The following is a 116,477-nucleotide window of genomic DNA, read 5'->3' on the forward strand; positions in this document are numbered from 1 at the left end:
TTGATTGATGATTAAGCAGTTTATCAGTTGAATCTCTGTCGGAATAAATGAAGCCCATCTGAATTAACAAGATTCAGTCAGAGCACAGGTTTAAGTTAGGGACAGAGGGAGAATTTTCCCACGTGATTGTCACTTTTCCCCAGTTTGAGAATATATGAGCATTTGATTTAACCAGGGTGATTGCCACCAGGCATCTCACAGTGTGTCAAATGTTTTCTGAAAGCTATTGCTTTGTCTTAGAATTGTGTTTGAATAAGGCACTTCTTCAGAAATGTCATATATATATATATATACATTCAGCCACAAGAGCATTAGTGAGGTTGGGCACTGATGTTGGGCGATCAGGCCTGGCTTGCAGTCGGCGTTCCAATTCATCCCAAAGGCGTTTGATGGGGTTGAGGTCAGGGCTATGTGCAGGCCAGTCAAGTTCTTCCACACCAATCTCAACAAATAATTTCTGTATGGATTTCGCTTTGAGCATGGGGGCATTGTCATGCTGAAACAAGAGAGGGCCTTCCCCAAACTGTTGCCACAAAGTTGGAAGCACAGAATCGTCTAGAATGTCATTGTATGCTGTAGCGTTAAGATTTTTCTTCACTGGAACTAAGGGGCCTACACTGAACCATGAAAAACAGCCCCAGACTATTATTCCTCCTCCATCAAACTTTACAGTTGGCACTATGCATTGGCGCAGGAAGCGTTCTGCTGGCATCCGCCAAACCCAGATTCCTCTGTCGGACTGCCAGATGGTGAAGCGTGACAAACAGTTCTTGTGATGAAGTTGCTTCCAGAGGCAGTTTGGAAATCAGTAGTGAGTGTTGCAACCGAGGACAGACGATTTTTACATGCTACGCGCTTCAGCACTCAGCGGTCCCGTTCTGTGAGCTTGTGTGGCATACCACTTCGCGGCTGAGCCATTGTTGCTCCTAGACATTTCCAATTCACAATAACAGCACTTACAGCTGACCGGGGCAGCTATAGCAGGGCAGAAATTTGACGAACTGACTTGCTGGAAAGGTGGCATCCTATGTTGGTGCCACGTTGAAAGTCACTGAGCTCTTCAGTACGGGCCAATTTACTGCCAATGTTTGTCTATGGAGATTACATGGCTGTGTGCTCGATTTTATACACCTGTCAGCAACAGGTGTGGCTGAAATAATTGAATCCACGAATTTGAAGGGGTGTCCACATACTTTTTGCCATGTAGTGTATATATATATATATATATATATATATATATATATATATATATATATATATATATATATATTCATACAGTACCAGTCAAAAGTTTGGACACACCTACTCATTCCAGGGTTTGTCTTTATTTGTACTATTTTCTACATTGAAAAATAATAGTGAAGACATCAAAACTATGAAATAACACATATGGAATCATGTAGTAACCAAAAAAGTGTTAAACAAATCAAAATGTATTTTCTATTTGAGATTCTTCAAAGTAGCCACCCTTTGCCTTGATGACAGCTTTGCACACTCTTGGCATCCTCTCAACCAGCTTCATGAGGTCCACCTGGAATGCATTTCAATTAACAGGTGTGCCTTCTTAAAAGTTAATTTGTGGAATTTCTTTCCTTCTTAATGCATTTGAGCCAATCAGTTGTGTTGTGACAACGTAGGGGTGGTATACAGAAGATAGCCCTATTTGGTAAATGACCAAGTCCATATTATGGCAAGAACAGCTCAAATAAGCAAAGAGAAATGACAGTCCATCATTACTTTAAGACATGAAGGTCAGTCAATACAGAACATTTCCAGAACTTTGAACGTTTCTTCAAGTGCGGTCGCAAAAACCATCAAGCCCTATGATGAAACTGGCTCTCATGAGGACCACCACAGGAAAGGAAGACCCAGAGTTACCTCTGCTGCCGAGGATAAGTTCATTAGAGTTACCAGCCTCAGAAATTACAGCCAAAATAAATGCTTCATAGAGTTCAAGTAACAGACACATCTCAACATCAACTGTTCAGAGGAGACTGCGTGAATCAGGCCTTCATGGTCGAATTGCTGCAAAGAAACCACTACTAAAGACACCGATAAGAAGAAGAGACTTGCTTGGGCCAAGAAACACGAGCAATGGACATTCGACTGGTGGAAATCTGTCCTTTGGTCTGATGAGTCCAAATTTGAGATTTCTGGTTCCAACCGCTGTGTCTTTGTGAGACGCAGAGTAGGTGAACGGATGATCTCCACATGTGTGGTTCCCACCGTGAAGCATGGAGGAGGATGTGTGATGGTGTGGGGGTGCTTTGCTAGTGACACTGTCTGTGATTTATTTAGAATTCAAGGCACGCTTAACCAGCATGGCTACCACAACATTCTGCAGCGATACGCCATCCAATCTGGTTTGCGCTCAGTGGGACTATCATTTGTTTTTCAACAGGACAATGACCCAACACACCTCCAGGCTGTGTAAGGGCTATTTTACCAAGAATGAGAGTGATGGAGTGCTGCATCAGATGACCTGGCCTCCACAATCACCCGACATCAACTCAATTGAGATGGTTTGGGATGAGTTGGACCGCAGAGTGAAGGAAAAGCAGCCAACAAGTGCTCAGCATATGTGGGAACTCCTTCAAGACTGTTGGAAAAGCATTCCAAGTGAAGCTGGTTGAGAGAATGCCAAGTGTGTGAAAAAATGTCATCAAGGCAAAGGTTGGCTACTTTGAAGAGTCTCAAATATAAAATATATTTTGATTTGTTTAACACTTTTTTGGTTACTATATGATTCCATATGTGTTATTTCAAAGTTTTGATGTCTTAACTATTATTCTACAATGTAGAAAATAGTAAAAAATTAAGAAAAAAAACTTGAATGAGTAGGTGTGTCCAAACTTTTGACTGGTATTGTATATACAGTTGAAGTCGGAAGTTTACATACACCTTAGCCAAATACATTTAAACTCAGTTTTTCACAATTCCTGACATTTAATCCTATTACAAATTCCCTGTTTTAGGTCAGTTAGGATCACCACTTTATTTTAAGAATGTGAAATGTTAGAATAATAGTAGAGAAAATGATTTATTTAAGCTTTTATTTCTTTCATCACATTCCCAGTGGGTCAGAAGTTTACATACACTCAATTAGTATTTGGTAGCATTGCCTTTAAATTGTTTAACTTGGGTCAAACATTTCAGGTAGCCTTCCACTAGCTTCCCACAATAAGTTGGGTGAATTTTGGCCCATTCCTCCTGACAGAGCTCGTGTAACTGAGTCAGGTTTGTAGGCCTCCTTGCTCGCACATGCTTTTTCAGTTCTGCCCACAAGTTTTCTATAGGATTGAGGTCAGGGCTTTGTGATGGCCACTCCAATACCTTGACTTTGTTGTCCTTAAGCCATTTTGCCACAACTTTGGAAGTATGCTTGGGTCATTGTCTATTTGGAAGACCCATTTGCGACCAAGCTTTAACTTCCTGACTGATGTCTTGAGATGTTGCTTCAATATATCCACATAATTTTCCTTCCTCATGATGCCATCTATTTTGTGAAGTGCACCAGTCCCTACTGCAGCAAAGCACCCCCACAGCATGATGCTGCCACCCCTGTGCTTCACGGTTGGGATGGTGTTCTTCGGCTTGCAAGCAACCCCCTTTTTCCTCCAAACATTACGATGGTCTTTATGGCCAAACAGTTCTATTTTTGTTTCATCAGACCAGAGGACATTTCTCCAAAAAGTACAATCTTTGTCTCCACGTACAGTTGCAAACCGTAGTCTGGCTTTTTTATGGCGGTTTTGGAGCAGTGGCTTCTTCCTTGCTGAGCGGCCTTTCAGGTTATGCCGATATAGGACTCGTTTTACTGTGGATATAGATACTTTTGTACCTGTTTCCTCCAGCATCTTCACAAGGTCCTTTACTGTTGTTCTGGGATTGATTTGCACTTTTCCCACCAAAGTACGTTCATCTCTAGGAGACAGAACGCGTCTCCTTCCTGAGCGGTATGACGGCTGCGTGGTCCCATGGTGTTTATACTTGCATACTATTGTTTGTACAGATGAGCGTGGTACCTTCATGAGTTTGGAAATTGCTCCCAAGGATGAACCAGACTTGTGGAGGTCTTCAATTTTTTTTCTGATGTCTTGGCTGATTTCTTTTGATTTTCCGATGATGTCAAGCAAAGAGGTACTGCATTTGAAGGTAGGCCTTGAAATACATCCACAGGTATACCTCCAATTGACTCAAATGAAGTCAATTAGCCTATCAGAAGCTTCTAAAGCCATGACATCATTTTCTGGAATTTTTCAAGCTGTTTAAAGGCTCCGTCAACTTAGTGTATGTAAACTTCTGACCCACTGGAATTGTGATACAGTGAATAAGTGAAATAATCTGTCTGTAAACAATTGTTGGAAAAATTACTTGTGTCATGCACAAAGTAGATGTCCTAACCGACTTGCCAAAACTATAGTTTGTTAACAAGAAATGTGTGGAGTGGTTGAAAAAAGAGTTTTAATGATTCTAACCTAAGTGTATGTAAACTTCCAACTTCAACTGTATATAGTGTATTATGTAGAATAGACAGGCTTCTCTTTAAAAGGTAATCATATATTGTATCAGCTCTAGAAGACAGTTCTTTAATTTGCAACGCTCAGATCAAGCACACCTTCCACATCCGCTCAGAGTCAGGAGAGTCAAATCAACAGTAATTATTACTGAATTATCAAGTTGAACTCATTATGCACTTTGACACAAGCTTCCAGACTTGAGATAAAACCTTCTCTATAGTCTCAACTCATGACTAGAGTCTGAAGCTCAAATCTCTCCTCAATTGTCCATCTTTTCACTCCCTCTATTTGCTCCAGTCTGCCTTTTGAAGTCTGTGATATTTCACTTCATAATGAGGGTGGTTGTGGTGGGGGAAAGATAACGCTGAAGTAGGTGTACATTTTGGAAACCCAACAGAAATGATGTAGCCTATGTGTTACCTGCAATGCATAAATTTGGGTGGCAGATAGCTTAGCGGTTAAGAGTGTTGGGCCAGTAATCGGAAGGTCACTGGATTGAATCCCTGAGCTGACTAGGTGAAAATCTGTCGATGTGCCCTTGAGCAAGGCTCTTAACCCTTATTGCTCCTGTAAGTTGCCATTTAAACAGCCTGTATCCACCCTATTGACAAGGGGAGATGCACTGTGAAAAGGGCTATTTCTGTTCATTCTAAGCATGTGCCATTGTGTCTGCCTCCAATATAAAATGCATTTTTGACTTCCACACCAAATTACTTCTTTACTTATTTTAGGATTAAGGAAGTGTGTTCTTTAGACATTTTCTGCTCGGTTTTATACCCCTAGCTCCCGGCTCAAATCTAAGCTGCTTGGGTTCAGTTACACTGAGAGTGGAGAGACAGAGGGCTCTTGCTGCTTAACCTCTTTCTTTAGCCAAGTCAATCTGTGTAAACAGGGATTAATTACCCAAGCTTATTATCAAGATATCCCTCCATAACCACAGAGAGTAGATAAGCATGCGTTACACGTATAATAGTCTGGGGAGCAATGAGGCCGTGGTGGGTTCACTTAGATATGTACAGTGCTTTCAGAAAATATTCACACCCCTTGACTTTTTCCACATTTTGTTGTGTTACAGCCTGAATTTAAAATTGATTAAATAGAGATTTTGTGTCACGGGTCTACACACAATACCCCACAATGTCAAAGTGGAATTATGTTTTAGACATTTTAGAAAATTATTTAAAAATGAAAAGCTGAAATGTCTTGAGTCAATAAGTATTCAACCCCTTTATTATGGCAGGTCTAAATAAGTTCAAGAGTAAAAAAGTGCTTAACTAGTCACATAATAAGTTGCATGGACTCAGTCTGTGTCCAATAATAGTGTTTAACATGATTTTTGAATGACTATCTCATCTCTGTACCCCAGACATACAATTATCTGTAAGGTTCCTCAGTCGAGCAATGTATTTCAAACACAGATTCAACCACAAAGACTAGGGAAATTTTCCAAAGCCTCGGAAAGAAGGGCACCTATTGGTAGATGGGTAAAATATAAAATAACAGACATTGAATTTCCCTTTGAGCATGGTGAAGTTATTAATTACACTTTGGATGGTGTATCAATACACCCAGTTACTACAAAGATACAGGTGTCCTTCCTAACTTATTTGCCGGAGAGGAAGGAAATCACTCAGTGATTTCATCATGAGGCTAATGGTGACTTTAAAACAGTTTAATGGCTGTGAGTTTTTTAGGATAAAAAGAAACAGAACAGAGCTAAGCACAGGCATAATCCTAGAGGAAAACCTGGTTCAGTCTGCTTTCCACTGGGAGACAAATTCACCTTTCAGCAGGACAGTAACCTAAAGCACAAGGCCAAATATACACTGACATTGAATGTTCCTGAGTGGCCTAGTTACGGGTTTGACTTAAATTGGCATGACAATCTATGGCAAGACTTGAGAATGGCTGTCTAGCAATGATCAACTAACTGCCTTAATGTTGCTGGACCCAAGGAAGAGTAGCTGCTGCCTTGGCTAATTGGGATCCTTAATAAATACAATTGAACAACCAACTTGACAGAGCTTGAAGAATTTAAAAAAGAATAATGTGCAAATGTTGTACAATCCAGGTGTGCAAAGCTCTTAGAGACTCACAGCTGTAATCGCATGTATCGACTCAGGGGTGTGAATACTTAAGTAAATGAGATATTTCTGTATTTCATTTTCAATAAATCTGCAAACATTTCTAAAAACATATGTTCACTTTGTCATTATGGGGTATTGTGTGTAGATGGCTGAGAAAAAAATCTATTTGATCCATTTTGAATTCAGGCTGTAACACAACAACATGTAGAGTAAGTCAAGGGGTATGAATACTTTCTGAAGACACTGTATGATCACACACACAGGGTGCAAATCTCAAAGAGATTGAATTGTGGTTTCGGTTTAAGTTTAAATATGGGTAAAAGCACATATTTCATGGCTGACATTTTGAAATGTGCATCACGGGTTGAGTAGTTCAAAAGTCATTTAATGTCACTACTAATTAAGTTTGGTGCCTTTTGATGCAGCAAGGTGATATCTTTAATATCTAAATAGCTTTTCAAACAGTATAAACATGTCAGTGAGACTCTTTGCTGATTTAATAAAATATATTTAAAGTTTCCACTTAAAGGGATTCACTTCACACTATTAATGGTACCTAAAATGTAGTCTATGGACCAAAAGAGTCAGTAAAGATTTGTATTTGTTTACGTAGCAGCAGCTAAGCTTTGATTGATTGATTTAATTTATTAGACAATTTCAAAAAACATAACAGAGCTCCAGCCGGAGACGCCGCCACATACAAAAAGAAAATCAGCAAGGATAACACAATAAAGCTCAAAAGCTTATTTCCATTGTGGTTCTTTAGCATTGCTGATTGCAAAACTCTAGGGGGCTGTTTCCCCAACATACTGTAGATTAAGCAATGTCTTGGACTAAAAAACATGCTCAATGGATCGCCCAACCACGCTTAATTCATAAATCCAAATGTTGGGGTTATTGAATCTCCAGGTCCATGGAGTATTTTTTAGGTAGCCTGAATTACTTTACGATGAGAGACATTTGTTATTTGGATGAACTCTCCCTTTAAAGTTCACCATGTCTTGGAATTTGCCTTACACGAATCCCTATTTTTTTTGAAGTCCCTGAAATTACTTTTCTCTCCAACCACCTAGCCTATGTGGGTTAGTACATCTCTATCTTTGCCTGCCAATCTTATGGCAAGCTATCATCCCGCCGAAAAGTAAGTCCTATGGAATGGCTGTTCATGCCAAAATTCCAGGGATATGCACATCCGATAATCCAGTTGTCAGTTACTTCTGACAATTCAAAATGTTGTGGAGATGAGGCTTACAAAAAACAAGTTCTCTCAGGCATTCATTTCATCAAGGGGGGGATCTCCTACACCAAACTTTATGATTCCTTTCAAAGTATTGTCAGAAACACATGGCTAGGAACAACCAACCTCAATAATATAGGTGTCGACTGTAACTCCAGTTGCATAATAAATAATAACGTTGAAGATGTGAACGGCTGTGCTGCATTAATAATGGAGGATCCTTGTAGTTCCAGTTTTTCCTCAGAAGGGCTTGCACGTCTGTGGATGAAAGGCTACTTTTGATAATGTGTTGTGTAATAACCAGGGGGATTTGCTGCCATCTCTGCCCCAGCAGCTGCCACTCAACCCAGGGGATGAGGAGATGCCAAGTCAGAATCTGCCTGCCTGCCTGCCTGCGCCAGTCAGCCAGCCAGCCAGCCAGTCAGCCAGTCAGCCAGCCAGCCAGCCCAGCACACTGCTGCCCTGAAACACATCAAACACTGGGCTGCGGCCAATGTTCCCATCACATCACAGTCGACCACACCTCAACTTGCCAATTAAAAACTGCTTCACATGCCTCCAAATATGCTGTCATCTGTTGTTTTATCTTTTTTTTTGTCCAGGCACCAAGAGCTTTATTGTAGCTTAATACGGATTTTAATCTCTTCTCCCCGGTGATTATCATGATGGACTTCAAGTATTATATAGTCTATAACCCCAAAAGTCAACTCTGGACCTCTAAACCAGTTCCACTGTATTTTTGTCATTGTTCCCCTCTAATCAGAGACTCATTTAGACCTGGGACACCAGGTGTGTGAAATTAATTATGATGTAGAACAGAAAACCAGCAGGCTCCGGACCTCACAGGGTAAGTTGAATACCTCTGGTCTATACAGCGTGAGAAATCAGCATCAAATGTTCCAGTGTGTCATGTTTTGATGCATGGTCGCATTTGTTTGTGTTATACCATGCCATTCCCAGAATAACAGGGATGTATATTAAATATATGTATTGTAATGCTATGTACACAAGGTGTTGATTTGATAAACAAGACACATTGATAAATGCAATCATTTTATTATAAAATTCCACAGCTGTGTGCAATTCCCTTATGAAAAGGATTTTTTCAATACATTTAGTATATTATGCAGACCCTAAGAATAATTAATCAGTGTCCCTTCTGTACAATACTCAAGAAATATACAGAGATGGCAAACAACTAACATATCAATGGAATTTATAATACATTTATTTTGTTTTTGGAACCAAGGTACTGAATACTGCAATGATGGTGTGGTATATACACTACCGTTCAAAAGTTTGGGGTCACTTAGAAATGTCCTTGTTTTGGAAAGAAAAGCAATTTTTTTGTCCATTAAAATAACATCAAATTGATCAGAAATACAGTGCAGACATTGTTAATGTTGTAAATGGCTATTGTAGCTGGAAACAGCAGATTTTTTATGGAATATCTACATAGGCGTACAGAGGCCCATTATCAGCAACCATCAGTCCTGTGTTCCAATGGCACGTTCTGTTTGCTAATCCAAGTTTATCATTTTAAAAGGCTAATTGGTCATTAGAAAACCCTTTTGCAATTATGTTAGCACAGCTGAAAACTGTTGTGCTGATTAAAGAAGCAATAAAACTGGCCTTCTTGAGACTAGTTGAGTTTCTGCAGCATCAGCAATTGTGGGTTCGATTAATGGCTCAAAATGGCCAGAAACAAATAACTTTCTTCTGAAACTCATCAGTCTATTCTTGTTCTGAGAAATGAAGGCTATTCCATGTGAGAAATTGCCAAGAAACTGAAGATCTCGTACAACGCTGTGTACTACTCCCTTCACAGAACAGCGCAAACAGGCTCTAACCAGAATAGAAAGAGCAGTGGGAGGCCCCGGTGCACAACTGAGCAAGAGGACAAAGACATTAGAATGTCTAGGTCCTCAACTGGCAGCGTCATTAAATAGTACCCGCAAAACACCAGGCTCAACGTCAACAGTGAAGAGGCGACTCCTGGATGCTGACCTTCTAGGCAGAGTTGCAAAGAAAAAGCCATATCTCAGACTGGCCACTAAAAAAAAAAAAAAGATTAAGATGGGCAAAAGAACACAGACACTGGACAGAGGAAGATTTGAAAAAAGTGTTATGGACAGACAAATCGAAGTTTGAGGTGTTCGGATCACAAAGATGAACATTTGTGAGACGCAGACCAAATGAAAAGATGCTGGAGGAGTGCTTGATGCCATCTGTCAAGCATGGTGGAGGCAATGTGATGGTCTGGGGGTGCTTTGGTGGTGGTAAAGTGGGAGATTTGTACAGGGTAAAAGGGATCTTGAAGAAGGAAGGCTTTCACTCCATTTTACAACGCCATGCCATACCCTGTGGATAGCGCTTGATTGGAGCCAATTTCCTCCTACAACAGGACAATGACCCAAAGCACAGCTCCAAACTATGCAATAACTATTTAGGGAAGAAGCAGTCAGCTGGTATTCTGTCTGTAATGGAGTGGCCAGCACAGTCACCGGATCTCAACCCTATTGAACTGTTGTGGGAGCAGCTTGACCGTATGGTACGTAAGAAGTGCCCATCAAGCCAATCCAACTTGTGTGAGGTGCTTCAGGAAGCATGGGGTGATTACCTCAACAAATTGACAACTAGAATGCCAAAGGTCTGCAAGGCTGTAATTGCTGCAAATGGAGGATTCTTTGACGAAAGCAAAGTTTGAAGGACACAATTATTATTTCAATTAAAACTCATTATTTCTAACCTTGTCAATGACTACATTTCCTATTCATTTTGCTATATTTCCTATTCAAACTCATTTCATGTATGTTTTCATGGAAAACAAGGACATTTCTAAGTGACCCCAAACTTTTGAACGGTAGTGTATATCATTTGTTTTTCCCAGTCTGACAAAATATATAACAATATAAATTATTTACATGTGATCTTCACATGGGTCTTATTTGTAGTTTGCCCAAAATAAAACAACTATTTTCTTCCGTGATCTTTGAATGCTCAGTCTTCATCTAACATAAATGTGATGGTCGAATAGATGGAGCCAAGGCTAATTACTTAAATGTCAAATATATTCATCTTTGTGATTGACCTATATATCTTATGCACATAATGTATATTTTATTATATATCTTTCTGAGTACCAGCAGACTTCCAAAACCTTCAACAGTTTATACAACTGTATGTAGCATACTGTAAACTAGCACAAGAAAATAAAGAAATCACAAAAATACAATATCATGTTTTTGTGGTTATAGTAAAGTAACATTTAAATAGTTGATATAAATAATCCGATTTTGTATGCCAGGACCGTTCAATAACATGACCTCTCAAGCTCGAATGACTGGTCGGTCTTGGGTATTTATAAACCCTATTCAGTTCTTCCACTCTGGCTTGATACCTCAGGAACTACTTCCTCAGTTTAAAACATCTCTACTTTCTGACTGCACTCAGTCTTTCTTATAAACAAACAAAACATGATGCCGTATGCTATCTCATTCTTTTTTTTCTTAGGTGATACTTGAATTAATTAAAGTGTGTCTCAAAGACGGAGACATTTAGATAAAGTTAACTTACGGTTTAGTCCTTGTGCCTTGATATATGTTCATATGCAATAGACCATGAGATAATGTTAAAGATATGCAAATAAATGTCAATTTGTTTTCATATTTTCATGCTGTATGTGTTAATAGTAAATTATTATTTTAAATAAATAATTATATTTAAATATATTTTCTCTAAGAACACAAAACGCGTTTCTCTCGTTCACACATTATTTCCATAAACTCCAGTGCAGCAAAACAGTTCATTTCGATTTAGAGATCATTGAATACTATGGGTTTCTGAAAGGATATATCACATTTGTGTCAAAGTTTGGCACTTGAAGTTGTTCTTCCATAACCTTCCATTCCTCTACATTTTAAATGAAGTAAACACTACATGTTAAAGGCCCAGTGCAGCCTAAAACGTGCTTTTCCTGTGTTTTATATATTTAAAAAATATATATATTTCCAGACTATGAGGTTGGAATACTACTGTGAAATTGAGACAATTATGATAATGCCCTTTTAGTGTAAGAGCTGTTTGAAAAGACCACCTGAAATTTCAGTTTTGGCCTGCCTGGTGACATCAGGTAGCCTAGCAGTTAAGAGCATTGTGCCAGCAACCAAAAGCTTGCTGGTTTGAATCCCTGAGCTGACTAAGTGAAAAATCTGTTGATGTGCCCTTGAGCAAGGCAATTAACTCTAATTGCTCCTGTAAGTTGCTCTGGATAAGAGCATTGACTAAAATGTAAATAAGAGAGTTCCAAACTTCTTTGCCAATCACAGCTAGTTTTCAGACAACTCCCATAAAGTTCTAGCAAAATTCTTGCTTGAGAAATTGCTCTTCGCCAAGAAGCTATTTTTGTTAATTTTTTAAAAAACTATCACAGTAAGGTACTTAATTGTTCCCCAGAAATGATTTGAAATTGAGAATGAAAATAAAAGGCTGCATTGGACCTTTAAGTAAACTATCAAGTGGCCAAAAAATCCATTATTTTCTGTTCAAGAAGTGAATTTTTTAAAAATACACGCTTAAGACACAACCTGGTACTGAGTGATAGCTTCGCAACAGGTACAATATATAGGACCACTAGTGAATGAAAGTGTTTCAGTTTCCAATTAATTCAACTAACTATTGGTAGTATTGCCGTGTAGCTCAATTGGTAGAGCATGGCGCTTACAACGCCAAGGTTGTGGGTTCGTTTCCCACGGGGGGCCAGTATGAAAATGTATGCACTCACTAACTGTAAGTTGCTCTGGATAAGAGCGTCTGCTAAATGACTTAAATGTATAGTCGTTACGAAACCTCACAATTTAATACAGAAACTCTAGAGTAGCACATCTGTTCAGTCCCTCAGAAAGTAGCTAACATCACAGTAAAATGTCTGAAAATATATTTTCAATTGAGGCTGGTTAATAAGTAACTTTGCCACCTACCTTTTTAGCCATACTATTCAATGAACATACTATAACTGGTCTTTAAAGCATATGTAGACCACAACATAGAAAATAATACAACTACAACACAATAAATTCATTTCTACATAGAACGAAAGTGTGTCTCATTGTTGACAAATGACATTCTCCATCTCTGTTTCGTTAAGGGCCATCTAAATATGGAAATACAATTTCCTTGAAAAATACCCCACAAATCCCACAGGGTCAAGCATAATATAATGATAATAATGATATAAATGAAAGGGGTTAAATGAAGGAAAGACAACAAACCAATAAGTGCCCCATTCAAAAATGTAAGGGTTTGATATGTGTTGGTTTCCTTTTGTGATCTACTATGTACATAATATCATGTGATTTACAATATGCATAATGACTTATTCATTTTGATTCAAGCACTGCTCTTTAACATCCTCTGGCTGCCTTTAGCTAAGGTACTTGTTTGGAACAGGTTGGATATGATTTGGGTATATAAATATCCCTCAAGTCGCATTGTAAGACTTCTGTTACCGTATGATGTGAAGCACATAAGCACTCAAAGCAGTTTGAGTACTTATGTTGACTTTCACAATGTGCTACACTATAAATGAGTAATGTTGTATTGACACAATGATTTAATGATGCATTATAAACACCAAAAAATAATAAAAATAATAATAATAATAATATCCTGAACTTCTCCCAGATCTTTCAATACGTTTTCAGCGTCAGATCATTGTAATTTCCACAGTGTGTCTCTTCAAAGAGAGTAAGGCTTATGCATCTGGTCTGGTCACAAGCAGATGCTTTCTTCTTCACGGAGCTGTCAAGTTCAGCAATATTCCTCCAGTTAAATTGTTTGTTTTTGCCTTAAGTCCCCCTAAACCACCCATTGAGACAGATGGATCTGTTTTAATGCAGTGACTAAGCAATGCAGTCTTATGACAAATGGGAGTGTGTTTTCTGTCACTGAGAGTTTGGGCATTTTGATGGGTGTAGGCATTCAGAACTACAGCCGCTTCCAGTGTAGACACTCAACGTGCCAGACGAATGAAGTAAAACACTGCTTGCTGTGTTTGTGTGATACTCACATCCACTAAGTGGTTGTCGGGGAAAGAAAGGAGCAGAACATTTTTTTAATGTAAGAAAACCATGAGTCTGTTTTTGATGCCTATTTCTTATCTACACACTTCCCATAGGAGCCAGCACAGCCACACCTGTGTCCATTGAAGAAGATTGCCAGCAATAGCAAAGTGTTTGAAAAGGAAGATTAGGTCCTCAGAACACTACAAGTTCATACAAGTTGATATAACAATGTTTTGCCTGTACGGTCTGGATTGATTCTGTTGTAATACATATTGGTGGAGATGAACGTCAACTTAGAAGACAACATCTGAAAGTATTTTTGTCTTATTTTCTACTTTTTCTATAAAAAAAGTAAGACGAAATCCAGATTAATAATAAGCCGTGTTCTTTTTTTGCATCCATAGCCAACAATAGAAGACCTTAAAACGTGTTGAATTTTGGCCTGAAAGGTGCATGCAATAAATGTAAACCACTACATAATAATATATATATACACAGTGTCTGTACAGTCGACCATAAACAGTCTTTTCTAGCGCTCTGACCACACATGAAGAAAAGTAATGTTTAACAGTGCTAAAGTAATGTTTAACACTGCTAAAACAATGTTTAACACTGCTAAAGCAATGTTTAACACTGCTAAAGTAATGTTTAACAGTTAGCTGAACGAAACATCAAAGTAAAATGTAAAATCATACTTACTGTTCAACCTATATAACTATTAAAGTGCTTTAGATTTAGCTTATTTTGTATTTTGGACTGATGACTACAGCAATAAAAAAAACATGGGAAAATAAGCTGATGTCAAATCTGACATTTGTCTTCTGTAGCACATGCGTGACTTGTTAATACAAAAAAACAGGAAACTGCCTTTTTCAGTTTGAATGAAGTATGTTTACCATGAAAAGTTTTACTGTGATCTATGTATGCTGACTAAGGGCAGATACACATAAAACATTGAAGCGGCCCTGACAGTGTATAACTTCTACATAAACCAATACCTGACCAAGGGGAATCTGGGAAACGTAGTCATGCAGAATCACTACAGTGAGCTTAGGTTCTTGCTTACCCAAAGCACAGTCGTAGTTCCACTATCGGACTCCAGATCCCTGCATGCCTATTGGGTCTGCTACAACTTTTGCTTAAAAAAAAATACTAATAAACAAACAATGAAATCAAACAGAAACAAAAATAAAAGGAAAACATTTCAGTGGGTCCCTTCTTAAAAATGGTCTCGTTGGAGCAGAACGTATATTATAAGTCTGGCTACACGCTGGATCTAGAGATAGAGATAGGAGATCCAGTAAACAAGGTTAAAGAGACCGAAAGCGGTGGGGAAACCGATGCGAGCGTACGAGTCTATCTTGGCGACACGGATGTGCAACCGCCCATGCCGCCAGGCCCCGGAGCGGCAGTCCTCGAAACAGCAGAAGAAGCTGGTGCAGTCCTTGCCGTCCAGGCACTCGTAGCCATACTCCTCATCTCGCTCCTGCATGTGGGTGGCGTTGTTCATCTGGATGGCGGTGGCTGAGCGAGGCCGTATGTCCACCGTAGGGGTCTGCTTTTAACAGAGAGAGCACAGTTAGCGACTAGAGTCTAAGAGGCGAAACATGGGGGACCTAATTTAGTCTCTATCTTAGTACACAAAATGTAATTTGCACCTTCACTTGGAAATTTAATATTTTCAAGCATTTCAGTAAAACACAAATAAGCCCATCAGTGGTACCTGTATTTAATTAGAGTGGCTTAAAGCTGACAATGGACTATTCCCTTTGGAACACACGATGCAAATTACAACTGTGGGTAAAGCCAAAAGTACAAAGTATCTGTCTTCTGTAGGATACATTGTGTAGTTGGGCTTTATTTAGTAGAAAGATGATGCTAGTGCTGGGCAACCTATTTTAAGCTCTGCTGCTGCACATCATGGGAAAACACGAGGAGTATCGTGGTTATCATTAGTCCCAAAGATAAACACAGTCCCTTTTTGCATAATGATTCACTCAAATTACATAATTCTTGTTCTGTATGTGGATGCCATTGTGTGGATTTCACAGGGGGAACATTTGAATTTATTCTAAATGGATTATGATGTAAGCCGTATGATAAGAAAGACTCTTGAGCAGGGACTCACTGTTCCTCCATTTCCTGTCCCTAAATGGGTTAAATCAACCTCTTTTAAAGCCTGCTCACGACTTGAGGGCACAGCCTTTCATTTCTGATGATTCCTAAAATAGGCCAGTGACATCAGCGAGTCCTTTGCTCCATCAGTCAAAGGAGGCACAATTAGCATTTTCATGGGCTTTTATCTCATAATGGCAAGCCACCTTTGCACAAATGTCTTCTCTCGTGATTAACTTTAAGACTGAGTTTTTGCTGACCCAGCATAATATTTTGTGTATGATTCATTTAGAAATATAATGGCGCAGTTACATACAGTATTGTATTGTCCCACTTCAAATAAACTGAATGGAATCGCTACTAACTGAACAGAACCCAAAGCCTCTAGCCTCTAACTCCTAGCCTGTAACCCCTAGTCTCTAACCCCTAACCCCTAGCCTCTAACCCCTAGCCCCTAATCTCTAGCCCCTATCCCCTAGCCTTTAGCCTCTTTGGGAAGTTTTTTTCCTCTTCATTAGGCTTTATTGTAGCTATATTTACAATGGATGTCATGTCAGTGCTATGTTTAGGTAATCATACTGCTTTCCTTATGTCCTGTCCTTATAAAATGAATCATATGTGTGTCAAGTACCATCAAATGCCATAAGCATTGGGGTTAAATTGTTTAAAGGCATGTATCATCATAAAATATCAAAACACTGATTTGACTGTAGCTCCTTCCCTGCAGCTCAAATTTGCCCAGCACTAGAATACAAGGATGCGTGTAGTCCCTTTGAAAATTATGCATAACCACATGTAAAGCATGATTGGTTGGTTCCACATTATTTTCTGATTGATTGACAACCAGGGGATTTGCAGCTAGGTCGAAAATATACAAGTTAATACAACCTAATAATTCCATGTGGCACGTTCGAAAATAAACACATTAATTGGACCAGCGCTGTGGCTGATTCTACAGGATTAGCAGTGAAAATGTGACCAATGGTCGAGAAATCAAGTAATAAAGTGGCTGTAGATATATATTTCCTTTACGAATAGAATGACATTAAAACAGTTATGCTATGTGTTTGGTGAGTAGTTAGCTAAAATTCACTACGATTGTGATAATTTCTCACTTTGATGGGAAACTTTTTGTACTGCTAACATTTGCTTCCAGTCACTGTCGCTCATTAATCCTGTAGAATCAGCAACGGCGCTGGTCCAATTAATTTGTTTACTTTTCAACGCTTCCACATGGAATTATTTACATTGTCTTAACCTTTTATCTTCAACCTAGATTTGCAGCAGGAAGCAGCATCAGGTCATGTGACTCGGTTTTCAAAGGGGGGTTGCACGGGAGAAGGAAGCATGTGGTGGAAGCTAGCTCAAGCAGAATAACAAACCCAGATCCTGCAGTGTGGCTGGAGTTTGCAAAACAAAAGAGTGGCATTCCAGCTTTAACCAGATGAAGTAGACAACCTCTCAAAATTAATAACTGACTGAAACACTTAGGGCTCTATTCAATCCGCATCGCGGAAGTTCCGTTTTACAGATTGAATAGAGCCCTTAGGCTCCTACTCTGGATCCCTACCACTATAATCAAAGCTTAGTGTCAGCTGTAGTTAATTTTTAGTTGATTATTTGTTAATTTAAAATAGCTATAGAAAATGGCCTCCCTATAAATGGCTGGTTCAAATGTTTACCATACTTACAGTATCCTCTGACTAATGGTATTTACATTCAGAAATGTTCTACTTCCATACAATAGATTCAGGGTGATTCAGTTTTTTAAATCACACTGTATTCTTTATTCTGTAGCTCAGCTGGTAGAGCACGGCGCTTGTAACGCCAGGGTAGTGGGTTCGATCCCTGGGACCACCCATACACAAAAAATGTATGCACGCATGACTGTAAGTTGCTTTGGAAAAATGTGTCTGCTAAATGGCATATTATTATTATTATACTTGAGTGTTAAATATACAGGTAACTGCCAAAAATAAAGGAAAAACCTACATGAAGTGTCTTCCTAGGGTGTTGGGCCACCACAAGCCAGAACAGCTTCAATGTACCTTGGCATAGACTTTACAAGTGTCTTGAACTCTATTGGAGGGATTCACACCATTCTTCCATGAGAAATTCCATTATTTGGTTGATGGTGGTGGAAAACGCTGTCTCAGGCGCCGCTCCTGAATCTCCCATAAGTGTTCAATTGGGCTGAGATCTGGTGACTGAGACAGCCATGGCATATGGTTTACATCGTTTTCATGCTCATCAAAACATTCAGTGACCTCTCGTGCCCTATGGATGGGGGCATTGTCATCCTATGGGGGCATAGTCATGGTAGCAGCATGGCCTAGCATTTTATACATGACCCTAAGCATGATAGGATGTTAATTGCTTAATTTACTCAGGAACCACACCTGTGTGGAAGCACCTGCTTTCAATATACTTTGTATACCTCATTTACTCAAGTGTTTCCTTTATTTTGGCAGTTACCTGTAGCTCTTCAGTAGCACCCTGTGCACTGTGACTGTTTAAAGATTACTGGGGCTAAATCTACTCTGCTGCGTGTTGAGCCATTAAGATGATCACTACTAATTAGGCTTAACACAGTGTAGGGGTTGTCTATTTCAGTCTATTAAGGCTCTGCTGATTCTATAGGAAGCGTCAGGTTAAAAGCCCCACAAACACACGGGTAGCTTAGCTTGACAGGGGAAATAGAGTTGCCACTGCTTTACTGTTAAAATGGCACAGTATAAAAAATAAAATAAAATAAATGACAGAATGAAACCATTTTGCGCCATCTTTTTACTAGCTGTGGACATGTGTGGGCTGGTTATATGAGAGAGCAGAATGTTGTCACTACACAAGTACGTCTGGCTGCCTCTGCACAGTGAGCACATTGTTTGGTGGTATTGCGGAAGACATTCTGAGGTGAAGATAAAGAAAAGGTCTCTAAAACAGACATGTAGCAGTGAGGTACACTAGCTGGGTCCAGAGACAGGCAAAATGCAGCAGACACATGCAGTCAATTGATGAAACTCAGACACAGGCAATATACCTTTGAGGAAAAGAGCCGGAGGAGCTTTTGTCCCAACAGGAAACAAAGAATACGTGGAATTAAAAGAGAACAACACAAAAAAGAACAAATGTAAAAAGACAAACAGAGAGAATGTCTAAAGAAAATAACACTGTAGTAGTACGAAGGGAACAACATACTGTAGAGACACACATACAGGAAGAGGAAGATGCATGACTGGATACATCACACTGGAGACCAAGTTGATCCCCAGTCAATTCTACCTTTAGAGATGTGCTATATCCATGATACAAACTTGACATCAACGATTTAGGGGTGATATTGATCCTAGTAGGGCTCAAAGCTGACCCGTTACACCAAGACAAGAAAATTGCATTTTTATCTGAAAAACACATTGAATGTGGATTTGTAGTACTTTATACTCTGAATCTACTGTATCATCAAAAATGCTTTTTTACTGATTTTATTTCCTGTTTATCAAACAATTAGTCCTAATGGAATACCTCATCAGTTCCAGTATGCATTAAATTTAACAGATTTATTATAAATAAACTGTTGTTGTCTTCATGCATAATACAATTATTGGAACAATTACCATCATAACATTGAAATAGGACATAATTATTTACTTATTAATTTGTTAATTTTCAGAAAATGGTTAGACCCTTACACCCAAAACCTATGAGAAATGAAAGGATGTTATTTCCTCAATTTCCTTTTTTATTCATGAAGACCAAAAGGATCTCAGTCAAAGGCTTCCACATCACATCTTGGCAGACCATGTGCAGAACCTCATTGAGAACATCCCCTTAGAGAAAGCAAACTGGCATTACACCTCCAGATCATCATTACTCATTCACCCTGCACACATTTATATCCAAAAGCAAATCTTTCTTACAGAGAAGCTGAAACTGGAGCATTCCACAGCCTGTTAAGTACCTAGCTAGCTAACTCTGGTGCTTTCACTTTAGCCACCATGACATTGTGGGGATTTGAAGCCCCGACATCTTCTGGTCATGTGACAAGGTTTTAAAATACTACTGCACAGCTGTGGTATGGATTAAGGACAGGTTCTATCTCTCTCGTAGACTGCATGGCACGAGGTGGCCTCTCAATGACTGCTCCCTTAAGGGAACCTAGTAGTAGTAGGCTATGCATTACAGCAACACAGTAATACAGTGATTGGTGAGGCTTTCAGAGACTGGAAATAACTCAGTGTTTGGAGAATGTTGTAATCCCCACCCCCTGACCTGGCCTCTTCCTAATATATACACATTCTCATAGGTAAGGTCAAAACTCATTGCAAACACACTAAGCTCAAAATGTGTCTGAAATTTGTCTCAGTTATTTGGACTATGTTGTCTTCACTACTTGAGTAGAGTCATTGTGTGCCCACTTTGTTTAGGATAAACGACTCACCGGGTTTTTCTTCTTCTTGTCCTTTTTTGTGCTTGGCTTCCTGTTGCTTACAAAGTAGTGCAGTGTTCCGTATTCTATCAGCGCGGCAAAGACGAAGATGAAGCATACGGACACAAAGAGGTCCATGGCCGTCACGTAGGACACCTTAGGCAGCGACTTCCTGGCTATGGTACTCAGCGTAGTCATGGTCAGCACAGTGGTGATGCCTGTCAATGGACCAGATGGCCAAGAAGGTCAGACGAGGGTATAGAATGGGTATAGCAACAAAAGATAACAGTATGCCATTCTTAGGGGGGTTTGATTTTAGGACTTGGGGAGTTGGTGCAGTGGAGGCAATCAAAAATGTTAGATATGTAGGAGACTAACAAAATAGAGTTGTGAAAGTGGTTCAGAATATATATATATATATATATATATATATATATATATATATATATATATATATATATATATATATATATATATATATCTTTAATTGACTTCCCTGGTCTCAGAGATGTGAGAAAAAACTGACCAAAACTCAAAAGAAACTTTCTGTACAAAAATGTATTCTCAGAGATTATTAGAATGGAGCAATCACAGACTGGTTGAACAAAATTAAATATGTATGATACACAGTGGGGATGGTTGAACTATTTTAGCATGCTGCGCACATCTATTTTGAAGAGAGCTTGCTATTTGATTCTTATGGGTTTTAAATGAATTACATACTTTATGCAGGCAAAAACGTGTGTGAGCTGGGTTATACCAAATTGTTTTCTCTGGTCATGTAACATAACTAACATTTACAGTATATTATCTATAATACTTCTCCAATAAATGAAAGGAACCCGAGGAAACGGTATCATTAAGTATAGTGATTAGAAATCAAGGCGGAGCATTTGAGTACTGGATTACATGAAACTAAAGGATTATGAAATGCTGAGTATTTTATTGCAAACATTGACACATTATGACGTACAGTTTCCCCATAATGGACGGCATAGCAACCAACTGTTGTGGTCCCTTGATCCGCACTTGAAGGACACCCCTTCAAATTAGTGGATTCAGCTGTTTCAGCCACACCCATTGCTGACAGGTGTATAAAATCGAGCACACAGCTATGCAATCTCCATAGACAAACATTGGCAGTAGAATGGCCTTACTGAAGAGCTCAGTTACTTTCAACGTGGCACCGTCATAGGAAGCCACTTTTCCAATAAGTCAGTTCGTTAAATTTCCGCCCTGCTATAGCTGCCCCGGTCAACTGTAAGTGCTGTTATTGTGAAGTGGAAACGTCTAGGAGCAACAACGGCTCAGCTGCGAAGTGGTAGGCCACACAAGCTCACAGAACGGGACCGCCGAGTGCTGAAGCGGGTAGCGCGTAAAAATCGTCTGTCCTCGGTTGCAATACTCACTACCGAGTTCCAAACTGCCTCTGGAAGCAGCGTCAGCACAAGAACTGTTCGTCGGGAGCTTCATGAAATGGGTTTCCATGGCCGAGCAGCCGCACACAAGCTTAAGATCACCATGCGCAATGCCAAGCGTCGGCTGGAGTGGTGTAAAGCTCTCCACCATTGGACTATGGAACACTGGAAACGCGTTCTCTGGAGTGATGAATAACACTTCACCATCTGGCAGTCCAACGGACAAGTCTGGGTTTGGCGGATGCCAGGAGAACACTACCTTCCCCAATGCATAGTGCCAACTGTAAAGTTTGGTGGAGGAGGAATAATGGTCTGGGGCTGTTTTTCATGGTTTGGGCTTGGCCCCTTAGTTCCAGTGAAGGGAAATCTTAACGCTACAGCATACAATGACATTGTAGACGATTCTGTGCTTCCAACTTTGTGGCAACAGTTTGGGGAAGGCCCTTTACTGTTTTAGCATGACAATGCCCCCATGCACAAAGCAAGGTCCATACAGAAATGGTTTGTTCGAGATCGGTGTGGAAAAACTTGACTGGCCTGCACAGAGCCCTGACTTCAACCCCATCGAACACCTTTGGAATTAATTGGAACGCCGACTGCGAGCCAGGCCTAATCGCCCAACATCAGTGCCCGACCTCACTAATGCTCTTGTGGCTGAATGGAAGCAAGTCCCCGCAGCAATGTTCCAACATCTAGTGGAAAGCGTTCCTAGAAGAGTGGAGGCTGTTATAGCAGCAAAGGGGGGACCAACTCCATATTAATGCCCATGATTTTAGAATGAGATGTTCGACAAGCAGGTGTCCACATACTTTTGGTCATGTAGTGTATCTCTTCTTTTAAGTTCAGCCATACCATGCCTTACCAAAAGAATTATTCATGTTCTCCTAATATTCAGCAAATTAATATTTCAAATCCGAAAAAATCAACTGCACTCACATTTGCTGACCGCAGGAGTGGCAACACAGATGAACAGTGCACATGGGAAAATAGAGCAAAAATAACCTACATGAAAGTAAGAAAGAGTAAACATGATTGTTTCTAGTTGAGTGTCCTGGCAGATCAGCTCAATCAGACCGGCAACTGAAAGACATTAATTCTGCCAATGAGAGGATCGCATTCCGTATTCTGCAAAGCCATGCATGCTTATGATTGGACAATACAGATGAAAAGCAGCTTCATGTCAAATTTAATGTCCATGAGTCTTTTCCTCAACTAAAAATGAAAACTAATTTGTGACAATTATAGTTTTTTTTATGGCAACTCGTCTCATTTCCAGCATTAGATTTCATCAGGAAAAATTGGAAGTTGAGTAATATTTTTCGTCATAGTTATTGTTGACGAAATTAACACTGCATGGGATCTTTGTCATCGTGTTAGAGACATGATGATGTGGAGGGACACACCAGGGGAAACCCTTTAACGTAGCACACAAATACGGGGCGGCAGGTAGCTTAGTGGTTAAGAGCGTTGTGCCAGTAACCGAAAGGTCGCTGGTTCTAATCCCCGAGCCCACTAGGTGAAAAATATGTTCATGTGCCCTTGAGCAAGGCGCTTAACTCTAATTGCTCCTGTAAGTCGCTCTGGATAAGAATGACTCAAATGTAATACTACAGCTGCCAACAACATTGTCATTTAGCAGACGCTCTTATCTAGAGCGACTTACAGTTAGTGAGTGCATACAAACCCCAGCTCTTCAACAAATCACTCTAATAGATCACGAGGGCTTTGCGGCTAATATTGTTTTTATTTGTATCTATTTTTCATGCAAAACGAGAGACATCATCATGTCTCAAGATTAATGCTGCAATATACATGGAGGTGCCTGGAGTGATTGTCATATTTGATTGGATGGCACTGAAGGATTAAGAATAATGTCACAGCCATTAATCCTTCGAGCTAGCTAACCAACATTAAACTCCCTGTTATCCACTTAATGGCGCCAGAGGAGATGGCTGCCGTTTTACGGGCTCCTAACCAATTGTGCTATTTTGTGGGGGGTTTTGCGTTATTTGTAACTTATTTTGTACATAATGTTTCTGCCACCGTCTCTTACGACCGAAAAGAGCTTCTGGATATCAGGACAGCGATTACTCACCTCGTACTGGACGAAGATCTTTTCTTCAACGAGTCGGACGCAAAGGATTTACTTCAGACACCCGACAAGGCCCAAATCCCTGTCATTCGCAGGAGAAAGAGACTGAGATATCGGGGACGTAGGTCGGGGTGCCTTGTAAGGATCTGACGGTGAGTGGGTAATCTGCCTCTTCCATCAGTCCTATTAGCCAACGTACAATCATTGGATAACAAAATTGACACGCTACGATCACGAATATCCTACAACGGGACATTAAAAACTGTAATATCTTATGTTTCACCGAGTCGTGGCTGAATGACGACATGGATAACATACAGCTGGCGGGGTTTACGCTGCATCGGCAAGATAGAACAACGGCCTCCGGTAAGACAAGGGGTGGCGGTCTGTGTATATTTGTAAACAACAGCTGGTGCACGAAATCTAATATTAAGGAAGTCTCAAGGTTTTGCTCACCTGAGGTAGAGTATCTCATGATAAGCTGTAGACCACACTATTTACCAAGAGAGTTTTCATCTATATTTTTCGTAGCTGTCTATTTACCACCACAAACCGATGCTGGCACTAAGACCACACTCAATGAGCTGTATAAGGCCATAAGCAAACAGGAAAACACTCATCCAGAGGCGGCACTCCTAGTGGCCGGGGACTTTAATGCAGAGAAACTTAAATCCGTTTTACCTAATTTCTAACAGCATGTTAAATGTGCAACCAAAGGAAAAAAGAGACCATCTTTACTCCACACACAGAGATGCGTACAAAGCTCTCTCACGCCCTCCATTTGGTAAATCTGACCATAATTATATCCTCTTGATTCCTGCTTACAAGCAAAAACTAAAGCAGGAAGCACTAGTGACTCGGTCAATAAAGAAGTGGTCAGATGACGCAGATGCTAAGCTACATTACTGTTTTGCTAGCACAGACTGCAATATGTTCCGGGATTCTTCCGATGGCATTGACGAGTACACCACCACATCAGTCACTGGCTTCATCAATAAGTGCATCGATGATGTCGTCCCCACAGTGACCGTATGTACCCCAACCAGAAGCCATGGATTACAGGCAACATCTGCACTGAGCTAAAGGGTAGAGCTGCCGCTTTTAAGGAACGGGACTCTAACCCGGATGCTTATAAGAAATCCCGCTATGCCCTCCGACGAACCATCAAACAGGCAAAGCGTCAATACAGGACTAAGATTGAATTATACTTCACCGTCTCTGACGCTCGTCGGATGTGGCAGGGTGTTGCAAACTATTATAGACTACAAAGGGAAGCACAGCCGCGAGCTGCCCAGTGACACGAGCCTACCAGACAAGCCAAATCACTTCTATGCTTGCTTCGAGGCAAGCAACACTGAAGCATGCATGAGAGCATCAGCTGTTCCGGACGACTGTGTGATCACGCTCTCCGTAGCCAATGTGAGTAAGACCTTTAAACAGGTCAACATTCACAAGGCCGCAGGGCCAGATGGATTACCAGGACGTGTACTCCGAGCATGCGCTGACCAACTGGCAAGTGTCTTCAACGACATTTTCAACCTGTCCCTGACTGAGTCTGTAATACCAACATGTTTCAAACAGACCACCATAGTCCCTGTGCCCAAGAACACTAAGGTAACCTGCCTAAATGACTACAGACCCGTAGCACTCATGTCTGTAGCCATGAAGTGCTTTGAAAGGCTGGTCATGGCTCACATCAACACAATTATCCCAGAAACCTTAGACCCACTCCAATTTGTATATCGCCCCAACAGAACACCTATGTGAGAATGCTATTCATTGACTACAGCTCAGTGTTCAACACCATACTGCCCTCAAAGCTCATCACTAAGCTAAGGACCCTGGGACTAAACACCTCCCTCTGCAACTGGATCCTCGACTTCCTGAAGGGCCGCCCCCAGGTGGTAAGGGTAGGTAACAACAGACCTGCCACATTGATCCTCAACACAGGGGCCCTTCAGGGGTGCACGCTCAGTCCCCTCCTGTACTCCTTGTTCACCCATGACTGCATGGCCAGGCACGACTCCAACACCATCATTAAGTTTGCCGACGACACAACAGTGGTAGGCCTGATCACCGACAACGATGAGAGGGAGGAGGAGGTCAGAGACCTGGCCGTGTGGTGCCAGGATAACAACCTCTCCCTCAACGTGATCAAGACAAAGGAGATGATTGTGGACTACAGGAAAAAAAAGAGGATTGAGCACGCCCCCATTCTCATCGACGGGGCTGTAGTGGAGCAGGTTGAGAGCTTCAAGTTCATTGGTGTCCACATCACCAACAAACTATCATGGTCCAAACACACCAAGACAGTCGTGAAGAGGGCACGACAAAGCCTATACCCCCTCAGGAGACTGAAAATATTTGGCATGGGTCCTCAGATCCTCAAAAAGTTATACAGCTGCACCATCGAGAGCATCCTGACTGGTTGCATCACTGCCTGGTATGGCAACTGCTTGGCCTCCGTTCACAAGGCACTAAAGGGGATAGTACGTACGGCCCAGCACTCCACTGGCGCCAAGCTTCCTGCCATCCAGGATTTCTATACCAGGCGGTGTCAGAGGAAGGCCCTAAAAATTGTCAAAGACTCCAGCCACCCTAGTCATAGACTGTTCTCTCTGCTACCACACGGCAAGCAGTACCGTAGCACCAAGTCTAGGTCCAAAAGGCTTCTTAACAGCTTCTACCGCCAAGTCAAAAGACTCCTGAACAGCTAATCAAATGGCTACCCAGACTATTTGCATTGTCCACCCCCTCTTCTTTTATGCTGCTGCTACTCTGTTTATTACCTATGCATAGTCACTTTAACTATACCTACATGTACATATTACCTCAATTACCTTGACTAACCGGTGCCCCCGCACATTGACTCTGTACCGGTACCCCCTGTATATAGCCTTGCTACTGTTATTTTTACTGTTATTTTACTGATTTTATTTTTTACTTATCTATTGTTTACTTAACACTTATTTTTCTTAAAACTGCATTGTTGGTTAAGGGCTTGTAAGTAAGCATTTCACTGTAAGGTGTACACCTGTTGTATTCGGCGCATGTGACAAATACAATTTGACTCCATTTACATGAAATTAAGCCATTTGACTCCATTTACATGTTGCCAGGCAATTCATTTTGTCCTAATATTTAACATTTTATGAGGATTATAAGATAATAATAATAAGATATAGACACCTGCAATAAATAAAATAATAAGTTAACCTCTAACAGTAATAGGGTATAACATTGTTTCTAAAGGTCAAACAGCTCTTCTCTGATTGGAAGTGGATGTCCGTATCCTGGATTGATTCAGCAATGCGTCTAATGGTCCTGGTGAGGGCTTGGGTTCAGGGTCGAGAGGCTTGGAGAGGCAAGGAGTTGACTAAAGAATATGTAGCTACAAGAGAACATACTCTGAAGGTGTCCGCCCTTCGGAGACAAGGGCAGGTTCAAAAGTTCACATATTCTGCATAAAAATCCCCCTTTTACCCTAAGCAAAGTTGGGCACCTGTATTTTCACGCTGAGGCTGCATCTCCCCTGCTGTGTTGCATAATGAATGTCTAATTAAGATATGTATAAAAAAATATGTGGCTTATATAATCAAGATGGACTAGTTACTGAAGCCTCTCTGGGTCGCTGAGGGTTGGTCCTGACCACAACAAGTCCTGTGTTATGAGAAGCAGAGACTAATTAGGGATGACACTGCTAATGAACTTCACTGATTATGCTGCAATGTCTGTTTGTGTTGAGGCTAGGTTGGCTGATTATGAAAATGAATGCTTTGGGGTGAACCTGAAGAGGTTAAATACAGGGCAGAATTCTCACTATCTTTTATTCTCTGTTTATTTATATTGAATTCAATTGAAATCTATGAATTATGAATACGATTTTCCTTGCTTTGTTGTTACCTAAGGATGTTCTAGCAGGCACAGCATCCTTGTTGATCCAGAAGGAGACCCAGGAGAGGACAACGATGAGAGTGCAGGGGATGTAGGTCTGAATGGTGAAGTAACCCATCCTTCTGCTCAAGTCGAAGAAGACTGTCAGCACAACGTAATCTCCTACGAGAGAGGGAAGATGAGAAAAAGAAAAACATTGAATCACCATAATATGGAAATTACTGTATATAATATGCAGGAAGGCAATGCAGTCAACACAATTGAATCCCCATAGAGAAATATAACAAGCATACTTGCCATACAGACAACGAATAAACAGTTGTCAGAGGTAGGTAAAGATGTGGGATTTAGTATTGCCTATACTGGAAATCTTTTACTGGAAATCTGATTTGCACATAACATCACAACCCCCCCCCCCCCCCCCCCCCCCTCATCACAGGATTAAATAGAGCTTCTACAAACTAGGTGTAGTATCCTCTCTCAACCCCTGACTTATCCAGATGTTAGACTGGTATACAGGGTGGTCATCCCTGCTTCCTACAATGTCTGCCATGGAGTTACTAAGATGGGAACAGTGCCAGCAGCTCACCCTACCTGTGTAGGTTTATAGAGAGCTCACCGCTGACCAGCAGTTCTTCTGTATGTTGTACACTAATTGATTAACACCACAATGTAAGTTGTGTCAGAAAACCTCCTGCCCCCTACTATAGTTCTCGTGCTTGTAAGCCTGGGGGGCATCTCCTAGCCCTTTTCTGGGGCCGCGCTGCTTCTCAGCGGGGACGAGAACAGCTGGCTTTGTTAATAAAGCACCAAGCAATTTGGCAACCTGGTAATTTACCTCTCGTGCAAAAAAATAAACACATGTTGTCTGCCATTTCTGCAAAACACCAACATCTGTGTGTGCACAGCAGGTTTACGTGATCAATCCCAGGTTACACCTCTCCTCACCTCCACACTGATTACATTATTAAATAGCTGAGTACAACAGCAGAGAGAGAGAGAGAGAGAGAGAGAGAGAGAGAGAGAGAGAGAGAGAGAGAGAGCATGATACCGCTGATATCTCCATGTGCGTTTTCTGCTGATGAGGCATTTGGTAGGAGGAGAGAGAGACATGAATAATATTCTCAGGGGTCTGTGATCCACTATTTGTTTTTATTAACATTACATTAATATAGCTATTGAGCTTGGTCAGCAGTGGCACAGCCACATTGCATTACCCTCCACAATAATAATGCTGGGCTTATTACAACAGCACAGCTCTAGCAGAGTGCTTCCTACTGTCATGACTGAGACTTGGGGTGAGGATATCGACAACCTCCTCCATTAGGGATCAAGACTAATGTATCAGTATCAATGCAATAATGCCTTCCTGTTATCCTGAAACACTTGGCTTTCTTGTTCATTTGTTTAGCTCAGAACCCCATTATCTCTCACCAAGACAAACTGTATTATTCCTTCATTGGACAACACAAGAGTTGGAGCGAGCAAATGAGTATGAGGTGAAATGGATGGCGATAGGATAGCTGCATATAGCTGGTTAATCCCACTTCCACATTACAGTGTGAGTGCAGTATAATGAAGAAAGAGCATAGGCTGTACCTTTGATAGACATTACATTTACATTTTAGTCATTTAGCAGACGCTCTTATCCAGAGCGACTTACAGGAGCAATTAGGGTTAAGTGCCTTGCTCAAGGGCACATTAACGTCATTTAGCAGACGCTCTTAGCCAGAGCGACTCACAAATTGGTGCGTTCACCCTATAGCCAGTGGGATAACCACTTTACAATTGGGGGGGGGGGGGGGGGGTAGAAGGATTCCTTTATCCTATCCCAGGTATTCCTTAAAGAGGTGACACAACCCAATCATTTCCCGCTGGGCTACGCACGGCACGGCACGGCAGCAGTGACACATCACATATTAACATAGTCCACGAGTCACCATTTCTGGCTCTGCTATTTTCTTTTTTTGTGTGTTTCAGAAAAATACCAAAAAAATATCCCTCGCAAATGATTTAGTGAAATGTAATATCGGGTCCTTGGCATGTGCTACATACGTCTCCCTATCTCTCTCTCCTTCCCCAGAATCTACAGCGCTTCAGTGAGTGAAGTAGCCGGCTTGTCCCAACGGATTTCTCTGTGCGCTCCAGGACATCAAAGGGCCCTGCCTGCTTCTCCCTAATGAGAGCCCAGCGCATGTGCACACACGCGCGCAAACACACACACACACACACACACACACACACACACACACACACACATGTACACCTCAAAGCTCCTCTCTCTGCCAGGAGATCTCATCTGTCAACCCACAAGATAATGGAACAAATGATGTAGGTGTAGAAAGTCCTGCTTTAATCTTCACACCGTGGAAATGCATGAAGCAACGCTTCCTTCTCACAACCAGGAAACTCCTCTAGTGGGGCCTATACCTAATATATGTATACATTTATTTTACTTCTCTTTGACATGAGAGAATACAAAGCTCTTATCAGGAACATTAAAGATGGTTGGAAATGGGCTCAATGGGTTTGGTTGGGTCATACCAATGAAGATGGACCATCTTCCATATTCAGGTTGAGCTAGATCTTGGATTCAATTAGCCTATATGGGTTAAACAATTTCTCCCTCATCTAATGGTTAGCCTAACTGGTAGGCTATTGGTTTGAGATTTTCTGCTGTGTTCTGTTGTTTTTTGAAAAGCTGAAAAAATTCTAATGCTGTGACAAATCCACCCCGTAGCCTAGACAACGACTCAAAATCCAACTCATTGTTCATATTGAGATATTGTTTTCTGTATTTTCATTTTATTAAGCAGTTTAGTAAGAAACCTCACAGATGTAATATTCTCCTGTAAAGAGTTATGGAATGCAATAATAACTTGGCAGGGAAGATCATTCATCAGAGCACACTGTTAAAACCTCTGGGACTGCCAAATAGAATTATACGCACAACACAGGTCTCGCACTGCCTATGCTCCTACCATCCCAGATCCCAGTGCAACAAGACTACAGTAAATAAGCAGTTACATTTTCCATTTTAGATGATTTTTGTTTTCTTTGGATGGGCGGAGGAAATGCTGAAACATCACTCCCAGTAATGTTGCTGGCTGCATTTTGCCGGGGGCGACTACTTTCATGAGAGGGTATTTGGTAATCCCAGGTTGGGTTGCAGATCAGGAGAAGAGCTGCTGCCACAGGAGAATATATCTCTCATCCCCTGGGATTGAGACAGACATCTGTAAATTGGCATGATGGAGACAGGCAGGCTTGGACCTGCGGCACATGTTGGCCATCCTATGGTCAGAGGCATTTGCAGACAGGATGGCAGAGAAGACGTTATGCACAACCACAGAGCAGTCTATAAGAGGGGGTGGTAAGCACTACCACTGTGGGCCAGCTGTAAGAGGGGGTGGTGAGCACTACCACTGTGGGCCAGCTGTAAGAGGGGGTGGTGAGCAATATCACTGTGGGCCAGCTATAAGAGGGGGTGGTGAGCACTATCACTGTGGGCCAGCTATAAGAGGGGGTGGTGAGCACTATCACTGTGGGGCCAGCTATAAGAGGGGGTGGTGAGCACTATCACCGTGGACCAGCTATAAGAGGGGGTGGTGAGCACTATCACTGTGGGCCAGCTGTAAGAGGGGGTGGTGAGCACAATCACTGTGGGACAGCTGTAAGAGGGGGTGGTGAGCACTATCACTGTGGGCCAGCTGTAAGAGGGGATGGTGAGCACTATCACTGTGGGCCAGCTATAAGAGTAGGTGGTGAGCACTCACTGTGGGGCCAGCTATAAATTGGTGAGCACTATCACTGTGGGGCCAGCTATAAGAAGGGGTGGTGAGCAATATCACTGTGGGCCAGCTATAAGAGGGGGTGGTGAGCACTTTCACTGTGGGCCAGCTGTAAGAGGGGGTGGTGAGCACAATCACTGTGGGCCAGCTGTAAGAGGGGGTGGTGAGCACTATCACTGTGGGCCAGCTGTAAGAGGGGATGGTGAGCACTATCACTGTGGGCCAGCTATAAGAGTAGGTGGTGAGCACTCACTGTGGGGCCAGCTATAAATTGGTGAGCACTATCACTGTGGGGCCAGCTATAAGAAGGGGTGGTGAGCAATATCACTGTGGGCCAGCTATAAGAGGGGGTGGTGAGCACTTTCACTGTGGGCCAGCTGTAAGAGGGGGTGGTGAGCACTATCACTGTGGGCCAGCTATAAGAGGGGGTGGTGAGCACTATCACTGTGGGCCAGCTATAAGAGGGGGTGGTGAGCACTATCACTGTGGGGCCAGCTATAAGAGGGGGTGGTGAGCACTATCACTGTGGACCAGCTATAAGAGGAGGTGGTGAGCACAATCACTGTGGGCCAGCTGTAAGAGGGGATGGTGAGCACTATCACTGTGGGCCAGCTATAAGAGTAGGTGGTGAGCACTCACTGTGGGGCCAGCTATAAATTGGTGAGCACTATCACTGTGGGGCCAGCTATAAGAAGGGGTGGTGAGCAATATCACTGTGGGCCAGCTATAAGAGGTGGTGGTGAGCACTATCACTGTGGGCCAGCTGTAAGAGGGGGTGGTGAGCACAATCACTGTGGGCCAGCTGTAAGAGGGGGTGGTGAGCACAATCGCTGTGGGCCAGCTGTAAGAGGGGGTGGTGAGCACTATCACTGTGGGCCAGCTATAAGAGGGGGTGGTGAGCACTATCACCGTGGGGCCAGCTATAAATTGGTGAGCACTATCACTGTGGGGCCAGCTATAAGAAGGGGTGGTGAGCAATATCACTGTGGGGCCAGCTATAAGAAGGGGTGGTGAGCAATATCACTGTGGGGCCAGCTATGAGAGGGGGTGGTGAGCACTTTCACTGTGGGGCCAGCTATAAGTGTGGCTGGTGAGCACTATCACTGTGGGCCAGCTGTAAGAGGGGGTTGTGAGCACTATCATTGTGGGCCAGCTGTAAGAGGGGGTGGTGAGCACTATCACTGTGGGCCAGCTATAAGAGGGGGTGGTGAGCACTCACTGTGGGGCCAGCTATAAGAGGGGGTGGTGAGCACTATCACTGTGGGCCAGCTATAAGAGGGGGTGGTGAACACTCACTGTGGGGCCAGCTATAAGAGGGGGTGGTGAGCACTATCACTGTGGGGCCAGCTATAAATTGGTGAGAACTATCACTGTGGGGCCAGCTATAAGAAGGGGTGGTGAGCAATATCACTGTGGGGCCAGCTATAAGAAGGGGTGGTGAGCACTATTACTGTGGGGCCAGCTATAAGTGTGGCTGGTGAGCACTATCGCTGTGGGGCCAGCTATAGGAGGGGGTGGGTTCCCCAATCTGGTCTCAGGTATAAACATACTGTAACACAGGGATCATCAACTAGATTCAGCCGCAGGCCAATTTTTTCTTGAGGCCGGAACATAATTACAAATAATTTCTAGATGGCAAATTGACCGCAAGAAGCCTAAACAGATATAATGTTTGACTAAAACAGAATAATTTCAAACCTTGCTTACATTTATATACTATCACGTCTCTCTATTATGTGTGGGAAACTTGGCAAAAGATTTCTTAAATTAAAATCACTTGGAGCTGATTTCCTGGTGTTTTTACGGTCTTTTATGTCCAACAATGAAAATTAAAGAAATATATACACTACCGGTCAAAAGTTTTAGAACACATACTCATTCAAGGGGTTTTATTTATTTGTACTATTTTCTACATTGCATAATAATAGTGAATACATCAAAACTATGAAATAACACATAAGGAATCATGTAGTAACCAGAAAAGTGTTAAACAAATATATCTTATATTTGAGATTCTTCAAATAGCCACCCTTTGCCTTGATGACAGCTTTGCACACTCTTGACATTCTCTCAACCAGCTTCACCAGGAATGCTTTTCCAACAGTCTTGAAGGAGTTCCCACATATGCTGAGCACTTGTTGGTTGCTTTTCCTTCATCCCAAACCATCTAAATTAGGTTGAGGTCCGGGGATTATGGAGGCCAGGTCATCTGATGCAGCACTCCATCACACTCCTTCTTGGTAAAATAGCCCTTACACAGCCTGGAGGTGTGTTGGGTCATTGTCCTGTTGAAAAACAAATTATAGTCCCATTAAGCCCAAATCAAATGGGATGGCGTATCGCTGCAGAATGCTGTGGTAGCCATGCTGGTTAAGTGTGCCTTGAATTCTAAATAAATCACAGTGACAGTGTCACCAGCAAAGCACCCCCACACCATAACACCTCCTCCTCCATACTTCATGGTGGGAAATACAAATGGGGAGATCATCCGTTCACCCACACCGCGTCTCACAAAGACACGGCGGTTGGAACCAAAAATCTCACATTTGGACTCATCAGACCAAAGGACAGATTTCCACCGGTCTAAAGTCCATTGCTCGTGTTTCTTGGCCCAAGCATGTCTCTTCTTATTATTGGTGTCCTTTAGTAGTGGTTTCTTTGCAGCAGTTCGACCATGAAGGCCTGACTCACACTGTCTCCTCTGAAGAGTTGATGTTGAGATATGTCTGTTACTTGAACTCCGTGAAGCATTTATTTGGGCTGCAATTTCTGAGGCTGGTAACTCTAATGAACTTATCCTCTGCAGCAGAGGTAACTCTGGGTCTTCCATTCCTGTGGCGGTCCTCATGAGAGCCAGTTTCATCATAGCTCTTGATGTTTTTTGCGACTGCACTTGAAGAAACTTTCAAAGTTCTTGAAATGTTCCATATTGACTGACCTTCATGTCTTAAAGTAATGATGGACTGTCATTTCTCTTTGCTTATTTGAGCTGTTCTTGCCATAATATGGACTTGGTCTTTTACCAAAAATGGGCTATCTTCTGTATATCCCCCGTACCTTGTCACAACACAACTGATTGGCTCAAACGCATTAAGAAGGAAATAAATTCCTCAAATTAACTTTTAAGAAAGCACACCTGTTAATTGAAATGCATTCCAGGTGACTACCTCATGAAGCTGGTTGAGATAATGCCAAGAGTGTGGAAAGCTGTCATCAACGCAAAGGGTGGCTATTTGAAGAATCTCAAATATAAAATATATTTGTTTTTACACTTTTTTGCTTACTACATGATTCCATATATGTTATTTCATAGTTTTGATGTCTTCACTATTATTTTACAATGTAGAAAATAGTTTAAAAAAAGAAAAACCCTGGAATGAGTAGGTGTTCTAAAACTTTTGACCGGTAGTGTATATATTTTTCTTACTCAGAAAACTTGTGGGGCCAAATAGAACTACTCGCGGGCCAAATTCGACCCCCGGGTCGCCAGTTGTGGAACACTGCCGTAACAGAAAATAGTCTCAGAACAATTTTCAAAAATTGTATTAAACTATTTGTGGAAGACAGCCAGTGGGTGATATTTCGACAGTGCAATTTTTCAAAAAGCAAATTGGCACAGTAGATGATTTTAGAATACGGCAGGTTGGGATTACATCATGTTTACACACAGTTTACTGTAGAGCTGCATAAAGGATCTCCCCTTTCTCATGAATGAAACAGAAAACTACATTTTCTAATAATTGTGAGAACAAGTTATATTGTAGTTTTGATGTTCACATCAACACAGCAAATGTAACTTGCATTCAGAGACATTCAGTCTCCCTCTACAGTTACATGTTCCAGGTTACTCAAATAATTTGGCCACACTCTTAGAATAAAAAGGTGCTATCTAGAACCTAAAAGGGTAATACCCTCCTAGAAAGAAGGGTTCCAAAAGGGTTCTTCAGCTGTTCCCATAAGAGAACCCTTTTTGGTTCCAGCTAGAACACTTTTGGTTCCAGGTAGAACCCTTTTGGTTCCAGGTAGAACCCTTTTGGGTTATGCACATCCTGAGATGAAATTCACACCTCTTACGTACTCACCCAGATCAGAATTGTTTTACTCCTAGTCCAGTCAGTCCCCACATCTAATATATTTATTTTCTTATCTCGCTACCCATTTGAACTGGTTTAGGGGGAGACTAATCCTTCTCACAGAACAAAAATAGTGCTGATGAGCAAACTCTAATCCCGGATGTGCTGGGAAAAATATGATAATCTGCAATTCAAAAAGACAAGATCTAATTAATGAAGGCAAGCCAATGCTGTGGTTGGCGGCAGTAAGGAGATGCACCATTACCGTAGCTCAGAGGTATGCAACGCACAGTGCAATTAGGGTAGGCTTTCAATTAAAACAGAAGGCAGGGGGTCAGTTCAATCATACTCATACTGTACTGGACATGCATAGGCAGAGAGAGAGAGAGAGAGAGAGAGAGAGAGAGAGAGAGAGAGAGAGAGAGAGAGAGAGAGAGAGAGAGAGAGAGAGAGAGAGAGAGAGAGAGAGAGAGAGAGAGAGAGAGAGAGAGAGAGAGAGAGAGAGAGAGAGAGAGACCATTTCCCATTTGTACTTTAACTATTTGCACATTGTTACAACACTGTATATATACATAATATGACATTTTAAATGTCTTTATTCTTTTGGAACTTCTGAGTGTAATGATTACTGTTAATATTTATTGTTTATTTCACTTTTGTTTACTATCTACTTCACTTGCTATGGCAATGTTAACATATGTTTCTCATGCCAATAAAGCCCTTCAATTGAAATTGAATTGAATTGAGAGAGAGAGAGAGAGAGAGAGAGAGAGAGAGAGAGAGAGAGAGAGAGAGAGAGAGAGAGAGAGAGAGAGAGAGAGAGAGAGAGAGAGAGAGAGGAAAAATGATAACAAATGTGATTCTCTAGGAGGAGAAAGGCCTCAGTCAATGGTCGGGTTGTCATAGCAATCTTTTCTCTAGGCAGGGATCCATTTTACTTGCAAAGTAATAAGCTCAAGAGTGGTTTTGTGAGGGGTTACTACAAGCTGAGAATATTTCACATTTAATTTGGACATGAGAAAGGTGCAAAATTGCTTACACGACAGCTCAGATGTAGCAGCGGCATTATATCACAGAGATTCATGGATAGTGTACCATTTACCATTTGTGTGGAAGCAAGGTGATCGTCTTATTGCCTGCAGTGATCTGACATCTAATGTAAAGTCACAGAAATATGATGACTAGCTCAGGTTTCCATGAAGAGATTACACACTATAACACTTCCTGTTGTAGTAAACAATAAAAAATGATGTCATAAACTACTGTAAGTCTCCTTCCTCCTCGTTTCCTTGGTTATTAGCTTGGAGACTGTCCAGTACAGTCCAATGGTGGCTGAGAGCAGTTATGGCTGGAGAAGTGAGCCATGGACTCGGGAACACGATACCCATTTACTATTTACTGAGCTCTCAGGGAAGACTTTACATGGCTGGATAATTTGATCATGATCTCTACCACTCTCCTCTCCTCCCACCTACTGCTCCTCAGAGTGGCATTGACTCTGCACTGCTTCCTGCAGCTGAAAAGTCAATGTACCGATATTGGGCTGGCTGCTGTGCTGTCTCAACAGTGTGGTGTTGAGAGTAGAGGGAAGGCTAACTGATATTTAAGTGTGTGCCGGCTGGGCTGGTCTAGCCCCCTGACGGTCCCCTGCGCAGCTCTCCCAGCTCAGATAATGATATACCAGAATGTGTCAGCGTGGCGGCCTTCCCTTGCCGGGTGCACCAGCAGACACCGGGGAGCGGGCCAACCGGCGGCTCCCTGACAGCCCAGCCTGTTTATACACTATACCTCGCCTCGCTGCCTCCATCCTGTGCCAAGAAATAACAACTGTCACGCAGCCTTACAACATCCCACACTCACAAATGGGTTGATTTCATTTCTGCTCAATGTATTCCTGTGTCCTAGTTAAATTTATCTGACGAGCACCGAGGCAGGATGCTGCGGTTACACTCCATCAAATGAGGGAGAGAATTCTGAGCAAATTTGAATCCCTGTTTAGAATTTTACCCGTTACTGTGATTGTACAGTCGGCTTCATGTTCTCTGCCTCTGGTTTAGGAGCTGTTGTGATACTTTGGGATGCTGTTGTCTATTTTCATCTCTCTTTTTCTGTTTGTCGATCTTGCCATCTATTTGCCTGTTTCTCTCTATCCCACCTCTCCCTGTTTCATTCTCTGTTTTTCTATCCCCCCTCTCTGTTATATACCCCCCTCCCTGTTTCTCTCTACCCCTCTCTCCCTCTGTTTCTCTCTACCCCTCTCTCCCTCTGTTTCTCTCTACCCCCCTCTCCCTCCGTTTCTCTCTACCACTCTCCCTGTTTCTCTCTACCCCCCTCTCCCTCTGTTTCTCTCTACCCCTCTCTCCCTCTGTTTCTCTCTACCCCTTTCTCCCTCTGTTTCTCTCTACCCCTCTCTCCCTCTGTTTCTCTCTACCCCCCTCTCCCTCTGTTTCTCTCTACCACTCTCCCTGTTTCTCTCTACCCCCCTATCCCTCTGTTTCTCTCTACCCCTCTCTCCCTCTGTTTCTCTCTACCCCTCTCTCTCTGTTTCTCTCTACCCCTCTCTCCCTCTGTTTCTCTCTACCCCTCTCTCCCTCTGTTTCTCTCTACCCCTCTCTCCCTGTTTCTCTCTACCCCTTTCTCCCTCTGTTTCTCTCTACCACTCTCCCTGTTTCTCTCTACCCCCCTATCCCTCTGTTTCTCTCTACCCCTCTCTCCCTCTGTTTCTCTCTACCCCTCTCTCTCTGTTTCTCTCTACCCCTCTCTCCCTCTGTTTCTCTCTACCCCTCTCTCCCTCTGTTTCTCTCTACCACTCTCCCTGTTTCTCTCTACCCCTCTCTCCCTGTTTCTCTCTACCCCTCTCTCCCCCTGTTTCTCTCTACCCCTCTCTCCCTCTGTTTCTCTCTACCCCTCTCTCTCTGTTTCTCACTACCCCTCTCTCCCTCTGTTTCTCTCTACCCCTCTCTCCCTCTGTTTCTCTCTACCCCTCTCTCCCCCTGTTTCTCTCTACCCCTCTATCTGGCGTCCACAGGAGCTCTTAATATGCAGGTGGTAGTCAATGGGGAGGAAAACAAGCGGTTATTTTCCCAAAGCAATATATTTTCTTTGGCTCATCAGGAGCGTCCGTGTCCAGGTGATAATTATGGGCTTTATTAGACTGTCTCAGGCTGGATGGAGAGGGAGAAAACACAGGGTCTTGATCTTTTAAACTCAGCACAGGGGATTGTGCCTGACTCCCACCCTTCTGCTCTGCTCATCACTGGCATCACCCAGGAGGAAGTCACTGGCATCACTGGCATCACCCAGGAGGAAGTCAGGGGTTCAGAGACCAGCTCCTATTATGGGAACGCAGCCGCTCCACCGTGGTAAAGTGATTATATATTGTGTAGCCTTTCTAACCCTCTTCACACAAACTGCGAGGTACGTGGAGATTAGATGAAAAGCACTTGATAAACGTGATAAACACATTATTACTGAATCACTGTTTCTATCTGGACAGACGAACACCTAATAGTGTAGAATCTACACAAGTCTATTCACTTGTGTTACACATTGAATATCTGTAAGCAGTAATACAAGACTGTATGAACATTGTTCAGTTTTTCTTTCTACTTTTTTTTTTTTTTCAATCCACTGCCCTGTGAATGTGTCTTCTTGGTCATCTTCTAAAACAGTCCGACACCGTCTCTCCTTAATCTGCTTTTGATTACTTCTATCGAACCTGTTGCAAGGCCATTACCAAGGTGCCCCTTGGATGTTTCCCAAACCTATCTCCACCACAGTCACTATATTGCCTCAGGGTTTGTCTCTTCACCCTGAGTGGATTGCCTCAGAAAATATCCTGTGTTGGTATTACAGTACAGTACTACTAAATTACGTTGATGGAACCAAAGCCTTCCGTCCATCCATCTATTAGGAGATTGTGTAGAGGATGTCCAGCAATAATATAACAACAAAAAACATCCAAGAACTCTGAGATTAAGAGAAGAAACCCCATAACACCCCCCTATAATGCCTCCCATTCATTAGAGTTGAATGAAGGTAGACCATATAAAATTGAATTTTCTGTCAGTGCTCAGTGTAGCGGCATCTCGGAGAAGCTGTGGATGGTTTTGTTTGTTTCAACACTGAAGGGCTACAGAGAGTACAATGAGTACAATGACACAAGCACCGCTGTGTGAGGATGGTGGGCTGGCGGGCGGGTCAGCGGTTCAGCGGGTGTGCAGGCAGGCAGGCGGGCTGGCGCGTGTCCTGCGTGCTGTGCTAGTCTCTCACCCCGGCCACTTCCTGTCATCCACAATGCCTCCAGATTTCCCCTGTCAATGGCTCATCTGTGGGGCTCCGTAATCGGAGGAGGACACTGATGTGTCCCGAGGCTTTCTTGACTCCAGCTAAATAACACAGACAAGAGAGCTGCACGCCACAGCAGCTAGAAGGTCACTCTAAGAATAGCACTAGCCCCAAAAACACAACAACACAAATAAATAACAAATTAACCATCAGCTACTCTGCTTAAAATCAATACTATGATTCATCTTAAAGAGATAGTGGGGCAATGTGGAAAATGGAAATTGAAACATGGAGAATGTGATTGGCTCTTTTTACGCTTGAGAGGATAGTGTTAAACCGTGCTCTGTTTTCAGTTCCTTTATTCTGTTAATGCGCTCAGAAGGAGACTAATGAATGTGGGGAGATCCTTTTGCAATAATGTTGATGATTAACTCAAATGCCCACAAACTAGTGTATGTGTTTGGTGGTGAACAAATCACATGGAAGAAAACAACAATGTCTGACTCACAACTAACTCTCAAACCCTCAAGTAATTTGCTTTCGCCGTCTTAGTATCCATCTTTCTCGCTCTGCTCTCTCTCTCATGCTCTCTCTCTCTCTCTCTCATGCTCTCTCTCTCATGCTCTCTCTCTCTCTCTGCTCTCTCTCTCTCTCTCATGCTCTCTCTCTCTCTCATGCGCTCTCTCTCTCTCTCCCTCTCTCTCTCTCTCATGCTCTCTCTCTGCTCTCTCTCATGCTCTCTCTCTCTCTCTCTCTCTCTGCTCTCTCTCTCTCATGCTCTCTCTCTCTCTCTCTCTCTCTCTCTCTCTCTCTCTCTCTCTCATGCTCTCTCTCTCTCGTGTTCCCCCCCCCCCCCCTCTCTGGTGGGTCGTTTGTTTCTCACTCTCAGACTGCTTGCCCTTGAAAAGCTGAGAAGCTAGTATCTTGGTTTGTCATCAGCAGCTGCAGGGAGCTGGATCAGGACACATAGGGCTCAGCAGGTAGACTTGTGGCCCTCGAGGGGCATTGATGATGTAGTGCGACACAGTGAAGGACTAAGCTTGTTGACGTTGCCAGAGAAGGAACACCAAATCAAAGCAGACACAGCCTCCTTATAAAGCAAACAACCACAGCGGTGGTATTTTATTCTCTTTTTTCCACTAAGAGCATCACATTTCATCACAATTCACTCCAATTTCAACATGTCACTGAGAGCACATCATGTAAAATACATTAGAAAAAGTATATGTCCGAAAATGGCTGTTCAGATATGGTGAGACAATCTGTTCACCTGGCCACTGAGCGTACTCTGTTCTCCCTCAATGTGAATAAACCTCAGCCACAAACAGACATCTTGTTTCTCTGTGTCCTTGTGCTGCCCTAACGGACCTATTTTACAACAGGAACGGAACTCAATGAATCACTCAATCAAGTGACTCTAAAGTCTTTATGTGCTTTTGGCCAAACTTGAAATATAACTCAAGCTATGTGCTCTGAGAGCAAGTAGTCAAAATGTTCCATATCAGCACGGATGGAACGGTAGTTAAAATACAGAGGGCAATGGCATGATCCCTCCTCCTCCCCCTTGGAATACATTTTCACCAGATGGTGTGTATCAGAATCTTAAACCGAGGCAAGCACCACAATGGACTGCACCATTACCATAGCGGCTCCACTTTCCCTTGTCATGTAACAGAACAGCTGTTTGTTTATCTAACCAATAAGTCAAAAGAACAGAAAGAAACCCATTTAGTCCTGCATCTATTGCAAGCTAAAGGAGTCTAACTGTAGTCTACCTTCTCCAATCAATGTAATTCCCTCTCAGTCGTATAGACAGTGAGTGTTATTCCAAGACCTTGTGTTTTATCTTAGCTGTTTCACTGACTGACTTCAGAGCTGGTATTATCCCTGGGATCTGAAGCTACTGTGTGAATATAAAAGACAACAGCTGTCGGAGCAGCCGCGCACGGCAGACAGATAAAGTGCTGCTTTGTGAACTGCCTCCAAAAATAAACAGACCATTCTGTCCCTGGTTGGGTACCAGGACGAGAACTCACGTCTGATGAAATAGCTATGAAGATGAAGTGTGCCAGGTTTCATCAGGTCAGAAAGACACAGACTGTGTGGCTCCATTCAGTTTATCTTCTCCATACACAGCTTTACACTTTCAACAGGTCAGGTTACATTTCACTATCTACAAATGCAATAGTTTACATGATAAATAGGCTACTTAAAATAGTATCTCAAACATAACCCCTGGATAAGGGCTAAATGCCGAAAGGAGTTGGTTCCGTTGTCATCCAAGACTTTATGTACATCTTCCACATTGCTCCTTTCGGCATCCAGGCTCTGTCGTAGCCGGCCGCGACCGGGAGACCCATGGGCGGCGCACAATTGGCCCAGCGTCGTCCAGGGTAGGGGAGGGAATGGCCGGCAGGGATGTAGCTCAGTTGATAGAGCATGGCGTTTGCAATGCCAGGGTTGTGGGGTTGATTCCCACGGGGGGCCAGTATAAAAAAAAAAATGTGTATTCACTAAACTGTAAGTCGCTCTGGATAAGAGCGTCTGCTAAATGACTAAAATGTAAATGTAAAAATGATAAGAGCGTCTGCTAATTGACTAAAATGTAAATGTAAAATGTAGTTTGGATCACTATACTGTTTTTGAAAAAAATTATATGCTATCTGTAACCATCATGTCTGCCATCTGTAACCTAACCATCATATGTGTAATGACACCATTATTAAAAGCAATGATCAAAAGGAGTTGTAATAATAAATGCATCATACATTATGTTCCCTTCTCAGTTAAATGGATTACTAACAGGATGTACAACATTGCCTTAAAAATATTGCCTTAAAAATATTGAGTCGTAATCTAAAGAAAATACCAGACATAATTGCTCTACTAAAGCATATCTGATACAATCATTTTTCGTTTCTTTAGGCCAGGGTGATTGTCCTAAACAGATGGAATGTAGCCAAGAAAGATCCATTCTGCGCGATCAATATCCATTTAAAACGAATAACCTAAATAAATGTAGTATCTTTTTAAGATCTTTCTTAATTTGCACTCTCTCCCTCCAGAAGCCAAAAAGACTCTTGCCACATTTCTGACAATGGTAACTGATAATGTTTCCTCTGGTTAGCACTTCTTCTTCTGTAGCTGCCATTTAGGGGAAATAACTGCTTAAATGCCAGTATATCTTCTTGACTGATTAAACATTGTGATTTATGGATTGGCCTTTAGTTTTACATACATTATTTTCCCCTAGAGGAGACTTGTCAGCCATTTCCCTTGCAAACACAGACGTTTGAATGACCATACATTTTGTGCAGGCCAAAGGTAAAGCTCCCTGTCAGGCTGTAGGCCAGAGAATATCACAGTAACTTCCCAACGAATTCATGCATTTCCATACAAGCCTCCTGACACACCACCACACGTTATAAACATTCAACTCCAAACTGCTTCTAACAAGCCTCTGGTACTAGCTTCACTGTAGAGGAGCCATTTTCCTCAGGAGCCAAATTCATTTCCTGCTTTGGAATCCAACCAACAAACAATGTGTGCATGCATAATGCATATGTTTCCCTCTGTTATGGATTAGGCACATAGTATTTTAATTCACCAGGGTGTGTGCACGCTGCATGTGTCAGAAATCAGAAGAGGGGGGGATATGGAAAAGGGGGATGGGCCTCCTTGAGTAAACCACATTCAGAACAGGGAAGCTCAGAGAGAGAGAGAGAGAGAGAGAGAGAGAGAGAGAGAGAGAGAGAGAGAGAGAGAGAGAGAGAGAGAGAGAGAGAGAGAAAGAAAGAGAAAGACTGTTACCCGACACGGTCCTGACGATCTCGCTGGTGTTCCTCAGGCCAACGAAGGAGAACTGGTAGAGCCTCCAGGAGCGGATGTCTCCCACCTCCACGGAGCTCCTCTTCCACTTGTACACTATCTCCTCTCTGGGGTAGCCATCTGGACAGAGGGAGGGGGGAGAGACAGTTAGCTCTGGACATTACTACCTGTGGTGGTCTATGTCTGAATCCATCCAATATTAAAACGTGTTAAACAAGTCATGTGTAACGCTATGTACTTCTATACCACTCCAACGGTAATTAGGTATAAGGTGACTTTAATGTGGACATAGCGAATATTCAGGAACATCGTAAGGTGCAATCCTAAATAGTGACTGGACACTAATAACATCTGATAACAACTGACCTTGAGTCAAGTCTCTGCTGATTTCTGTCCAGAGAAGAACACTACAATGTATAGGCCTACATCATGCTAAATGGGGTGGTTTAATGCACATTAGCTTTCCCAAGTGCAAGCTGTAATGGGCCTTTTAGTTGAATAGCCCACAGATATCCTGTAACAGATATCCTGTAACAGTAAACCTCTGAGATACTTAGGATGGACGGTTGTAGTCTTTATTTGATGCCCACATTAAAACTAGAACCGCTAAGGCAGTCATTTTGACTGCTTATGATTTATTTTATGTTATTACTCTGCCATTTTGAAAGTCATGCCTAAATAAGTCTATATAACACACTGCCGTTGTCAGAATCGTAATATCGCAAACAGAACTGGAGTTATAACCAGTTTTAAGAGGGCATGTCATTATTTGAATGGTTTCTCCCCCGTTGCCCCTCCTTCTCCCAACAGTAGGGCCTGCTCCGCTCCTTCTCCCAACAGTATGGCCTGCATCGCTTCTTCTCCCAACAGTAGGGCCTGCTCCGCTCCTTCTCCCAACAGTAGGGCCTGCTCCGCTCCTTCTCCCAACAGTAGGGCCTGCTCCCCTGCTTCTCCCAACAGTAGGGCCTGCTCCGCTCCTTCTCCCAACAGTAGGGCCTGCTCCGCTCATTCTCCCAACAGTAGGGCCTGCTCCCCTGCTTCTCCCAACAGTAGGGCCTGCCCCGCTCCTTCTTCAGACAGTTGAAAGTGCAGTGCGCAGCTGATAATCACCCCGAGATTTGCCTCGAAACTGAACCTAACCTATACCGAAACTAATTTCACACATTTAACTACAGATGAAATAATGTGAATGAAGAACAGGGCGGGACATTCTATAGTATTGATCCAGTCTAATTATAGGCCTAATATCAACATGGTATGTACCCTATATCAGTTCACTGAATCAAAGCAGTCTTATCAGTCTACTCTGGCCTACTTGGAGTAGGCTACACAGCGAGAGTAATGCTGAAAGGCTTTTAATATCTGGGAAAAGGTCCACATCGTGCAGCAGGTGAGCGAGTGTCGGAGAATGTGGTGATAAGGCTTGTGGAACCTTACGTTGGCAAGGGGAGAAATATCACTATGGACAATTTATTTACTTCACTGTCATTAGAGAACAAGTTGCTTGCAAAGAAAACAAGTCTGGCCGGCACCATGAACAAAGTGAGTCGGGAGCTCCCTCCCTCTGCGCAAAATAAGGCACCAACCCAGCCGTTGTATTCCACCATGGTGCTGAAGAATGACAAGACAACAGGACACAATAAAGAGAAAACCGGAGACTATTATGCACTACAACCAGACAAATGTGTGTCAAGGTGTGTCAAGGTGTGTCAAGGTATGTCAAGGTGTGTCAAGGTGTGTCAAGGTATGTCAAGGTGTGTCAAGGTGTGTCAAGGTGTGTCAAGGTGTGTCAAGGTATGTCAAGGTAAATAAATAATAAATAATATGCCATTTAGCAGACGCTTTTATCCAAAGCGACTTACAGTCATGCGTGCATACATTTTTTGTGTATGGGTGGTCCCGGGGATCGAACCCACTACTTTGGCGTTACAAGCGCCGTGCTGAGCTGAGCTACAGAGGACCACGGTGTGTACAATACAAGGTGTATCAAGGTGTGTCAAGGTGTGTCAAGGTGTGTCAAGCAAGTGAAAGTTACAAAGATTTGTGCCGACTGTTAGGCCAAGGGATAACAGCTAAATGAAATCCAACTGATGCCATTGCGTGAAGATGCACAAAAGCACGATATAATTGAAAATGTTTGACTGCTGTCATATCTACACATACAGTGCCTTCAGAAAGTATTCAGACCCCTTGACTTTTTCCAAAAAAAAATACGTTACAGCCTTATTCTAAAATGGATTAAATAAAAATCAGCAATCTACACACAATACCCCATAATGACAAAGCGAAAACAGGTTTTTAGGAATTTCTGCTAATTTATAAAAAAAATAAAAACAGAAATACCTTATTTACATACCCTTTGCTATGAGACTTGAAATTGAGCTCAGGTGCATCCTGTTTCCATTGATCATCCTTGAGATGTTTCTACAACTTGATTGGAGTCCACCTGTGGTATATACAATTGATTGGACATGATTTGGAAAGGCACACACCTGTCTATATAAGGTCCCACAGTTGACAGTGCATGTTAGAGCAAAAACCAAGCCATGAGGTCGAAGGAATTGTCCGTAGAGCTCAGAGACAGGATTGTGTCGAGGTACAGATCTGGGGAAGGGTACCAATACATTTCTGCAGCATTGAAGGTCCCCAATAACACAGTGGCCTCCCATCATTCTTAAATGGAAGAAGTTTGGATCCACCAAGACTCTTCCTAGAGCTGGCCGCCTGGTCAAACTGAGCAATCGGGGGAGAAGGGCCTTGGTCAGGGAGGTGACCAAGAACCCAATGGTCACTCTGACAGAGCTCTAGAGTTCCTCTGTGGAGATGGGAGAACCTTCCAAAAGGAAAACCATCTCTGCAGCATTCCACCAATCAGGCCTTTATGGTAGAGTGGCCAGACGGAAGCCACTCCTCAGTAAAAGGCACATGACAGCCCGCTTGGAGTTTGCCAAAAGGCACCTAAAGATTCTCAGACCATGAAAAACAAGATTCTCTGGTCTGATTAAACCAAGATTGAACTCTTTGGCCTGAAAGCCAAGCGTCACGTCTGGAGGAAACCTGGCACCATCCCTGCGGTGAAGCATGGTGGTGGCAGCATCATGCTGTGGCGATGTTTTCAACGGCAGCGACTGGGAGACTAGTCAGGATCGAGGAAAAGATGAACGGAGAAAAGTACAGAGAGATCCTTGATGCAAACCTGCTCCAGAGCGCTCAGGACCTCAGACTGGGGTGAAGGTTCACCTTCCAACAGGACAACGACCCTAAGCACACAGCCTACTACGCAGGAGTGGCTTCGGGACAAGTCTCTGAATGTCCTTGAGTGGCCCAGCCAGAGCCCAGACTTGAACCCAATCTAACATCTCTGGAGAGACCTGACAATAGCTGTGCAGCGAAGCTCCCCATCCAACCTGACAGTACTAAGTAAAGGGTCTGAATACTTATGTAAATGTGATATTTCAGTTCTTTATTTTTAATACATTTGCTAAAATTTCTAAAAACCTGTTTTGGCTTTGTCATTATGGGTATTGTGTGTAGATTGACGAGGAACATAAAAAAAAAAATCCATTTTAGAATAAGGCTGTAACGTAACAAAATGTGGAAAAAGTCAAGGGGTCTGAATACTTTCCGAAGGCACATTCATTCTAAATGCCTTTATTGATTTTGTGCCGAGTTTCACTATTCATCAAGGCCACTTGGGGCTTATAATGATGTTTAGGCTACTGATGTTTTCATCATTTGACCACGTGTCTTTTGACTGTGTGTCTTGGAGGTTGGGGTATTTTATATTTTATTTTGTAGTTATAAAAAGAAGCTGTTACCATGTTCATACGCATATATTTTCTGTTTGATAGTTGTAACAAAGGCATTCCACGAATAATATTTATTGAACACCGGAAGTTTAGTTTTTTAGTTTTTACATATACAGTTGAAGTCGGAAGTTTACATACACCTTAGCCAAATACATTAAACTCAGTTTTTCACAATTCCTGACATTTAATCCCAGTAAAAAATGCCCTGTTTTAGGTCAGTTAGGATCACCACTATATTTTAAGAATGTGAAATGTCAGAATAATAGCAGAGAGAATGATTTAGTTCAGCTTTTATTTCTTTCATCACATTCTCAGTGGGTCAGAAGTTTACATACACTCAATTAGTATTTGGTAGCATTGCCTTTAAATTGTTTAACTTGGGTCAAGCGTTTCGAGTAGCCTTCCACAAGCTTCCCACAATAAGTTGGGTGAATTTTGGCCCATTCCTCCTGACAGAGCTGGTATAACTGAGTCAGGTTTGTAGGCCTCCTTGCTCGCACACGCCTTTTCAGTTCTGCCCACACATTTTCTATAGGATTGAGGTCAGGGATTTGTGATGGCCACTCCAATACCTTGATTTTGTTGTCCTTTAGCCATTTTTCCACAACTTTGGAAGTATGCTTGGGGTCATTGTCCATTTGGAAGACCCATTTGCGACCAAGCTTTAACTTCCTGACTGATGTCTTGAGATGTTGCTTCAATATATCCACATAATTTTCCTTCCTCATGATGCCATCTATTTTGTGAAGTGCACCAGTCCCTCCTGCAGCAAAGCACCCCCACAGCATGATGCTGCCACCCCTGTGCTTCATGGTTGGGATGGTATTCGTCGGCTTGCAAGCCTTCCCCTTTTCCTCCAAACATAACCATGGTCATTATGGCCAAACATTTCTATTTTTGTTTCATCAGACCAGAGGACATTTCTCCAAAAAGTACGATCTTTGTCCCCATGTGCAGTTGCAAACCGTAGTCTGGCTTTTTTATGGCGGTTTTGGAGCAGTGGCTTCTTCCTTGCTGAGCGGCCTTTCAGGTTATGTCGACCTAGGACTCGTTTTTACTGTGGATATAGATACTTTTGTACCTGTTTTCCTCCAGCATCTTCACAAGGTCCTTTGCTGTTGTTCTGGGATTGATTTGCACTTTTCGCACCAAAGTACGTTCATCTCTAGGAGACAGAACTCGTCTCCTTCCTGAGCGGTATGATGGCTGCGTGGTCCCATGGTGTTTATACTTGCGTACTATTGTTTGTACAGATGAACGTGGTACCTTCAGGCGTTTGGAAATTGCTCCCAAGGATGAACCAGAGTTGTGGAGGTCTACATTTTCTTTTCTGAGGTCTTGGCTGATTTATTTTGATTTTCCCATGATGTTAAGCAAATAAGCACTGAGTTTGAAGGTAGGCCTTGAATTACATCCACAGGTACACCTCCAATTGACTCAAATGATGTCAATTAGCCTATCAGAAGCTTCTAAAGCCTTGACATCATTTTCTGGAATTTTCCAAGCTGTTTAAAGGCAAAGTCAACTTAGTATGTAAACTTCTGACCCAGTGGAATTGTGATACAGTGAATTATAAGTGAAATAATCTGTCTGTAACAATTGTTGGAAAAATTACTTGTGTCATGCACAAAGTAGATGTCCTAACCGACATGCCAAAACTATGGTTTGTTAACAAGAAATTTGTGGAGTGGTTGAAAAACGAGTTTTAATGACTCCAACCTAAGTGTATGTAAACTTCTGACTTCAAGTGCCTTGAAAAAGTATTCATCCCCCTTGGCGTTTTTCATTTTTTTGTTTTATTACAACCTGTAATTTAAATGGATTTTTATTTGGATTTCATGTAATGGACATACAGAAAACAGTCCAAATTGGTGAAGTGAAATTAAAAGAATAACTTTTAATAATGGAAAAAAAATTACGGAAAAGTGGTGCGTGCATATGTATTCACCCCCTTTGCTATGAAGCCCCTAAATAAGACCTGGTCAACCAATTACCTTCAGAAGTCACATAATTAGTTAAATAAAGTCCACTTCTGTGCAATCTAAGTGTCACATGATCTCAGTATATATACACATGTTCTGAAAGGCCCCAGAGTCTGCAACTCAACTAAGCAAGAGGCACCACCAAGCAAGCGGCACCGTGAAGACCAAGGAGCTCTCCAAACAGGTCAGGGACAAAATTGTAGAGAAGTACAGATCAGGGTTGGGTTATAAAAAAAATATCACAAACTTTGAACATCCCACGGAGCACCATTAAATCCATTACAAAAAAATTGAAAGAATATGGCACCACAACAAACCTGCCAAGAGAGGGCCGCCCATCAAAACTCACGGACCAGGCAAGGAGGGCATTAATCAGAGAGGCAACAAAGAGACCAAAGATCACCCTGAAGGAGCTGCAAAGTTCCACATCGGAGATTGGAGTATCTGTCCATAGGACCACTTTAAGCCGTACACGCCACAGAGCTGGGCTTTACAGAAGAGTGGCCAGAAAAAAGCCATTGCTTAAAGAAAAAAATTAGCAAACATGTTTGGTGTTCGCCAAAAGGCATGTGGGAGACTCCCCAAACATATTGTAGAAGGTACTCTGGTCAGATGAGACTACAATTGAGCTTTTTGGCCATCAAGGAAAACGCTATGTCTGGCGCAAACCCAACACCTCTCATCACCCCGAGAACACCATCCCCACAGTGAAGCATGGTGGTGGCAGCATCATGCTGTGGGGATGTTTTTCATCAGCAGTGACTGGGAAACTGGTCAGAATTGAAGGAATGATGGATGGCGCTAAATACAGTGAAATTCTTAAGGGAAACCTGTTTCAGTCTTCCAGAGATTTGAGACTGGGACAGAGGTTCACCTTCCAGCAGGACAATGACCCTAAGCATACTGCTAAAGCAACACTCAAGTGGTTTAAGGGGAAATATTTAAATGTCTTGGAATGGCCTAGTCAAAGCCCAGACCTCAATCCAATTGAGAATCTGTGGTATGACTTAAAGATTGCTGTACACCAGTGGAACCCATCCAACTTGAAGGAGCTGGAGCAGTTTTGCCTTGAAGAATGGGCAAAAATCCCAGTGGCTAGATGTGCCAAGCTTCTAGAGACATACCCCAAGAGACTTGAAGCTGTAATTGCTGCAAAAGGTTGCGGTACATAGTATTGACTTTGGGGGGGGGGGGGGGGGGATAGTTATGAACGCTCAAGTTTTCTGTTTATTGTCTTAGTTCATGTTTGTTTCACAATAAAAAATATTTAGCATCTTCAAAGTGGTAGGCATGTTGTATAAATCAAATGATACAAACACCAAAAAAATCTATTTTAATTCCAGGTTGTAAAGCAACAAAATAGGAAAAATGCCAAGGGGGGTGAATACTTTCACAAGCCACTGTAGCCTACAGTAACATAAACTAATGAAAATGCTATATATATTTTTTTTCTAAAATACAAATTGTATTCTTATGTTACCCAAGGCCTTCATAAACACAACCAAATTATTATTTTTGCGATTAGCATATATGAAATAAATTAATTACACTGTTAGAATGTTGCAGTCAGAATGACTTCTCTTTAGCTTTCTTATGTTACAAGACCATGGTGCTTGCCTACGGAGCTGTGAGGGGAACGGCACCTCCGTACCTTCAGGCTCTGATCAGTCCCTACACCCAAACGAGGGCATTGCATTCATCCACCTCTGGCCTGCTGGCTCCCCTACCTCTGCTGAAGCACAGTTCCCGCTCAGCCCAGTCAAAACTGTTCGCTGCTCTGGCACCCCAATGGTGGAACAAGCTCCCTCACAACGCCAGGACAGCGGAGTCACTCACCACCTTCCGGAAACATTTGAAACCCCACCTCTTTAAGGAACACCTGGGATAGGATAAAGTAATCCCCCCCTTACCCCACCCCACCCCCCCAAAAAAAGAAAAAGAAAAAAAAAGAATGCACCAATTTGTAAGTCGCTCTGGATAAGAGTGTCTGCTAAATGACATAAATGTAAATGTAGCTTGAAGGGGGGTCAATGGAGGCCCAGGGTTTCTAGTGTTAAGGCCATTCCTTCCAGAGATCCTTCCATGGCTGTGCTTTCAGGAAACATTACTGGCTCAAATCTCTTTTGTCAGGGAGGGTGTGAAGCAATTAGAACCATACAAAATGGTTGCACTGAAACTGTCGTGTGGTACTCTTTCTCAGCGTGTGGTGAAAAAATATGCTGCAACGTGTGCTGCAACTGAGGGAAGCTCATGCACTTCAAACTAATTTCAGCCGCTGGCTTTCATACATTTAAAATGTTTTTTTCTGTTCTGATTTTAGGGCTACAACTCCCATTTTTATTTTGTTGTTGCTCTAGACCTATTTAGGAACCTCTCTCTCTCTCTCCGTCACATGGTCATCGTAGCTCCCTAACAGGATCATTACCATAAACCCCTCCCCATCAGCTCCCCATGCGGAACACTGATTTCTCTGGCTGTGGGCTGTGGTCTCTCTGTACTAGTCTCTCTCACCAACCCTGCCTGGTTACTGTACTGGTCTCTCTCACCAACCCTGTCTGGTTACTGTACTGGTCTCTCTCACCAACCCTGTCTGGTTACTGTACTAGTCTCTCTCACCAACCCTGCCTGGTTACTGTCCTGGTCTCTCTCACCAACCCTGCCTGTCTGGTTACTGTCCTGGTCTCTCTCACCAACCCTGTCTGTCTGGTTACTGTCCTGGTCTCTCTCACCAACCCTGCCTGGTTACTGTCCTGGTCTCTCTCACCAACCCTGTCTGCCTGGTTACTGTATTGGTCTCTCTCACCAACCCTGTCTGCCTGGTTACTGTCCTGGTCTCTCTCACCAACCCTGTCTGGTTACTGTACTTGTCTCTCTCACCAACCCTGTCTGCCTGGTTACTGTATTGGTCTCTCTCACCAACCCTGTCTGTCTGGTTACTGTCCTGGTCTCTCTCACCAACCCCGTCTGGTTATTGTACTGGTCTCTCTCACCAACCCTGTCTGGTTACTGTACTGGTCTCTCTCACCAACCCTGTCTGCCTGGTTACTGTATTGGTCTCTCTCACCAACCCTGACTGGTTATTGTACTGGTCTCTCTCACCAACCCTGTCTGTCTGGTTACTGTCCTGGTCTCTCTCACCAACCCTGTCTGCCTGGTTACTGTCCTGGTCTCTCTCACCAACCCTGTCTGCCTGGTTACTGTCCTGGTCTCTCTCACCAACCCTGTCTGTCTGGTTACTGTCCTGGTCTCTCTCACCAACCCTGTCTGCCTGGTTACTGTCCTGGTCTCTCTCACCAACCCTGTCTGGTTATTGTACTGCTCTCTCTCACCAACCCTGTCTGGTTATTGTACTGCTCTCTCTCACCAACCCTGTCTGGTTATTGTACTGCTCTCTCTCACCAACCCTGTCTGGTTACTGTACTGGTCTCTCTCACCAACCCCGTCTGTCTGGTTACTGTATTGGTCTCTCTCACCAACCCTGTCTGGTTACTGTACTGCTCTCTCTCACCAACCCTGTCTGTCTGGTTACTGTCCTGGTCTCTCTCACCAACCCTGTCTGGTTACTGTACTGGTCTCTCTCACCAACCCCGTCTGTCTGGTTACTGTATTGGTCTCTCTCACCAACCCTGCCTGGTTACTGTCCTGGTCTCTCTCACCAACCCTGTCTGTCTGGTTACTGTATTGGTCTCTCTCACCAACCCCGTCTGTCTGGTTACTGTATTGGTCTCTCTCACCAACCCCGTCTGCCTGGTTACTGTATTGGTCTCTCTCACCAACCCCGTCTGCCTGGTTACAGTACCTGATCTCAACTGCTACGGTTTGGAGGTTAATGTTATTCTCCCCCTTTCATTGTATTGCTTCTCCCGTCTCTTACTGCTTTCTCTCTCCCTTTTCCCTCTCTCACAATAGAAAAGGGCTAAAAACACAGCAGCATGTTGTGCACTGTGCTGATGTCTTCATAGTATAGTGCTTGTTCTTGGCTGCCGCTGCTGTTGGAAGCAGGCATGTGGAGGCCATGGAGAGAGAGAGAGAGAGAGAGAGTGTGTGTGTGAGCGAGAGAGACAAGAGTGAGAGCGACGGTGGTGTAGCAGAGAGCAGACTTACAGCTCGAAAACTCCAGCGGACAGGAGTGCTCATCCATTGGGAAGTTGTTCAGTTTAAGCTGGCACTCGGCATCAATAGTCAACCTACAAACATAAAAACACAGTTTACATCTGCTGTGCTGGTCAGGTTGTCAACAAAACATCTAACATATTATGTTATGTAACTCTCCTGTCTGATTTCTACTGTTCAGTGGACTTAAAAGTGAAACTCATTAAACCTTCCTATTGACAAAATGGGCAATACTGGCATTACCCATCCATGCGCTTCCTTTTCTTATGTGTCATTCTATTCAGCATTAGGACATTATAATTAGCCATTGGTGAGGTTGGAGTTCCCTAATGAATTAATGAACTGTGGTTGCATTCTGGGAGAACATCAATCACTGCTGGGTTGAGGAGTCCAGTCCACCAAAGTTAATCTTCTCAATAGACAGTGTGAGGGAGAGTTAGCTAGCTAGCCAGGCTGAAGCTACTCTTCTTTCTTAACCAGAGGCACCAAATTAGGATGATTCATGTGGTCCGAAGCGCAATCCGTCAAGCTCAATCAACTACTGCCTGTCAAATACAGTCAACTGGAAACCGTCTCTGTTTCCTCATTTGTGTCAGAGTCACCCAGCGGTGCTTCTTCATTGGACAACATCTCACCGCAGTGTGTAAAGTATCCGTCCGTCGTTCCAGATCCGGAGCATACGATTGGGTGTGGTGATCCAGTGGGCGTCGGCCTTTTTGGAGTTGCGGAAGAAGGTGTCAGGGATCCAGATCTTGCCCACCATGTTGCTGTTGAGACGCAATACCTTCATGGTACTGTTGAACTTTAACCTCCGGTCGTACCATGTCTGGGCAAAAAATATGTCGATGGTGTACTCCTGCGGAGGGAAAAAAAACACAGGCTCGATTCAATTAAACCCGCAGTGCGGTATTATACAAGGTCAAATGAGATCAGAGAATGTTTTTTACTACTGTAGGAACCTAATATTACTAGGTAGACCCCACTCACAGGTATATGCATCCCGTTTTCAGAATAAGAAGTATGTACACAAGCAGTAGTATATAGACACTTCCTAATTACCCATCCCTATGACAGTTGAGTGGATTCCATCCATAGTCATCATTTGAAGAGTTTCATTTCAAAATGCTATGTATACAGTACCAGTCAAAAGTTTGGACACACCTACTCATTCCAGGGTTTTTCTTTATTTTTACTATTTTCTACATTGTAGAATAATAGTAAAGACATCCAAACTATGAAATAACACATATGGAATCATGTAGTAACCAAAAAAGTGTTAAACAAATCAAAATATATTTTATATTTCAGATTCTTCAAAGTAGCCACCCTTTGCCTTGATGACAGCTTTGCACACTATTGGCATTCTCTCAACAAGCTTCATGAAGTAGTCACCTGGAATGCATTTCAATTAACTTGTTAAAAGTTAATTTGTGGAATTTCTTTCCTTCTTAACGTGTTTGAGCCAATCAGTTGTGTTGTGACAAGGTAGGGGTGGTATACAGAAGATATCCCTATTTGGTAAAATACCAAATGTAGAAAATAGTAAAAATGTAGAAAATAGTAAAAAAATAAAGAAAAACCCTTGAATGAGTAGGTGTGTCCAAACCTTTGACAGGTACTGTATGTTTTCAGAAATGTTGGTAAATTAGGTTTTATTGTTTAAAGAAATTATGAAAGAGATTGGTGTGTTTTTCCCCTATCTAATCATGGCATGGGGTTGTTCAATGACAGCCATGTATTTGTTTAAAATCACTTGATGGTTTCATTTCAAAGAGACAAATAATCATGTTTTTGTGTGTAAAATGCTATATCCGCCTCACTCACAGAGGAATAAGTAGTACTACTAGGTTTTACACAGTCAAATGTAACACATAACTACATTTTAATAAAGAAATGTACAAATGCTACATATGAGATCTGTACGTAAAACATTTACATTTGACATTTTAGTCATTCTCCTCTGAATCATTCAGATGTTCATTGGCAAACTTCAGACGGGCATGTATATGTGCTTTCTTGAGCAGGGGGACCTTGCGGGCGCTGCAGGATTTCAGTCCTTCACGGCGTAGTGTGTTACCAATTGTTTTCTTGGTGACTATGGTCCCAGCTGCCTTGAGATCATTGACAAGATCCTCCCGTGTAGTTCTGGGCTGATTCCTTACCGATCTCATGATCATTGCAACTCCACGAGGTGAGATCTTGCATGGAGCCCCAGGCCGAGGGAGATTGACAGTTATTTTGTGTTTCTTCCATTTGCGAATAATCGCACCAACTGTTGTCACCTTCTCACCAAACTGCTTGGCGATGGTCTTGTAGCCCATTCAAGCCTTGTGTAGGTCTACAATCTTGTCCCTGACATCCTTGGAGAGGTCTTGGCCATGGTGGAGAGTTTGGAATCTGATTGATTGATTGCTTCTGTGGACAGGTGTCTTTTATACAGGTAACACGCTGAGATTAGGAGCACTCCCTTTAAGAGTGTGCTCATAATCTCAGCTCGTTACCTGTATAAAAGACACCTGGAAGCCAGACATCTTTCTGATTGAGAGGGGGTCAAATACTTATTTCCCTCATTAAAATGCAAATCAATTTAGTAACATTTTTGACATGCGTTTTTCTGGATTTTTTTGTTGTTATTCTGTCTCTCACTGTTCAAATAAACCTACCATTAAAATGATAGACTGATCATTTATTTGTCAGTGGGCAAACGTAGAAAATCAGCAGGGGATCAAATATTTTTTTCCCCTCACTGTAAACTTCCGACTTCAACTGTATGTATTCACCCCCTTTGCTATGAAGCCCCTAAATTAGATCTGGTGCAACCAATTACCTTCAGAAGTTACATAATTAGTTAAATAAAGTCCACCTGTGTGCAATCTAAGTGTCATATGGTGGTCCCGTGTAGCTTAGTTGGTAGAGCATGGCGTTTGCAACGCCAGGGTTGTGGGTTCGATTCCCACGGGGGGCCAGTATGAAAATGTATGCACTCACTAACTGTAAGTCGCTCTGGATAAGAGCGTCTACTAAAATGTCAATGTAATTTAGCAAATGCTCTTATCCAGAGCGCCTTGCAGTAAGTGCATTCATCTTAAGATAGCTAGGTGAGACGACCACATATTACAGTCAAATATACAGGATACGAACATTGCATTCCAGCTAAACAATGGATATATAGAGTTTTGCGCAAAAAAAAAAATTCATACATATCTAAAATCTATTAATAAAAAATCTGAGATCAGTAATATTTTATACACACATGTGTAAATTTGAACATTTGTGGATATAGCGTTTTGGAACAAAACTCTTCATTTATATACACGTTAAAATTCTGTGTTGAAATTTAACAATGAATAAAAACACTACTGTAGAACACTCTAAGATCCTTAACTGGATCGGAATGCCCTGAGACCCTTAACAGGAACGAGTGTCCTCCAGAACATTGAATAAACTCTCCAGGTTCCACCGAAACCGTTTATACTGAGGGCAGTTTTACATTCTACATGGTAAAACTGCTGTCTGGGATACATTGGCAGAGCACTTTCTCAAAGCAAAATGGCTTCCTTTCAGGCCATGAATCCTTTGTCCCTATCAAAGAATGCAGCTGAACTGGGCCATCTTGGGCCCCTCAACCTGAAAATTAAACGTTTAACGGGGCAATTAATGGCTTCCCTTGTTTAGCAGAAGCATTGTTTAACCTCATAACCTCCCTGAGAAGCACTTTGCTCTCACTCCGACAAAATCCTTCCTGCAGTGCGGGTAGAGAAAAACTGAAGTGCAGGCAGAGGAAAATGTGTGTGTGAGAGGACATTGCACAAAGCCTAACAATAAAGCCCAAATCCACAACAAAGAGTCATAAACAAGATAAAAAGCAACTCTGTTACCCGGCACACATTTATGCAAATTCAATGGGCTATTATTGTAATTTTTTACCGGACAGCCCAAAGCCAATGACATGGCTCTCTTGGCCTTTTTATTTTGGCCTGGCCAAGAGGGAGCTGAAATGTACTGCCAATCCCACCTCTGTTTCTCAACACAGTAGAGGGGTCCATTCCATTCCACCCAGTCTGAGCTGTCTCTGAGCTAATCAGCTTTCACAGTAAAAACAACAAGTATAATAATTTACATTTAACATTTAAGTCATTTAGCAGACGCGCTTAGCCAGAGCGACTTACAGGAGCAATTACGGTTAAGTGCCTTGCTCAAGGGCACAATGGCAGATTTTTTACCTAGTCGGCTCAGGATTCGAACCAGCAACCTTTAATAAAGACGTATTATGCATAGCATATATACAGTGAGGGAAAAAACTATTTGATCCCCTGCTGATTTTGTACGTTTGCCCACTGACAAAGAAATAATCAGTCTATAATTTTAATGGTAGGTTTATTTGAACAGTGAGAGACAGAATAACAACAAAAGAATCCAGAAAAACACATGTCAAAAATGTTAGAAATTGATTTGCATTTTAATGAAGGAAATAAGTATTTGACCCCTCTGCAAAACATTACTTAGTACTTGGTGGCAAAACCCTTGTTGGCAATCACAGAGGTCAGACGTTTCTTGTAGTTGGCCACCAGGTTTGCACACATCTCAGTAGGGATTTTGTCCCACTTGTCTTTGCAGATCTTCTCCAAGTCATTAAGGTTTCGAGGCTGACGTTTGGCAACTCGAACCTTCAGCTCCCTCCACAGATTTTCTATGGGATTAAGGTCTGGAGACTGGCTAGGCCACTCCAGGACCTTAATGTGCTTCTTCTTGAGCCACTCCTTTGTTTCCTTGGCCGTGTGTTTTGGGTCATTGTCATGCTGGATTACCCATCCACAACCCATTTTCAATGCCCTGGCTGATGGAAGGAGGTTCTCACCCAAGATTTGACGGTACATGGCCCCCGTCCATCGGCCCTTTGATGCGGTGAAGTTGTCCTGTCCCCTTAGCAGAAAAACACCCCCAAAGCATAATGTATCCACCTCCATGTTTGACGGTGGGGATGGTGTTCTTGGGGTCATAGGCAGCATTCCTCCTACTCCAAACACGGCGAGTTGAGTTGATGCCAAAGTGCTCGATTTTGGTCTCATCTGACCACAACACTTTCACCCAGTTCTCCTCTGAATCATTCAGATGTTCATTGGCAAACTTCAGACGGGCATGTATATGTGCTTTCTTGAGCAGGGGGACCTTGCGGGCACTGCAGGATTTCAGTCCTTCACGGCGTAGTGTGTTACCAATTGTTTTCTTGGTGACTATGGTCCCAGCTGCCTTGAGATCATTGACAAGATCCTCCCGTGTAGTTCTGGGCTGATTCCTCACCGTTCTCATGATCATTGCAACTCCACGAGGTGAGATCTTGCATGGAGCCCCAGGCCGAGGACGATTGACAGTTATTTTGTGTTTCTTCCATTTGCGAATAATCGCACCAACTGTTGTCACCTTCTCACCAAGCTGCTTGGCGATGGTCTTGTAGCCCATTCCAGCCTTGTGTAGGTCTACAATCTTGTCCCTGACATCCTTGGAGAGCTCTTTGGTCTTGGCCATGGTGGAGAATTTGGAATCTGATTGATTGATTGCTTCTGTGGACAGGTGTCTTTTATACAGGTAACAAACTGAGATTAGGAGCACTCCCTTTAAGAGTGTGCTCCTAATCTCAGCACGTTACCTGTATAAAAGACACCTGGGAGCCAGAAATCTTTCTGATTGAGAGGGGGTCAAATACTTATTTCCCTCATTAAAATGCAAATCAATTTATAACATTTTGACATGCCTTTTTCTGGATTTGTTTTATTTATTCTGTCTCTCACTGTTCAAATAAACCTACCATTAAAATTATAGACTGATCATTTCTTTGTCAGTGGGCAAATGTACAAAATCAGCAGGGGATCAAATACTTTTTTCCCTCACTGTAGCTACGTTACCTATTCTGACATGTTTGGTTCTTCAAAAGATTTGTGTTTACTACTAACTAGTGGGTCAACTACTGTAGACTGTCTGTCTTGTAGGAATGAGAGAATGCACATTGCACAGTTTCAGGTGCTTATTGCTGGCTGTCAATCAAATGGCCAGGGGCTTGCCCATGTCACAGGAACACAAGCCAACAGTATGTCACCAGATTCCCGTATGTTGGAAAAAAAGGCTGCCTAAAGCTTCATAACTCTGGTGGTCTAAAACCTATGTCCAACTAGGGATTCCGTGGTTAAATAAGGTAAAACAATCATTAAATTAATCGATTTTTTGTGTACATGAACTATACTGTAAATTGACACATCAAGCCCAAAACTGGAGGTTTAAAACATGCAGTTTTGGCCAAATTTGCAAACATCCCGTAGACTACTACTTATCTAGTACCTATCTCTTTTACCTCCATAGCCATATTCTACTGAAACCAGTTTGGAGGATCCTATACTGTAAGCCTACTGCTACCAGGTATATTCCCATTATAATGGTGGCTAGATTCCTTCCTGTTCGGAATAGGAAGTGTGCATGCACAGGTAAACATTTGTAGCAACGGCTTCCGGTTAAATTCCAACGCCATGACTACAGACCAGAAAGCAAGATGTTACTATCTCTATAGGGCATTCAACTTACGACCCAAGCAGGCCCTGCACCAAATGGATGCTGCTAAAAGCTGTGGCAAAGTGAATAGTTTTAATATGCCATTTAGCAGACGCTTTTATCCAAAGCGACTTACAGTCACGTGTGCATACATTTTTACGTATGGGTGGTCCCGGGGATCGAACCCTCTACCCTAGCGTTACAAGCACCATGCTCTACCAATTGAGCTACAGAGGACCACAGCATACTGTTTATGCTTCGATACACACCCCTGCATCATCAGTCGACCCATAATCCTCTTCTCTTTAGAAAAGTTTGTATCCTCACCACAATTTCCTCAACAACAGCCATGATGTGATTTAATGTGAACGTACCCAGCACTGAATACATCTGAATGTACAGCAATCAATATGGTCTTCACACATGCACGCGCACGCACACACAAAGGCACACTCACACACAAACAGACACACAACGCACACATGCACACGCACACAAGAAATGTGAGCTGGTTGCTATGGAGGCTCAAGGTGATTAACAACAAGAAGATCAAAAGAGTGACTGTCTTTTAACCCCGCGGTGACAGTAACAGAGCCACGCTTGTGTTAAGACTCTCTCTGTGGCTTGGCACTTGCCCATGGTGGAGATGAGATTGTTGTGCTGAATTACAATGGAATTGGAACCTCAGCAGGGATTTTAACTGTAGTACAATGGGATACAGTGGTTGCAGGCTCTCTAAGCAATGCAGTCCACTTATCTCACCATACACACACCCTGCCGTCTTTTACAGCCCAGCTTACAGTAACTCCTGTACTCTGTCTAAAATAGCAACAACCATCTTGGAGTAAATTATTCCATCAAGTTTATATAGGCCTACTCCACTGAATTCTGGATGTCTTTCTGACAACCATAGCCAAGGCAATGAAACAAAAGCTTTGATGTTACCTTGAGCAAGGTCTCTAAAGTTTTGAGCAAGGTATCTAAAGTTTGATTTATGCAACAATCCATGGCATGACATAAACGCAACACAACCATAACACGATTATGCCATTCATTATATAATGTAATTCATCAACATTACAGCTTCCAATGTAGAGTACATTCGGAAAGTATTCAGACCCCTTGACTTTTTCCACATTTTGTTACGTTACAGCCTTATTCTAAAATTAATAAAATTGTTTTTTTCCTCATCAATTTACACATAATACCCCATAATGACAAAGCAAAAACAGTTTTATTTTATGTATAAAAAAAATTAAATAATGAAATATCACATTTACATAAGTATTCAGAACCTTTACTCAATGCTTTGTTGAAGCACCTTTGGCAGCAATTACAGCCTCTAGTCTTCTTGGGTATGAGGCTACAAGCTTGGCACACCTGTATTTGGGGAGTTTCTCCCATTCCTCTCTAAAGATCCTCTCAAGATCTGTCAGGTTGGATGGGGAGCGTTGCTTCATAGCTATTTTCTGGTCTCTACAGAGATGTTAGATCAGGTTCAAGTCCGGGCTCTGGCTGGGCCACTCAAGGACATTCAGAGACTTGTCCTGAAGCCACTCCTGCATTGTCTTGCTGCCACCACCATGCTTCACCGTAGGGATGGTGCCAGGTTTACTCCAGACGTGACGCTTGGCATTCATGCCAAATAGTTCAATCTTGGATTCATCAGACCAGAGAATCTTGTTTCTCATGGTCTGAGAGTCTTTAGGTGCCTTTTGGCAAACTCCAAGCAGGCTGTCATGTGCCTTTTACTGAGGAATGGCTTCCGTTTGGCCACTCTACCATAAAGGCCTGATTGGTGGAGTGCTGCAGAGATGGTTGTCCTTCTGGAAGGTTCTCCCATCTCCACAGAGGAACTCTAGAGCTCTGTCAGAGTGACCATCGGGTTCTTGGTCACCTCCCTGACCAAGGCCCTTCTTCCCCAATTTCTCAGTTTGGCCGGGCGGCCAGCTCTAGGAAGAGTCTTGGTGGTTCCAAACTTCTTCCATTTAAGAATGATGGAGGCCACTGTGTTCTTGGGGACCTTTAATGCTGCAGAATTGTTTTGGTACCCTTCCCCATATCTGTGTCTCGACACAATTCTGTCTCGGAGCTCTACGGACAATTCCTTCGACCTCATGGCTTGGTTTTTGCTCTTACATGCACTGTCAACAGTGGGACATTATATAGACAGGTGTGTGCCTTTCCAAATCATGTCCAGTCAATTGAATTTACCACAGGTGGACTTCAATAAAGTTGTAGAAACATCTCAAGGATGATCAATGGAAACAGGATGCATCTGAGCTCAATTTATAGTCTCATAGCAAAGGGTCTGAATACTTATGTAAATAAGGTATTTCTGTTTTTTATTTTTAATACATTTGCAAACATATCTAAAAACCTTTTTTCGCTTTGTCATTATGGGGTGTTGTGTGTAGATCGCTGATGAACATTTTATTTTTAATCAATTTTAGAATAAGGCTGTAACGTCAGAAAATGTGGAAAAAGTCTGAATACATTCCGAAGGCACTGTATGTATCTATTTTTAAATCAACCTTGGCGTGTACATGAACAGACCATGACGTGAATAAAATATGTCTGAAAAAGTGCAATGATCGACGGCTACTGAAAGAGATCATATCAATCAAATCAAATCAAATTGTATTTGTCACATGCTTCGTAAACAACAGGTGTAGACTAACAGTGGAACGCTTACTTACGGGCCCTTCTGAACAATTCAAAAAAATTAAAAAATTAAAAGTAAATAGAGAAATAATAGAAAAATAATAACATGAGGAATAAATACACAATGAGTAACGATAACTTGGCTATATACACGGGTTACCAGTACTGAGTCGATGTTCAGGAGTACGAGGTCATTGAGGTAGATATGTACATATCCAGGTGGGCGGCAGGTAGCTTAGTGGTTAAGAGCGTGCCAGTAACCGAAAGGTCGCTGGTTCTAATCCCCGAGCCGACTAGGTGAAAAATCTGTCGATGTGCCCTTAAGCAAGGTACTTAACCCTAATTGCTCCTGTAAGTCGCTCTGGATAAGAGCGTCTGCTAAATGACGTACATGTAAATGTAGTCGGAAGTTTACAAATACCTTAGCCAAATATATTAAAACTCAGTTTTTCACAATTCCTTACATTTAATCCTAGTAAAAAATCCCTGTCTTAGGTCAGTTAAGATCACCACTTTATTTTAAGAATGTGAAATGTCAGAATAATACTAGAGAGAATGATTTATTTCAGCTTTTATTTCTTTCATCACATTCCCAGTGGGTCAGAAGTTTACATACACTCAACTAGTATTTAATCAAACATTTCGGGTAGCCTTCCACAAGCTTCCCACAATAAGTTGGGTGAATTTTGGCCCATTCCCCCTGACAGATCTGGTGTATCTGAGTCAGGTTTGTAGGCCTCCTTGCTCGCACACGCTTTTTCAGTTCTGAACACAAATGTTCTATAGGATTGAAGTCAGGGCTTTGTGATGGCCACTCCAATACCTTGACTTTGTTGTCCTTAAGCCATTTTGCCACAACTTTGGAAGTATGCTTGGGGTCATTGTCCATTTGGAAGACCCATTTGCGACCAAGCTTTTACTTCCTGACTGATGTCTTGAGATATTGCTTCAATATATCCACATAATTTTCCTTCCTCATGATGCCATGTATTTTGTGAAGTGCACCAGTCCCTCCTGCAGCAAAGCACCCCCACAGCATGATGCTGCCACCCCCGTGCTTCACGGTCGGGATGGTGTTCTTCGGCTTGCAAGCTATCCCCTTTTTCCTCCAAACATAACGATGGTCATTATGGCCAAAGAGTTCTATTTTTGTTTCATCAGACCAGAGGACATTTCTCCAAAAAGTACGATATTTTTTCCCATGTGCAGTTGCAAACTGTAGTCTGGCTTTTTTATGGCGGTTTTGGAGCAGTGGCTTCTTCCTTACTGAGCGGCCTTTCAGGTTATGTCGATATAGGACTCGTTTTACTATGGATATAGATACTTTTGTACCTGTTTCCTCCAGCATCTTCACAAGGTCCTTTGCTGTTGTTCTGAGATTGATTTGCACTTCTTGCACCAAAGTACATTCATCTCTAGGAGACCGAACGTGTCTCCTTCCTGAGTGGTATGATGGCTTTGTGGTCCCATGGTGTTTATACTTGCGTACTATTGTTTGTACAGATGAACGTGGTACCTTCAGGCGTTTGGAAATTGCTCCCAATGATGAACCAGACTTGTGGAGGCCTACAATTTTTTTTCAGAGGTCTTGGCTGATTTCTTTTGTTTTTCCCATGATGTCAAGCAAAGAGGCACTGAGTTTGAAGGTAGGCCTTGAAATACATCCACAGGTACACCTCCAATTGACTCAAATGATGTCAATTAGCCTATCAGAAGCTTCAAAAGCCATGACATCATTTTCTGGAATTTTCTAAGCTGTTTAAAGGCAAAGTCAACGTATGTAAACTTCTGACTCACTGGAATTGTGATACAGTGAATTATAAGTGAAATAATCTGTCTGTAAACAATTGTTGGAAAAATTACTTGTGCCATGCACAAAGTAGATGTCCTAACCGACTTGCCAAAACTATAGTTTGTTAACAAGAAATTTGTGGAGTGGTTGAAAAACGAGTTTTATGACTCCAACCTAAGTGTATGTAAACTTCCGACTTCAACTGTAGGTAGGGATAAAGTGACTAGGCAACAGGATAGATAATAAGCAGTAGCAACAGATTGTATTTTGAGAGGAGACTCTCTCTATATACTCACCATATTGATAGCATTCACTGGGCCGATACTGTTGACAAACATGTCCGTGTGGATCACGGTTGGTTTGACTGAAAGAAGAAAGAACAAGTGTTATGATGCACATTCGATATTCTGTGTTTAGGTATTATTCATGTCTATGTCTATCTTATGTCAGGGCTAAACAGCTTGTAGTACTGTAGCAGTTAGTGTGTCCAAGTGTAAAATGATGGCACGGTGGAGCTGTCCAGACTTTGCCATACCCTGTACTAAATGTTCTCTCTCTCTCTCCCCCTCCCTCTCTCTCTCTCTCTCTCTCTCTCTCTCTCTCTCTCTCTCTCTCTCCCTCTCTCTCTCTCTCTCTCTCTCTCTCTCCCTCCCCCTCCCCCCCTCCCCCCCTCTCTCTCTCTCTCTCTCTCTCTCTCTCTCTCTCTCTCTCTCTCTCTCTCTCTCTCTCTCTCTCTCTCTCTCCCTCCCCCCCTCTCTCTCTCTCTCTCTCTCTCTCTCTCTCTCTCTCCCTCTCTCTCCCTCTCTCTCTCTCTCCCCCTCCCCCTCCCTCTCGCTCTCTCTCTCTCTCTCTCTCTCTCTCTCTCTCTCGCTCTCTCTCTCTCTCTCTCTCTCTCTCTCTCTCTCTCTCTCTCTCTCTCTCTCTCTCTCTCTCCCCCTCTCTCTCTCTCTCTCGAAGTGGGTGCTCATGGGTGTGGGTGCTTATGGGAAAGCTATTCTTTTGGGAAACGTAGTTTCCTTCAGCTCTTCATCTCCATCCCCACATTAGCCCGGGCCTTGTAGAACATGGTTGTGACTGCAGGGAGGATGTCAGAGGAAATAAAGGTAGAAGAACTGGACAGCTTGGTGTCAGTATGAGAATGGTCTTCTGTCACGTCCTCCGAGTCATCCCTACTCAACGTCAAAGTCCAAAGTTCACCATGGTACTGGAGCATACTGCATGATACAGTACATCACAGTACAGATGCAGGATCTTAATTTGAGCCAGTTTGCTACAGCAGGAAAATAATCCTGCATTAACAGGAAATGTGAATTATTATGTGGATTATAATTAATGGACATTTTTGTAGGGGTTGATATATTTTTTGTAAGAGAAAATCAAGTCTGAAATTTCAAAGTGGAAATTACAAACTTCAGAAACCTTTTTAAACCTAAAATACACTACAAGTTTTAAATGTCCTGCATCGCAAGGAAAGATATCCTGCAACAGGATCATATTAGGATCCTACATCTGTCCTGAGGCTGAGACGATCTCTGCTTTTCCAAGATATGGATGTGGTAAAGGCTTTGACACAACACATACATGGCTTCTAGTTTATCTCCAGTCACAAACTCTCTCACCATAAAAGGCATGTTACTAGAGATAATATAGTGAGTGGACATAAACTCACCTCATTTAGTGAGTTTCCAACTCCCAACATTAATTCCTAAAGAATAGACTTAAAAAGATGTTACTGAGAGTACTTTACATAAATATGTGGGACATGGACTGCATGATCAGAGTAAAACACATAGCATGACAAAAACCAGAACTTAAAGCCAGATTTAGTTCCAATTGCCCAGCTGGTAAATTGATTTATTTGAAAAATACAACAAATATGGGCGTATACAAAATTTAATAAAAACATAGCTTGGCTTTCTGAATTCCCAGACCATGTTTGAGGATGATAACATTCATGCAGTCATATCAACAAACTGCTACATTCATCATTGGAATACTCATCAAAAAGATGCAATAATGTGTAAAAACCAAACTACCATTTGGACGTCCTCATTTCATTTCGCTCCAGGTTGGCTTTATATTATGTCTTATACTTATATTCTATACCTGCATGCCATGAAGCACACCATTTCCTTTTTAGCAGATAACGACATTCCAGCCTGCGTCCTTGTGATGTCATAATGCGAGGAAATGAAAATGTCATTCCCCACCTATCTTTCTTGTTAGCTCTTTTGCTGTATATAGACTGCATCAGCATTACAATGGGATGAGCTGCACAATGGACTTCAAAAGAACTGTGCACAATCTGCAATGAATCCAAATCCCAGTTTTCAGTGCATGGAGGAGAAAAAACCGTAGCACTCTTGGTTGTTGTTAGCTAATTATACCCACTGTGTAACTCTGGCAGTCTGGGAGAAGATGACTGGGTGCAACATCAGATCATGTTTGATGGTAAGATGGTGGTGGCTGCCTCAGTAGATCTATTGTAGCTGTATGCATTTTCTGTCTGAACATGGGGGCTGAGCCCAGCTGCCAGCCCAAGTGAAGGGAGAGATAGCTACTTCACTGGCTCTATACTTGGCCCACAGCAGTGCAGTGACAGACAAGGCTAATAGGCCCATGATGGATAACCAGCCCGTCCAGGTTTCACAGCTCACACTGCTTCTGCATAATAATGCTAGCATGCTGTTTCTGTTGCACCAACCTTTACACGAGTCCTACTGGGGCGGGCCTATGGCCCTGTAGACTGAATGGGCTCACTGAAATGAGAGGGCTGTCTCTGATGATGCAATCAGTGATGATTGGCATCTGCTCATCACTCACGGCTTGTGATACTGATGTAGATCGACAGTGATGACGATGTTGATGCGGCTGGAGATCGGTAATGGGGAGGGCGGCCATAGCAGCAGAAGCCAATCAGTGGTATGACACCTACCTCCTATATCTGGTCGCAGTTTGTTATCGTAGCCATCTAGTAGGCTGTTTAGGATGTTGGTGACATCGCTCTCGTACACTTTGGGAGTCAACACCCACGTTTTGTTTGTCACATCATCGTCATTTTCAGTCTGCAGGGAGCTGGGGAGAGGAAAGGGGAAGAGAGGAAATATCAAGCAATGATTTTTCCATCAGCACTATAAACAGTGAGGTAAAATGAAATGAGAGAAAAACCTTGTCATACTATAAATATGTAAAGCAACTATCCGCAACAACAGCACAGAAAAGACCACTACATCATACTAGGCTAAGCATGCTATGCGTTCAGGCTCCATTCTTTCAAATGTGCACTGCCCGCTGGTTGAAATCAAAGGACAAGCCAGAAACAGGATAAAAGGGCAGAACTCCTGCTGTTCTCTATGTGATACCCTACATGAAAGTCCTCACAAACTGACACCAGCCCCACAGTGCAGCTGGATGAGAGGATAACGGCAATGAATAGTGCCATAGTCTTCCAAAAAAACAAAAAACAGTTAGGAGATAAAGATGGGGAGAGAACGTTCTGGTTACCCAGGCCCTTTCATAACACTGAAGAAATGCAAGGTGCGAACAGTGGACCTGACATTGTTCCTTTGTGTGAGATTTTGTAATATAATTATTTGGTTCTCTGAGCACTTTTCAGTGCTCAAACAGAAGGGTCAGTCTTGTGAGTTGGCTCACCTCTGTAAAATGTCTCAACCAAGAGTTCCATAGTCCCCAAAGACCCAGTTAGGAGAGAAACATGGGGAGAGAACGTTCTGGTTACCCAGGCCCTTTCATAAAACAATGAAGGAATGCAAGGTACAAACAGTGGATCTGTTGTTCCATTTGTGAGATTTCTTCTTTGAGATTCCTTGGTTCTCTGCAGTTTTTTCAGTGCTCAAGCAGAAGGGTTAGTCTTGTGAGTTGGCTCACCTCTGTAAAACGTCTCAATGCATTACAATGTCTCAACAATCCTAATTAATATTTTCTTCACTCAGCCAAGAGCCAGTTAACTGAATTACACATTGAATAAAAGTGTTTTGCAATGGGGCTGGGATACTGAGGCTGGAGGCGTGAATACACTAATAATGGTGCATTGGAGCGCACCACAGACGAGTCTTATCTAGAAGTGCTAACGGCAACACACTGTCATGAAGTGTGTGATCAGACTAACAAACACAGATTTGGGGCTCTGTGAAGTTGTTCCTGTCAATGGCACGATAAGATTGAATATGAAGGATTTCCATTGTGTCAGAACTTACTGTACCAATCACAGCGCTAGAGCTGTACCCAACTCAGTAACCATGGAATCTGAGGGATACTATATATAATAGAAAAACCTTGACAACAGCCAGCTACCGGAAGCCCTTTGAGCAGAGAGAGGCTTCAGAGTTAGAATTGTTTTCATGCACTTAGGCATGGTGCAGGACATTGTGTTTTGACTACCAGGCTTCCTCAGGCAGCATTACGTGCTCTCTATTTCATATGGCGACACCACCAACACATTAAAACTTTATAGACGGATTCAGGACAGCTTGGATCTTTTTGGGCTATCTTCGACATTGTAAATAGATTAAATTAAATTAAATTGTATTTGTCACATGCGCCGAATACAACAGGTGTAGACCTTACCGTGAAATGCTTACTTATAAGCCCTCAACCAACAATGCAGTTTTAAGAAAATATAGTTATTTAGTAAATAAATAACTATATTTAAAAAAAAGTCACACAATAAAATAACAATACCAAGGCTATATACAGGGGGTACCGGTACCGAGTCATTGTGCGGGGGTACAGGTCAGTCGAGGTAATTTGTACATTAGGGGTAAAGTGACTATGCATAGATAATAAACAGCGGGTAGCAGCAGTGTAAAAACTAAGGGGGGAATAGCATTCAGGTGCTGTTCCCACGTTTCAGCAGAACCCAGTTGTCAATGGAAATCCTCCAGAGAGATGGCTGGATGAAAGAGAAAACTGTGTATGTCCCCCCAGACAGATCTAAAGTATCAGTGGCTAATTTGGTAACTGGAGGCCCATAAAAATGTCCAAGTTAGAGTGTGATGCTGGAGTCCACTGGAGTGCAGTAATGTTATTGTAGCTACCCCCATTGAGAACATGCCACAGCTGGAGAGCCTATAGGACTGTTTCCTATACTGAAAGGGTTAAGATGGCCTTTACTGTAGTTGCATCATGTGAAAAATGCTATCAGATGTATTTTTGATCCACATTTTCCTCACGTATCAGGAAACCAATTAGGATGTATTTGAAAACACTCCTTAAAGGAGTTCTGTTAAATATGCTCTCTAATTCAATTCTTATCATCAACACCAATAATTAATCAAATACCAATATACTGTACATGTAAGACCCCCAAATCAGTTGCTTAACCATAATTTCAAATACTACAAAAACGTCTGTAATTATTTGATGTTTACTTAAAATGTTTAAATTTGAGCATAATATTATCAGGTGGGAAAATCACTGCTTGTCTGTTGATAGTAATCATGTCACGTTTCCATAAGCTATCATTTGCCTCGTCCGAACTCTCCTCCTATCCAGCCACACACAAGACACATCACTAAGCACCATTCTTACAATCACTACACCAAATGAAGGCTCATTACAGTAGCTAGCACAATCTTAATGAAAGACAATAACACTGACTGCCTTAATGTAGTCCTCGCACCCTTTTGCTTGTTATCGCCATAGAGACGGTACTAGGATCTATCCCTGGTGGAACAAGATGAAAATGCCTCTGTTTGTTCATTTCTTGGAGGGTGAGATTGCAGTTTAGCTGACATTTTATAAAATTGCCTCCCGGTGCTCTGTCCTGAGGACACAGAGCTATTAGTGACAGATCACCTGACCTGTGGTGGCCTGGTACTCCCTAATTAGTTCACCTCTGGCAGCAGCTCTATTTGTGGACTCAGTTAAGCCTAACTAAATGGGATCAGACAGATTAGAAACATTAGGATTGTTTAAAGGGATACTTTGGGATTTTCCCGGAGTCAGATGAACTCGTAGATACCATTGTTATGTATCTGTGTCTAGTATGAAGGAAGTTAGATGTAGTTTTGTGAGCCAATGTTAACTAGCGTTAGTGCAATGACTGGAAGTCTATGGGTATCTGCTAGCATGCTAGTTAGCAATTGCGCTAGCGCTGGTTAGCAACCGCTATCAAACTGCAAGCAGACATAAAAATGGTATCCACAAGTTCATCTGAATCTTGGGAAGTAGATAATCAAGTCAAATCAAATCAAATTGTATTGCAAATAGTCTGGGTAGCCATTTGATTAGATGTTCAGGAGTCTTATGGCTTGGGGGTAGAAGCTGTTTAGAAGCCTCTTGGACCTAGACTTGGCGCTCCAGTACCGCTTGCCGTGCGGTAGCAGAAAAAACAGGGTGGCTGGAGTCTTTGACAATTTGTAGGGCCTTCCTCTTAAAGGGCCTCATTCCCAAAATCTCAAAGTATCTCTTTAAGAGGCGCAATACATTGTTTTCAATCAATTATTAAATCAAACTTAGGACAGATAAGGCTAATTTGAGAGGCACAAGACTGTTGATTTCATTTGTATCAACCACAGGAGGTTGGTGGCACCTTAATTGGGGAGGACGGGCTCATGGTAATGACTGGAGCGGAATCAGTGGAATGGTATCAAATATGCCATTCCATTCGAGCCGTTCCAGACATTATTATGAGCCGTCCTCCCCTGTAGGCCTACACAGAGGTTTGTGAGGGAAAGAGGGTGTACTGTTTCTTTACAACTAGCATGGAATGACAATTGATACCAGTCAAAATCCAAAATCCATTATTAAAACAGAGCAGTTCAATTGTCAAATGGGACTACATAGGCCTACTGAAATTCTAGACACACTGAGTGGCATGCAGGTAGGAATTGAAGTGAAGCTGGTAATATAAATCCTTTTTGAAAGAGTTGGAATATCCCCAGTTCAGCCACTACAGTAGGCTTATACCTTGTGCCCTTTGGAATAGACTTGCTGTTTAGGATTAAGAATAGGCCCAGCAGCGCGTATCCAAAATGCTTTCCATTCATTGAAGCACGGTAGACACACGAGGCACCAGCAGGTCATAGTAACAGACATTCTGAGGGGTCATATTGTGGATGCAGTTTGTCCGACATCTCATTCCACTCATTTGAAGGGGTTTCCACATACTTTTGGCCATGTACTGTATTGCTTGGGTAATCACAACATATTCTATAGTCAAGGCCAGTTTAACCCAATGGGCAACATGGGCCTTGCTTCTGGCATGCTAAACAGTGAGCATAGGCCATTGATGATTGTCCTCCATATGCTATACTGTAGTTGTGTATGGTTGCGTCTTTGACAACAGTTGTTGAGTATATCAAGTGAGAAGAAAGAGAGGACACATTGAGAGGGACAAATTAACAGGTCTGCTATAGGTAAACTGTTTGACAGTAGCATCATCCACCTATACTGAGTTGCATGCAATGCTGTCAGAAATTATAATGGAGCTCTGACTTGCAAAGTGCTGACTTGACCATCTACTACATGTTGTAAGTATGATTGCCTGAAATGGTTGCAATATGGATCAAACACTACACATAACCTTTGATTAGGCACACCAACATGATAAAGCTTAATACACCTATGCCCATTGTTTTGTATGACCCCGGCCTAGGGTCTACCTTAATCCAGCACTCTCTGTACATGGATTATTAGCTATTCATATTGTGATTATCCACTCAACACAGATCACCTGACCTGTGATGCTCTATTGACCTTTTGGAAGCAGAGACATCACAACACAAGCTGCCCGGGTGGGTTGGGGACCAAAGCAGGGCCGCCAGGCTACAGGTAATATCTCATTGTTGCACTGCTTCCTGCTGGCAAGGCTTTGGCACTTCCTGGGTTTACAGATACTCCTTGGGGATTAGCTACATCAGAAGGCATGTGTTTCCCCTGGGTGCCGGTGCCACCAACAGTTCCCTATGGGTGGTCGTGGAGCATGGCCCAGTGTACTGTAAACCAAATAGTTGGAGTGGAAGTTGGATGAGTATGTTATTATTATACAATTAATTCCAGCGATACTGAGGTACATACGAAGTCACTAACAGTGGTTATATAGTTCATACTCATTTTTTAAAATCGATAAAAGTTCAAATAGATAGTAATCAAATTGTAATAACAAATACATCCCTCAAAATGTGTCAACATAAAATCCCTATTTAGTTTGATAGGACGGTCCAAACCTTACGTTGTACCTAGCCATGACAGCCTATACAGTGTTGCTCTTTCACAGGTGCCTATGTGTTATGACTACCTAGGATGCACCCTTATGTTGCCTTTCTTTGATAAACATGAGCTGCAGTCAAGGTGAACTCATTACATTTCATGCGTCTCATTTACGTGGTCCCAGATGCATATGAAAAGCCTTGCCTACTGAATTCTTAAGCACAGAATCCTTTTAAATTAGGTTTGAATCACATTAAAGGCTGGTATATGTTTGAATGCAATAGCACACACAGTGCAGACATTTTGATCTAGGCCAGAGACTCCATGGCCACATTTTCTACGATGGTGACTGAATGAAGACTGATCTATCACCCTCCATTTTTCACCCTCAGGCAGCACACAAGACAGAAGCGATGTGAGCCCTTAAACCATCTGCTTCCTTCTCAAGTGTTCATATTTTCTTGGTGCAATGGGTGCCTTTTCGTGACAAGTCAATTGAGCATTTTCTTTCTACAGATTCTGGAGTTAGCAGTGAACCAGAGATAGTCCATATGTGTCCCTCTATTGTTGCCTTTATTGCACTGCTTCTATGTAAATATAAAAGTCTGCCATTTTGAAATGTCATGATTTAGATACAAGAATCAACAATTACTTTTGAATCATGATTATAATGTCTAAGGGGGCGGGACATATGAGACCAGTGGGTTTTCATTGACGTTCTACATCCATCACTTTAAAAACATTCTGGGAATGAGGACGCTTTGGATCTTGGAATATATAAGGTTCCTACATCAATAGGTTTCGTCTTCACACATGCCATTATACAGTACATAAAAATAGTAATTTATGTTGGCAACACTTCAATAGATTGATATGGTATGGTATACATCTATTTTCATGACATTAGCTTTAAATATTGTTCACATCTGAATAGCTTTGCCAAGTAGCACCATTATAATTGTAATATTATAAATTCCTTCTACATCGAATAAACCCGTGGAAATAATGGACATCCTTAGCCGACCACTGTTTTCTATTCTAACCTCCCAAAAACACGACTATATCTATGGAATCACATTAAGCATTACAGTAATTCCCATGATGGAGCCAATACCACCCATCCAAAGTGGCAACAGACCATTAATACAATGTGTGAAATACATTCCTTGACATGTAACTAAACGAGCCCTGGTTCTGTAACAAGCCACCCTAATAAGCGGCAGGGTTTAATCCTGTCTGAGAGAAAGCATAAGAGGAAGATTCGAGGTAAACACATTATTGAAATAACTGGGCTGGGCTCTTATTCTAGTATGCAAAAACAAAATATTTGCCCGGCCATACATTTATGTGGCGACGACATTTGAACAAAAGCCTCATATGTTTTCCCCTTACCTTGTAGGAAGATTAGCGAGTAAAAACACCCAAAGAAATAGCTTTAGAGAGAAGGAAGGCTTCGCCATCGCTGTCGAGCATATAGATTCTAAATTTGGAGGAGCAATGATCACCATCTCCTTTTCCTCTTTATTGCAGATGGACTACTGTCTATCCTCACTGTGGTACATTACGCACATAGCATAGGCTAAGCGGCTCGTGTTAGCGTTCGGTTCGGAAAATGTAGACCCTCTGCGGTGTTGAGGAAAACGACCACAAAACCGTTTGAATCGAAGCAAGCTTCCCCGATTTTAAGAAATAATAGTAACAACTACATAAATACAGCGGCAACGGAATAGCCTAAAATCCAGCAACTGATAAATATATGGGAGCGTCAATCTGAATGCAGATTAACTCTGGGGTCAAAACGAATTGATGCACGTTGCTGCAGCACAGATGAACACATGCGTGGTTTCATTGCGCGGAAGCAGAGCTGTGGAGCTAGGAAAATTAAACTTAGCTTGCTACTATACTTAAAAATGCACCCTAAATCGTGTTTTATGTGTTATTTCCCAAAATACAAATGCCGCATTAGATGTTTAGAGGGGGTTGTTGGTTTGCTACGGTTGAACATGGGACGGTATTGAATTGTGTGCGACTAAATCGAGCCAGCAAACAGCTGATATGGCAGTAAATATTAGGTTATAGGTCAATCTTGCACATATTAAACAATTATGGGAACAATATGTATTTCACTGCGCTGAATGATGTGATCTAGCGTAGGCTATGCTCGTCAGCACCATGGACAGATCCCCTACGGTTCTGCTTTCCAAAATACAAACCAGACTGTGTCTGGCTTTCCCTGTAAGCAAATTAATGAGTTGATTGATTCATTGATTTATTGATTGATTATAACAGAACAATCATGAATGTTCTATTTTAAACACATGGTGTAGATTTCCATAGGAAATAAAATGTTTAATACTTTTTAGTTGTCAAAGTGCTTGATGCAGGCTATTTTGTCTTGGTCTTGGGAGGTTTGTAGTTCAAGGCTATTTTAATAACCCACCCTGTCTTGTTGTTAACTGTGATGTACGAACACTGTGGCGTTCAATGGTCTCTTTTGGAGAGTCTCCAAATTTGTTCAACACGTGGATAAATGTCCATATTTATGTTCCTATTTGCTGTAATTCATTCTGAGGTCTCGTTTGGGTAATAGGCTATCCTTTGTTTGACAAATTATCTGATGGAGTCTGGGTAATTTCAAACATGGGAGACAGTAAAACCCAAATGGTCAGTCCCAGTTTACCTTTGCCTGGGGGATGAACTTTTTAATTATTTGTTTTTTATCAGTATAATTTGTGTACATAATTATGTTTCGTGAGGTCATCAAAGGCGTCATGTGTGCTTAGCATTGCTTCACTTCTGAGTAAGCCATAGTAGGGGGACATTAGCAGCAGTCATTTGAGGTTTGCCACTTTGTCTCTGATCTAAAGCAGCATTATGCTCCCTGGAAGCCTATGTACAGTACACTGTCTACATGCATTAATTTGTTGAACACTGGCACATCTAAGCAACAAAGCCGACAGTACAGTAACCTATATTTCATACAGTAGCCTATATTTCATACAGTAGCCTATATGTCATACTGTAGCCTATATTTCGTACAGTAGCTTAAATTTCTGTAATGCATTCCACAGGAAATTGCTTAAATTGAAATCCATCAAATGCATAGCCTGCCCTACACTATGGGACACGTTACATTTGACCCTGATGTCTGTGCTGTCCTGTAGGGGTTGTCTTATTTCCCCCTTCACAAACCAGCCATTCAAATTTAAGAGGCTCAATGTTGTATGAAAGCTAAATGTGTTCTTGCTTTTTCCGAAAAAGAAAATATGCCGAATTAAAAACAAACGGTATCAGAAAACCTCACTCAACAGAAGTCAATGGAACCAGATGTATCCAGTATTCTACATCTTTTAATGGGATGCCTGTCAAATCCCTCTGAACACACCACTCTTTAAATGAGGGTCCTATGAGGATAGCGGTGATGAACTCTTTGCCTGTATCAATTCAATGTTGCATGGTAAAAACTGTTTCATTCAGAAACACATGAGGATCCAGTGTCCTTGCATCGACCCCTCCTGCAAATCAGCAATGACAGTTCAGTTAAGGTTTACTATTTGTTTTGACTGAAAACAATTGAATGGCTAGCCTTACCAGCTGCCTCTGCCATGCATGGATGGTGAGGTTCCTTGGTTTAATAAACAAAACCATGTACTCATTTGTAACAATTTAAGCTTGGAGTGGTATAATTATCTCAAGAAAATCGAATTCTGGTTCACCAGCTTTACAATAGAACACCTTGAAAAAATAAATATTCAACAACCACCTTGATTAAAAAGGAAGAGAATTGGTTGAAATATGTTGTATCACCCTAGCAACGGTTTTAAACACAATTTCTCCACCTTGCTTGAAGCTTTTCTTCAAATGTCAGATTCACAAACAATGTACATGTGGAAATGCTAACAGTTTTAGGTCATTTTTCATCATCAGCCATATATCTACACTGATGAGGAACTACATTTAGAGCGATCACAACAAATCACCACACTCCCATGTTTATATAACCCAGCAACTTGTGCTTTTTTCACTGACCTGGAAAATGATTGGAATTTGAGTATAATGAAATACAGAAGCTAGACACAGGCAAGCCTGGTGTTCTCCAGCCATGCCACCTACAGTACATTACACTCACTAAAGTATCTGCTTTGTTCCTAAACATTCCATTGTTAATGTACATTTTTTAATTCATGTAAATTGCAAAGTATTTTGTCTGTAAAGTCTTTTTCGTTATGTGTCGGACCCCAGTAAGTCTAGCTGTTGCCATTGGCGTTGGCTAATGGGGATCCTAATAAATTGAATCAAAATTGTGTTTCCCATCAGTGACTTTCAAAAAGGGATTCTGAATCCATTACTCATCATAACCCCAAATAAATACAGTTGTCGGGTACCAGTGTAAAACCATGGTTCATTGTTCCATTGTTTGAGGACAAAATACATAGTTACATCTTTTTTAAAAGTCCTTTGTAGATCATATGTGGTACAGTGAAACAGCTTGGAGATGTGTTGAGCAGAGGGGATGTTGGGGTTTGATACACAAGGGCAAAGAAGACAGAGGACGGCATTATTATTCATCTCCTACTGTTGTTGTTACTTTACATTCTCACAGTGACCCCTTTAACCCTTAGCCACCACATGGTACCCTGACATCCACTGGGTAGTGAAGTAGTCTACACTGAGCTTTGAGCCTGTGTAGGTGGAGGCTGATTTCAGATAATCATGCCTTTACATCCAGTGGGTATAACGTCTATACTTAAGCATTTAATGTCAGCTGGAACAACAGCGTGAACCACATACTACAGATCTGAGCCTGTGTATTATTATAACACGTTGAGAGGAGGAAGATTACAATGCCTGAGTACACGACCCAGGTTGAGGGTTTTATCAATCGTTGTCTGCTGATTAATGAGATTCTTCTTGTTTAATTCAGTGTTATATAAATGACCCAGCTCTCCAGGTCGCCTGAGACAGATTAACACGATAAACAAATGGCTTTACAACAGCATGGAATGATTGCTGGAAGTGTTTCACTGGAGATTTTATATACACATTCTAGGCCTTTTCTTTCAGCTAATCTCTGTATCATACAGATTAATACCAATAATTGCTCCCATGTACAGATGCAGGATCTTCATTTGAGCCAGTTTGCTACAGCAGGAAAATAATCCTGCAGCAACAGGAAATGTGAATTATTATGTTGATTATAATTAATGGAAGTTTTTGTAGTGGTTGATACATTATTCATAAGGGAAAATCAAGTCTCATATTTCAAAGTGGAAATTAAAAACTTCAGAAGCCTTTTTAAACCTCAAATTAAGATCCAACATCTGTATTAGGCCAGTCACCCACTCCTTCCCATTCCCAGCCTCCATGTTCTGCAATCGTCAGATTCCTCTCTGTGTGTCATCATTACCCACAGGATAAACAGGCACCAGTGTGTTAATGTGACTCTGGCTGACTACTCACATGGACCGAGACTCTATAGCCTGTTGTTCAGCTTAGACCATCCATAATAACACTTACCCCAGGGACTGATGCATCAGCATCACACTCCCAGGCAGGCCTCCATGTCATTGGTACTGTCATAGAGATATCGTATTGATTTGGTTGGATTAGATGCTGATTTTCCAGCGGTCATTGCTGCTCTGTTTAATTCATTCAATGTTTCAGGTAAAGTAACCTCTGATGTACTTCTGATGCTACCTTTGATGCAGCACTGCACTTATGTATTTGTGTAGGATAGTCAATGAAGAAAACTATAACTATGTCCTTTTAATGAACACGAATGCTTGTAGTTACTTTATTCAGTCAAACTGCAGTTGCTACACAATACACAATAACCATTGGAGATGGACCAACATAGGAATTTCCTTATGGCACTGCCTGGGCATTCAGTCAAGTCTAGCACAGGTTATAGGGGATTTTGAGAGAGGCAGGTTGGTTCAGCGGTCACAGCACGAGGCTGAGTTGGGGAACGCTCCCTTAGCACGCAAGCACATGTGTTGTAAGTAACCCACCCTACTGTTATTTTATTTTACTTCTGCTCTTTATTTTCTCAACACTTTTTTTGTTGTTGTTTTATTTTTACTTTTTTGTTAAAAATAAATGCACTGTTGGTTAACGGCTGTAAGTAAGCATTTCACTGTGATGTCTGCACCTGTTGTATTCGGCGCATGTGACCAATAAAATTTGATTTGATTTGATTTGATTTGATTTGTACTGCCTCCCTGGACTCTCTCCCTGGACTCTCTCCAGAGAGTGCCTCTCTCTCCCTAATACTCACCTGCAATATGCACCTCAGCGACAACCACTTTACATGTAAGCCTCCTCTTAGATACACTACCCCTTCACACTGACTAGATTAACTGAAGTTATTGGTAAATTCTTGTGTGTTAAAGTGTGGTTCCTGTTCAATGTGTATCTTTGAACTCCATCATAGCACTGATTGTATAACCAATATTTCAAAATGATTTTGTGTCATGTATTTTTAAGGGCATCCTTTTAAAGGGAATCTTATGCATCGTTGATAGGCTGACATTTCGGAAGATGGGGCATATACTTGTGGATATACTTATTACATTGTAATGAGCGCAATCGGTTCTGAATAATTTACTCTGTTGACATAATAAGGGATCATACCATAGAGGCTGGGTTGCTGGTAAGTAATGGGGTTGGATAGTAAGTGATGTCCTCTTTCGGCAACAGGAGGGAGGACTGGGTAGGTTTGCCCTTCCACAATTACGTCATCCTTTTGGTCCATATGCACAGCCAACGGGAGTCATTGTGGATTTACAACTGCCACATATGTTGTCACACCATCACTCCACTACAGACATATCAGTAGTATGCTGATTGGCTATATGTGGTGTTTAATAGCATCAACAGCAAGTTGATAGTATGCATTATGGATGGCTATTGTTTTAATGGATTACTGTTCAGCATTTGTTCAGCAAACAAACACCAAATAAAGCATTATACACATAAAGAACATTTGGACCCCATGAGTGGAAATACTTCAAATATGTCTAAATATACACAATTAAGTTTCCAGTCAGAGCATTGTTTTAAGAAGTAGCTTAAGCCCCGCATTACCGTTGGTCAAACATAGGCTACGTGAAGAGCGGAGCAGACATATTTGCTTCCATACAGTATGGACATGGGCTTATGGGTCTTTACAGATACTAGACGATGCATTGTCTGCCAGGCAGAGTTCACCTCAAAACCTCTGAGCGGTCCGAGTAACAAAAACTCTAATCACTGTGCGTACCAACTAGATATATCAATTTGAATTCTGTTTCTGAAAAACTATTTCTGTACACACAGATAAAAATCAAGATAAAATCACAAATAATATTTACACATCTCCTAACCCTCAGGGGACATATTCCTCTTGATTTTCTGTCACCGAGGTCTGCCTGTATAGATCTAGGACACAGACAGCTCCTAGTTGATGACTTTCATTAAAAGTTTGGCAATGACAACACAAACAAACCTGCTTCCAAGACTGTTAAGCCATATCACGGTACCCAGGACGTCTATCTATACAGTGTGTCTATGGCTGATGTATTGTCTGGTCTGTTAACTATCTACAGTGCCTTTAGAAAGTATTCACACCTCTTGACTTATTCCACATTTTGATGTTTAACAGCCTTAATTAAAAATGGATAAAAAAAGAAAATTCTCACCCATCTACACACAATACAATAAGCATTGTAAAGCCCCCTTTACTGGCTCAAGTAGCCGACCAATCAGCCTGTTACCAACCCTTAGTCAACTTTTGGAAAAGATTGTGTTTGACCAGATACAATGCTTTTTTACAGTAAACAAGTTGACAACAGACTTTCAGCACGCTTATAGGGAATGACATTCAACAAGCACAGCACTTACACAAATGACTGATGATTGGCTGAGAGAAATTGATGATAAAAAAGATTGTGGGGGCTGTTTTGTTAGACTTCAGTGCGGCTTTTGACATTATCGATCATAATCTGCTGCTGGAAAAACGTATGTGTTATGGCTTTACACCCCCTGCTATATTGTGGATAAAGATTTACCTGTCTAACAGAACCCAGAGGGTGTTCTTAAATGGAAGCCTCTCCAACATAATCCAGGTAAAATCAGGAATTCCCCAGGGCAGCTGTCTAGGCCCCTTACTTTTTTCAATCTTTACTAACGACATGCCACTGGCTTTGCGTAAAGCCAGTGTTTCTATGTATGCGGATGACTCAACACTATACACGTCAGCTACTACAGCGACTGAAATGACTGCAACACTTAACAAAGAGCTGCAGTTAGTTTCAGAGTGGGTGGCAAGGAATAAGTTAGTCCTAAATATTTATATAACTAAAAGCATTGTATTTGGGACAAATCATTCACTAAACCCTAAACCTCAACTAAATCTTGTAATAAATAATGTGGATATTGAGCAAGTTGAGGTGACTAAACTGCTTGGAGTTACCCTGGATTGTAAACTGTCATGGTCAAAACATATTGATACAACAGTAGCTAAGATGGGGAGAAGTCTGTCCATATTAAAGCGCTACTCTACCTTCTTAACAGCACTATCAACAAGGCAGGTCCTACAGGCCCTAGTTTTGTCGCACCTGGACTACTGTTCAGTCGTGTGGTCAGGTGCCACAAAAAGGGACTTAGGAAAATTGCAATTGGCTCAGAACAGGGCAGCATGGCTGGCCCTTGGATGTACCCAGAGAGCTAACATTAATAATATGCATGTCAATCTCTCCTGGCTCAAAGTGGAGGAGAGATTGACTTCATCACTACTTGTATTTATGAAAGGTATTGACATGTTGAATGCACCGAGCTGTCTGTTTGAACTACTGGCACACAGCTCGGACACCCATGCATACCCCACAAGACATGCCACAAGAGGTCTCTTCACAGTCCCTAAGTCCAGAACAGACTGTGGGAGGCACACAGTACTACATATAGCCATGACTACATGGAACTCTATTCCACATCAAGTAACTAATGCAAGCAGTAAAATTAGATGTAAAAAACATATAAGAATGCACCTTATTGAACAGCGGGGACGGTGAAGCAACACATACATAGGCACAGACACATGCATACACACACACGATAACATATGCACTATACACACACCTACACATGGACATTGTATTGTAGATATGTGGTAGTGGTGGAGTAGGGGCCTGAGGGCACACAATGTTTTGTGAAATCTGTGAATGTATTGTAATGTTTTTTAAATGGTATAACTGCCTTAATTTTGCTGGACCCAAGGAAGAGTGCGCTACTGCCTTGGCAGTAGCTAATGGGGATCCATAATAAATACAAATACAAATACAAATACAAAAAATGACAGTGAAATTATGGTTTTAGACATTTTTCCTAATTAGTGACATCTCAAGGATGGTCAAATGAAATTGCTCAGTTTGGAGTGTCATAGCAAAGGGGTGTGAATGTTTATGTAAATGAGATACTTAGGTATTTCATTTTCATTACATTTGCTAAAACCTCTAAAATCATGTTTCACTTTGTCATTATGGGGTATTGTGTTTAGATGGGTATTTTAATCCATTTTGAATTCAGGCTGTAACACAAAATGTGGAATAAGTCAAGGGGTATGAATACTTTCTGAAGGCACTGTATTCTAAACCTATCCAAACGAAATAAATTCAAGGAAATAATAAAGTATTTTAGACTACATTCTTAGAAAAAAACATGATTCAGTTTTTTGAGTAATTTAGCTAACGCTCTTATCCAGAGCAACTTAGTGAGTGTGTGCATACATTATTTTATTTTTTCATACTGGCCCCCAGTGGGAATCAAACCCACAACCCTGGCATTGCAAAAACCATGCTCTACCAACTGAGCTACATCCCTGCCAGCCATTCCATCCCCTACCCTGGACCAATTGTGCGCCGCCCCATGGGTCTCTCGTTTGCAGCCGGCTACGACAGAGCCTGGATTCAAACCAGGATCTCTAGTGGCACAGCTAGCACTGCGATGCAGTGCCTTAGACCACTGCGCCACTCGGGAGTTACAGAGTTACAGTGCCTTGCAAAAGTAATCATTCCCCTTTGCGTTTTTCCTATTTTGTTGCATTACAACCTGTAATTTAAATTGATTTTTATTTGGATTTCATGTAATGGACATACACAGAATAGTCCAAATTGGTGAAGTGAAATGAAAAAAATAACTTGTTTAAAAAATATATAAAAAATAAATAACGGAAAAGTGGTGGGTGCCAATTACCTTCAGAAGTCACATAATTAGTTAAATAAAGTCCACCTGTGTGCAATCTAAGTGTCACATGATCTCAGTATATATACACCTGTTCTGAAAGGCCCCAGAGTCTGCAACACCACTAAGCAAGGGGCACCACCAAGTAAGCGGCACCATGAAGACCAAGGAGCTCTCCAAACAGGTCAGGGACAAAGTTGTAGAGAAGTACAGATCAGGGTTGGGTTATGTTACCAAACTAGTCTGTTTGGTAACATCGCTTACTGACCAGACACTAACTAGAGGCAAGAGACAGAACTAGTCTGTTTGGTAACATCGCTAACAGACCAGACACTAACTAAAGTCTATTAATCTAATGTGGATCCTGTAGATTCATGCTCTACAACATTCGCAGAGTACGACCCTACCTTACACAGGAAGCGGCACAGGTCCTAATCCAGGCACTTGTCATCTCCCGTCTGGATTACTGCAACTCGCTGTTGGCTGGGCTCCCTGCCTGTGCCATTAAACCCCTACAACTCATCCAGAATGCTGCAGCCCATCTGGTGTTCTACCTTCCCAAGTTCTCTCACATCACCCCACTCCTCCGCACACTCCACTGGCTTCCAGTTGAAGCTCGCATCTGCTACAAGACCATGGTGCTTGCCTACGGAGCTGTGAGGGGAACGGCACCTTCAGGCTCTGATCAGTCCCTACACCCAAACGAGGGCATTGCGTTCTTCCACCTCTGGCCTGCTGGTCCCCTACCTCTGCGGAAGCACAGTTCCCGCTCAGCCCAGTCAAAACTGTTCGCTGCTCTGGCACCCCAATAGTGGAACAAGCTCCCTCACGACGCCAGGACAGCGGAGATACTTGAAACCCTACCTCTTTAAGGAATACCTGAGATAGTATAAAAGTAATCCTTCTACCCCCCCCCCCCACAATAAATAAATAAATAAATATATATATGTACCGTACAGTGAGGGAAAAAAGTATTTGATCCCCTGCTGATTTTGTACGTTTGCCCACTGACAAAGAAATAATCAGTCTATAATTTTAATGGTAGGTTTATTTGAACAGTGAGAGACAGAATAACAACAACAAAATCCAGAAAAACGCATGTCAAAAATGTTATAAATTGATTTGTATTTTAATGAGGGAAATAAGTATTTGACCCCTCTGCAAAACATGACTTAGTACTTGGTGGCAAAACCCTTTTTTTCTGGATTTTTTTGTTGTTATTCTGTCTCTCACTGTTCAAATAAACCTACCATTAAAAGTATAGACTGATCATGTCTTTGTCAATGGGCAAACGTACAAAATCAGCAGGGGATCAAATACTTTTTTCCCTCACTGTATATAAAACAAATGAAAAATATACTCAAGAAAAAATACTTAAAGAATTTCAAAAATATAATAATAAAAAATAAAAAATAAAAATGTAAAGTGGTTGTCCCACTGGCTATCATAAGGTGAATGCACCAATTTGTAAGTCGCTCTGGATAAGAGCGTCTGCTAAATGACGTAAATGTAATAAACAAATATCAGAAACGTTGAACATCCCACAGAGCACCATTAAATCCATTATTAAAAAATTGATAGGATATGGCACCACAATAAACCTGCCAAGAGAGGACCGCCCACCAAAACTCACGGACCAGGAAAGGAGGGCATTAATCAGAGAGGCAACAAAGAGACCAAAGATCACCCTGAAGGAGCTGCAAAGCTCCACATCGGAGATTGGAGTATCTGTCCATACGACCACTTTAAGCCATACACTCCACAGAGCTGGGCTTTACGGAAGAGTGGCCAGAAAAAAGCCATTGCTAAAAGAGAAAAATAAGCAAACACGTTTGGTGTTCGCCAAAAGGCATGTGGGAGACTCCCCAAACATATGGAAGAAGGTACTCTGGTCAGATGAGACTAAAATTGAGCTTTTTGGCCATCAAGGAAAACGCTATGTCTGGCGGAAACCCAACACCTTTCATCACCCCGAGAACACCATCCCCACAGTGAAGGATGGTGGTGGCAGCATCATGCTGTGGGGATGTTTTTCATCGGCAGGGACTGGGAAACTGGTCAGAATTGAAGGAATGATGGATGGCGCTAAATACAGGGAAATTCTTGAGGGAAACCTGTTTCAGTCTTCCAGAGATTTGAGACTGGGACGGAGGTTCACCTTCCAGCAGGACAATGACCCCTAAGCATACTGCTTAAGCAACACTCGAGTGGTTTAAGGGGAAACATTTAAATGTCTTGGAATGGCCTAGTCAAAGCCCAGACCTCAATCCAATTGAGAATCTGTGTTATGACTTAAAGATTGCTGTACACCAGCAGAACCCATCCAACTTGAAGGAGCTGGAGCAGTTTTGTCTTGTAGAATGGACAGACATCCCAGTGGCTAGATGTGCCAAGCTTATAGAGACATACCCCAAGACATTTTTTTTTTTACATTTTTTTGTCATTTAGCAGACGCTCTTATCCAGAGCGACTTACAGGAGCAATTAGGGTTAAGTGCCTTGCTCAAGGGCACATCGACAGATTTTTCACCTAGTCGGCTTGGGGATTAGAACCAGCGACGTTTCGGTTACTGGCACTATGCTCTTAACCACTAAGCTACCTGCCGCCCAAGAGACTTGCTGCTGTAATTGCTGCAAAAGGTGACTCTACAAAGTATTGACTTTGGGGGGGGGGGTGAATAGTTATGCGCGCTCAAGATTTCCGTTTTTTTGTCTTATTTCTTGTTTGTTTCACAAAAAAAAAGATTTTGATCTTTAAAGTGGTAGGCATGTTGTGTGAATCGAATGATACAAACCCCCAAAAAAACCATTTTAATTCCAGGTTGTAAGGCAACAAAATAGGAAAAATGCCAAGGGAATACTTTTGCAAGCCACTATATCTAGACCCTAAAAGGGTTCTTCAGCTGTCCCCATAGGAGAACCCCTATGAAGAACGCTTTTTGGTTTCAGGTAGAACCCTTTTGGTTCCATTTAAAACACTTTCCAAAGAGCGATTCACACGGAACTAAAAAGGTTTCTACCTGGAATCTAAAAGGGTTCTACGAGGACAGCGGAAGAACTCTTTAGGAACACTTTTTTCTAAGAGTGTAGAGTATTGTAAACAAAAAAAAAAAACAAAAAAAAAAATGGACTGTTCTGATTCCATCTGTGCATATAGCCTGTCTCTTCATTCCTACACTAACCCTTCATCAAATACATCATTTGATAAGCGCATCTGCTAAATGACTAAAATGTCAATGTAAATGAAATGCAAAGACACATACAGTATGTAATTCTGTTGACAAAATATTCAGCTGGTTTAAGATGTCTAAGCGCGATCATTCAGGATTTGTATAATCAAGATGAACACCTCCTCAGGCAAACTCTTCGACACCCTGTGGATTTATCTGATTACGAGTCTAAATCCTCAACTCCTCATGTACCTGTTTTTACCACACTCTCTCAAGTTATGAAACTTTAATTTTCATCCTTTGATTCTAACAGGTTTGCTTTATTAAACTCAAATCTATTTTTTTTGTAAGATGCCAGTATGTATATCCTATTTGAACTGTCTTCCAAAAACATATCCTCCTCCATAAATAGAACTACATAATCCTCTGGACGAAGTGCCCTATCATGTCATGCAACTAGACATGTTTGATTTGGGTAAATGCATACATTTACATTTTAGTCATTTAGCAGACGCTCTTATGTATACGGTTTTTATTTTTTTATTTTTTTTATACTGGCCCCCCGTGGGAAACGAACCCACATCCCTGCCGGCCAAACCCTCACCTACCTTGGACGACGCTGTACCAATTGTGCGCCGCCCATTGGTCTCCCATGAGCCTGGACTCGAACCAGGATCTCTAGTGGCACAGCTAGCACTGCGATGCAGTGCCTTAGACCACTGCGCCACTCGCATAAATGAGAAGAGTAACAAATCAAATAGTACAAAATAGAGTTACTACTCACCCATAAGATATTTGACAAATGACTTCCCCTGCCAATAAAAAGTAATTATTGCTAAGATCAACATTCCATTAGCAATTAAGCAAATACAAGATATAACTTAATTACTATTATTCAAGTACTGAGACTGGGCCAATTAGACCTAATAGAGAAAACAAACAGAGGTAAATAGAGACCCTGCCCTCAACAGATCCCAATTCATTGGAGTTCTACCCTGGCAGACCAAAACCAAACATTGACTATTTAGATTAGCAGTACAATGCAATGTCTCATTTTAGATGTTAAAGCCCAAAATAATTTATATACCCCAATTCTAAATGCAGCTTCTGTACTATTGAAGAACATTTGCCATGCTCTAGGGGTGTCTAGGGTCCTTTCTCCCTCCAAGTCTCCAATCAACAAACTAAATCAAACTAAAGCCAAATCATTCTGTTTCATGAGTGACTTGAGGTGAACATGAGTTGTCCATATATGTATGGTTAAGTTGTTATTCTGGACAAACAGCAGAGTGGTGCTCGGGAGCAACATTACTTATTCCAGGTTTCTTGGAGCAGCAAACTCAGAGATGCTATTGCTCCGCCAAGTTGTGGTGAATTATTTAGTTTTTGCCACTCTTCTCCCATGCCTCCACTAACCTCTTGGCTCCCTCTGACAGTGGGATATGATTGTTATTGAACGCTCTTAGCAATGACCCTTCTTATCTCCTGGAAAGTATTACAGTTTTCCTCACTCAAGCAAGCCTGAGGTTTAGGCGCATCGCATTCTGTTATCAAAATCCTTGAAAAGTTAGACTTCCCTTGGTTTGTGAATCCATGATCCAACCCTTCGGCCTATTCTGTAGAATGAAGGACATTTCTACTTAAAATAATGACTCCCTGGTCTTTCCTAATGTTTATGTCATAGTGAAGATGAATAGTTCCCATGCCAGTAACTGTGTTCTTATAGCCAGGTGACATTTAGCCACATCTACTATCAACTGCTTTGGATTTTAATGACAAATGAAACACAATGCCTGGAGAAGCATGCATGAGGGACTGTCATGAAGGCATTTAGCCCTGAAATGTTACCACATTCAGTACAAAGATAGAATGCGCAATCAAAGCCATTAAGATAACAGTGGGGAATTCAATTGGCAGAGCCTGAAATTGTTTGCGTCTCATTTAATAACAATAAAACGTGTCCTTTGTATCAGTCAGAACAGTGCAGAATGGTCAGCAGATCACTACTGTCCATGGATTGAGCTAATGCAACAGGGCATCAGCACAGCATAGCCTGTATTTAAGGAAGAGTAGGCTATAAAGCTGACCCTTCCAACAGAGTTCATGCTGTGTACCGTAAATCAAGATAGGTGGGATTAATAACATAGAGAAGACAGGGGTCACTGTACTCACAACTATCTGAAGGGTAGGGTGTTGTTCATATATCAACATTCATCAAAACTGACATGTACGAACAACATGGCTGATCTGTAGACACACAATTCACAGCCCCCTCCACATTTTTAAGTAACTGTCCAGTGTTTCAAGATTTCTATGAATTATTACCTATTACTTACAATGTGAGTGAAATAATTTTCCTTCCAATTTGTTTTTATTAAGTATGTTAAAAATCTGCTTTTCTGTGTTGGAATGGTGTGGGCATGTACAGTGGGGGAAAAAAGTATTTAGTCAGCCACCAATTGTGCAAGTTCTCCCACTTAAAAAGATGAGAGAGGCCTGTAATTTTCATCATAGGTACACGTCAACTATGACAGACAAATTGAGAAAAAAATCACATTGTAGGATTTTTAATGAATTTATTTGCAAATTATGGTGGAAAAAGTTGTTTTGTTTTGAAGAAATCAACTGTGGGAGCAATTATTAGGAAATGAAAGACATACAAGACCACTGATAATCTCCCTCGAGCTGGGGCTCCACGCAAGATCTCACCCTGTGGGGTCAAAATGATCACAAGAACGGTGAGCAAAAATCCCAGAACCACACGGGGGGACCTAGTGAATGACCTGCAGAGAGCTGGGACCAAAGTAACAAAGCCTACCATCAGTAACACACTACGCCGCCAGGGACTCAAATCCTGCAGTGCCAGACGTGTCCCCCTGCTTAAGCCAGTACATGTCCAGGCCCGTCTGAAGTTTGCTAGAGTGCATTTGGATGATCCAGAAGAGGATTGGGATAATGTCATATGGTCAGATGAAACCAAAATAGAACTTTTTGGTAAAAACTCAACTCGTCGTGTTTGGAGGACAAAGAATGCTGAGTTGCATCCAAAGAACACCATACCTACTGTGAAGCATGGGGGTGGAAATATCATGCTTTGGGGCTGTTTTTCTGCAAAGGGACCAGGACGACTGATCCGTGTAAAGGAAAGAATGAATGGGGCCATGTATCGTGAGATTTTGAGTGAAAACCTCCTTCCATCAGCAAGGGCATTGAAGATGAAACGTGGCTTGGTCTTTCAGCATGACAATGATCCCAAACACACCACCCGGGCAAAGAAGGAGTGGCTTCGTAAGAAGCATTTCAAGGTCCTGGAGTGGCCTAGCCAGTCTCCAGATCTCAACCCCATAGAAAATCTTTGGAGGGAGTTGAAAGTCCGTGTTGCCCAGCGACAGCCCCAAAACATCACTGCTCTAGAGGAGATCTGCATGAAGGAATGGGCCAAAATACCAGCAACAGTGTGTGAAAACCTTGTGAAGACTTACAGAAAACGTTTGACCTGTGTCATTGCCAACAAAGGGTATATAACAAAGTATTGAGAAACTTTTGTTATTGACCAAATACTTATTTTCCACCATAATTTGCAAATAAATTCATTAAAAATCCTACAATGTGATTTTCTGGATTTTCTTTTCTCATTTTGTCTGTCATAGTTGACGTGTACCTATGATGAAAATTACAGGCCTCTCTCATCTTTTTAAGTGGGAGAACTTGCACAATTGGTGGCTGACTAAAAACTTTTTTTCCCCACTGTACAAGTCATAAAAAATATTAATGTGAGTAGACCACTGATTGGCCAGCTCATGTTGTTGACTCGTCCTATACTCGTATTCGTGGCCAAAGTATAAATTGGAAAACAAAAACACATAATGTTCCATGAGGAAATAGCAAGCAATTTTTAAACGGATGGTTTGAGATACAAGTATGAGGTGGGGTTTTTGAAGTGTTTTTGTTTTCCAATTGATACTTTGGCCACGAATACAAGTATAGGATGAGTCAACACCATGATCTGGGTATGAGTTAACAGAATATTTCATTTTTTTAAGGTGAGATTTTCACTGGAAAGCTACTTTCAGTTATGAGCACTGTGACAACCAACCTAATATATAAGAGTATAATTCATAATAATAATATATATAGTATATATATATACACTATCAGTCAAAAGTTTGGACACACCTACTCATTCAAGGGTTTTTCTTTATTTCTTTATTTTTTTTACATTGTAGAGTAATAGTGAAGACATACAGTGGCTTGGAAAAGTATTCAACCCCCTTGGCATTTTTCCTATTTTGTTGCCTTAAAACCTGGAATTCAAATTGGATTCCAACCCCCCCCCCCCCAATACTTTGTAGAGCCACCTTTTGCAGCAATTACAGCTACAAGTCTCTATAAGCTTGGCACATCTAGCCACTGGGATTTTTGTCCATTCTTCAAGGCAAAACTGCTCCAGCTCCTTCAAGTTGGATGGGTTCCGCTGGTGTACAGCAATCTTTAAGTCATACCACAGATTCTCAATTGGATTGAGGTCTGGGCTTTGACTAGGCCATTCCAAGACATTTAAATGTTTCCCCTTAAACCACTCAAGTGTTGCTTTAGCAGTATGCTTAGGGGTCATTGTCCTGCTGGAAGGTGAACCTCCGTCCCAGTCTCAAATCTCTGGAAGACTGAAACAGGTTTCCCTCAAGAATTTCCCTGCATTTAGCGCCATCCATCATTCCTTCAATTCTGACCAGTTTCCCAGTCCCTGCCGATGAAAAACATCCCCACAGCATGATGCTGCCACCACCATCCTGTTCTCGGGGTGATGAAAGGTGTTGGGTTTGCGCCAGACATAGCGTTTTCCTTGATGTCCAAAAAGCTCAATTTGAGTCTCATCTGACCAGAGTACCTTCTTCCATATGTTTGGGGAGTCTCCCACATGCCTTTTGGCAAACACCAAACGTGTTTGCTTATTTTTCTCTTTAAGCAATGGCTTTTTTCTGGCCACTCTTCCATAAAGCCTAGCTCTGTGGAGTGTATGGCTTAAAGTGGTCGTATGGACAGATACTCCAATCTCCGATGTGGAGCTTTGCAGCTCCTTCAGGGTGATCTTTGGTCTCTTTGTTGCCTCTCTGATTAATGCCCTCCTTGCCTGGTCCATGAGTTTTGGTGGGCGGCCCTCTCTTGGCAGGTTTATTGTGGTGCCATATTCTTTCCATTTTTTAATAATGGATTTAATGGTGCTCCGTGGGATGTTCAAAGTTTTTCTGATATTTTTTTATAACCCAACCCTGATCTGTACTTCTCCACAACTTTGTCCCTGACCTGTTTGGAGAGCTCCTTGGTCTTCATGGTGCCACTTGCTTGGTGGTGCCCCTTGCTTAGTGGTGTTGCAGACTCTGGGGCCTTTCAGAACAGGTGTATATATATACTGAGATCATGTGACACTTAGATTGCACACAGGTGGAGTTTATTTAACTAATTATGTGACTTATGAAGGTAATTGGTTGCACCAGATCTTATTTAGGGGCTTCATAGCAAAGGGGGTGAATACATATGCACGCACCACTTTTCCGTTATTTATTTTTTAGATTTTTTTTTAACAAGTTATTTTTTTTATTTCACTTCACCAATTTGGACTATTTGGTGTATGTAAATTACATGAAATCAAAATCAAAATCAATTTAAATTACAGGTTGTAATGCAACAAAATATGAAAAACGCCAAGGCGGATGAATACATTTGCAAGGCACTGTAAAAACTATGGAACAACACATATGGAATCATGTAGTATCCAAAATATGTTATATTTGAGATTCTTCAAAGTAGCCACCCTTTGCCTTGATGACAGCTTTGCAAACTCTTGGCATTCTCTCAACCAGCTTCACCTGGAATGCTTTTCCAACAGTCTTGAGTTCCCACATATGCTGAGCACTTGTTGGCTGCTTTTCCTTCACTCTGCAGTCCAACTCATCCCAAACCATCTCAATTGGGTTGAGGTCAGGGGATTGTGGAGGCCAGGTCATCTGATGCAGCACTCCATCCCTCTCCTTGGTCAAATAGCCCTTACACAGCCTGGAGGTGTGTTTTGGGTCATTGTCTTGTTGAAAAACAAATGATAGTCCTACTAAGCTTAAACCAGATTGGATGGGGTATCGCTGCAGAATGCTGTGGTAGCCATGCTGGTTAAGTGTTCCTTGAATTCTAAATAAATCACAGACAGTATCACGAGCAAAGCTCCCCCACACAATCACACCTCCTCCTCCATGCTTCACGGTGGGAACCACACATGTGGAGATCATCCGTTCACCTACTCTGCGTCTCACAAAGACACTGCGGTTGGAACCAACAATCTCCAATATGGACTCATAAGACCAAAGGACAGATTTTCACCGGTCTAATGTCCATTGCTCGTGTTTCTTGGCCCAAGCAAGTCTCATCTTATTGTTGGTGTCCTTTGGTAGTGGTTTCTTTGCAGCAATTTGACCATGATGGCCTGATTCACACAGTCTCCTCTGATCAGTTGATGTTGAGATGTGTCTGTTACTTGAACTCTGTGAAGCATTTATTATGTCTGCAATCTGAGGTGCAGTTAACTCTAATGAACTTATCCTCTGCATTAGAGGTAACTCTGGGCCTTCCTTTCCTGTGGTGGTCCTCATGAGAGCCAGTTTCATCATAGCGCTTGATGGTTTTTGATACTGCACTTGAAGAAACTTTCAAAGTTCTTGACATTTTCCGGAATGACTGACCTTCATGTCTTAAAGTAATGATGGACTGTCGTTTCGCTTTGATTATTAGAGCTGTTCTTGCCATAATATGGACTTGGTCTTTTACCAAATAGGCCTATCTTCTGTATACCACCCCTACCTTGTCACAACACAACTGATTGGCTTAAACGCATTAAGAAGGAAAGAAATTCCACAAATTAACTTTTAAGAAGGTACACCTGTTAATTGAAATGCATTCCAGGTGACTACTTCATGAAGCTGGTTGAGAGAATGCCAAGAGTGTGCAAAGCTGTCATCGAGGCAAAGGGTGGCTACTTTGAAGAACCTCAAATATATAATGTTTTGATTTGTTGAACACTTTTTTGGTTACTGCATGATTCCATATGTTTCATTTCATAGTTTTGATGTCTTCACTATTATTCTACAATGTAGAAAACAGTAAAATAAAGAAAAACCCTGGAATGAGTAGGTGTGTCCAAACATTTGACTGGTAGTGTATATATATGATCTGTATGGCAGCTAGCTCCAGTCACCCCTATGTTACATTTAGGACACATTCATGTTATTGTTGTAAAAACAGAATGTCACATATCTCACACTTGTGTGCTGTGTTCAGTAGTTTTCAACGCTGCAGAATTTTGCCCATGAATTGTATCGAAAAGCACTGCCTTTTCTGCATTCTCATCAGGCTGTTATATAACTGTTGTTCAACCCAAGACCATAGATTTCTCTCACTGTGAATACAGACAGCAATAGTTATCCAGCCAACAATTGTTAATTCATCCAGCTTTTATGAGAGTGTTCACCATTTTTTCCCTGACTAAGAAGATGAAGGCAAGTGCACTTGGCATCACCAGTGGAAAGAGACAACAAATAACCTTTACTGTTGCATACAGAGCTGTAAACTTAAGTTTAGCTGTTATGGCAAAAAAAGCACTTGACAAAGCATTTACTGAAAAGTGTGTCAACTCAAAAGATGAAATGGATGTATATGGATAAGCATCTGATGGTCAGAAACTGCACAATTGAAAATACAGAATTTTGCTCAAATTCATTTTCTAATAAGTCTCTTTCATGTGAATTTCTCATCAGTGCAATATAGACAGCCTTGAGGACAATGAATGTATTGCAAGGATGGATTTATAGTAGCATATTTCACAACACATTGGAGAGATTTGGGTTTTGAGCTGAGGTAATTATCAGTTTTTGAAAAAATATTGTTTTACTTACCCATCACCATGACACTGAACACTAACATCAGAATATCACAGATAACAATTTTTACAGAACACACAGGATGAACAATTATGGAAAGGGTTAGTGCTAAATCCAGTGGTCCCGTGTAGCTCAGTTGGTAGAGTATGGCTAGGCTGTGTGTAACCTGGGGGTGCAGCAGGAGGTGGGGAAAGGTTAGGCCTTGTGTTCTGCTCTTGAGAACAAGGCCAGGTGTCACAAACTGGTTTGTCCTTTAATTCTGTGACACATCTCAAACTTGACTTTGTTGAAGATAGATATATTTTAGTCACTAGGAGTGTCTTGATGCCTGCCGCCTTACCCCAGGCCATCATGTATCACCTGGCAAACCGAGAGAATTTTGGCTCTAATTTGGGAGAAGTGCCTTGGGCAGCGTGTGATGCATGTGTTCAGATTTAGACTCCGTCCACCTAACAGGTGGAGCATACCGGAGTAACTGCATAGCCCATGTTAAGGATTTTGAGGCATAGGGCATTGGTGTTACATATGTGTTTAATGTTTTACAATGTGACCGAACACTGTTCTATTAATAATGCTCAATTCATGATACAGAATAATTACCCCTTTATCGGAAATAAATGGCAGACTCCATTTGTCAGAATCAGATCTGATAATTTGCACAATTCTAACAGATAACACTTTGAGAAGGCCTACATTTAGATTTTAAAGATTTTCATTTACACACCACCCATTTTACACCCACATGTAAAGGTCAATTTCAGCTTCACAAGGTTTGAGTTATACATCTGGAGATACACACCCATTTTTCCAGAACGAATGAAAAATAATGCACCCTGGCTGCAATGTGTATTAACTTCTGATTTGTGCCTTATTGGGTTATTTATGAGTTGATCAAATATGCATTAAGTCTAATTTACAATATCTCTGTCTGGCTGAGAAGTGCTCTGTCTGAGAAATGCAGCTGTTCCCTCTGCATTAGATGCACTTCTGTGAATTGATCCACACCTTAGCCTACCTCTCAGCCGTCTACTGTCTAGGACAGGGGCCCTGTTTTTCTAACATGAAAACAATTACTTGGCCCTGTGATTCAGTTAAGTGGAAGGGTAAGTTGGTTAACTCTCTTACTCGAGCATAATAGATTTAAGTAAGAACTTTTAATGTATTTTCTGTGGAGCGTTTCAATCTGGATTGGATTTTTTTGCGCCTCCTGCCTCCCCTCCCCTCCGCTACCTCCACCTCTTCCTCCCACAGTGAGTGCAGCATGGAACATCTACAGCGTCACGGGCCGGACGGGTGCAGGCATCGTGTCAGCGGAGGGGGGCCATGAGATAGCGGTGCCCCTATCAGCGGCGTATCTGATATCTGATCCCCCGTCAATCAGAAGCTAACCCGCCACAGCCCGGACCCAGCGGACCCACATTCTGAGCATACACTCTGCTGCCTAGCCTGTGTTGGGAAGACTTTGCCTGGTGCTCCACTTCCGCTCTGACACATGCATTTTACAGATTGTTATCTCACCGTCACACAACGCTGCTATTTGTGTCTCCTGTTCGCAGGTTTGATAGTGATAATGAAACATTTATAGCTAAAATGTTACCAATATAAACCCTATGACATGGCTCTAATTAGTGTAATTAGTCTGGATGTGCTGAGCAAGAAGAATGGTTCTCAATGAAGAAAAGCAAGTTATATAAGATATGAAAATGAGTCCAGCTGAAAGCAGCAACGGTAGAGTTCAGCATGGTTTTGGGACGTGGCATGATTTATTCAGTGCTGTAAAATCAACTTCTCCCACTGCAGTCTCAGTGAGTAATGGTCATCACTAACTTCTATACCCTAACATTAACCCTAACCACACTGCTAATAATATGCTTAATCCTAACCTTAAATTAAAAGATCAAGAAACTCATTTTTGTAGTCAATTCTGACTTTGTGGCTGTGGAATCGGACTTGGTGGGTATAGAATCTAGTGGAAACATTGAGTAATAGCAGCAGAGTCCCTGGATACGTTGCAACTGGGCATGTGTTAATAATGTAATCGAAAATAAGACTTCATATCACCGCACAGTCACCACCCCAGGGAATAATCTGTTTTTATGACTCAACAACACAAACATATGTTATTCATTACGTTATGCAGTATTAATATGTCATCAATTTCCTCTAAAACGATGGTTGACTTCCTTTTCGTGTTTTCCAAATTCAGGTATAGTACACAGAAAGAAATTACACATCCTAACCGCTCAGAGGCAAACTCATCCCTGCAACCCGAACAAACAGATATCCATACTACCCATGCTATCGCATACCACAGCTCTGAATAAAAGACAGTTCAGCTCAGACTGTCTCAGCCGGTCCCCGTTAGACCAGAGAACTATAGCAGGAAAAATGTCAGTGCCTCCTAAGTGCAGGGACTGTGTGGCTGGTTCTATCTGTGCCGGTCGGGCTGCAAACCTACAGTGAGCTACGACGGTCGGTGACAGAGGCCTGGTTCATTTATTGTCACAGGACTCCTCTGAGTTGGCTGTCCCTCACTGCACTTGGTGAGATTAACTGGAGTGATAGAGTTAGGCTGTCTCTGGATGTAGGTGGCTGCTTGCCTGACGCCACGCTGAACACACCACCAAATACTGCAACAACTCCCCCTGCTGGAAATGCTGCAGTGAGATGAGCTCTCCTCTCCTCTCTCTCTCTCTCTCTCTCTCTCGCTCTGTATTCCACTCTCCCTCTATTTCTGTCTCTCTCTCTCTTTCCTCTCTTTTTCTCGCTCGCTTGCATTCACACTCTTTAAATCTCTCTCTCTTTCGTTCTGTCTCTTTCTCTGCCCTCCTTTGTTTTTCTCTTTCTCCTTCTCTCTCTCTATTCATTTTGCTTTTACATTCACTTGCCTTTTTTCTGGCGTCCCTCTCAAAGTCAACCATCAGTATTCACACAACGTGTCACACAAAAAGTCAAAGAACAACCAAACTAAATGCGTTTTTTGTCTCATGATAAAGACTTAAGCGGCTGTCAATATGCCAGCGGTGCGGGAGCAGTGAGCCAGATGAAACAATGTGAATCCACTAGAGGAAAAAAGGGTCTGCCGGGAAAAACCCCCAGTAACATCAACATAAACAAGCAGTGTGTAAAGGTTAGCCGGGAGGCAGAGAACACAGGACAACGACATGATGGAGGACATTTCATTACTCCATATCAAGGCGACCTTGAGTATAGAAGGGGGAAAAAACCCAGCCAAGTTCCTTCCTTAGAAACCGTTAGTGTCTTCAAAAGATGAGGGACAAAAGCTGAGTTTTCTGAATCAACTGGAGCTTAAGTGCTTGAGAAAATAAGCAAGGCTTTCATGCCCAGAGTCCCCAGGCGGAATGCCATATTAAGATGGTCTAAGGCCCCTGTTAAAGCAGCTGACCACAACAGCCTTCTAGGTTTGAGACCAGAATAATAATACAGCTTCTGTTCAAGACCCTCTTTTCTTGAGTGGTCCTGTACATTGTCCACTGCATGACCTTCCACTGCATGACCTCTATAGTCCTTTGGTGGAATCAAAGGCTGGAACGTTCTTGGTCTCTCCCCGTTGAGGACCACATCAACCTTGTCAGAGATTGGAAGACACCCTTTTCGTGATAAAAGGCTTCTATCTTCATTTTGGACCTTAGTAATTCTCAGTTTCATTAATCAGACACGATGGAATTGACAACAGCAGGCAGTGCAGGTCGGTGGACAGGAGGGAGCTCGCCAAACAGGAGAAGAGAAGTGATTTAATAAAAATGCAGATAAGCGAATCAGTTGACTTCATGCAGGGAGAAGGCTTTCCCTTCACTCCAGGTGGTTGTTCCATGTTTGTCTGCTGCAGTCACATGAGCTCTTATTCATTTGTCCTTCAATGTATTCTATGTATTCCATTCTTCTCCTTTTATCTGCTGGTTCCGGTTCTTCTGGATCGCTGAACAACAAGGAGATAAAACGAGGTTGGTAAAGAAAAGAGTTGGTTGGATGTTTTCACGTCCATGTACAAGCATGTAAGCTATATGCGGCCGGTTGCATGATGTTATGGTGCATTAAGGATCCATTGTCAGTGTGTCTGGATGGTAAAGAGGCCACTTGCTCCACAGGGAGCTGATGTGAGGTGCACAGTAGGGGATACGTTGGGGTAAATTGAGCAATTTTTTGTTACATTCAGCGTCACTACGTCAAGGAAAATATAGTATTCTTTCTAACAACGATATCTACATACTGTATATTTCAGGATGTTGTGCATCCCTGGAAATAATCAGAATTCAAGTAAACATAACAGTTTGAAAATATAACTGGTCTCTTGGCACAACTTACTCTGGTTTTGGGGTAAACTGAGCATAGGGACAGGGTAAGTTGAGCATCCTTGGGATAAGTGGGTGATGGTGTCTGGTGACAGTGGGTGATGGTGTCCAGTGACAGTGGGTGATGGTGTCCGGTGACAGTGGTGATGGTGCTGGTAGATCAAAGTTTAATTCATGGAATGGGGGTGGGGTATATTGTATATCTTAAATGTACGCCTACATTCAGATATAGATTTATCTGTCCAATATCACTTACCCTTCCATTTCTTGACCAGTTGTCTGGGACCGGGATGTTGTTTCGATGTGCCAATTCGTAGGCAAGTTTTCTGCATTTGAGGCTACTATGCCCATGAAACTGGTCCGCAAAATGTTTGATATGTTTAGCAAGCTCAGACTCCATGTTTTGTTCATGAACCTCTTCAGTGTCATTCAGTTTATTTTTTCATCCCTTGCTGCTGCTCCAATGGACTTCTTCCCTTCTCTCACTTCCTTGGCTGCTCTCTCAAGAACCTCAAGGGGGGCTAGACCCCTGCTTGTTTTATGTTTAATACACGAGGCATGATGATGTCTGCTCTGTAACAATACAAATGCACTATCTAGAGTTCATATGCATGACAGATTGCAAAAACACTATGCATAAAACTGACAAAATGTAATCATCATTTGTATGGGGTATGGTGGCCATAACCTCAACTTACCCCATGGCCATTGGCTCAACTTACCCCAAGGCAAATTATTTTACTATTAGCCCACACAGCTACAAGGATGCACTTTCATACTAGGTTTAGGACCTCATATTGTAGCTTTCAGAGACCCCAACTGATGCATAAAACAATCTTAAAACAACTTTTCTTTAGATACAAGCATCAGGAAACCTTTAACACAATACATCCATTTGACTTTGTGAAAGTCTGTTTCTTTTTTTACCTAACTTGCTTAACACTTTTCCATGGGGTTTCTTTCATCACAGACTCCATAAAATGACAACCTCTTCCTAAATATTTGGTCACATTATACATTTTGTGTATGGTTTCGTAGAAAAACAGCTTCCCTGTGGCTCAGTTGGTAGAGCATGGCGCTTGCAACGCCAGGGTTGTGGGTTTGTTTCCCACGGGGGGCAAGTATGAAAATGTATGCACTCACTAACTGTAAGTTGCTCTGGATAAGAGTGTCTGCTAAATGACTAAAAAGTGGTGGCTCAACCATCCCTTTGGCTCTTCTTACCCCATGCTCCCATATGTTCAGAGTATATTGGCTGGGGATCAGGTCTGTCTGACATACAAATGCCAGATTGAGTGGCTGGGGTATAGCCATTTGACATCTCCCTGGAAAACATACTTAGGGAAAAGCATATAATCACATTTAGACAGAGGCTCATATCCCTTACCTACATCTAGTGGTGACTGACAGTTTCTTCCCTGACACACCATGTGAATCTTTCATGGCAGGTCCCCTTGTTCATGACATGTTTTCCTGGATCAGTCCTATTCTTTACACACTTTCTTGATTTTTATTCCTGAGATTTGTGTTCTTCCTGGGAATGTGCCTTTTTTGGTGCAAAAATAGCAGAGGGAATAAAGTGGGAATGTTGCTTGCTACCTTTGGATTATCCTCACACACACAAAAAGGGTAATGCTCCCTGAAACACAATGTCACTGGTGCAATTATCTGCAATACGGAATAGAAAAACTTGTTATGCTCTGATTGAATTTCTAGTTTGAACACTATGAGCAGCTTTCCCGCAAAATAGAGAACTTCAAAGGGAACCTCTTTATAATAGGATATGATTGAATGAAAATGTGTGACTGAGCAGAATGAAGTGAGCGTTATACCCTTTTGAACCGAGCTGCTTGTTAGAGATGTACACTGCAACAATTGGCTTTGACAAAGAACATCCGGAAAGCTTCAGAAGACTTAGCATGAATGACCCTGTAAATCTCTGGAGAGCGTAATGTATTGTTTGTAGGAACAGTGTGAACAGAGGGGGACTCCTTTTCCACTACCAGGTGATGTTAGGGGCCTGACTGCTGTGGCTGTTGCCTTACACTGTGATTTATGGGCCGGAGATAGATACACACCCTCAGGCTGGGGGTAGCTAGCGCTGCTACTTTGAACCGTCCAAGGTGAAGCCATGTTCGTCATGCTAGAGATCCAGGCTGGACAAATGCTCTGGGCTCAGGAGACACCACTGTTGACTGCCCACCAGCAGAGTCAGGTGTATCGCCCTGAGTGTGGGACGTCCCATGGGAATAGGAATCAGTTGAGAGAAGAGGAGTTCTTACATATTTTAAAAAGGACTCAATCTGGCTTGGTGTGGATTTACAATCAGAGGTGTACAATTCTTTATAGAAACTGAAGAATCTTTGGTTGATTAATTTGGGTTCTGATAGTAATTCACCTGGTTCAAATTCAATAGTTGCAATATCCGTTAATTGATCATTACTGCCAAGCTTGTTAGCCAGTAGACGACTGGGTCGATTACCATGGAAGTAATGGGGCGGCAGGTAGCTTAGTGGTTAAGAGCGTAGTGCCAGTAACCGAAAGGTCGCTGGTTCTAATCCCCGAGCCGACTAGGTGAAAAATCTGTCGATGTGCCCTTGAGCAAGGCACTTAACCCTAATTGCTCCTGTAAGTCGCTCTGGATAAGAGCGTCTGCTAAATAACTAAAATGTAAATGTAAATGTAATGGTTGAGTCTAACTCGATGGACTGTTTTTTGAGAACACTCTAACAATGTGAACAACTTTTCCAATTCTGATATCTTCTTTAATTGTGATTTATTCTGCCCAAATGCAAATGCAGTTGCATTCTTTTTTAATAAAACCTTTGAGGATCATCGACTAAATGTTTGTTAATCATTATGAATTAATTCAATTCAGTTTCAAATTGCTCTCCAGAAAGTAGGATTTTGTCATAAGGAAACAATAAAGCACCACTTGTGGCTCTTTTAGGAGATTCTGAAATGTGTATCTGGTAGTAGTAAGTATGATGATCAGATAGGCTCATATGTTGAATTTCTATTTTCTTGATTAAAGAAAATAGAGGAGTACATAATAGTACTAAAATGATTGGGGATAATGTTTTGTGCCTGTATGAATAGAAAGTGTACTCTTTTGCTTTAGGGTTGTGAGCTTGCCAGGCAATGAGATTGTAATCAGAGAGTATATGTTGGAGAGCCTTGGTTGCCTGTGGATTGTAGTTGGTCTTGTTAGATTTGTCCAGCATGTCCAGAATGGCATTCATGTCTGTCCCAACAACCAGTTGGAATTCAGTTAATTCTAACAATATGCTGTTCAGAGAATTAAAAAAACGTATGAGCATATGAATTTGGAGCATACACATTAATAGAGGCAATTTTCCTTCTGTTATGGATACATTTAAGGAAGTGATTCTGCCTTTCTGGTCTTCACATTTACCAAGGATGGTGATTTTGAGTTTCTGATGTATCATTATGATTACACCTTTTAGTTTTGTTTGGGGCTGATGAAAAAGCAGCCAGTTTGTACAAATGCTTCTCTATTCTATGTGAGTCCTTTTGGAGCAGATGGATTTCTTGGAGCATTGCTATATCAACATGGTTTATTGCTAGAATATCAAGACAGCTGGAACGTTTTGATGGGACTATAAAGCCCTTTCAAATTCCATGAGAAAAGCTAGTGTTGCCATTGTTTTTCTAAAATGTAAACGTTATCCTTAGTGTTGATAAGCCCATGGATGTAAAATAAATACAGGACCCACAGGGAAACACACCCATTGGTTGCTCCCCACCCAGAAGACCCTCTCTATAAACTGCCCCCCCCCTTCTCTGTTCCCCCCTTCCTTGCCCCCCCTTCCCCAGCCTCCCTCCTCTCTAATGATAATAATAATAATCAAAATCATAATAATAATGGTAATAATAATAATAATGAAAATAATAATAACAATAATTTACATTTACATTTTAGTAATTTAGCAGACACTCTTATCCAGAGCGACTTACAGTTAGTGAGTGCATACATTTTCATACATAATAAATAATAATATTAAAGTAAAACTAAATAAGTAACCAATTCAGACCTTTACAGTTAAGTTAGCAGACTTGATGAGTAAGGGTGGGTAATGAAGAAAATAGAGAGAAAATAAATAAAAAGAAGAAGATATTAAATATATTCAAGCCTAATGCCTAAACAGTCAAAAATAGGACAGCTGTAGGAGCAATAGCACTTAATCCATTATCTTAATTTATCATTAGCAATATGCTTTAAATTACCTTAAACCTAAATTCTCCCTCCTTGAAGTTCTATATACTAAATAAGAGCGTATTGTGCAAAAAGTAAAGTCTATACTCTAGATCTTAATAATTAATCATTGCCTGTAGCTCAATGTCACGTACGTTAAGAGACGGGTCGGACCAAGGTGCAGCGTAAAAGGCGTACATGTTTATTTAACTAATAAACACACGACACAGTAACCAAAATAACAAACTTAACCGTGACGGTCCAAAGGGCTAACACACAAGCCTAAACAGGAACACAACAAGATCCCACAACACAGGCAGGAAAACTGGCTGCCTAAGTATGATCCCCAATCAGAGACAACATTTACATTTTTACATTTACGTCATTTAGCAGACGCTCTTATTCAGAGTGACTTACAAATTGGTGCATTCACCTTATAGCCATGGGGATAACCACTTTACAATGTTTTTTTTTTTTTTTTTTTTTTTTTGGGGGGGGGGTAAGTGGGGGGTAGAAGGATTACTTTATCCTATCCCAGGTATTCCTTAAAGAAGTGGGGTTTCAACTGTCTCCGGAAGGTGGTGAGTGACTCTGCTGTCCTGGCGTCGTGAGGGAGCTTGTTCCACCATTGGGGTGCCAGAGCAGCGAACAGTTTTGACTGGGCTGAGCGGGAACTGTGCTTCCGCAGAGGTAGGGGGGCCAGCAGGCCAGAGGTGGATGAACGCAATGCTCTCGTTTGGGTGTCGAGACTGATCAGAGCCTGAAGGTATGGAGGTGCCGTTCCCCTCACAGCTCCGTAGGCAAGCACCATGGTCTTGTAGCAGATGCGAGCTTCAACTGGAAGCCAGTGGAGTGTGCAGAGGAGCGGGGTGATGTGAGAGAACTTGGGAAGGTTGAACACCAAACGGGCTGCGGCATTCTGGATGAGTTGTAGGGGTTTAATGGCACAGGCAGGGAGCCCAGCCAACCGCGAGTTGCAGTAATCAATGATGACAAGTGCCTGGATTAGGACCTGTGCCGCTTCCTGTGTAAGGCAGGGGCGTACTCTCCGAATGTTGTAGAGCATGAATCTACAGGATCGGGTTACCGCCTTGATGTTAGCGGAGAACGACAGGGTGTTGTCCAGGGTCACGCCAAGGCTCTTCGGACTCTGGGAGGAGGACACAACAGAGTTGTCAACCGTGATGGCGAGATCATGGAACGGGCAGTCCTTCCCCGGGAGGAAGAGCAGCTCCGTCTTGCCAAGGTTCAGCTTGAGGTGGTGATCCGTCATCCACACTGATATGTCTGCCAGACATGCAGAGATGCGATTCGCCACCTGGTTATCAGAAGGGGGAAAGGAGAAGATTAGTTGTGTGTCGTCTGCGTAGCAATGATAGGAGAGGCCATGTGAGGATATGACAGAGCCAAGTGACTTGGTGTATAGCGAGAATAGGAGAGGGCCTAGAACTGAGCCCTGGGGGACACCAGTGGTGAGAGCACGCGGTGCGGAGACAGCTTCTCGCCACGCCACTTGGTAGGAGCGACCGGTCAGGTAGGACGCAATCCAAGAGTGAGCCGCGCCGGAGATGCCCAGCTCGGAGAGGGTGGAGAGGAGGATCTGATGGTTCACAGTATCAAAGGCAGCAGACAGGTCTAGAAGGACAAGAGCAGAGGAGAGAAAGTTAGCTTTAGCAGTGCGGAGAACCTCCGTGACACAGAGAAGAGCAGTCTCAGTTGAATGACCAGTCTTGAAACCTGACTGGTTTGGATCAAGAAGGTCATTCTGAGAGAGATAGCAAGAGAGTTGGCTAAAGACGGCACGCTCAAGAGTTTTGGAGAGAAAAGAAAGAAGGGATACTGGTCTGTAGTCGTTGAGGGATCGAGTGTTGGTTTTTTGAGAAGGGGTGCAACTCTCGCTCTCTTGAAGACGGAAGGGACATAGCCAGCAGTCAAGGATGAGTTGATGAGCGAGGTGAGGTAAGGTAGAAGGTCACCGGAGATGGTCTGGAGAAGAGATGAGGGGATAGGGTCAAGCGGGCAGGTTGTTGGGCGGCCGGCCGTCACAAGTCGCAATATTTTATCTGGAGAGAGAGGGGAGAAAGAAGTCAAAGCATAGGGTAGGGCAGTGTGAGCAGGACCAGCAGTGGTCTTTTCAAAATGGTTGACAAAGTCATCAACAGAGAGGGAGGGGGGAGGGGGAGGAGGATTCAGCAGGGAGGAGAAGGTGGCAAAGAGCTTCCTAGGGTTAGAGGCAGATGCTTCGAATTTAGAGTGTTAGAAAGTGGCTTTAGCAGCAGAAACAGATGAAGAAAATGTAGAGAGGAGGGAGTGAAAAGATGCCAGGTCCGCAGGGAGTCTAGTTTCCTCCATTTCCGCTCGGCTGCCCGGAGCCCTGTTCTGTGAGCTCGCAATGAGTCATCAAGCCACGGAGCTGGAGGGGAGGACAGAGCCGGCCGGGAGTATAGGGGACATAGAGAGTCAAAGGATGCAGAAAGGGAGGAGAGGAGGGTTGAGAAGGCAGAATCAGGAGATTGGAGGGAGAAGGATTGAGCAGAGGGAAGAGATGATAGGATGGAAGAGGAGAGAGTAGCGGGAGAGAGAGAGCGAAGGTTGCGACGGCGCATTACCATCTGAGTAGGGGCAGAGTGAGTAGTGTTGGAGGAGAGCGAGAGAGAAAAGGATACAAAGTAGTGGTCGGAGACATGGACGGGAGTTGCAGTGAGATTAGTAGAAGAACAGCATTTAGTAAAGATGAGGTCAAGCGTATTGCCTGCCTTGTGAGTAGGGGGGGACGGTGAGAGGTTGAGGTCAAAAGAGGAGAGGAGTGGAAAGAAGGAGGCAGAGAGAAATGAGTCAAAGGTAGACGTAGGGAGGTTGAAGTCCCCCAGAACTGTGAGGGGTGAGCCATCCTCAGGAAAGGAACTTATCAAGGCGTCAAGCTCATTGATGAACTCTCCAAGGGAACCTGGAGGGCGCTAAATGACAAGGATGTTAAGCTTGAATGGGCTAGTGACTGTGACAGCATGGAATTCAAATGAGGAGATAGACAGATGGGTCAGGGGAAAAAGAGAGAATGTCCACTTGGGAAAGATGAGGATTCCTGTGCCACCACCCCGCTGACCAGATGCTCTCGGGGTATGCAAGAACACAACGAGTGACAGCTGCCTCTGATTGGGAACCACACCCGGCCCCACATAGAAATACAAACCTAGAATATTCACACCCTGACCAAACTAGCTAGAGCTCTATAGGCCAGGGCGTGACAGTACCCCACCCCAAAGGTGCGGACTCTGGCCGCACAAACCTGACTGAATAGGGGAGGGTCCGGGTGGGCATCCAGCCTCGGTGGCGGCTCCGGCTCCAGAGTGGAGCCGCTGACCGGAGCTGGCTTGGGCACCGGTGGGGCGGACTGCTCTGGCTCCGGAGTGGAGCTGCTGATCGGAGCTGGACTGGGCACCGGTGGAGCAGACCGCTCTGGCTCCGGAGTGGAGCAACCGACCAGAGCTGGATCAGGCACCGGTGGAGCGGACTGCTCTGGCTCCAGAGTGGAGCCGCTGACCGGAGCTGGATCAGGCACCGGTGGAGCGGACTGCTCTGGCTCCAGAGTGGAGCCGATGACCAGAGCTGGATCAGGCACCGGTGGAGCGGACTGCTCTGGCTCCGGAGTGGAGCCGCTGACCGGTGCCAGACCAGGCACCGGTGGAACGGGCACGGGCCGTGACGGACTGGCGACTCGCACCACTGGCTTGGTGCGAGGAGCAGGAACAGGCCGGGCCGGACTGGCGACGCGCACCACTGGCTTGGTGCGAGGAGCAGGAACAGGCTGGGCCGGACTGGCGACGCGCACCACCGGCTTGGTGCGAGTAGCAGGAACAGGCCGGGCCGGACTGGGAACACGTACCACTGGCTTGGTGCGAGGAGCAGGAACAGTCCGGACCAGACTGGGAACACGCACCACTGGCTTGGTGCGAGGAGCAGGAACAGGCCGGGCCAGACTGGGAACACGCACCACTGGCTTGGTGCGAGGAGCAGGAACAGGCCGGGCCGGAATGGGAACATGCACCACTGGCTTGGTGCGAGGAGCAGGAACAGTCCGGACCGGACTGGGAACACACACCACTGGCGTGCGGGGAGCAGGTACGGGGCGTACCGGACTGGGAACCGGCGCTGGAGGTCTATGACTGTCTCCGTCCTTTACACTCCGCGCCCCGTCCTCCTCCAGTGAGGACTCCTCCTTGAGCCCCCACGGGTGCAGTGTTCGGGGCTCCTCTCTGTCGCTCCCCGACCACCCTTTTAGCCCCCCAATTTTTTTTTCTTGGGGCTGTCTCTCCTTCTCCACCCTGATCCCTTTCAGGGCCTCCATCTGCCTTGCCAGATCATTCTTATCTCCCGCCAAGTCCATACTCTCTGCTCCTCCTGGGCACGCTGCTTGGTCCATTGGTGGTGGGATCTTCTGTCACGTACGTTAAGAGACGGGTCGGACCAAGGTGCAGCGTGAAAGGCGTACATGTTTATTTAACTAATAAACACACGACACAGTAACCAAAATAACAAACTTAACCGTGACGGTCCACAGGGCTAACACACAAGCCTAAACAGGAACACAACAACATCCCACAACACAGGCAGGAAAACTGGCTGCCTAAGTATGATCCCCAATCAGAGACAACGAGCGACAGCTGCCTCTGATTGGGAACCACACCCGGCCAATCATAGAAATACAAACCTAGAATATTCACACCCTGACCAAACTAGCTAGAGTTCTATAGGCCAGGGCGTGACACTCAAGTCCTCCCTGGGAGATACATTCAGTAGCCTAAACAGAAGGGGACAGGAATCAACAGGGAGAAAAACAAGCAAAAACAAGTAAGCAATTGTGTAGTAGTAGCCCACATGGGACTGGCCATCTTTTATTGGCAGTAGCAAAAAATAAAAACAAAATTAAACAAAAAATAGTAGGGGAATTGTTACTGACTTACACTGAGTATACCAAATATTAGGAACACCTTTCTAATATTGAGTTGCACCCCCACCCCCCCTCCCCCTTTTTGCCCTCAGAACAGCCTCAATTCGTCAAAAGGTGTCGAAAGCGTTCCACAGGGATGCTGGCCCACGTTGACTCCAGTGCTTCCCACAGTTGTGTCAAATTGGATGGATGTCCTTTGGCTGGTGGACCATTCTTGATACACACAGGAAACTGTTGAGCATGAAAACCAAGCAGCGTTGCAGTTCTTGACACAAACTGGTGCGCCTGGCTAGGGCTGTTACTTGACTGTATTATCGCCACACCGGAGGTCACAAGTCATGAAGGGAGTCAAATTCCACGTGACTGTTTAGTCACGGTAATTAGGCTTCTCCAAGCGCTGATACTGCTGATGGTCATTAGTAGCCTACCAAACTTGCTAACTGCCTGGTACTCATCACTCTATTGTCGCTCTAATCACTCTGACATCAATACAAATGTGATCGAAAATCTAATCAAACGCTTCATGAGAGCCGATGAGTTCATGTTGCGCAACATTTCTATAGGCTATGCAATTGCGTGAGAAAACAGAGTGATGGCTTCTATTAAAAAGAGGAGGATCCCATCAGCTTTCCATGGGCTAGGCCTACTATATTTATATCTCAACTTTCCTAATATTAAGCACGTTGCTTGTCTTTAGAACAGGAGTATTGCCTATCTAGCTGGCATGAAAATGAACTACTGGAAAAGCATCCTCCATTTGCTATTTAAGTGCATAGATGTTTCGAGACAGGTGCATGATAATGGTCCATTCTAAATCAAAACAAATTTCACACATATTATATAGTATATGTAAAGACAAGATTAAATCAAGAATAGTCTGATGGGTGTCAATATTAGCCTATCACTTGTCAATGATATGTTATCACTTGTGAATGATGCCCAGCGTAAGGCAAGAAACGATGCATAACCTTTTTTTGTGACTTTTTCAAATCATAGTCCCACATCTCATGTAGCCTAGCCCATAGGCCTATATGTTTTGATAAGGTTTGTATCACAACTAAAGTGGCCAGATAATTTCTTAAAATTAAGCACATTAATTCGCTTTACAAGCCTATGTCACGATCGTTGAGAGACGGGTCAGATCAAGGTGCAGCGTGGTATGCAAACATGTTTATTAAACTCAATAAACATAAACAAAACAAGAAACAACGTAACATGAAGTCCTCCGGCTATACACATACCAGCCTAACAGGAACAAGATCCCACAACTAAGGTAGGCAACCAGGCTACTTAAGTATGATCCCCAATCAGAGACAACGAGCGACAGCTGTCTCTGATTGGGAATCACACCCGGCCAAACATAGCCACACAACCTAGAACTGAAACATAGAAATTGACTAACTAGAACGTAAACATAGAATATATAACATAGAAACTCACGCCCTGACCAAACCAACTAAAGACAACAGACCTCTCACGGCCAGGGCATGACAGCCTAACTGGCATACATACGCAGCTCGTGAGTTTCAAGTTTTGGGAAGATAATTTCCACCATAAAAATGCACCTTTATAATAAAAGCATTAATCGCATACTCGGTCACTTTTGATAATGGTGTTTTCCTGCTAATGGAAATGTTGCGCTTATAGCCTACTGTGGTTTGCGCATTGCTGCGCTTATAATGTGAAGAAATAGCCTAATAGTTTATCAACATTTTAAGCTAAACATTCTGATCTGTTGCATCAGCCTGGTTTTTTGATGCTAGTGGTTGTCTTAATTTGGGATCTATCGCATCCCATAACTGTCCAAGACTATGTTTGGAATATTTATTTCTCGCACAGAATAGAATAGGTCAACTTTTGTACTATGGAGGATAGTAGATTGACATAGGCTAGTGCTTTTGCTGTTCGTTAGGCCTACTCATCTTGTTGGCTGACGAAAAGTAAATGTTCTTCCAATATCTTCAATATGCACCTCGGAATTGGATAAGGACGTGCACAGTTGTGTCCCCGAAGTGTCTGTCTTCACTTGTAGCCTGTGAGAAAGACCTGATCACGTGATGGAGAGCCATGTGAGTGAGAGGTGCTTCGGAGCAGGCAGCACGCAAGGAGAAGGGAATTACAATTATTATATTCAGCCCAAGGGCACAATGGCCACTGGCCGCAAAAGGCATAGCTTTTTTTAGGGGCCATTACGGCCACACAAAGGGGATGTCGCCGGGAAATTTGAGGCATTGTGTGTCAAATTGTGAATGAGAGACTGATGAAGTGTGTACAACCTGCACACAAAACAAAGCAGAACTCATGCCTTTCATGCAACCTTTTTCAGATCATCATGAGTCGCATCATACAGCCTTAGAATGTATTAAAAATCCAAACATATAGCCCTACGTTTGTATCACAACTAAAGTTACATAAATAACTGTAAATGAAGCATATAGGAGTACCTGTTTCTTTGTGAATGCTCCCTCAAATCGTTTGGAGAAAATATCCTTTTAATTTTTTTCAGCTTTGTTCAATTGTATTCTTCATTCTATAAAATAATGCCACTGAATTCTAAGCAAATATTGTCTGCTAAATGAGTGTAGCCCAAAGCCATATGGCATAGTCAGATCAGGACCTAACATAAGGACAACTCAGAGTATGCTATTCTGTTCTTCTGAAATAGACTACATTTTCTTCATATCATGTTTCTTTAATGGATTTATTGTGAAGGTGTAGGCTATATTACATGGATTTATTTGACTCTTTAAAATGTAGATGTTCCAAAGGTCTGCATCAGTGGCTTGTAGGCTATGTGTGGAAGCCAGGAAATGCTAAATGTGTTTATGTTAATTAACGGTCAATTACCGTGAGACGGACAGTTTTTTGCTTGACAATCATCAGCTGACGAAATTTCGTGACCGCCAGAGCCCTATGCCTTGCACCTACTACCATATCCCGTTCAAAGGCATCTTTTGTCTTGCCCATTTACCCTCTGAATGGCACACAATCGATGTCTCAATTGTCTCAAGGCTGAAAAAAAGTGGATTTAACAAGTGACATCAATAAGGGATCACAGCTTTCACCTGGATTCACCTGGTCAGTCTATGTCATAATGTTTTGTATACTCAGTGTATATTGCCATATTTAGCCCAAATGGATTCAATGTACTGTAGCCACACAAGAAAGCAGTCCCAGTACGTATGACACCTCCAGATATGGTCCATTGTTCATTAATTGGCATGGTGTCATCACTGTGTAAATGTCCTGGAACAGGCAAAATAATTATAACAAGTTCAATGCTCAGCATCAATAGTTATATTGTTCTTTGTACCCAAACATGAGGGGTGTCCTCATCATTGTCTTATGCTGAAGGGCAGCATCATAGCCATAGGCTAGGCTGCATGATTGTGCATGGATAGCATACCTGAATAATGAGCCAGCCATGGGGTACCATCTGTCGGCTTGTCCCCTTGGGTTTGATGTTCTTCTCAAAGAAGTCTTGAGCTTCCTTGGCAGTGGAAAACGTGTGTGTTGTGTTCTGGAAGGTCAAGATGAGTTTTAACGGATGGATGAAGCCGCATCTCAGGTTTATCTTGCGTCCTATTTGACAGTTGACGTAGTATCCAAAGTGCCCCAATTACAGTGGAAATTAGGTGGTTTTGCAAGCGGTTGTAACTCCTTTTTTTCTCCACATGAAAGTTCTCACTTGCAATTTAATGGAAATGGGTGTTTTGTGATGTAAGCCAAACAAATGTTCTCTACCATCTGAACAAATGTATTTCTGCACCGAAAAAGGCTGAAGACATCTGAATTGGGATAAACGGCTGGCACAAGGAAACCAAATGAATGCAATGCAATGATTGAAAAATAGGAACTTCTAATTATGTTACATAACTTCTGTTACATAAGGCTGGTGTAGCTGTAGCAACATGTACAGTTGAAGTCAGAAGTTGACATACACTTAGGTTGGAGTCATTAAAACTAGTTTTTCAACCACTCCACAAATGTCTTGTTAACAAACTATAGTTTTGGCAAGTCGGTTAGGACATGTACTTTGTGCATGACAAAAGTAATTTTTCCAACAATTGTTTACAGACAGATTATTTCACTTATAATTCACTGTATCACAATTCCAGTGGGTCAGAAGTTTACATACACTAAGTTGACTGTGCCTTTAAACAGCTTGGAAAATTCCAGAAAATGATGTCATGGCTTTAGAAGCTTCTGATAGGCTAATTGACATAATTTGAGTCAATTGGAGGTGTAGCTGTGGATGTATTTCAAGGCCTACCTTCAACCTCAGTGTCTCTTTGCTTGACATCATGGGAAAAGCAAAAGAAATCAGCCAAGACCTCAGAAGAAAAATGGTAGACCTCCACATGTCTGGTTCATCCTTGGGAGCAATTTCCAAACGCCTGAAGGTACTACGTTCATCTGTACAAACAATAGTACGCAAGTATAAACACCATGGGACCACGCAGCCGTCATACCACTCAGGAAGGAGACGCGTTCTGTCTCCTAGAGATGAACGTACTTTTGTGCGAAAAGTGCAAATCAATCCCAGAACAACAGCAAAGGACCTTGTGAAGATGCTGGAGGAAACAGGAACAAAAGTATCTATATCCACAGTAAAACGAGTCCTATATCGACATAACCTGAAAGGCCGCTCAGCAAGGAAGAAGCCACTGCTCCAAAACCGCCATAAAAAAGCCAGACTACGGTTTGCAACTGCACATGGGGACAAAGATCGTACTTTCTAGAGAAATGTCGTCTGGTCTGATGAAACAAAAATAGAACTGTTTGGCCATAATGACCATCGTTATGTTTGGAGGAAAAAGGGGGTGCTTGCAAGCCAAAGAACACCATCCCAACCGTGAAGCATGGGGGTGGCAGCATCATGCTGTGGGGGTGCTTTGCTGCAGGAGGGACTGGTGCACTTCACAAAATAGATGGCATCATGAGGAAGGAAAATTATGTGGATATATTGAAGCAACATCTCAAGACATCAGTCAGGAAGTTAAAGCTTGGTCGCAAATGGGTCTTCCAAATGGACAATGACCCCAAGCATTCTTCCAAAGTTGTGGCAAAATGGCTTAAGGACAACAAAGTAAAGGTATTGGAGTGGCCATCAGAAAGCCCTGACCTCAATCCTATAGAAAATGTGTGGGCAGAACTGAAAAAGCGTGTGCGAGCAAGGAGGCCTACAAACCTGACTCAGTTACACCAGCTCTGTCAGGAGGAATGGGCAAAAATTCACCCAACTTATTGTGGGAAGCTTGTGGAAAGCTACCCGAAACGTTTGGCCCAAGTTAAACAATTTAAATGCAATGCTACCAAATACTAATTGAGTGTATGTAAACTTCTGACCCACTGGGAATGTGATGAAAGAAATAAAAGCTGAAATAAATAATTCTCTCTACTATTATTCTGACATTTCACATTCTTAAAATAAAGTGGTGATCCAAACTGACCTAAGACAGGGAATATTTACTACGATTAACTGTCAGGAATTGTGAAAAGTTTACATGTATTTGGCTAAGGTGTATGTAAACTTCCTACTTCACCTGTAGCTGTAGAAGCCCATAAAAACAATATCTCCTGGATGACAGAATTGCTTTTAACAAGGGGAATAGAGAGAGCAACTCAGAGGGGAAGAGAAAGGAGGGAGAGAGAGGAGGAGTTGGTGAGCCAGAATAACTGATTTTCCTTCGTCTTTAATCATGTAAGCGCTGCTGTCGTGTTACACCTCCGCTGAGATTTGTCATATCATTCCCTGAGTTTAGATGCCTGTGACATCAGCCTGCATGCAGACACAAAGGCGGCAGGAAGCGGTGTGATGCCAAGGTCCTACGCCAATCTCCATCTCCAGGCGTTTCTGTACACATGACGGCCAAATGAGTGGTCATCATCATGTGCGCCCAGCCTATTCCTTCATATCCACATAGATGGTTATGTCAATTGACCATCAGAGCCAGAGGGATTTCCCACCAGTGTTAATATCATCAACAAAAATTGTCACTAAAATATTTGTCAAAAACCTATTTTTCGGTTGCAATTGACAAAACTATAGCTGACTAAATAGACCCAGAAAAATTTCAGTTGACTAAAACGAGATGAGACAACATTTTCTCTGTAACTAAAATCTGACTACTAAATTGACTGGACAATAGTTTTTGGAGAGATTGAGAGCTTTTCAATGATAAGCACAATTAATATTAGCAGTACAGATGTGCAGCAGTTGTGTTCAGCAGTGGGATGGACGCGCCACACCCAGCACACACAGCCCACATCAGCTGGTGAGCTGCAGGGGAGCAAGCGATGAGTGTGGGCAGACAGGCAGACAGGCTCCGCTCCGGCTCTGCCTCCGATTATAGACATTGCTCAGGCGACTCTCTTGCTTCCTCTCAGTTAACCAGTCACCACCAGCCTTCTAGTTAGCTACCTTTGCCTGGTTAAGAAGCACAAGATGCTTTCTGTAGCCAGTGTAGCCAAGTCTCCGTCTTTTCCTCAGGGAAAACGCTTGATTCTAGCCCTTACCGTTCAAAAGATATTACCCATAATACCGGCACTATGTTTTTTTTCTTTCTATAGTGCATTGACTGGAAGGATTTCACATTCATAAAACATGTTGCGGGCCATTCCAAAACTAGGGTGCCTGCGGACCGGACCATTAACCATTTGTTTAGGCTACATCTTGTTCAGTCATGCTACCTGATTAGCTAGCTATAGCTAACAACCTGGGGCGTGTTCAGCAGGATGCAACGTTTTGAAACGTTCAGATAGAAATATGCTATGTAGAACAAACATACCTCTCTGACATGTTGAATAAGCAATAACGTCGGCTCTATTCATGGATTTCTATATTCCCCCCCCCCCCTTTTTTTCTCAAATCAAATCAATTTTGACTTGTCACATGCTTCGTAAACAACAGGCGTAAACTAACAGTGAAACGCTTAATAACGGGCCCTTCCCAACAATGCAGAGAGAAAAATAGAAAAACAATAGAGATATAATAACAAGAGGAATAAATACACATTGAGGAACGATAACTTGGCTATATACACAGGGTACCAGTACTGAGTCGATGTGCAGGGGTACGTGGTCATTGAAGTAAATATGTACATACAGGCAGTGGGTAAAGTGACGTGGCAACAGGATAGATAATGAACAGCAGCAGCAACATATGTGATGTGTCTAAAGAGTTAGCGCAAAAGGTTGTTAATGCAGATAGTCCGGCTATTTGGTTATATCTGCAATGTCGGAGAACGGTTTGCAACTGAACGTGGCCCTGGTAACATTAACAGTAGCCTATATGAAAACATTTGGTGGCACAGATAGAATGTAAAAGGAAGAGCAAACAATTTATTGAATACATTCCTCTTGCCACTACACTATTTGAATGGGTAAATTACTTTATTTTAAGTTAATGTGAACACAATGACTCAGACTTGAGCACTTGGACCAGGACTCTGACTTCATCCATAGGGACTCGTGACTCGACTCGTGACTAGACCATTGGTGACTTGGACTCAGACTTGAGCACATGGGACTTGGGACTTGATTTGGACTCAAGGTTTAGTGACTTGACAACATCTCTGGGCGAAACAGTCATTAGCTCCTGTTGAAAGTCATCAGTCCCCATTCTACTTTTGGACAACAGTGTGGCTGAGGCATCTGTGGTGGAACGTTGATAACAATAGCAATGACGCGACTGAATGACGGAGATGCAACCCATACTACTTTGCCAATGCTTTGCGGCACCATCTGGTGATTGTTCGTCTCTCTCTTTCTCTTCTCTCCTCTCCTCGCTCTCGCTCTCGCTCTCTCACTCTCTCTCTCTCTCTCTCTCGCTCTCTCTCTCTCTCTCTCTCTCTCTCTCTCTCTCTCTCTCTCTCTCTCTCTCTCTCTCTCTCTCTCTCTCCTCTCCTCTCCTCTCCTCTATCTATCTATCTCTCTCTCTCCTCTCTCTCCCCTCTCTCTCTCTCTCTCTCTCTCTCTCTTCATCTCTCTCTCTCTCTCTGGTTGCAATGGCCACTCGAGAGGGTTTGGGATTGGAAAAACTTAGTCGGCGGCATGGAGTAAAGATTCCTGCTGAGGCAGAGTGTTCGGTGGAAGAATGTAGTTTAGCAGTTGGTGCTATCATTGGGTATTATAGCATAAAATCAGCCTCAAGGATGAATAGCGCTGTAGTGATATTCTTAGATTCCATTGAAAAGGTGAATACGATAGTTGAGAGTGGTATTGTATTGAAAGAGACGCAGGTGTCGGTATTTTCTTTAATGAATCCGGCGAAGAAAATTATACTTACCAACGTGCCACCATTTGTTAGAGATGAAGTGTTGGAGCGAGAGTTAGCTGGTCATGGTAAAATTGTATCCACAATAAAAAAGATTCCTTTTACATGCAAGTCTCCTTTGCTGAAACATGTCGTGTTACATAGGAGACAAGTGCGTATGATTTTAAAGAAGGATATTGACTAACTGAATGAAGCATTCAGTTTTAAGGTTGATGGATTTGATTATGTGTTCTATGCTTCTACAGAATCAATTAAATGTTTTGGCTGTGGAAGAGAGGGACATTTGGTACGGTTTTGTCGCGAGAGTGCAGAGCCTGGTAGTAGTTCTAGTGCTGGTGCAGCTAATGCACCACCGCGAAGGGATGAACATACTAAGGGTTCAAGGGAAGGGAGAAGGTGGCAGATGTGGTTGGAAAAGTAGGAAAGTAAAGAAGTGTGGATATGGAGGCAATTAGGGTAGATCAGAACAAAGACGGAGGGGAAACAGTTGGTGAGACTGCTATTGGGG

At 42.4% G+C, this 116,477-nt stretch overlaps 1 protein-coding gene across 2 annotated transcripts; it reads right to left on the reverse strand.

Moving 5' to 3' along the window:
• Nucleotides 1-15,182: 15,182 nt before the first annotated feature.
• Nucleotides 15,183-74,410, reverse strand: gabrg2 (gamma-aminobutyric acid type A receptor subunit gamma2; the record flags this gene model as incomplete). Of its 2 annotated transcripts, XM_084177548.1 has the most annotated exons (10): nucleotides 15,183-15,461; nucleotides 19,062-19,085; nucleotides 20,460-20,665; nucleotides 27,861-28,013; nucleotides 43,813-43,950; nucleotides 53,726-53,808; nucleotides 54,370-54,590; nucleotides 65,027-65,094; nucleotides 67,666-67,805; nucleotides 74,295-74,410. In XM_084177548.1, the coding sequence occupies 10 exons, from the start codon at nucleotides 74,408-74,410 to the stop codon at nucleotides 15,183-15,185; spliced, it is 1,428 nt and encodes a 475-aa protein (XP_084033674.1). The 2 variants fall into 2 exon arrangements, with proteins under 2 accessions (XP_084033674.1, XP_084033675.1); XM_084177549.1 differs by lacking the exons at nucleotides 19,062-19,085; nucleotides 74,295-74,410 and having other exon boundaries at nucleotides 67,666-67,780.
• Between the last annotated feature and the right edge of the window lie 42,067 nt (nucleotides 74,411-116,477).

Source organism: Coregonus lavaretus (genome assembly GCF_964263955.1).
Source record: "Coregonus lavaretus genome assembly, chromosome: 15".
Taxonomy (NCBI): domain Eukaryota; kingdom Metazoa; phylum Chordata; class Actinopteri; order Salmoniformes; family Salmonidae; genus Coregonus; species Coregonus lavaretus.